The sequence below is a fragment of the Erinaceus europaeus genome, chromosome 6 (assembly GCF_950295315.1).
Source record: "Erinaceus europaeus chromosome 6, mEriEur2.1, whole genome shotgun sequence".
NCBI lineage: Eukaryota > Metazoa > Chordata > Mammalia > Eulipotyphla > Erinaceidae > Erinaceus > Erinaceus europaeus.
This window is the reverse complement of record NC_080167.1, coordinates 22,939,056-23,080,593: the sequence shown is the minus strand read 5'-3', so window position 1 is coordinate 23,080,593 and position 141,538 is coordinate 22,939,056. Positions and strand designations below refer to the sequence as shown.

General features: G+C 49.8%; 5 protein-coding genes across 13 annotated transcripts in view; 1 reads left to right on the top strand and 4 right to left on the bottom strand.

The window, feature by feature from the left end:
* BCR (BCR activator of RhoGEF and GTPase) overlaps positions 1-8,763 on the bottom strand; it is a 148,554-nt gene extending 139,791 nt beyond the window's left edge. Inside the window, exon 1 of the mRNA XM_060193330.1 lies at positions 7,020-8,763. Coding sequence (XP_060049313.1) covers positions 7,020-8,301 — 1,282 coding nt within the window. The 5' untranslated portion in view covers positions 8,302-8,763. The remainder of the gene's footprint in view (positions 1-7,019) is intronic.
* Positions 8,764-21,075: 12,312 nt separating this feature from the next.
* On the bottom strand, positions 21,076-40,240 carry RAB36 (RAB36, member RAS oncogene family). Of its 9 annotated transcripts, none has more exons than XM_060193321.1 (11): positions 40,029-40,240; positions 39,084-39,164; positions 33,359-33,450; positions 31,840-31,905; positions 31,333-31,434; positions 28,402-28,466; positions 27,417-27,472; positions 26,064-26,141; positions 25,627-25,717; positions 22,557-22,689; positions 21,076-22,212 (listed from the first exon to the last, which is right to left on the bottom strand). In XM_060193321.1, the coding sequence occupies exons 2-11, from the start codon at positions 39,150-39,152 to the stop codon at positions 22,113-22,115; spliced, it is 852 nt and encodes a 283-aa protein (XP_060049304.1). In that variant the 5' UTR covers positions 39,153-39,164; positions 40,029-40,240; the 3' UTR covers positions 21,076-22,112. The 9 variants fall into 9 exon arrangements, with proteins under 9 accessions (XP_060049304.1, XP_060049306.1, XP_007528854.1 ...); XM_060193323.1 differs by having other exon boundaries at positions 22,560-22,689; XM_007528792.3 differs by having other exon boundaries at positions 22,570-22,689.
* Positions 40,241-47,918: 7,678 nt separating this feature from the next.
* Positions 47,919-133,609, top strand: RSPH14 (radial spoke head 14 homolog). Its single transcript, XM_007528790.2, has 6 exons — positions 47,919-48,125; positions 49,655-49,757; positions 54,655-54,773; positions 127,233-127,458; positions 131,466-131,602; positions 133,292-133,609. The coding sequence occupies exons 1-6, from the start codon at positions 47,927-47,929 to the stop codon at positions 133,528-133,530; spliced, it is 1,023 nt and encodes a 340-aa protein (XP_007528852.1). The 5' UTR covers positions 47,919-47,926; the 3' UTR covers positions 133,531-133,609.
* GNAZ (G protein subunit alpha z) lies at positions 66,246-119,290 on the bottom strand. Its single transcript, XM_007528788.3, has 3 exons — positions 119,020-119,290; positions 92,888-94,023; positions 66,246-68,096 (listed from the first exon to the last, which is right to left on the bottom strand). Exons 2-3 carry the CDS (start codon positions 93,608-93,610, stop codon positions 67,752-67,754), a joined length of 1,068 nt encoding a protein of 355 aa, XP_007528850.1. The 5' UTR covers positions 93,611-94,023; positions 119,020-119,290; the 3' UTR covers positions 66,246-67,751.
* Positions 133,610-137,759: 4,150 nt separating the features above from the next.
* Positions 137,760-141,538, bottom strand: part of LOC132539002 (sodium/glucose cotransporter 1-like) — a 17,366-nt gene continuing 13,587 nt past the window's right edge. Inside the window, exon 4 of the mRNA XM_060192629.1 lies at positions 137,760-139,168. Coding sequence (XP_060048612.1) covers positions 138,861-139,168 — 308 coding nt within the window. The 3' untranslated portion in view covers positions 137,760-138,860. The remainder of the gene's footprint in view (positions 139,169-141,538) is intronic.

Here is a 141,538-nt window from a genome sequence, read left to right as displayed (position 1 = left end):
CTTCACGGGCAGGTAACAGAGACGCGGAGACAACGGCTGGGCAGGGAAGCTGTATTTCTTTATTCAGGAACAACGATTCACAAACTAAGACAAACTAATCACCAAACAGAACTCTGCTGTCTCTTTGCGGCGGCACAAGCACTCTTTTTCTTACTCTCGAACTCAGGAACCCTCTCCCTTACTCTCGAACCCAGGAACTCTCGAACTCTTGTACTGGGGAACCCTCTGCAACTCTGGCACTCTCAAACTCAGGAACCCTCTCCCAGGGTTCCTTGGGGCGGGGCCAAGCAGGCCCGCGAAATTAATAGGACTGATCCAATTCTCTTGGCGGGGGAGGGCTAGAACAAACCAATGTAAAGCATACGACATTGGGGTGTCTGGCCTCCTTGTGCAAAGATTTGTCAAGTCCTCTGAAAGGAAGGTCAGGAGACAGGTAGAATCGGGAAGACAGGTGCCACAGATAGGACACTTCCCACTGAAGAGCATCTATTCTCACTGAAGAGCATCCTTCCCAATTCTAGACCCCACAAAGAAGAGGAAGTGATCTCACATCACACTAAATTCTTCACGTAGCAGTGTCAGTCAGTTCTTGGAAATTCTGACTGTAAGTGAAAAGACTTCTGAACAAAGCCAATTTCACAGTAGGCTAACTGAAATAAACAAGATTTATGTTCCTATAGCACACTTCCGGTCACAAATCCAGGCATGTCTAATAAATGACAATAATTTGCATTCAACTGTTCATTCTCCAACCAGCTTCTCCTGTTCACAGTCTGGGATGGTTGAAGCCTCTTCCAGGCAGCTCAGGACACTAAGTGGGAAAATAGGAGGTCCTTCCATCACAAAACATACTCACACACTGCCTCATATCCACTCCAGCTGGGACAATTAGATACATCAGTTAATAACGTAATATGCAAGTCTTTGGGATGTGAGAGGAAATAGGAGAAAACTATGAAGACATAGGGGAAACACGTAAATTCTACACAGTGGCCCCAGTGGCATGGAATAAATTGTTGTTTATTTCCCCCATGACATCATAATGAAACAGCATTAAACAAAGCAACATTATTCAAATGGCCCGAGATTTGGCACAGTGGGTAAAATGCCAACCTTGCAAGCATGACTCCCAGAGTGCAATCCCCACCCTCATGTATGCTTGAGTCATGTTTTGGTTCTGGCTCTCTTTCTCATTTATAAATAAATATTAAAACAAACATTGCGAGAGGGCCAGCTATGTGTGCTGTAGGAGAACCGAAAATAAACCGGGGACCCCTGCCTTCAAAATGCACACAGACTGTACCAGCATATGGATGAACCTTGGGGGACATGCTAAGAGAAATAAACCAGACACCAAAGCACAAATGCTGTAAAATTCCACTAACATGAGATACTTTGAACAGTCAAGTCGTGGAGACAGAAAACAGAATGGTGGGAGTCAGACAGCAGTACAGCGGGTTAAGCGCACGTGGCGCAAAGTACAAAGACCGGCGTAAGGATCCTGGTTCAAGCCCCTGGCTCCCCACCTGCAGGGGAGTCGCTTCGCAAGCAGTGAAGCAGGTCTGCAGGTGTCTATCTTTCTCTCCCCTCTCTGTCCTATCCAACAACAATAATAGCTACAACAATTAAAAAAAAAAAAAAAAAACCACAAGAACAACAAAAGGGAATGAATAAATAAATATTTAAAAAGAAAAAAGAATGGTGATTGAAGGGGCCAAAGGGAGCAGGCAGGAGGAGCTACTGTGCAGTGGGTAGAGTTTCACTAGGAGGATGAAAAGAGTTCCAGAGACGGAGGGTGGTGACTGTTGTGCAACGTGAATGTACTTAATACCCCCGCGAGTATGTATTTGCAGATGGCTAACCTGAGGCCAGAAGGTAGTCCACCTGGTAGATGGGGCTTAAGCTTTACCCTGTGCAGGGCCCTAAATTCCAGTCACAGCACCGCATGGCAGCAACTCTACACAAGGAAAAGTTCCCGAGGCAGCAGCAGTGCTGTGGAGTCAGTCTCTCCCTCATCCTGCTCTTCTCTTTCCTCCCCTCTAACTGAAATAAAAAGAATGAAAGAGGACTGGGGAGATAGCAAAAGACATTCATGCCTGAGGCGCTGACAGATTCAATCCCAAGCACCACCTTAAGTCCGAGCTGATCAGTGTTCTGGAGTCTTTCTGTCTGTCTGTCTCTGTATCTCCATATCTCTCATGAAAATAAAATATTAAAGAAAAAAAAAGTCTGTCTGGAAGTGGTAGACTATATGGGAGACCTCAGTAAGTACATACCAAAAAAAAAAAAATATATATATATATATATATACAGCTAAAATGGGTTAGGCTGGCAAGTTTCATTTATATGTACTCTACCATGATTTAAAAAAAAAAAAAGACACAGTACAGTAACAGAGACAGTCATGGGTGATGACCCTGAGTCTTTGCCCCAATTGCTTCTCAGGTAGATGGCTCTTCCCCTCTGCTACCAGTCTTCCTTGAATCATTATCAGAGCAAGGTTCCCCTGCACTGCTGCAGCCTCAGGAAGCCTCAGTGATCTCACTCCCTCCTAAGCATGTATAAATGACATGTGTTTTCATCTGCCCCAGGAACTCGTAATGAATGACCTGTGTGCATTCCTCTCTCCTATGAACTCAAAAGCTTCCAGATGACAAGGATCACACTCTGCTGTGCAACCTACATGGTAAAAAAGAAGGGACTATACATGGCAAGACTCAGGGCTACTACTAAACCCAGCAGTGGGTCCTGCTGTGCAGGAGCTGGAAGGATCCCTCAACCAACCCAAGTATTTGGGGTGACGGGAACACCACCAAAATGGGAAAGGCCATCACTACCCAGAAGGAGCAGTTCTGCAGGGGCCTGGAGTCTGAGTTCTGTCATTTCCTGGCTGTGTCCTGAAAGAGGGCATCCACACAACGAAGTAAAGGAAAAGGCCATGGGGGGGGGGGGTAGTGATGGAGCACCCAGTTAAGCGCATATAGTGCTAAGTGTAAGGACCCGCACAAGTATCTATCTGGGTTAGAGCCCCCAGCTCCCCACCTGCAGGGGGGAGACAGCAAAGTAGGTCTGCAGGTATCTTTCTCCCCCTCCTCTCACAATTTCCATCTATCCAAAAAAAAAAAAAAAAACTGGCCATTAGGAGCAGTGGATTCATAGTGCCAACACCCAGCCCCAGCAATAACCCTAGAGGCAAAAAAAAAAAATAAAAGGAAGAGGCCATCAGGAGCCCTGCAAAAGCACCTTGTTCTCATGCCTGGCACACAGTGGCATTTGATCATCAAGTTCTACCCTCACTCAGAGGCCTGCACCTCAGAAAAGAGCCCATTCATCCAAGAGATACTGAAAGCTGTTAGATCCAGGGCCCCTCGTCTGCTGTTGCTGCTGCTACTGTGCAGAATTAGGGTGATTTTCACCCCCTGCCCTGAATGCTGTCACTTTCCACATTGTTCCAGCACAGCTCTGGCCAGCGGCCTACACTGCTGTCTAAAGAACATCGGTAAACAGTCCAGACAGAGACAGATGGCTGAGCCAGCCACAGCACTCAGAGGAGTGTTGGGGACTGAGTTTAAAGGCTACGATAGCCAGGGCTTTAAATGTCCAATAGAAAAGAAGATGTGCTTCCTTAAGGACATTGAGGAAAATATCTGGAAAGTCCAAAGAATAGGGCCCATCTTAGGCATGTATCTAAAAGACAAACACTAATTTGCAGAGACATATGCACCTCTATATTCACAGCTGCCATTATTCACAATAGCCAAAGAGTGGAAGCTGCCTAAATGCCCGTCAACAGATGACAAGATACAGAATTTATGAGATATATACTCCATGGAATACTATTTTCCAGTCAAAAGACGCCATTGTGTCCTTCGGGACAAAATGGATGGAACTGGAGGTGACAGTGTTAAGCAAAATAAGTCAAGGAAGTTCATCTACGCCGATGACATCTGCTGTGCAACTCAGGCATCCAAGTTTGACATCCTCGAGGAAACACTCACGAAAGATATGTCTCTGATATCTGATTACTGTAAAAAATGGCGACTAATCCCTAGCACTGCAAAAACGGTATCATCTGTTTTCCATCTACACCATGCCTCGGCCTCACGTGAGCTTAATGTGCAGCTTGGCGATACAAGATACAGTCTATCTTGGCGTTACTCTCGATCGCACTCTGTCATTTCACGAACATCTAATAAAAACTGCAGCAAAGGTGGGCGCGAAGAATAACATCATTGCAAGACCGGCCAGCTCCTCATGGGGTGCGAGCGCTTCCACACTACGATCATCATCCCTGGCATTATGCTATTCCACTGCAGAATACTGTGCCCCAGTACGGTTCCGTAGCCCCCATGTCCATTTGGTCGATTCCAAATTATGTTCCTCCATGAGGATCATTTCTGGAACCATCCGTTCCACCCCAGTTCCATGGCTGCCAGTTCTTAGCAACATCGCCCCGCCAGATATTCGTCGGGATGCGGCATCATCTAAGTTCATTTTCCACGTCTACGCTCGACTGGACCTGGCAATATACGCGGATATCTTCGCCCACCCTGTCCAACGCTTGACGTCTCGTCACCCAATCTGGTCCCCTACGCCTACACTGAACTTCTCTGTTCCAGTCTCTTGGAAACAGAGCTGGCAGTCAGCTGAGGTAAAGAACAAACACCTCATCACAGACCCCTGCAAGCGTCAACCCGGCTTTGACCTAGCACGTTATGATTGGGCCCTCCTCAATCGCTATCGAACAGGCCATGGCCGGTGCGCCGCTATGTTCCATCGCTGGGGAGCCAGAGACGACCCGAACTGCCCCTGCAGCTCCAGACAGACTATGACCCACATAGTCAACGACTGCCACCTCTCCAGATTCAAAGGAGGTCTCGAAACTTTGCATCAGGCTCAACCTGATGCTGTTGACTGGCTACGGAAGAAGGGCAAACGCTAGAAGTCACTTTCATTCATATGTGGAATCTAGAGGACTAAAACACAGGAACTTGCAAGAAAGTAAAAAAAAAAAAAAAAAAGAGGAGGGAGGGGAGGAAGAAGAAAGGAAAAAGCAAATGAATTGCGTCTAAGGTTCTAAGAACTATGGTGGCTAAGTGTTATCTTTTCAAGGTAGGAGGGTGGAGACACAGAAAACCTTGGTGGTGGATAATGGTGTGGCACTATACCCTGTAATCTTACAATCTACTATTAATCACAAATAAAAAAAAAGAGGGGAAAATAATAAAGTCAGAACCAAGTGGTAAAAGTAGGTCCTCTCTGAAACCCCACCCTATATTACAGTGGGAGCCTGGATCTGGTGGTGAGGTGGGGAAGAAGGCCCAAGACACTGATGAGGGAGAAGAGGCCTACAGAGAGGCCCAGTGAAACACATTCCACCCAAACGCTTTCTGGAAACGCGGGTGTTCCCACCAGTATGAGACGGTTTCAGACTGCAGAGCTCCACGTATAAAACCTCTCACCGTCTTCTCCATTAATAATGCTCCCCCACACTATGGTATTCAAGCTGGCAGGCTCGGGCTGTAGCTGGCCAGACAATGCTAGTGCCCAGGGAGCACAGGGCAATGATCCAGACCCAGGTGAGTTGGTAAGCCTGCAAAGCAGGCTGCTAAATACTCCAGCCTTCCAAACCCTCCCCCTGAGCCCCCCAACCATGAGGAACTTCCCTGAGCAGCTGAGGCAGATCTGAGCAGCTTGTCATGGCCAATCCCAGCTGCAAGTGGGAAACTCAGCAACTGGATGTATCTAAGACAAACAGGGCAGATCTCCCCCCCCCCACACACACACACACACACAAAGTCTATTGCTCCACAAAGCTAAAAATAACCTTACCAATTACAAAAGGATTCTGATCCATGCAGTAGCAGCACATACAACTCCATCAGCAGAAAAAGAAAAATCAATGGAGCAAAAAATCAGGTCAGTCCTACAGAGACCAGAATGCCAAGAGATTTGAGAGGGCTACACACACACACACACACACACACACAAACCCCAGCCCCCTCAAATCCTACACTCACCCGCGTATCTTCCCTGAATCCCAATCACACACTGTGCCTGCATCTCAATGTCTAGTCCCATTTCCCCAATGGCCAATGGTACTTAGTCCACAGAAGTTACACACACAACCACACAGGCTTAACCTTAGGGTCAGGAGTCAGGATAGGGATTGGGAGCCTAAAATAAGCACCATTAGGCACTCGCATGTGTGTGTGTGTGTGTGTGTGTGTGTGTGTGTGTGTGTGTGTTAAACAGAAGAGCACCTAAAGATCAGAAAATGGAGGTGGGATGAGGTGCATGAAGGAATCTGTGCGTGAATAATGATGGATGGCCTGCCATCAAAGCTGGGCAGATCAGGACAGGTGTGGCTCTGCTTCAGCCTGGGATACAATCTTCACCCTGTCAGTTTCCAGTGGCCCACTGAGTCACAACTGACTGTCAACTGGCTTCCCACTAATTCATATTTTCACCTGCACTGACTTGCAAATGAATCTGATACTTCCAGAGCCTGGGAGTCACTATTACATCTTGAGTGCCCCAAATGCTTCATATAACCCTTCCAGGTCAGGAACTGTTCACGAGGTGAGAAATGCCCGAGATAAAAAAATCAATCTCTGCTAAAAGCATTCAGTCCAGTCGGCCAACGACTCCCGGTGTCATCCTCACTGCCCAGCATGGAGGGATCATAAGGCACTGAGATTCCTGTGCAGGGCCAGCTGGTCCAGATTCACACAAGATATTCTCACAAGAAGCAACTGCTCGCAGGCAAACCCAAGCACCAAGCCACCCACCACAAACCAACCCTCCCACCTTCAATCCCATTCCCACTACTGAAAATCTGCATTGAGGAGAGAGAAGGGAATGGACTTTGCTCAAGTGCAGAGTCAGCATAAGTCCTTCGTGATCACAGCAGCATCTGAAGCCCACTCAAAGCAGTACTTATCCCTTCCCCCAGCGAGAGAGACTCCTGCTCCCTACTGCTCAGTGCTGTCCAGCCAGCCGGCAAGGGAGGGACCCACCTGTGTCTCCATGGAAGGTACTGTCCCCATCGCTGGGCCAGATCTGTCCCGTCTTGCGGACCCCCACGATGGTGGCTTCGGACACCACGACCTGGCCCTGCCGGTGCCGCTTCTGGCACTGCGGCGTCGGGGGGCTGCTGCTGTCGAAGGACTGCTGCGAGTTCTGCGAGGGCGAGCGGCTCTTGTCCCGGAACATGCGGTAGGTGGTGGGGCTCGGGGACACACGGCTGGACTGGCCGGAGGAGAAGTCCTCCTCGCTGGAGGTGAGGTTCTCATTGGAGCTGCAGTCTGGGGTGTAGCCGCCACCGCTGTCCTCGAAGCTGCGGGGGGAGTAGGACCTGCGGGGCCAGGTAAGGCGCCTCTCCTGCTCCGAGGTGCTCTGGCTGCGCTGCAGCGGGCCCTTGCCCTCGCCTTCCCCCATCATGGCCCCGACGTAGATGCTCTGGTAGGGCTGGTACTCCAGGGGCGGCCAGGGGGGCCTGCCGCCGCCGTTGGCGTGGATCAGGTTGTCCTTGAGGAAGCGCGGGTTCAGCTCGGCGTCCTCGTAGTCTCCGTCGAGGCCACAGCTGCCCTCGGAGGCGCGGCCGCGGGGAGAGGGCCTGGGCAGGTCCCCCAGGCCGGGCCCCGCGCCCTGCTGGCACTTCTTGCGCTCCATCTGCATGGCCTGGCTGCCCAGCGAGCTGATGCGGTCCGACACGTCTTTGTCGTTGACCTTCACGAGGCCCCGTTCGTGGTGAAACTCGACGTTGACGTAGAAGGGCTTGTCGGGCTCGGCCGCGCTGGGCTGGCCGTGGCCCTTGCGTATCCTCTCGAAGTTGGACCTGAGCGCCGCCACGCTGGTGGGGGGTCCCCGCTCCTCGCGGTCGCGGTCGCCGGCGGGTGCAGCGGCCGCGGGCCGGCGGGCGGGCGCGGGCCTGGCCTTGGCCGGGGAGCCCTCCCCGTCGGGCCGGGGCTCGAGGGGCTCGTCGGGGGCCGGCGGGTCGGCGGCGTCCGGGCGCGGCGCGGGCGTGCGGGGCTCTGCGGGGCTGTCGGGGGGCTGCGAGGAGCGTTTGAAGCCCCAGCGCTGGCGGTCGTAGCTCTTCTTCTCCTTGGCCAGCAGCGTCTGCAGGTAGATCATGCGGAAGCGCTCCTGGTTCACCTCCTGCTCCAGGCGCCGGATGGAGGCCTTGCAGCGCTCCAGCTCCTGCTCGATGTCGCCCACCGAGCGCAGCTCCATGCGCGGCGGCTCCGAGTCCGGGAACTGCGCCTTCCACGCCTCGGCAAAGCCCACGGGGTCCACCATGGCGCGGCCGGGCTCACCTGCGCGCGGGGCTGGCCTCCGCTCAGCGGCGGTGCTGCGGGCTCCCCAAGCCCGGCCCGGGACGCCCCGCAGCCCCCATGCCCGGCCCGGCGCGGCGCGGCGAGGACGCGGAACAATGCCCGCCCCCTCCCGGCGGCAGGTGAGGCGGTGGGCTAGGCTCGGCTCAGCTCCGCGGCGCGGGGCGGGGCGGGGAGGGTGCGCGCGCGGGCGGGGGAAGGGCGCGGGGCTGCGCGCGCTGCTATTGTGTGCGGGGTCCTCGCGCGGCTCCTGGGCGCGGGGCTGCGCTCCCTCCCGGGCCCCGCGCCACTCGCCGGGGCCGCCGCGCGCTCCTCTGCTCGGGCTCCCGCGTCGGGCTCCCGCGTCGCGCCCCCAAGGCCGCGCTCCCCGGCCCGGCGCCGCTCGGCCCGCGGCGTCTGCTCAGCCCCGGCCGCACACCCCGCCGGCCCGCACTCGGCGCCGCAGGAAGGGGAGGGCCGGGGGGCGGTGGCCGCGGCGCGGCGGACGGGGCGGGCGGGCCTCTTAAAGGGGCCGCGCGGCGGGCGCAGGGCGGGGGCGCGGGGAGGCCCTTCCCTCAGGGAGCGGCGCCCTCCCACCCCCAACCCCCACCCCAAACCCCCCAGCGCTGGGAGAAACAGAGACCCCCGAGATGGCGCGCCCCGCGGTCGGAAGCCAGGGCCCTCATTCCGCGCTCCAGTTTTCTCATTTCCCTGCAGCCACTCTCTGGAACCTGCGTTGAGCGCTAGGGTCTCTCCAGCCCAAACTAGCCAGAGGGACAGATAGGTGGTGTCCATGTCCGGAGGGAGAGGGGGCCAGGCCAGCACCCAACGCCAGCAATCCCTCTGTGCCAAAGGGTCTGGGGCGCTGTGGGCCGGAGTAGGGTGATGGAGCAACTTGTCCCCGAGATTACGCACAGAGGCCATCAAGAAGGTTTTCTTTCCCCTTCACTCTGCACCCACATCTCTCCTGCGACAGCCCGAAGCCTCTGCGTTTGTCCCCTAGTCTCCCGGAGCTCGGATCCGGCCTAGGGTAGCCTTCCAGGTTTTGTCTGTTTCAGAAGTGACTTTAATCTCCCTCCAGGAGGTCGCCGGTCCTGAATGACCCGCTGGGAAGGGCAGGACATAGTCCAGCCCGGAGCAAGCTTTGAAATAGTCCTTTTGTCATGCCCTAGGAAGCACAGGTTTTAGGTGCAAAGCAGAGGGGACACTATAGGGAGCCTGATGGGTGCAAACTGAAACAGATCAGCCTGCTGAGTAAGCAGGGAAGGAATCCCCCCTCCCAAGAACTGGGCTTGAGTCCTGACTGCCCCGTTTTGTCTTTCTATGCCCTGGTTTCCTGGGCATTGTAATGAGAACAAAGATACTTGCCCTAAAAAGCTATTGTCCCTGCATTGATAGAAGGGTTTTCCTGTTTTCCCCACCCACGGTTCCAGTTCCACCCATAACTAGTGTACCCACCCTAATCTAGAGATCAGTGCCCAAGGACAGGAGCTGAGTTGGCCTGTCAGGTTCAGGTCACCCTCCACCACAGGCTTCACGCCCTCAGTGATTCCTTTCCCCTTTCTGAGCTAGAGTCCTGCCCTCATATGTAAGACTCTGTGTGAAGCATCCAGGTGAGACCAACCTAACACACATTCAAATAAATAGGGCTGGACCACCCATGATTGCCTGTTGTTTATGCTAGTGCCCCTGAAGAGATTCTGGAAAACCCTTGAGACCCCAATTCCCAGATGCTTTCAAACATAGCTCACTATCTCCCTCTGCCGGTGTCTCCAGTCTCCTGCTGTCTCCCCTCCACCCCCTAGGCCTTGAACCTTGGGGTCCTGCCCTTTTACATCACAGATCACCTACAGGCAAGGCAGGCAAGGTCAGACTAAAATGCACTTTGCAAGTAAGGAAATAGCAGGTGGCTTTGGTGTCCTGTCAGGTGAGGTAGATGCCAGCAGTGCTAATACCCTCAATATCCTCTTCTTGAGCATGTCTATAATAAATCCTGATATCACAATCAACATTGATTGCTTTCTCCACTGATATGTTCAGATCACCCAGCAGGTGGCTCAGGCAGGACCAGGCCTCCTGAACCTCATTCCTTGGCAGCAGAAAACCCCCAAAACACAAGTTGCATTTCCCTCCCCACCCTGCGTTTTCTTGCCTGGCCCCCTCATTTTCCATGAGTGTGTGGGCTCCTTGGGGGACATTACTCCTGAGAAATAAAGTATACTTTGGGAGGAAGCTGCAATGAAGTAGCCCTTTCTCTGATTCTTAGGCCCCAACTCAGCCCCCCATCCCCAAATATTTTCTATGTAAGCACACCTGCTCCAGAAAGATTAAAGCTGACACTCTGTTCCTTTTGCATCACAATTGACTTGTTGTTTGGGAACAAGGTCACAGCAAGATAGTGACACTCTGTTCCTCAGGGGACAGTTTCTTCTGGCCCCAAGGCCACTCCTCCCATCCTCCCTTTATTTCCTGAAAGCACTCCCACCTTAAGTCCTTTCCTGCAGAAATTTCTTATCACCCTTCCCACTGGCTCAGTGCCTGCATGATCTTTCCACCACTCCTGGCAGTCTTTTGTTTGTTTATTTTCCTTTCTGTTTTCTTCTCTTAATAGAGACAGAAATTGAGAGGGGCAAGGTATAGGGGGAAGGAGAAAGAGATCCCTGCAGCACTGCTTCACTGTTCATGAAGCTTCTTTCCTGCGGGTGGAGATCAGGGACTTGAACCTGGGTCTTTGTGCATGACAATATGTGTACTCTACCAGGTGCACCACTGCTCTGCCCTAGAAGAAGTAAATTTTTGCTTCAGTTTAGTCTTTTTTGTTTTGTTTTTGTTTCGCATTGGTGAATAGCATTGTATATATTTGCACATATAGTAGCATTGTAAGTATTGCATATATTTCAGGTTATAGTACTCTAATTTGACATCTGGATATACTATATCATGCCAGAAAGAAGTCTAGTTTCCACCTACCACTGTCTCACCCACCCTTTGCATGTTTAACCCACCCCCTAACTCCCTGCCCTTCTAGTAATCACCAGTTGTTCAGTATAACTAAGACTAGTTTTGTTCTTGTTTTGTTTGTTGCTTTGTTTCTTTGTATTCTATACATGAGTGAAATCCCAGGGTGTATTACTTTCTCTACTTGACTTATTTGACATAATATAAAATCTCCTCAAGTTTCATCCATCTAGTCAAAATTGACAAAATTTCATCATTTTTTATAGCTAGATATTATTCCATTATTTGTGTGTGGAGGGGGGGTGTCTTCTTTATCTATTCATCTGACACTTAGGTTGTTTCCACATCTTGATTATTGTGAATAATACTGTAATGAGTATAATGTCACTTTTACTTCATTTTAACAAATTAAAACTCAAAGGAGCCAGGCGGTTGTGCACCTGGTTTTAACACACACATTACAATGGGAAAGAACCCAGGTTCAAGCCCCTGTTTACACCTGTGGTGGGGGGGGAACTTCACAAGTGGTGAATTAGGGTTGTAGGTGTCTCTCGTTTTCCCTCTACACCTCCCCTTCCCTTCTCAATGTCCCTCTCTTTCTATCAAATAAATAAATAAACAAATAAAATTTTAAAAAGACATACATTCAAATGTCCGTAGTAGGTGGTATAAGCAATAGAATGACTCACCCAAATGTGCTGTCTGAATAATTTGGGAGTTGGAGTGGGGAATAGGAAGAGGTTAGGAGCTATGACTAGCCCAGGTATGGGACTCTGATGACCCAGATTAAAGTAAAAGCAAGGTAACAGGCTGGATGGTGACACACCTGCTTAGGCATACACATTATCACGTGCAAGACCCAGGTTCAAGCCCCCAGTCCCCACATGCAAGCAGGTAGCTTCACAAGTGCTGACGCTATGCTATACATGTCTCTCTTCTTTCTGCCTCCCTAACTCCCCTTTCCTTCTTGATTTCTCTCAGTCTCTATCCAATAAAATAAAAATAAAAATAAATATTTTGGTTTTTATGGGGGGGGGAGTCGGGTGGTGGTGCAGCGGGTTAAGCGCATGCGGCCCAAAGTGTAAGGACCGCTGTAAGGATCACGGTTCAAGCCCCCGGCTCCCACCTGCAGGGGAGTCGCTTCACAGGTGGTGAAGCAGGTCTGCAGGTGTCTGTCTTTCTCACCCCCTCTCTGTCTTCCCCTCCTCTCTGCATTTCTCTCTGTCCTATCCAACAACAATGACATAAATAACCACAACAATGTTAAACAACAAGGGCAACAAAAGGGAAAATAAATAAATTTTTTAAAAAAAGGGGAGGAAGAGTCAAGCAATAATGCAGCGGGTTAAGCGCAGGTGACACAAATCACAAGGACTGGCATAAGGATTCGGGTTTGAGCCTCTGGCTCCCCACCTGCAGGGTAGTCACTTCACAGGTGGTGAAGCAGGTCTGCAGGTGTCTATCTTTCTCTCCCCCTCTGTCTTCCCCTCCTCTCTCCATTTCTCTCTGTCCTATCCAACAATGACTGCATCAACAACAATAATAATAACCACAACAAGGCTACAACAAGGGCAACAAAAGGGGGAGGGGAATGGCCTCCAGGAGCAGTGGATTCATGGTGCAGGCACTGAGCTAATAAGCCAGTAGATGTTATTTTTGTTTTCCATGGTTTCGGTGAGGTATGTTTGACATACTATAAGCCACATGCGGCTGACAACTGCACACACCTGAGAGGCCATCACCATAATAAGACAGCAAACATTCCTGCCACTGCCGCCTTGTTGATGTTGTTGTTTGCTCACTACTGGCACTTCACCCACTTCTGAGTTAACTTTTTCAGATAAATAAAGAGACGGAGGCAAAGAGGGAGACTCCACAGCACTAAAGCTCCCCCCCCCCCCGCCAGGGTGGGGGCCAGGCTCAAACCTGAATACTATATAAGCAAAGCAGATACCTTCCCAGGTGAGCTATTTACTCAGCTCAAGGTGGGTTTTTTGTTTGTTTGTTTGTTTTGGTACAAAGTAAAATGCAACAGAGAAATGGCACTAGTGGTTGCCTCCCCTTCATTTTTCTTCATTTTCAGGGAAGGGGTTATGTGGTCCTATCATTTATTTGAAAAGCCAAGTACATGCACACACATCCCTTCACAGTAACAGCCCTAGTGCTCTATGAGCCCAGACCAAAGTACTGCCAAGTCCTGTCCCAACACTGTTTTTACCTTTTGCTTGAAAAGATTCAGGCCCAGGTGGTGGCGTACCTGGTTAAGTGCACATATTACAATGCTTGAGGAGCCAGGTTCAAGCCCCTGGTCCCTACCTGCAAGGGGAAAGCTTCACAAGTAGTGAAGCAGGGCTGTAGGTATCTCTCTCTGTCCTTTTCCCTCTCTACCTCTCCCTCCTCTTTCAATATCTCTCTGTCTCTATCCAATAATAATAAAATATTAAAAACAAAAATTTAGTCAGGCCCAATAGCACCCTCTGCTGGAAAGACACAAATTTTGAAGCTTCACACTGAGTCATGGAAACAATTCAAATGTCCATCCACAGATGAGTGGGTGAGCAGAATGTGGTACATTTATACAGAAGAAAATCAATCAGTCGTAAAAATGAATAAAATGGGGGCCATATAGTGGTGTACCTGACTGATCGCCCAAATTACAGTGCACAAGGACCTGAGTTGAAGCCCCTGGTCCCCACCTGCAGGGGGAAGTTTCAGGAGCAGTAGAACAGTGCTGCATCTCTTTCTCCCCCTCCCTCCCTTCCTCTTTCCTCTCAATTTATCTCTGTCTCTATGCAAAATAAATAAGTATTTAAATGATTAATACATTGATGATACTTGCTATAACATGTGAATCTTGGAAACACAGCACAAAATGGAAGAAGCCAGTTATAACAGGACACATGTTAAATGATTCCATTTATATGAAATGTCCAGAACAGACAAACTGGCAGAGATGTCAAGTAGAAAAGCATTAAGTCGGGAGTCGGGCATTAGTGCAGCGGGTTAAGCGCAGGTGGCTCAAAGCACAAGGACTGGTGTAAGGATCCCAGTTTGAGCCCCCGGCTCCCCACCTGCAGGGGGTTTGCTTCACAGGCAGTGAAGCAGGTCTGCAGGTGTCTGTCTTTCTCTCCCCCTCTCTGTCTCTCCCTCTTTTCTCTATTTCTCTTTGTCCTATGCAACAACAACAATAACTACAATGATTACAACAACAATAATAACTACAACAATAAAACAACAAGGGCAACAAAAGGGAATAAATAAATAAATATTAAAGAAAAAGAAAACCATTAAGGCCCAGGTTTGATCCGTGGCATCACATGTAGCAGAGTGATGCTCTAGTTCTGTCTCTCTGTCTCTGTCTTTCTTTCAATAAATAAGTCCTTTGTTTGATTTTTAATTTTTATTATTAGAATGGTTTACAGTAAATACAGTTGTTAGTATATGTGTAAAATTTCTCAGTTTTTTGCAAAACACACTCACCCCCAGCCTAGGTCTTCCTCCACCATCATGTACCAGGAGCTGAAGTCTCCCCCCTGACCCCCCCCCCCAACTCCATACCCCCCAAATCCATTACTTTGGTGCTATACTCAATAAATGAGTCTTAAAGGCAAAGATGGGTCAGGGAGGAACTAAGCCCTTGATCTGAGGGGTTGGCTTAAGACCCAGGCATCCAGAGTCTGGTTCATGGTGTCATTCCAAACCTGCTATTGTGAAGCCAGGAAGGGAATGGCTTGCCCTTCCAAGGTCTATTTGATCATAGCGTACTGGGTCAGCCACCTCTATACTCCTAAACAGCTTCCAGAGAACGGCTACCAGTATGGTTTGACAGGATGTACATTGCACAAAGGCACACAACCAAAGGGGGGTATCATTCCTGTTGGGAAATTGTGCAGATGTGGTTGAACATTAGCAGGACCCACAAACCACTATATTTCCATGCAAGTATTATTTACAGATTCCCACCACGTTATCCCCTCAGGGTATTGCTAATTCAGTTAAAACCATTGCAACAGTTACTAAGGATGCTTCCACCTTCACAGCATGCCTTTTGCCTCTCTCCACCCCCTTTCCTAGCCAATTCCGTCCTGACTTGCCACTTCCAGAATTCTCCTATAAAAGTCACTCCCGTTTGTCCTCTCTTTCCTTCTCTCTTTCCCTCTCTCTTTCTCCCTCTTTCTCTTCCACGTCCTGGAGAAGGGCTGGTAAGCATAGCGGGAGGCGGCCATTTTGCTAGCTCCACGTGGCCTAAACCCGCTGTGCCCGGACCCAGCTCTGGGGCCCTGCGTGAATAAAGATTTACGTTCCTACTCCACCAGGAGTTCCTGGCCTCTTCTTTCTCCTGTGACGCGCGCAACCCAACACATTCCCAACTTAGATTGAGCCAGTATGAATATTGGTGGTGACAGAGACTATAAAAAGGTGTATTTGGGGCTGGAGTAAGTGCATATATTACCAAGCACAAGGAGCTGGTTTTGAGTCCCCACTGTTGTTAAAATTTCGGAAGGCTCTGGCCGGGCGGGTCTAGCTTCACGGGGGGGTAACAGAGACGCAGAGACAACGGCTGGGCAGGGAAGCTGTATTTCTTTATTCAGGAACAACGATTCATAAACTAAGACAAACTAATCACCAAACAGAACTCCGCTGTCTCTTTGTGGCGGCGCAAGCACTCTTTCTTTTTCTCTGGAACTCAGGAACCCTCTCCCTTACTCTCGAACTCAGGAACTCAGGAACTCTCGGACTCAGAAACCCCCTCTCGGGGTTCCTTGGGGCGGGGCCAAGCAGGCCCACGAAATTAACAGGACTCATCCAATTCTCTTGGCGGGGGAGGGCTAGAACAAACCAATGTAAAGCATACGACACCCCACTCCCCACCTGCAGGGCTGTAGGGGGTCTGCTTCATAAGTGGTAAAGCAAGTCTGCAGGTGTCTTGTCTTTCTCTTCTTCTGTCTTATCCTCTCTTAATTTCTTTTTATGCCATCTAATAAAAAATGAGAGGGGGGTCAAGCAGTGGTGCACTCAGTTAAGTGCACATATCACCATGTGCAAGGATCCAGATTCTAGCTCCCACTCCCTGCATGCAGGATGGATGCTTCACGGGCGGTGAAGCAGTGCTGCAGGTGTCTATCTTTCTCTTTCTCTCTCCCTCTCTCTCCCCTTCTCCTCTCTGTGCCAGCACTACAAATACACTCCTCCTGATGGCCATTTTTCCCCTTTTCTTTTTTCTTTCTATTTTTATTAGATAAGATAGACAGAAACTGAGAAGGGAGGGGAGATGGAGAGGGAAAGAGAAAGATAGACACCCGCAGACCTGCTGCACCACTCCTGAAGCTTCCCCCTGAAGCACGTCCATGAATCCAGATCATTGTGCTTGGTAACATGTGCACTCAATTGGGTGCACCACTGCCAAGCCCCCTTCATTCCCTTTTAAGGCTGAATACTTTGCCATTATCTTGATGTGCCACATCTGTTTATCCCATTCATATCATCAACTGTGGACTCCCATTCATCTGCTCACCACATTGAATGTATATACAAGTGCTTATTATAAGCCCTGTTTTCAGTTCTTTTTATTTTAAAAAATTTATTTATTTATTCATGAGAAAGATAGGAAGAGAGAAAGAACCAGACATCACTCTGGTACATGTGCTGCTGGGGATCGAACTTGGGACCTCATGGTTGAGAATCCAGTGCTTTATCCACTGCGCCACCTCCTGGACCATCCTATTCTCAGTTCTTTAGGGTCTACAACTAGGAATGGGAGTTCAGAGAAATATGACAGCTTTAAGATTAACTTTCAAACTGCATGGGACCCCCTTGACAGTCACATCTTGAGAATTCTCATCTACCCAGCCTTAAACAGGTGCCCAGCCTGAGGTTAGGGGCTCTATATAATTGTTTCCCTATTCACAACCCTCACAGAGCAAGAAGCAGGGAAAGGGATTCAGACAGGTGCAGTGATCCCCCAAATGCACAGCCATAGTGGAAGGTCCAGGGGGCTGGACAGTGATGCACCTGGTTGGGCAAACACACCACAACACACAAGGACCCAGGTTCAAGCCTCCAGTTCCCCACCTGCAGGGGAATGCTTCATTAGTGGTGAAGCAGTGCCAAGATATCTCTCTTTCTCTCCAACTCCTCTCCCCCTCTCAATTTCTCTCTGTCCTATCAAATAGATAAATAAACATTTTTTTTAAGTGATAGGTCCATACTTAAACCCAGCCTGGCTAAATAACCAAATCAGTACTCCCAACTGCTGTGTCACCTCACAGGATTGTCACCTGTGGTGAAAAGGCTGCTGGGCTTTCTGTCTGAAGACCTACCCGAGGGGACCTCAAAAGCCTGTGTTTTTTTTCCTGATCCTTCCTTGGCCTGTCTGTGCCCCCATTTACCACCCATTTTGAAGACAGAGACCAGAGGAAGATCCCCTTCAAGCAGGATAGGGCCATGTGACCTCCATCTGTTATCTGTCATCCATCATCAATCATCTCTCAGCCCCAGGGAGCTTCCAGTAAGATCAGCAAACTGGGTCAATCGATGTGGCCACTCTTTAGCTTCACTATTTCGTACACTTCAGGGAAAGACCGGGTAGGCATCTCCTCCAGGCCCCCAGCCCCAGAGTGGGGAGCAGAGATCTCTGTAGGACTTCCTTGCCAAAGGTTCCAAATTCATGAGGGGTGGGCCTTGCTTCCCAGCACCCCCACTCCCCATCAGCTGTCACGCCACCACCCAGCTTCTGTAGAATCAATTTTTTTTTTTTTTCAGAATCAATTATTGATGAGGTCTCTGAGCCAGAGGAGTCCCAGCAGAGTGTCTCGACTCAGTTGCTAGGCTTTATGGAGATTGAAGGGGGCTGGGACAATACAAGATGGTGTGTTTGTTCCAGAAGGTGCAGGCAGTGAGACCATCCACACTGCAGTTTCCAGTAGCCAGAGGCCCAGAGAACCCCCAGAGGGATGAAGGATCCGTAGGGCTGCTTTGCTTCTGGAAACCCCCCACTATGTACTAGGATGACAGGGTGGGGAGCAGACAGTCCCAAGGCAGAAGCCTTGAGCTGTTGGATTCAGACAGGTGTCTGGCTAGCGGCCCTGAATGTGGGGAGGATGAGGTGGAGGCCTAGGAGGAGCTGCTCTGTCTGAAAGGAGACAGTGTGACCGTCATTTTCCATCTGCTGAATCCACTCCCCTTGGGGGAAGGTCTGACATATGGGAAGTGACACCAGGAGGTCACAGCAGATGGCAGAGGAACCTGGAAACTACAGAGAGGGGGTCTTGTCTCAGGGCAGTATACCCATGCTCCCTCTCCCCCCAAGTCTCCAGGAGCTCCTGTTCACTCAAAACAAGAGGTCCTTAGTTTCTTGTCTGATATCTGGCATGTGAAGATCTTCTCCCATTCTGTGAGGGGTCTCTCTGTTTGTTTAATAGTTTCTTTGGATGTGCAGAAGCTTTTCAATTTGATGTAGTCCCTGCTTTAGTCTTGCTTGCAATTGGGTTATGGAGATTGGGTGGTGGGAATTGTGTGGAGTTGTACCCCTCCTACCTTATGTTTTTGTTCATTAATCCTTTCTTAAATAAAAAATAAATAAATAAAAATAAAAAAAAGAGGTCCCTCTCTGAACTGTGAGCTGCCTCCTCCAAAAGCTGCAACCCCCTCCCTAATCCTCCCCTGCATTCCCCCACTCTAACTTCATCCCTGCCCTGGGCCTCCTCAGCTGTGATGTCCCCAATGGTCTTCAATGGTTTGGAACTGTTTGTCTACCTGGGTCTCTTCTGGGCTTGTGAGTTCTTACTCAGGGGACAAGATAGAGTATAACTGATCCCCTGTCTGTCTGTTCCACTGACTCAGATTTTGGGTGACCTGACGTCTTGGGATTTGAGACACTAGGAAGTGAGATTCAATCAGCAGTAGCCAGTAAATGGATCTAGGAGGTCACAGCAGAGCTGGGGAGGGGAGTCAGTCAGGTCAGAGAGAGAGAGATAGAGAAGAGCCTTCTCGGTTCGAAGTCACTGCTGATTTCTGTCATATGGATGTGCAGTCTGAAACTATGGGGACTCCTGGGGCAGGACATGGCAGGCAGGGAAAAGGACCAGTTCACTTCCTGGGCACTCTGATATGATTAGGGCTGGGCAAACAACCCCTGTTTGGAGCCCTAGTCCTGAGCTTCAGGGCACTGAGGTTATCTGATGGGGACACATCAGTAAATACGCCAAAGAGAGAGAGAGAGGTAAGGGGGGCTGGCAGTGGTGCATCAGGTTAAGCACACATAGTATAAAGCACAAGGACCTGTGTAAGGATCCTGGTTTGAGCCTCTGGCTCCCCATCTGCAGGGGGAGGGGGTCACTTCATAAGCAGTGAAGCTGGTCTGCAGCTCTCGCTCTCTCTCTCCTTTCCCCCCTCTCCCCTCAATTTCTCTCTGTTCTATCCAATGGAAAAATAAAAATAAAAAATGGCTGCCAGGAGCAGTGGATTCGTAGTGCTGGCACTGAGCCCTAGCGATAACCCTGGAGACAAAAAATAAAAACAAAAACAAAGAGGTAAAGAGGGGCCAGGAATCAGAAGGTGAGCAAGCATTATAAATCTGTTTCCTGGTCCCTAACCTGTTAGATGGTGACATGACACGAGGTTCAGGGGTACTCAGCCTCCTGCTTCCCTCATTCATTGAGCATGTACTATGGGCCTGTCCTCAGGGAGGTGCTAGAGAAAGAGTAGAAATATCACAATCACTGCCCTGGCTTTTGGGGCCCCACAGATAGGTTAGGAGAGAGAGTGCAGACAGGAAACATCATATCCAGAGGTGACAAGTGCTGCTAAGTTGTAGGGGACATCCACAAAGTCCTCTTTGCACAGGGATGCTTGAGCTCCCAGGCATGGGAGTGGATCTACTACCTGAAGAGACTGCTCTGTGGCCAAGTGTGAAGGCTACAGCTGAGGGGTCACTGAGGATCTTTGGGTGTCAGGATGAGAGCAAGGCCTCAGATGGCAGGGAGTGAGTGGGGTAGGTAGGGGCCAGGGGGCAACGGGCAGAGGAATATGTCCGAATCACTGGTATGTGGCATGCCTGGGACCATAAGATCAGACTAATGAAAAGGGTCTCTGCCCCAGAAACTTACAGAAGGGGCAGTCCTGGGGTATTTGAAAAGATTGTTATCAAGTGGAGCCACACAGAAACGATTCCAAAGGAAGCAACTGAGTACACACAGTGGGCAGCATGAGGAGGGTTTGATAAGAGCCGTTTTCAGAGGGGAGGCTCTGGTGACAGCTGGACATTGTTATTGCTTTACAGAACCCTCGACACCCCAACCTTACGTTCTGAGGGGGTCTGGGCAGGGAGTTATGGAGAGCCCAAAGTGGTCAGGCTTGCCCCTCCTGTGTTTCTTTCTGGTAGTGTCACAAACCCAGTCCTAATGCACCCCTCCCCCGATGTGGCCTGCCCCCCACTAAGACTGGGTCTAGGGGACCAAAGTCAGGACTACAGTTTACAAGACCTTACCAAGCAAGGTCTCTGGGATATTCTGATTGTACCAGGCTGTAACTACAGGGATGGTCACTAGGGCAGCATGGTGACAAGTTGGGCATAGCCAAATGTCCCAGGCATGAAGCTGGTTGGGTGGGTTCTAGCCCACTCACATGAAGGAAAAATGGCAGCTGCTGAAGAAGCCAGTGATAGGAGGGCTCCAGAGGGCTCCAGAGGACACAGGGAACACAGAAAGTGGGGCAGCACAGCCACAAGAGAGCCATTCTAGTTAAACAACAAGCCAACACTGTGGTTGTGCTGACACAAGAACAGTCCAGAAGAAATCCAACCAGCTGTTAATAAAACATTTATTTCTGAGACTCATCACAGCCACTCCAATCTGCTTCACCTTCGACTGTCTTGCTCTATTTTGTTTCACAAGAAGCACATAATTTCTTTGAGGGTGATTGATTTAAAAATGCATTTATAGCTGTAAAAGAAGAACTAAAGCTGTGATTGGGGGGGGGGTGCGTATGAACAAAAAAGGATACCACTGTTCTTCCCCAACCACTATTTGGCAACTGCTCCAAGTTGATGGACAGTTACTGGGCAACTTCACCATGCCAGGTGCTGTTCAGGGCACTGACCAGCATAACTTACCCACAGAATGCTCACCATCAGCAAGAAGCCAGCAAAGCCTGGGTGGCAGTGCCATGCTAAAGGGATACAGTTGGTTATTACCCCAGAGGTTGCTAGGCAGCCTACTGCCACAGTGTCAACGGGGAGATTTACTGTCCACGTGGGCCTGTGCTCATCTTCTTCACCTGCTGACCAGGAGAACAGGACTCTAGGGATCACAGAGGACCCAAAGATAAGTCCTTCCCCAGAGTGGGCAGGGCTCTATGGCAGAGCAACAGAGAAGCCCAGGGCTCCTGTTGTTAACAGAAAAGTCCTGAGCAGGGAAGACAGGTAGATTTTCCTTCGTGCACCAAGTCAATGAGAGAGTTGAGGAGAGAAAGAACACGAGCATCACTCAGGCATATGAACTTGAAACCTCACATGTGAAAGTCCAATGTCTTATCCTTGTGTCACCTCCCAGGTGTCCAGGTACCAACGCTGACAAGTCCTGCTTGCCTGGATCATGAGATGAGAAACTTTTGATGCTAACCTGAGAAGCTAGAAGAGGGGGCAGGTGTCTAGGACAAAAGATGTGCACTGTGGGGACATAGGAATCCCATGTTTCAATAGCCCTGAGGCCTCTCAAGACCATGGGAAACTGTCAGATGACTCTGGATGTACAAATGGTCATCACAATGATTATTACCACAGTGTCTCCCTGGGCTGGGCACACACTCTGCAGAGCTGGGCTCCATGTCACCTCTCCACCGTCATGGGAAGTGAAGGCTGCTGTGGCAGGTGCCTGCTAACAGCAGCCCAGGATGGAGGCCTTCTTGCTCTCCTGGGTCTCTGTTGGACTTCCCTCCATTCCTATCAGGAGGGGGGAGAGTCAAGTTGGCATCAATTAGGCGCCTGAAGTTGACACCAGGGTCCCTTCCCCTTCGTGGTTCCCCCCTGGTAACTGAAGGTCAGAGTCCTGAGCCTGAACCCCTAAGTCTCTCATTCAGTACCTGGGTGAGTTGACACAGGCCAAAAGCCTGGGATACATTCTGGGTGGCATAACAGAGTAAGCAAAGGCATGAAGTAAAAGAACCAATGCCTGGACACCTCTGTGACATTCAGACAGCCCAGCCTGGTACCCAGAGGAGGCTATGGGGACAGCATCCTGGATATGGATTTGAGACAGAAAGCCCCGCTCCCCAGCCCCAGCCCACCACCTGTACGCACTGATGAGGTCTCCGTCGCCAACCTGGAGCCGCGCACTGCTCCTCCGCTCCAGGTCCTGCAGCACCGACTGCTCAAAGGCCAGGGAAGCTACTCGGCTGAAGAACGCCTTCACGTTCTCCCCTGTGGGCCCACAAGACAGCTGTGCCTCTCTGGCTGGTGTGGGCCACCCTGGTAATGGTGACAGTACCCATATGGGGTACTGTGTGGGGGTTATCTGGGGGAGCAGCACAACACAAGGCAAAGAACCTGCCAGTTTGGCTGTTCACCTGACTCCAACCTCCTTTCCACTCTGGACACCTGCCTCCAAATCCTGGAGAAGTTCCTCAGTGTCTGTGCTCCTGAAACTTTCAAGCACCTGGCCAATGGTTCCAGTTTCCACTATGCACACTGCCTTTGTGCAGTTAACAACCTATACAACTGTACAGGGCAGTCCTGTTTGACACACAGGGGTTCTGACAGGAAGGCAGGTCCTCTCAAGGTACTGGGGATGCCGTCAGGAAGAAGCAGAGGCACTACCACACTTTTGTGTTGGGCTGGAGACTGCTTTCACCTGAGGTATCTATCTTCCGCCAGTCCTTGGCCAGATGCCCACTATGGTCCCTTACTACTGGGGTGGCCCACTACTATGTTCTGAGCACCCAGAGATTCTGGGACCATTAAGCACTGGACATTGCAGACATTTCATTTCATCCCCCAAACACCAATGTATTCAAACCTGGTCTTTGCTTTCGTACATTTTTCCTTAGTGAACTCACATGGCTTTTGTGATTTAAATCATGTTTTCTTTTTTTTTCATTAAGAATAAACCAGGGGACCAGTGGGCATCAAGTTGAGCACATATACTGCCATGTGCAAAGGCCCAGATTTGAGCCCCTGCTTACTACCTGCAGTGGGGATGCTTCACGGACGGTGAAATAGGTCTGCAGGTATCTTATCTCCCTCTCCTGCTTTCTATCTCCCTCTCCTTCCTCTCAATTTCTCTCTGTTCTTTCCAACAAAATAGAAAGAAAAAAGGAAAAAAAAAAATGGCCACTGGGATCAAGTCCCAGAGGCAACCCTGGTAGCAAAATAAAAGGGTAAACCAAAGGGCTGGGTGGTGGTACACCTGGTAGAGCTCACAGGTGACCATGTGTGAGGGTCATGGTTCAAGCCCTTGGTCCCCCCTCTTACAGTGGGGAGGTAAGCTTCATGAACAGTGGGACAGTGCTAGTGCTGCAGGTGTCTCTTCTTTGTTTCTCTCCTTCTTTCGCTCTCCCTCTATAACCCTTGATCAGAAAAAGAGGGAAAAAAAAGGACTCCTGGGAGTGGTAGAGCTCACAGACACTAAACCCCAGCAATAACCCTGGTGGCAAATAATAATAGTGATGATGATGATGATAGACTGAGATAGAAAATATCACTCGGAGGGGCCGGCAGTAGTGCAGCGGATTAAATGCACATGGCACAAAGTGCAAGGACCGGCATAAGGATCCCGGCTCCGGCTCCCCACCTGCAGGGGGGTTGCTTTACAAGCAGTGAAGCAGGTCTGCAGGTGTCTATCTTTCTCTCCCCCTTTCTGTCTTCCCCTCCTCTCCCAATTTGTCTCTGTCCTATCCAACTACAATGACAGCAATAACAACAACAACAACAACAATAATAATAACGATAAACAACAAGGGGAAAAAATAACCTCCAGGAGCAGTGGATTTGTAGTGTAGGCACCGAGCCCCAGCAATAACCCTAGAGGTAAAGAAAATATCATCCTGCTTTCCAGAAGAGAATCAGAGGATCAGAGACACTGGGTATCTCACCCAGGGCTGAGACTAGTAGTGTTCTGTGGGGTGCAGGCAGTTCACTGATGGGAGACAGACTGGGTGGGATGCAGATGAGGGCTGAGGAGCTATGAGTGACATTTCAGTGTCATACTGATACCTGAGGAGAGGAAAGGAGTCCCAGTTACTGGGTCCTTCTACATGCTAGTTTAGGGCAGGAGGGTGCACAGATAACAGAGAATTGGGCTGTGTTTCTACCTCAGCTTACCACTTCCTCCCCTGTGACCCTGGAAGTAAATACACAGGGAGGAAATGAACCTACCTCACAGGTGGATGAGTTCCATTAGAGAAGATGGCATCCCACAAGAGGCCTGAGACAGCTCAGAGGGGAGAGCATGTGAATGCCATGCACAAGGCCCAGGTTCAAACCCTGGCACCATATGGGAATACCACAGTACCTGGAGAGCCTCTGGTGCTTTGGTGTCTCACTCTTTCTTTCTTTCTGTTTCTTGCTCTATGACTCCTTCCTTCTTTCCTTTCTTCTTTCCTTCCTTCCTTTCACCACCAGGGTTATTGCTGGCACTACACATTCACTGCTCCTGGCAGCCATTTTCCCCCTTCATTTTAATTGATAGATAGGACAGAGAGAAATTGAGAGTGGATGGGGAGAAAGAGAAGGAAGAGAGAAAGACACCTGCAGATCTTCACTTCTTGTGAAGTGTACCCACTGCAGATGGGAAATGGGAGCTCAAACCCTTGCATGGTTCCTTGCATGGGTACTTAAGCACAGTACTATGTGTGCTTAACTGGGTGTGCCACTGCTTGGCTCCACTTTATGATTCTATTTGAATGAAAAAGCGGCCTAGAAGCATACACACGGAGCCCTGGTTCTGCCAAAAAAGGGGGGTGGCAGGTGGTGGCACACCTGCTTGAGTGTACATGTTACAATGTGCAAAGATGGAGTTCAAGCCCCAAAGCTTCATGAGTGGTGAAGCAGGGCTGCAGGTGTCTGTTTTTCTCCCTCTCTGTTTCCCGATCCTCTCAGTTTCTGGCTGTCTCTATGCAATCAATCAATCAATCAATCAATCAATGATTTTTTAAAAAATGAAGAAAGAAAAAAGAAAGAGCATGGAAGCTTAGGTCCAGGTGTCACTATGTCTCCTGCCCATGAAGTAAGGTTCCCAGGATCCTCTTTGGCAATGAGAGGGTCACCAGCACAGCTGAGCTGAGACAGATTCATGCTCAAAGGAACTGCAGAAGCCCCCTGGCTTGCCCCCATCATTGTGGTACTCCTGTAGCTACTCACCTGTCTTGGCTGACACTGACCAATACTCAGCCTGCATCTCCTTGGCCAGGCGTACAGCCTCTGCTTCCACCTGCTCGCACGCTGCCCCTGACTGGGAGAAGTGGCCCTCCTGACCCAGCTCCCTGGGCTGCCTCCAGGGAAGTGCCTGGGGGAGCAGCTGCCTGCTGTGCCACCTCCCTCCCCATCTCCTTGGCTAGACAACCCAAGTTCCAGGGCCTGGCAGATGGTAGAAGGGGAACCCTCAGGTGGTGGGGGGGCAGGGGAAGATGAGACCCCAGCCCTCCTTCTAGTGTCCCTAATTTTCATCTCTAGAGCCTGTAAGCTCCAAATCCTTCTGGGCATGTCAGTGCCACCCCTCACCCCACCCTTGCTGCTCAAGTTTGGGCTGAAAGCAGCAACGTTTTCCCTCCAGCTCTGCTCTGCTCTGCTCTGCTCACCAGAAGGTCCTTCTTGGTCCCCACGAGGAACACAAAGCAGGAGCCTGGTTCATTCTCCCTCAGCGCATCTTCCAGCCACTGCCTACAATACATATAATCAGGGTTGAGGCAGAGAGATACCACCACCCTCCCACCTAAAATGAAAGACCAGGAGACAGACTCTGTTCCCCCAGGGGTGGCAATGCAGAGCCAGGAGAGGGCACAGGGAGCTGCATTGGTGGGGTTTCTGCTGGGCTTGCAGGGGTAGAGGAGTATGGAAAGGAGAGAAAACTGACCAGGGAGGTGAAGATCCATTGCTTATTCTGCTTCTGCCTGGGATCTGGGGTCCACTGGGGGAAGGGATGGACTTCTAGAAGTTGGAACCATCAGCTCATGGGTTTTGGTAGATGCTGGGTCTGAATGTCCCAATCAAAGTGAGGTGAAAAGGGCTCTGGTGTACTAGCTAGCTGGCTCCCAGCAGAAGCAGGCCAGAGCCTCAAAAATGGTCAAGCAGTCAGCTCTCGTGTCCAGGTCTCTGCCCAAAACAGCTACTACATGACCATGGCTCTTCAGATAAGACTAGTTATATGACTGGCAGGCCTGGGGCAATGTGAGAATGAGTGGTTCCTCATCTAAAATTGATTGAAGCTTCCAGATGGTGGTGGGAGAGTATTCAAGGAAGAGCAGGCCCTTCTGAGCTTAGGACCCCATCCCGCTCCCATTCCCCCTACCAAAGAGTGCACTGGCAGGACCCTGAGGTGACCCTGCTTTCAACACATGAGCCCCACTTATGAGGGATAGCTTGAGGATTGGGAAACAGCTCACTGAGTAGAGGACAGAGTTTATCATATATGAAGACTTGACTTCGAATCCGCAGCCACCACATGGGAGTACCATGGAGAGGGGAAGTGGTGGAACAGTGCTGTGGTCTCTCTCTCTCTCTCTCCCTCTGTTTCTCTATCTCTCCCTTCCCTACTATCTAAAAATAAGAGTTCATCAGGAGAGGTGGAATTGTCTAGGGATGGTGCCCCAGAGATAACCCTGGTGATGAGAGAGAGAGAGAGAGAAGAAGAAGAAGAAGAAGAAGAAGAAGAAGAAGAAGAAGAAGAAGAAGAGGAAGAGGAAGAGGAGGAGGAGGAGGAGGGGAAGGATAGGATAGGATAGGATAGGATAGGATAGGATAGGATAGGATAGGATAAAAAAAAGGTTAAGAAAGGAAGAAAAAGGTGACTGGCCTATAGTTGACCTATGCACAGTCAGTCCTGAGAAGTGAACCAGCCACTTGCAGCTACTATCCAGAGTCCAATCCACCAGTCTGGTTCTGGGGAACCCTCCCAGGCAGCTTCTTGAGAGCAGGGCTGTGGCATCCCAGACTTGCCTGGTGTGCTCCAGAGTCTGCATGTCAGAGAGGTCAAAGGCCGTGATGATCACTGTGCGCATGGGTTAAAGTCAAGAGCTGGTTAAACACAGATTGAAGGGGTGAGGCTTCCCTCAGGCACCTCCCTGTGCTGTGCTGTTCTGGCCCCTCAGGCACTCCACCCTAAGCGAGGTTAAGATGCAGACATGCCCTGGCTGTCACTGGGTACCCATCTCACTCCTTACTGACTCACACCCAGCGGCCCAGGCACAAGGGGAAAGGCGAATCTGTATGCTCCCATTTTCCAATCTCCCCTCTGCCACACATGGCTAAGGGGGTTCGGTGAGGGCCTTAACAACTGAGAGTCTCAGATCTGTAAAACAGTGAGGATGCTGCTGCCAGCTTTTTTACAAGCCTCCCCCGTCCCTTCCTTTCTTCTTTCCTTCCTTCTTTCCCTGTCTCCTTCCCTCCCTCCCTTCCTTTCTTCCTTCCTTGTCTTTTCCTTTCTTTCTTCCTTTATTTATTTATTTTTTTACCAGAGCAATGCTAAGCTCTGGCTTATGGTGGTACTAGGGATTGAACCTGGGACCTTGGAAGCTCAGGCATGAAAAGTGTTTTTGCATAACCATTATGCTATCTCCTCAGCTCCTGTTTTCCACTATTTCTCACTATTTGAGACTAGCTTCGGATACTCTGGTCTGTCCTCTCATCTCTTCTCACAGAAAGCTCTTTCTGTGTTCTTCCTGGGAAGGTATGATTAGACTTAAGTGTTTATTCTGATGCCTGCTGATTAGGGTGTCTGTGCCAATCACAGACCACCTATGAGCCAGTCCTCTGGAGGTTCAGTACCTCTTCTCCCTTCTGGAGTCCACTCTACTCTTCTAGACAAGCACTTCCCTTTCTGAGTATCTTTCTGAGATGAACACCAGTCCTGGGACTTAGGGGAAGCTCCTTGCTGCATGTGGCTGAAGAACCCACCATTGCCATGACATAGCTACTCACCTTGGGCACCCCGGTAATAGGCGGATGCAATGCACTTGAACTTCTCCTGCCCTGCAGTGTCCCAGCTGTGCAGTAACAGGGAAAGAGAAACACAGAAGGCCAGATTAAGCAACAGCAGTGACCTGAGTCAGCAGGTTAGTGGACCATAGGTGGGCAGACCCAAGGGCAGTGCCAGTGCATGGGCTTTAGTAAATGCCTACTGTGTGGCCAGGTGGCGGCATACCTGGTTAAGCACACACATTACAGTGCTTAAGGACCCAGGTTCAAGTCCCTGGTCTCCACCTGCTGGGGGGAAAGCTTTAGTAGTGATGAAGCAAGTCTACAGGTATCTCTCTCTTTCCCTCTCTACCTTTCCCCTCTCAATTTCTCTCTGTCTCTTTCCCTCTCTATCTCCCCCTCTCAATTTCTCTCTGTCTCTTTCCCTCTCTATCTTCCCCTTCTCAATTTCTCTCTGTTATATCCAATAACAAAAAAATAAAAATAAAATAAATATTTTGATCCTGGTTCTAGCCCCTGGCTCCCCACCTGCAGGAGGGTTGCTTCACAAGTGGTGAAGCAGGTCTACAGGTGTCTATCATTCTCTCTCTCTATCCCTCCCTCCCTCCCTCCCTCTCAGTCTGTCTTCCCCTCCTCTCTCGATTTCTCTCTGTCCTATCCAGCAACAATAACAAGGGCAAGAAAATGTGGGGAAAAAATGGCCTCTAAGAGTGGTGGATTTGTAGTACAGGCACCAAACCCTAGTGATAACCCTAGAGGCAAAAAAAAAAAAAAAGTAAATGCCTACTGTGAGTTAGTTACCCCCACCCATCCCCCTGAGTCCTTATGAACTGTTCCTAGGGTGCCCTATGGGGGGGAAACCCCTGAATGCACCATGTCTTTGAGTCTCCAGGCTGGGCTGCCAGATGTGACTCTCATACTTGCTCATGTGTGACAGGGGTATGGGTTCACCTTTCACTCTGGAACAAAGGGGACACAGGTGGTGGTAGTGGTGGTGGTGGTGGTGGGAAGAGGTTGTCTAACAGGTTTGCATCTCCTGAGACACTCTAATCAGTTAGTTCTGACTCACTGGAGAAGCTGAGCCCTGGTTCCATGAAAAAGAATTCAGCAAGTGATTAGTGATGCCTGCCATGGACAAAGTATAGCAGAGGGGGCATACATGCTGAGACCTACTCACCCTATCTGATAAGCTAGGTAAGAGGAAAATGTGGAAAGGTGAGTCTAAATGAAAACCTATCCCCCTTTCAAGTCAAACAACCAAAAATTTAACTTTTCTTAGGGCATTAAAAAATAAAGTCATGAATAAGACATCAATGGTCTGCAACTTTTTCAAGCGATGCAGTCTGATGCCAAACCTTGGGGCTATATTTTTTATTTGTTTATGCCTCTAGGGTTATGGCTGGGACTTGGTGCCAGCACTACAAATCCACTGCCCCTGGTGGCCACTTTTTAAATTTATTTGACAGAACAAAGAGAAATTGAGAGAGGAGAGGGAGATAGAGAGGGAGAGCAAAAGATAGACACCTGCAGACTTGCTTCACTGCTTGTGAAGCATTCCCTCCGTAGGCTTGAACCCAGATCTGTCCTCAAATCCTTAAGCTTACTACTATATGTGCCTTAAGCTTACTACTATGTGTGCTTAACTAGGTGCACCACCACCCGGCCCCTCTAGTCTTTCATTTTCAAAGATAATTCTGGGTAGGAAACTCGGAAGGTGGCCTTGTGGTAAAGCTCGATGGCTGGCTGGCAGTGGTCCCAAAGTAAGACAATGAAAAATGAGTCAGAACAGTGTCCATGTTTTTCCCCATCCTGTAATTAGATATTCAACTACAAGGTACCGTGTGAGCCCAGCCACAAACCGCTCTGCATAGCTCCACCTAGATTGCCCCCACCAGCTTTCTGTTCATCTCTACCTTCCTGGCTCCAGAGTTCTTTAGTGTCACAGCTTTGCATTTTCACAAACTCTTCTGGTCTAAGTCTGTACGATCCTTTCAGCAAGATTTGCAGTGCTATTGGCTTCAGGACTGCATGAAGGGTGAGGGGGTAGGGTGAGGTGGGGAGGGGGAGGGTATCATCCTCAAAGAAGGGGTATGGCCTTGGCTATTAGGAGATAAGGTTCACAAAAGGGTGAGCTCCATCTTGATTAGCAATGAGCCCATGGAGGACTGAATAACTAAACCAGAGGTGCCAGCATGCATCCAGGGGAGGAGAAAAGAGAAGGGAACCAGGACAGAGGCCTGGTGAAGGGAAGGGGGTGGAGCAGGGGCAGTCTTGCAGGAGAACAAGGAAGGGGGAAGTCATTCAGACAAGGGCAGGGTTGGAGGCCCAGGCAGATCCAGAGCATGCTCCAGGTGCCAGAAGAGAGAGGAGGCCCACACCTGAGTTCTTCTGGGAAAGACTGGCCCAGGGGAGAGACTCCAGGCTGTTCTAAGAGAAACTGGATTGGTGAGGTGAGGGGGGGCAGGGCGGGTGGTCATGGCCAATGGGACACTGAGAGGCAGAAGCAATGTGTCCTGGCAGGGAAGATAGCAGACAGGCAGAAAGACAGACAGATGAAAAATGAGGAGGGTGAGAGTGTCAGATCAGAGGAAGCCAGGAACCTGGCACACAGATTCTGTTTTTGTCCCCATCTTCAAGATGAGGACAGTGGCACAGAAATCTGTGGCCAGTGGCCACCATTCGAGCTTGGCAGGTGGAATCACGGAGAGCCAGGCAGGGGCAAGGGAGCCAGAGGAGTTGGAGGGTAGGGGTGAGGCAGGGGTATCAGGGAAGGATGGGGTGGGTACTTGTCCATCAGTGCATCAGGGCCTGGGAAGCCAGGCTTCACACACCCATCCAGACACTGCTGGTCCAAGACCTCCCTCGAAAACTTGGCTAAGCCCTCCCACAGGGCCACACAGAGGGACAACAAGGGGGGACAAGAAAGCAACTCACATCTGAAGGCTATAGGGGATCCCCGCAATCTCGAAGCGCTCAATTTCAAAATCCACCCCAATAGTTGCCTTGTAGTCTCGGTCAAAGGCATTCTTGCAAAACCTGGAACCAGGCAGGAAATCAGTCAGAGAGGCTGTGGGCAGAAGCTTCATTCATAGCAGTGAAAGTCCAAAGGGCAAGGAAAAGGTCTTGGCTTTTCCCACAGGAAATGCTAAGGAGCTGATGGGCCAGGGAGACAGACCACTGATGATTGAGCCCCAAATAATCTTTGCAGGGAAAGAGAGGCTGCAACCAACAGCAACAGCAGGAAATTCATTCATAGGGAGGTGTTAACTTGGGGTCCCAATGGGGCAGAGTGACAAATGGACAGCCTCTTGAGACCTCCCCCTCTCTGTCTGACTCCTACCACCTCCCCAAGTTCTTATTCTATGTGTGATTCCTAGTAGCCACACAATGGTATCTGGGCCTCCCAGAAAAAGTGAGATTGACAGGTGCTGGCTGGCGTACCTGTGAATCAGGCTGGTCTTGCCCACGTAGAGATCACCCAGGACAACCACCTTGGAGAGTCTGAGCCTGGCAGGGATATGTCCAAATTAATCTCTCTCTCTCTCTCTCTCTCTCTGATAGAAATTGAGATTGAAGGGGGAGATGGAGGAGAAGAAAAAAAATGAGAGAGACAATTTTACCACTCATGAAGTGTCCATCCTACAGATAGGGACCAGGGACTTGAACCTGAGTCCTTGTGAACTGTAATGGGTGCTCTTAACCAAGTACTCCACAATCTGATCTCCAGATTACTCTGGTGAGGGGTGTCACAAGGGCACGTGCTCAAGTCCTTCATTTCCTGCACTTTACACCCGTGAGTCATCTCACATCCTAGACAGGAGATGGGCCACCTGATGGGCAACTGAGCCCCCAGCTTTGGCCTCTTGTCCCCATCTTTATACCCCTGAACCTGCTGGAGTCATGTTCTTATTTAAAGAATTAGGGATGTGGTGAATGGGGAAATAGTTGAACTTTTAAGTGTTAAACTTGTATGTCTGAGGTTCTTGGTTGGATCCCCACCACCACATATACGAGATTGATGTTCTGCATTCATTCTCCCTTTCTCTTTCATTCCCTTTCTGACTCATGTGAAACTCTCCTTCATATGTATAAGGAAAGCAGATCTTAAAAAAAAAAAAAAGAGGGGCTGGGCAGTGGTGTGCTCTGTAGGGTGCACCAGATGCCACCTGCAGGGGGCAAGCTTTATGAGTAGTAGAAGAGTGCTACTGGTGTCTGCCATTCTCTCTCCCTCTCTATCTCTCCATTTGACATGGAGAAAGGAGGGGGTTATCTTTTGGGAGCAGTGGACTTTAGTAGGCTCAAAAAGCCCCTCAAGCCACACTCTTCCCCCCCCCAAAAAAAAAGAAGAAAGGGAGAAAGAAAGAAAGAGAAAACACTAAGCAGAACTTGGACTGGAGTTGGTGTATTGCACAAAAGTAAAAGACTCTGGAGTGGGTGAGGGGGAGAGTTCAGGTTCTGGAACATGATGGCAGAGGACTTAGTGGGGGTTGTATTGTTATGTGGAAAACTAAGAAATGTTATGCATGTACAAACTATTGTATTTACTGTTGACTATAAAACATTAATCCCCCAATAAAGAGATTTAAAAAAGAAGAAAGAAAGGAAGAAAGAAAGAAAGAAAGAAAGGTGGGGGGGGGGGAAGTAGGCAGGCAGGCAAGCAGGCAGTAACCCACCGTAAGCCCCACATGCCAGCAGAGGCAGTCAAGACAGGAGTAGGACAGACACAGCTCTAGTCCTTACACTAGGCCTCCAGACTGGCAAACTCATAAGCTTATGAGTTAAACATGGTAAGCCTGGGTGGGGTACTCTGCCAGCCCAGGTTTCAAGGCAAGGGTAGTTGGGGGAGGGCAGACAAGGACCCCCAGAGGACCTGAGTACAGTAGGATAAACTCTCAGTCACTTTCAGGCCTGTATCAACTCTTTCCCACTCTCCACACCCTGACCCCCCACCAACACTCACCCAACAGTACCCGTATTCCTGCGCTGACAGGCCACGCTGACTTGCCCATGGAAATGCTCTTTGAGCTGCAGGCAGGCCTCGGGGGTGTACCACTGGAAACACACAGACAGACAGACAAGCATATGATCCACGGAAGCCGTAGCTCCACCACTGAGGCAGGCTATGACAGTAAGCTGAGCTCCCAACAGCCCCTCACCCCCCTGCCCTCATTAGCTTTCCCTGACCCTTTTGTTACTCCTCATCTTGGCATCAAGATTCCTGAGGCCTGTTGATCCCAGGGAGGAGGAGTGGGGACCAGGTCAGACCAAAGAGCCCAAGAGGGTCTCCCCTGGAGTGGCCCTGTTCTTTCTCCCTGAGCCTCTTGGGATCAGACAAGGGATGAATTTATAAGGTGATGTAAAGTGAACTGTAGGCTCCCAGATCCTCCCTTTTTTTTTTTTTTTTTTTTATCTAGACCTCACTATTTTTTATCTAGAGATTGAACGGTAGAGCGGTTGAGAGAGAATGTGAAAGGGATCATAGCACCAAAGCTTCCTTTGATGCAGTGGGGGCTGGGCTCAGAGAAATGGAGAGAGGAGGGGAAGACAGAGGGGGGAGAGAATGATAGACACCTGCATACCTGCTTCACCACCTGTGAAGCAATTCCCCTGTAGATGGGAAGCTGGGGGCTTGAACTGGGATCCTTATGCCGGCCCTTGTGCTTTGTGCCACCTGCGCTTAATACGCTGTGCTACCACCCGACTTCCAAGAATAATTTTATTGGGGGATCAGTGGTTTACAATATGATTGTTGACACTTGGTACAATGTCACATACATGGCCAAGCAGCACATTATTCAAGTGTGCTATTTCTCTGGCTCCATCTGATGCCACTTTGGCCTTAAAAAATATGCCTGTCGGAGCATGGACAATGTCTCGGATGGCATTTTATTGGGCAGAAGAACTGGGCAGTAGCTTAAGAGCAGAGGCTCTGGATCAGGATGATCTGTGTCCACCCCTAGCTGCTGTGTGAGGCTAGGTAGCTGCTCAGTGTCTCTGAACTTCAAATTCTGTATTTTGTAAAACCTCTGCCAATTGGGGGATAAACGAGATGTAAAAACATCAATGTAGAAGCCAAACAGTAGCACACCCAGTTGAGATCACACATTACTATGCACAAGGCCCCAAGTTCAAGCCCCTGCCTCCCACCTGCAGGGGGGGGGGACACTTCACAGTGAAGCAGGTCTGCAGGTGTCTCTGTCTCTGTCTCTCTCTTTCTTTTTAATTTTTAATATTTAGTTATTCCTTTTTTGTTTCTCTTGTTGTTTTATTGTTGTAGTTATTATTGTTGTTGTTATTGATGTCTTTGTTGTTGGATAGGACAGAGAGAAATGGAGAGAGGAGGGGAAGATAGAGAGGGGGAGAGAAAGACAGACACCTGCAGACCTCCTTCACCACTTGTGAAGCGACTCCCCTCCAGGTGGGGAATCGGGGGCTCGAACTGGCATTCTTACGCCCCATCCTTGCTCTTTGCACCATATGCACTTAACCCTTTTTTAATTTTTAAATGTTTTATATTAGCTTTATTTATTTATTGGATAGAGACAGCCAGAAATTGAGAGGGAAGGGTAAGATATAGAAGGAGAGAGACAGAGAGACACCTGCAGCCCTGCTTCACCACTCATGAAGCTCTCCCCCTACAGGTGGGGACCAGGGACTTGAACCTGGATCCTTTCGCAATGTAACATGTGTACTCAACCAGGTGCGCCACCACCTGGCCCCTCTTTTTTTAATTTTTAAAAAATATTTTTATTTATTTATTATTGGATCTAGACAGAGAGAAATTGAGAGGAGATGGGGGGGGTAGAGAGGGACAGAGACAGAGAAATATCTGCAGCCCTGCTTTACTACTTATGAAGCTTTCCTCCTACAGGTAGAATTAGGGACTTCAACCTGGGTCCTTGGACACTATAATGTGAATGCTTAACTAGATATGCCACTGCCTGGCCCTCCTCTCCCTCTCTATCTCCCCATCCTCTCTTATTTTTTTTTTTCTGTCCTATCAAATATAATAGAAAGGAGAAAAAAGAAAAAAAGGAAAAATGGCCCCTGGGAGTAGTGGATTTATAGTGCTGGCACTGAGTCCCAGCAATAACTCTGGTGGCAATAAACAAACAAACAAACAAACAAAACCAGTAGAGCCAGTTTGGTACATCGAGTGCTCAGCAAATGTTTGTGGCTATTAAGCTGCCATGACACATGCTGAATGCACATGTGCTGTAAATTTTAGGGGGGGGGGAAATGGTATTAAATTAAAGATGACCATCATGTTGTGCTACTAGGTTGGCCAAGATTTAGGCATGGATTGTGGCAAGCCCACAGGGAGGAGGCTTTGGAGACTGCTGCTGAATTAAATGGCTAAAGCAGGCCCATGTTTGTTGAAGAGTAAGCAATCATGAGAAAGATCCTGCATTTTCCATTCACGTTGGGGCCTGGTCTAAGCATGGTGGCCATTGGAGGAATCCTGCCCCTTTGGACAAATTGGAGATATGTAGTAAGGCTGGCTGGGAAGGAAGTCTGAGTTGATTTTTTGTTCCTCCAGGGTTATTGCTGGAGCTCAGTGCCTGCACCATGAATCCACTGCTCCTGGAGGCTATTTTTCCCCTTTTGTTGCCCTGGTTGTTTTTTATTGTTGTAGCTATTACTATTGTTTGTATTGCTGTCATTGTTGTTGGATAGGACAGAGAGAAATGGAGAGAGGAGGGAAAGACAGAGAGGGGGAGAGAAAGAGAGATACCTGCAGACCTTCTTCATCGCCCGTGAAGCAACTCCCCTGCAGGTAGGGAGCCGGGGGCTCTAACCCGGATCCTTACGCTGGTCCTTGTGCTTTGTGCCACGTGCGCTTAACCCACTGCGCTACCGCCTGACTCCCTTGAGTTGATTTTAAAAACAGGGACAGAGAAGTACATGGCATAGAGAGAAGAACTTGCCTAGCTGACTGCCAGTCTCACGTCTCAAGTGATATGACCCCGAGATGCAGGATAAACTTGGCTATCAGTGACCTCTGACCCCTGACTGCCAGAGGGAAGAAGGTAGAATCTCATTTTTTGTGAATGATAGGAGGGTTGCCCAGACGGTCTCTTAGGATAGGGGAAAGTTGAAGATCTGGAGTCAGATCTGTTGGGACAGCCAGGTCTAGTCCCAACTCTACCTCGCCCAGCCCTGGGACGTCAGGCAGCCCTCTGTACCTCTGGGAGCCTTGTTGTCCTGCTCTGCAAATGGGTCATCCAACTCAGGAGACCTGGGCCGCATTGTGTCATCCTGCACCCCCTCCTTTTGGCTCATTAAACACCAGCTTTTGTCACTCTGGGTACCACTTTCAAGCTCTACAGAAAGCAGCTGCAGAAAAGGCAATGAGATGGAAAACCCTGGGGAAAACCCTGGGGGAATTGCTCCAAAACGGAGGCACCCAAGCTTTCTCTGTGGGTGTGTAGAGGGAGGAGGTAGGAGAGAGAGACATTGAGAAGGAATAGCTGCAGACTCCGAATGCCCAGAGCCTTGCCACTGGTTTTCTCCTTACTAACCTGGGAACAGAATTCAAAAGATGCAAAGGCCACTCCAAGAAGCTCCCCCACCCCCCAACGTCTGTCCTAAATCACATGAAGGCAACTACCTACACCAGACCTTCTGTATCCTTCCAGAGGTATTTTCTTTTTTTTTTTTTAATTTTTATATTTATTTATTTATTCCCTTTGGTTGCCCTTGTTGTTTTATTGCTGTTGTTATTGATGTTGTCATTGTTGGATAGGACAGAGAGAAATGGAGAGAGGAAGGGAAGACAGAGAGGGGGAGAGAAAGGCAGACACCTGCAGACCTGCTTCACTTTTTGTGAAGTGACTCCCCTGCAGGTGGGGAGCTGGGAGCTTGAGCCGGGTGCTCGAACTGGGATCCTCTTGCCGGTCCTCGCGCTTTGCGCCACCTGCGCTTAACCCACTGTGCTACCACCCAACTCCCCAGAGGTATTTTCTTTTAAATTTATTATTTCTTTATTATTGGATAGAGACAGAGAATTTGAAAGGGGGAGAGATAGAGAGGGAGAGAGACAGAGAGACACCTGCAGCTCTGCTTTACCACTTATGATGCTTTCCCCCTGTAGGTGGGGACCATGGGCTTGAACCCGGGTACATTCACTGTAGCTTGTGCACTTAACCAGGTGTGCCACTGCCTAGACCCTCCAAAGGTATTTTCAACATGTGTAAACAAACATTTCTTTTCTCCTTTCTCCCTCCCCTCCCCTTACATATGGGAGTGTGCTACACACACTGCTTTTCTCTTTGCATTTTCATTCATTTTATCTGGCCCTCACTGAACATCAGCAACTCATGAGGACACTGTCCTTGGGTCTGACCTCTGGCTTTATGGACTACTGCAATGCCTGGCCTGAAATGGCTGAAACCAAGGGTTGGGGTTACCTACAGTGTTAAGAGAATACTGTCCCACTATCCCCCTGCAGAAGTCGTATTGATTCGCATCCCATGCTACCATTAACCTTGAATTTATTATTACTATCATTATTTAGAGACAGCGAGGCACACGTGCGATGCACCACAGCACTGAAGCTTTCTTCAAAGTGATGGGAGCTTGACTCATGGCAAAGCAGTGCACTATCCAAGTGAGCTATTTCTCCGGCCCAGTACTGATTTTAATACAGATGGGAGGAAGCTGTGAACTTTAGCAGGACTTGAAAGCTGAGTGTGTGTGGGAGTCAGGAGATAGCACAGCAGGTTAAGCACAGGTGGCACAAAGCCCAAGGACCAGTGTAAGGAGCCTGGTTCGAGCCCCTGGCTCCCCACAAGTGGTGAAGCAGATCTGCAGGTGCCTGTCTTTCTTTCCCCTCTCTGTCTTCCCCTCCTCTCTCCATTTCTTTCTGTCCTATCCAACAACAACGACATCAATAACAATAATTATAACTACAACAATAAAACAACAAGGGCAACAAAAGGGAATAAGTAAATATATATAAAGAAAGCTGAGTGTGTGTGTGAGTGTGTGTGTGTGTGTGTGGTGGAGTGGGGTGGGGGGATCTCTGGGCTTATTATCAAGAAACTGGAATGCTGCTTTGATATTAGCAATAACAGTGGCCAGGAAGAACCCAGTGCAACACACACTTTATCAAGGATGATCCAGGTTCAAGCCCCCAGCACCATGCACAATAAATACCAACAGAAGCTTCAGGAACAGTGCTGTGGTATCTCGCCTGTCTCTCCCTCTCTGTTTCTATTTGAAATTAAAAGGAGGCACGGGGTGGGGTAGGGGGAGAATCCATTCTGATGGGATCATTGGAATCACACAAGCAAGAAGTTCTGGTATCAAAACAAAAACAGCAGCCAAGGTCCCAAGATGAGAAGAATATCCTTGTGAATTGCCAGTTCCGAGAGGTCATGTAACTTGTCTACAAACACACAGTGTAAAAACAATCAGAATTCAATTCAAAGAACTTTTTGTGACAAAGTGCTTGTTCTTAATCTCTATGTCACACTGCCTCCTGCTGTCACCTTTAACTTGTTGCAAGCCCACCTATAGGTCATAATCCATGCCAAATCTCCCAACTCAACAGCAATGGGCTGACACACACCCCGACCGCCACCACTAATTCACTAGCTTGGTTGTTCCCCAGTGCAGGTGGGGAAAGGAAGTGGTTCTGGTGTCAGGCACACACATCAAGAAACGGCCTAGTGAGTCTCTACCTTAGGGAAGCAGGTGATGATGCGGTCCCGGCTCACAGGGGGCCCCAAAGGCGTCAGGGAGGACCTCATCCTTCCAGAGTCCTGTGCGAAAGAGACTTGGGGAGTATGCAAATCCCTGGGGACTGTCTGTCAAGTTTCTGTCTAACTTTTTGGGCAGCTTTATTACTCTTTTATTTAGTTATTAGATAGAGGCAGAAAATTGAGAAGGAAGGGGATCTAGAGAAGGGGGGAAAGAGAGACCTGCATACTGCTACACCACTCGTCAAACTTCTCCCCTTGCAGATGGTTGGGTGGTGAGAGTGGTAGGGGGTGGGGCTGAACCTGGATCCCTGCGCATTGTAGCAAGTGCGCCCAACCAAGTGCAAAACAATGGGCCCCTTCAGTAGCTTTCGAACCAGGTTCCAACCTCCCTCTCTGTCAGAGAATCATCTAGACTCTAGGCTATCTTTCTCAATCCATAGGCAGCCTGGTGCTGGAAGCAGGAGTATGGGAAGGAGGTGGGTGCAAGCCTGCCTGGTTCTGCTTGTGTGTTCTGTCAAGTGATCAGCCAGCAGGTGACCTCTCTCTGATTTTACTAGGGGATGGGGGAGACGTGGCACAAAGGCTAGGCTTGTTTGGGAGATGAGGGAACAGACGTCTTAGGGGCTCCTACCCTGTTTCTGGGCTCTGGGTGGGCTGGGGGGGGGGGGGGCTTAGGATTCAGCTCACACTCCGACCAGAGCTGAGTCCTTATAGGACAATCTTGCAGCTCCTTCTCTGCACGAGGGTGGCCCTGCTGTCCTGGATCTAGCTCTCTTCTGGGAGGCATGAGGAAGCCCCGGGGCCCAGTTTTAGTTCCTGGCTGCGGGGAGGTGGGTGGGAACCCTGCACCCTCCCGCCCCCACCACCCCCCCTGCTTCCGGGTCGCGCCCACAGAGGATGGGGTGGAGTGAATGGTGGACTCACCGGTGGCAGAGGCCAAGGCTCACGGCAGGTCCGGGAGACCTAGGTTGGCAGGGCCCGGGAGGCGATCACCATGGCAACTAAGGCCGCGAGTGGCTGCGGGCTGCTGACAAGCCCTGGACGTCGGGGGGCGGAGCCGGGAAGAGGTTCTGGTGGAAAGAGTCCCACGGGCAGCCTGCGCCAGCGATCACTGTAGCAACCGGAGCCTCTGGGGAGTGGCGAGAGAGGGGCTGACTCGCGACCCCCAGGGATCACCATGGCAACGAGGGCAGGGCGGAAAGGCGGTCTGGGGGTGGAGCCTGGACTGGGGGTTGGGGTGAAGTCTGGGGAAGAGGCCAGCAAGCTTGTTCTGTCTGGGCTGGGGAGAATTGGTGGTTGAAATGAGTATGGATTATGTGCAGTGTTTAGGTATTTGTTTTCATAATAGATTAAACGTGATTTTCCGGTTTAGCTGGAACTTTTTGTTTGTTGTCGTTTTATATAAAAGCAGAGAGAGAGAGAGAGAGAGAGAAAGAAAGAAATACCACAGCACCAACACTTCCTTCAATGTGGAGGGGACCGGACTTGAACCTGGATTGTGTACATAGCAAAGCAGCCCATCACTCAGCTATTTGGCCAACCCTGGTGGTTTTTATCTGTTTAGTTTGTTTTCATTTGTTTATTTAAGGGCAAGAAAAACTCCAAGATCCAGGGACTCCTCTCTCTCACTCTGCATCTGATCTATCAATGGAATCTATCAATGGAATCTATCAATGGAATCCTCCATTCTGCCCTGCAACTTTGTTGAGTATACTCTCTCCTTCCCACTGGTCCAAACCACTGCCTGCTCGCTCCTGAACTGGTCTCCTCCCTGTTTCCACCTTAGTCTCCCTCTCACTCTCACAGTGCCAAGGAGCCTCCTCTGCAAACACAGATCGGATCTTGTCAATCCACAGCTCCAAATCCTCCAATGCCTCCTCAACTCCCACAGATTAATAAAACCTTCACAATGACCCAAGAGGCTCCATGGCTCATCCGAGCTTCTACTGCACTTTTCCTGACCTCTGCTACACCAAGCCCTGGGGGGGTGGGTGTGGGGTGCAAACCCGTTCTTTCCTAAGCCCTGAGTGCTCTTTCCCCAGACAGCTACTTCGATCCCCCCCTTACTTACCACTTTGCTCGCATGTCACCTCTAGATGAAGCCTCTTGTAAGCGCCCTATTTTATACCTGTAGCATCTTCCCAACCCCTTATTCTACCGTTTCTTCCAGGCACTTACTATTTGCTCACATGTTGCATAACCTACTGGTTATTTTGTCTGTGTCCCTCTACCAAGGGCAATGAGATCAGGGATTTTGTGTTTAGTTCAGAGATGTGTTACATCAATTGGACAGGCCTTGCACAGAGAAGTACTAAGAGAATAAAGGAATGTTAAACTATATACATAAAAAGTAGGGGTACAGTGTTTCAAGTCTGCAGTCCCTACATTAAAATGTAAACTAAGAGGATTTATTTGTATAACAGGTGAGGACAACCACTTGGCTGGTGATCTGGGAAGGGCGAAGACTTTATAGATTTTCCTCTCTGAGCATATATTGTCTATTCAATAAATAACTCAAATGAAAAGAAACAAGTTGGAACACAGAGAATACAGTAATTCCTCCATCTCTAACCCTTTCAGGTCAGATTTGATGTATATTTTTTTAATGTGGCATTAGGGATTAAATTCAGGGCTTCATGCATGTACAGTATTACTGTGCATTCTCTCCAGCCAATTCTTTCTTTCTCTCTCTCTTTCTTTCTTTCTTTCTTTTTTTTTTCTTTGCCTCCAGGGTTATTGCTAGGACTTGGAGCCTGCACTTTGAATCCACTGCTGCTGGAGGCTATTTTTTTCCCCATTTTTGTTGCCCTTGTTGCTCTTGTTGTTGTTATTATTGTCTCTGTCTTCCCCTCTCTCAATTTATCTCTACCCTAGCAAAAATAATCACACAAGATACTGAAAATGCTTTGTAGATTATAAAGTTTGGTTAAAGCTTATTAACCATTTATTTATTCTACACACACTGGGAAAAAAACTAGTATATTCTTGGCACTAGTGAGACAAGTCAATAAAACTCACGTGGGTTCTACTCTCAAGAAACTTATTATAGAATTTGTTGACAGAAACGGTTATATAGGGCCAGAGATAGCTCACCTGGAAGAGCGCACACTTTACTATGCACAAGGACTTGAGTTCAAGCTCCAGACACCACATGGGACCACTGTGAATAGCACCGTTCACTCAATAAATGGTGGAATGGGTGCTATGGTATTGCTCCTTCTATCTGTATGTGTCTCTCTCTGAGTGTATGATTATGTTAAAAGGGGGGGGGAGTCCACCACAGAGCAGTGGAATTGGAAGTAAAGAGGAGGATGATTAAAAAAGAATTAGGTGAAAGAAGTGTGGGGTAATTATACTAATTTGGATGAAGGAATACTTTGTGGAGGAAGTGTCCATCAACGTGTAGGACAAAGAGGCAGTTAATGTTACAAGCAGGCTGCAGCAGAAAGTTGACAGTTGGGGAAATTAAGAGCAAGTCCAGGGTTCCAGGAGATAGCTCACCCCGTAGAGCTTATTCTTTTTTTTTTTTTTAAGTTTTTCTTTTTTAAATATTTATTTATTTATTTTCCCTTTTGCTGCCCTTGTTAACATTGTTGTGGTTATTGATGTTGTTGTTGGATAGGACAGAGAGAAATGGAGAGAGGAGGGGAAGACAGAGAGGGGGAAAGAAAGACACCTGCAGACCTGCTATACCACTTGTGAAACGACTCCCCTGCAGGTGGGGAGCCAGAGTCTTGAACCAGAATCCTTACACCTGCGCTTAACCCGCTGCGCCACCGCCCAACTCCCTAGAGTTCATTCTTTAACATGCATCAGAACGGGGGTTCAAGCCCACAGTACTACATGGGAACATCATGCAAAGGGGAAGCTTCACAAGTGATATAATGTGTTGTGTCTCATTCCCTCTCTGTTCCTCTCTGAGACTGAAAGGGGAAACAATATCACCAGGTGCAGTGGAATTGTGCAGGTGCGACAACCCTAGTGGCAAAAAAAATTAAAAAACAAAACAAACAAAACCAAGTCTGCTATGACTGGAGTTAGACATCACCCAAGGCCCAGAGAAGCAGGGTTCTTTTTTTTTTTTTTTTATTTGTCTCCAGGGTTATTGCTGGGGCTTGGTGCCTGCACTACAAAACCACTGCTCCTGGAGGCAATTTTCCCCCCTTCTGTTGCCCTTGTTATTGCTATTGGATAGGACAGAGAAAAATCGAGAGGGAACGGGCAGAGAGAGGAAGAGAAAGGTTGACACCTGCAGACCTGCTTCACTGCTTGTGAAGTCACCTTCCCCCTGCAAGTGGGGAGCCGGGGCTCAAACCGGGGTCTTTACGGGTCCTTGCACTTTGCGCCATGTGCGCTTCACCTGCTGCGCTACCACCCAGACCCCTCTGACTTGTTTTCAATAACAACAGTTCTTATAAAAACAAAACAAGGTGGCTGAATGGTGGCACACTTGATTGAGCACACATGTCACCATGTACAAGGACCCAGGTTCAAACCCCTGCTTCCCACCTTGCAGGGGTGGGGTGGGGTGGGGAGATGCTACATGAGCAGTGAAACAGGTCTGCAGGTGTCTCTCCCTTTCTCTCTCTTCCTCCCCTGTCAATTTATCTCTGTCCTATTAAAAGAAAAAGAAAAACAAACAAGAAAATAAAGGAAAAAGTGCCTGCCAGAGTAGTAGGTTTGTAGTGGTGGTACCAAGTCCCAGCAGTAACCCTGGGACTTACACATTACTATGGCCAAGGATTCGGGTTCAAGGATCCATCCCCACCCGCAGTGTGGAAGCTTCACAAGAAATGAAGCAGTGCTGCAGGTATCTCTCTCTTTCCCTCTCTAACTACCCCTCCCCTCCCAATTTCTCTCTGTCCTATCAAGTAAAAAGGAAAAGGGGGAGGGAGAGAAAAGAAAAAATGGTCACTGGGAATTGTGGTAGATTTGTCATGTAAGCACCACTCCCCAGTGATATCCCTGGTGGAAAAAAGAAGTCAGTGTTTATCAGAAGGGAATGGAAAAGAGGGATAGGTCAGTTGGGTAAAAGGGGTGAATTATATGATGAAAGATGGAAATTGGACTTCTGGTAGCAAAGTGTATACAGATGTTGATTAATAAAGCTGTACAACTGAAGCCCGTATGATGTTATAAACCACAATTATCTCAGGACTCCCCCCCCCCCTCTAGCCAACAATGTGCTATATCTATCCACTGCAGAGACCAATTGTGTCATTGCCAGCTTTCAGCTTGTAGGGCAAGGAAAATGGACCAGAGTTGGCCAGTGATACTCTCAAGTCTGTGTGATTTGGGGGAAGCTACGGTATCATTTTCACGGTCTCATCAAAGCCTGGATAATTGTTATCAATTTAGAGGTTAGCTCTGAGGATTAAAGGCATATGATGTTCAGAATAGAGAAAGGCCTGTACAGTGCCTTTCCCCTGCCCTTCCCCTTTGTTTCCCCCTCCCCACTCCCCCCTTCCCTCCCCTCCCTACCATAAACAAGGCTGAGCCACCTTTGTTCCTCACTGAAACCCAGTAAATATCCTGAATTAACAGCCAGCCCCAGGCAAAAGCTGTTTGCGCATGCGCAGTGGCTGTCCTGGACGCCACGGGGTCGCCTAGCAACCGGGTCGCCTGGCAACAGGCAAGCTCCGGAGACCGCTTGAGCTGAGGCAGGTGAGCCTGGTGAGGTGGGACAGGGGGCTGGGAAAAGGGGGGTCCCCAGAACTGCTCAGAAAGCATAGCAGAGGGCTAGCATCCTCACACCCCAGTGCTCTCTCCTCTGTGGCAGGTCTGCCGCAACCCATGGTCCTCAGGGTAGGGCTGGCCCTTACTCCAGAGTCCCCTGCTCCCTGCCAAGGGACCCCAGAGCCTATGGCGGCCTCCCCCCAGCCAGCCTGCCCTCATGTCTGCTTTCCTGGAATCAAAGAGTCCCGCACAACACATTTATTAGTGTAGATTCTTCTAGATCTAGGGCAAGTCGTTGCCACTAAACCTGGTTAACAATGGCAGCCACTGCTGCAATAAAATTCAGTCTATATATCTGGAGCTCTGGTGTGTTTGGTCTTACCCATCAGTTAATAGAGCAACTCAGAGACAGACAGAAGCTTTTGCAGATGCAGGAAGATGCAGAGAAGTCTTTGGCAGGGACCACCATGGCTTGGGTCTAGGAACTTTTTTTTTTTAATTTTTATTTATAAAAAGGAAACACTGACAAAAACCATAGGATAAGAGGGGTACAACTCCACACAGTTCCCACCACAAGAACTCTGTATTCCATCCCCTCCCCTGATAGCTTTCCTATTCTTTATCCCTCTGGGAGTATGGACCCAAGGTCATTGTGGGTTGCAGAAGGTGGAAGGCCTGGCTTCTGTAATTGCTTCCCCGCTAAACATGGGCGTTGACTGGTCAATCCATACTCCCAGTCTGCCTCTGTCTTTCCCTAGTAGGGAGGGGTTCTGGGGAGGCAGGGCTCCAGGACACATTGGTGGGGTCATCTACCCAGGGAAGTCTGGTTGGCATCATCTTAGCATCTGGAACCTGGTACTGAAAAGAGAGTTAACATATAGAGCCAAAAAAAGTTGTTGACTAATCATGAATCTAAAGGCTGGAATAGTGCAGATGAAGAGTTGGAGGGTCTCCGTTTTTTAGATAGCTAGTAGGCATATTTTAATTATATTTCAAAGAGCCCATGACTATACTAGTTTTTATTTTCCCTGAGCCTAACATCTGATATGCAGGTGGGTCTAAGTTATTGTCTGGGGAGATGATGTCATGGGTGCATAAAGGACCAGAAAGCTGGGTCAGGGAAGAGAATAGTTCCCAAATATGGGAAAGGTATATAAATATTGTTGACTGTAAACCCCGTTGATTTGAACTGATCTGGGGCCCATATTCAGTTTAGGAGCCTATGTGACCTCTGCATCCCTGTAGATCTGAGTTCACATTCTGTGGTCATGAGTAGGAACATTCCAAGCTGCCCCAATTTCAGAACCCATCTTCCTCAGGTGGAGCGTAGAATATGTTGTCCAGCCTCCCTTCAGAGGATGGAACATTCTCTACTGTTGTTGATCTAGATTGAGGATTTTTTTTTATTTTAATTATTTTAAATACCTACTAGCCCGTGCAGCCTATACTTAATGGAATTTTAACCTGTATGGGAAGCATCTGAATATGGGTCCTAAAGAGAGACTGAGCTGGACCTGGATGTGAACACTGGCCTTCTTAGTCTTAGAAGTCCTGTGACATTTAACAAGTCCTTTGCCCAATATCCTTCTTTGTAAAATGTGAATAATGCAAATACCCTCCCTCTGGTGTGATTGAGTTGGATACTAGATATTGCTGGCACAAGATAAGTAATATAGTGACCATATTAGTGCTTGTTCTTTAGTTTTGTCTGTTTCCTTCTCCTTCTTCTTCCTCTTCTTTTTATATTAAATTCCCACTTTATTGGGGGGAGTGTTAATGCTTTATAGTACAGTACAACCTCTCATCTCCCCATGGCAAGTGTATGCAAGACACATTCTCTCAACCTAGGTCCCTTTCCACCATCATGCACCAGGACTCCAGCATCCCTCTATCCCATTTTTCCCTCCTTTCCCATAGTCCTTTGTTTGGTGCAATACCACCATCCCCAGTCAAAGTTTCACCTTGTGTTTTCCTTTACTGTCTTTGTATCTATAAAATATTTATTTATTCCCTTTTGTTGCCCTTTTTGTTTTATTGTTATAGTTAGTATTGATATCATAGTTGTTGGCTAGGACAGAGAGAGATGGAGAGAGGAGGGGAAGACAGGGAGGGGGAGAGAAAGATAGACATCTGCAGACTTGCTTCACTGCCTGTGAAGCGACTCCCCTGCAGGTGGGGAGACGGGGGCTCGAACCGGGATCCTCATGCCGGTCCTTGTGCTTGGCACCTCATGTGCTTAACCCACTGCGCTACCGCCTGACTCCCCTGTCTTTGTATCTTAAGTTCCATCTATGAATGAGATGATTCAGTATCTACCCTTCTCTTTCTGACTTATTTCACTCAATGTGATACCTTTAAAAGTTATCCAAGATGTGACAGAAGAGACTATATATATAATTTTCTTAGTCACTCATCTGTCATTGGGCACCTGGGTTGCTTCCAAATTTGGGCTATTGCAAATTGTGCTACTATGAACATAGATGTGCATAAGTCTCTTCAAATAGATACATTTGCTGCTTTCAGCCAGAATTTTTTTTTTTTACTTTAAAATTTAGCTAGTGGCTCAGCCTGTGATGTATTGGTGGTTTATTCTGTAGTTAAGTATGAGAGAACTCTGGAATTTGTCATGTGGGCTGTTATATATCTTCACCATGACTTTCAGCAAGTTGTTCTAGTGTTCCCAACCTCAGTTTGTTCATGTGTAAAACTGAATTAATAATCCTTTCCCACCTGCCCTCACAGTTATGAAATCTAATGAGAAGTCAATTCTAAATTACAGTAGGAATGATGAGTAGTGATTTCTTTTTTAGCTTTTAATTTCTTAAGATTTGTTTTATTTTAGTGGGAGAGAGAGAGAGAGAGACTAGAGCACTGCTCAGCTCTGGCTGATGGTGGTGCTGAGGAGTAAACCTAGGATCTCAGAGCCTCAGGCATGAGAGTCTTTTGCATAACCATTATGCTATATCTCCAGCTCTTTATCAGTGCTTTGTGTGTGTGATTATTAATTCTCTTTAATTTCAGCGTGTTTTTTTTTTTACTTCATCAATATGTTTACTATTGTTTTATATCTGAAAAGAATTCTACAAATGACTTCTGCAGAACTTCTTTTGCAAACTCAGACCGTTTTCCTCTGCAGGTGCAGGAAGATGGCACACACCCGGATCTCCTTGTACTTGCCTCCTGACATCAACCCCACTCAGGCTACCATCGCCTATGGCTGCCGGGCCCTGCCCAAGCTGAACGAGGAGCTGCAGTCAGAGGATCTGCTGACCAGGCAGAAAGCCCTCATGGCTCTGTGTGACCTCATGCATGACCCTGAGCATGTCTATGTGGCCATCAGCTTAGGTGAGAGTGCCACAACCCAGGTGACTGCAACTGGGGTCTGGATGGACAAAGTGACTCAAGATGTGAGGTGCTGACCAGGCCCCCTTTACACTATCCTTCCCTACAGCCTTCCCATAGCCACAAAAGAGCCCCCCCCCCCACCTATAGCTCAGCCAGGTGGTCACAGATGCCCCATAAGTAGCCCCCTTTATCTGTCTCATCCATAAGACTCACAGACGACAGGCATGCAGTCTACTGAACCCACTCATATATTTGGGACTAATTTCCCTTGCTTCCTAGTCTCCTAATTAGCAGAGTAAGTGTTGAGGCAAACTCTGAGGCACTCTCATACCTTTCCCACATCAGACACAACCTCTTCTCTCCCTCCGGTCTGATCTCACAGGTTGGCTTAATTCCTGGGGAGGTGGTGGTCTAGCGTGGCCTTGAACACCAGAGGGTGCTTCAATTACAAGACTTTCATTTGAGTGAACCTGAACCAGCATCACCCCACACACAGGGCCTGTGCTACCTGATAGCACCTGTCCCAGAGGCAGGGTGCATCCACAGTGGGCAGATTAAAAAGGTTAGCATTGCCCAATAAGTAAATCAATCAGGATTTATATGCTCAATCTGGCCATCTCCAGGTATGATCCATTCAAGGGGACATAGCTAATTTGGGGCAGCTTTGGAATTAGGTTACTGGTATCTCCAAATGCAAAGGCTCTTTTTTTTTTTTTCACCTCCAGGGTTATTGCTGGGGCTCAGTGCCTGTACTATGAATCCTCTGCTCCTGTGGCCTTTTTGTTTATATAAATAAATATATATATATTTATTTTGATAGGACAGAGAGAAATTGAGAGGGAAGGGGAAGATAGAGAGGAAGAGAGAAAGACAGACACTTGTAGACGTGCTTCACCGCTTGTGAAGCGACACTTCTGAAGGTTGGGGAGCCAGGGGCTCGAACTAGGATCCTTGCTCTTTGTACTATGTGTGCTTAACCCAGTGCACCACTGCCCAGCCCCCAAGGCCCCTTTTTTTTAAAAAAATTTTTTTTAACTTTAATTAATTTATTTTTATTGTCACTAGGGTTATCTCTGGTTTGGTTTTTTTTTTTTTTTGGATAGGACAGAGAAAAATTGAGAGGCAAGGAACAGATAGAAGGATATACACCTGTAGCACTGCTTCACTATTTGTGAAGTTTTTCTCCTGCAGGTGGGGGCCCTGGACTTGTACCTAGGTGCTTGTGCATGGTAACACCTGCGCTTGACTCGCTGTGACACCACCTGACGCCCAAGCCATTTTTAAAAATCCCATTACCAACTGCAAGAAAAGGTGAAAAAATAATGTACAAGAGGGTTAGATGGCCTCTGGGTGTAAGCTTTTCTAGCACACTGAGCCCACTTCAATGACTCTAAAATGCTTTGTAACTCATACAAGCCCAAGCTCCCGCCAAACAGTAAAACCTCTCGTTGCTCTATTGTTGACTCATCTGTTCTAGACTGGCTGTTTTCTGAGACTGGTCAATGTTCACAGGGTTTTCTGCCTCGCAGGCTGCCTGGAGAGTCTGAAAGTTTTGCTGAAGGACACCAATGACATGGTGCGGATAAAGGCCACCGAGGTGCTCTACATCATGGCAACCCATAACATAGGCAGGTGGGCAGCTGTCTCGGCAAATCAATGCCCTGCTTGAGAATCACACCTTTCCTCTGGGTCACATGCTGTTGAAAGGCCTTGAGTGTTCTGAATTTTTGTCTGTCATCCTGGCCTTCCTAGGGATATCTGTTTGATTACAAGAGGTCTCTCTCTCTCCCTCTCTTTCTCTCTCTGTAAGAAGGGTTTGATTGCCTCTCTGTGTGTATGGGGTGTGTGTGTCTAATGGGGCCCTTTATTCTAGATCAGGGAATTTTATTTATGTGGTTCTGGGGCCTCTCAAATATAGGATACCATCACCCCAAGGCCAACTTTCCTCCAGCTATTTTATTTTATTTTACTTTTACTTTTATCGCCACCAGGGTTATTGCTTGGGCTTGGTGCCCGCACTATGAATCCACTGCTCCTGTGGTAGCTATGTTTTTCCTTTATTTTTTATTTTAGCTGGTGGTTTCAACTCCTGCTTGCAACACCACATTTTTCTAGGTTTCTAGTACCTGAAAGTGTCCCTTTCCTGTGTACGTGCAGCATTACATTCTATACTTTAAAAAAACATGCAGGCTAAGTGGTGGCATATCTGAGAGAGTACACATGTTACTATATCTAAGGACCCAGGTTCAAGCCCCTAGCTCCCACCTGCAGGGGGGAAGCTTCGTGAGTAGTGAAGTAGTGCTGCAGGTATTCTCTCTCTCTCTCTCTCTCTCCTGCCTCCTCCTCTTTCTCCCCCACCTCCCCCTTCTAATTACTCTCTGTCCTATAAAATACATGAAAGGAAAAAAAAAAAAAAAAAGGCTGCTGGAGCAGTGAATTTACCATGCCAGTATCAAGCCCCAGAAGTAACCCTGGTGGCAAAACCAAACAAAACCCAGATATTTTTGTTCTTTCTTTTGCCACCATAGTTTCTGATGGGGCTTTGCACCTGCATGATTCCACCACTCCTAGCAGATTTTAATTAAACACTTTTTCGATAAAGACTGAAAGAAGGGCTGGGCAGTGGTGTGCCAGGTTAAGCACAAATACCACAAAGCGCAGGGACTGCTCAAGGTTGGAGCCCCTGGCTCCCCATCTGCAGGGGTGTTGCTTCACAAGCAGTGAACAAGTTTGCAGTTGTCTATCTTTTCTCTTTCCCTCTCTGTCTCCCTTCCATTCTTAATTTCTCTGTCCTGTCCACTAAAAAAAATAAAATAAATGGCCACTAGAAGCAGTGCATTCCTAATGTAGGCATCGAGCCTCAGCAATAACCCTGGTGGCAAAAAAAAAGGGAACGGCAGAAAGTGAAGGAGAGTCATCATAGCATTGCCCTGTACTTGTGATACTCTCCCTGTGCAAGTGTTCCCATGTTGGGGAGTGGGGGCTTGAACTTGAGCATGGTAACATGTCTGATGAGTGACATGATATAATATCTCTCAGCCCTCTTCCCCTTAATAATTCATTTTATATTGTGGTTAGATATCAGTGTGTATGTAGAGGGGGGCTGCAGACGTACTGTCCCATATCAACTCAGTTCACCTCTTAACCTGGGATCACTGGGATTTACAGTGTGTCAAAAACAGAACACAGGATAGGACTTATCTGGTAGAACACAGGACTAGTATGCCCAGTACTCTCAGCTCAGTTTCCCAGTGCTGGGTGTACCCGAGTCCCCTAACATCTCTCTCTCTCTTTCTCCTTAAGGAATAAGTTAAAAAAAAAAAGTAAGTTCTGGCTAGTAACACATGCACAAAGAGTCAGGTTGAAGCCCCCAGTTCTCATCTGTGGGGGATTGAGAGGATATCGGTAGAGCCACGATGAAAGGATATCTATGTATCTATCTTCTCCCCTTTCAATTTCTCTCAGTCCTAAAATAAAAAAAAATTATTTAAAAAGTGGGCGAGGCAGATAGCATAATGGTTATGCAAAAAGATTCTCATGTCTGAGGCTCCAAGGTCCCAGGTTCAGTCCCTTCTACCACCATTAGCCAGAGCTGAGCAGTACTATGGAATTAAAAAAAAAAAAAAAAAAGCACAGAAATCACAATCATCCCTCCAGCCCTGTGCAGGGCCCACTGCCCAGTGTGTATATGTGCAGAGAGGAAGAGGCAGAACCAGTGATGATGAGACTGCAAGAGGCAGGCACTCAGGGTGTCTGCCGTGTTGGCCGTGAACAGCAGACACCCTTCAGAGAAGTCTTGAGTCCTTCCTTAGGTGTTGGGGCCTCTCACAGAATCAGTCCTGCTTCGCCCCAACCTTCTCATGCAGTGTTGTCCTTATCTGTACCTGCTCCCTGGGCAGGACTTAACCAGGTTAATACATGTGAAGTGCTCAATCTCGGACACCTGCAAAATGTCTGCCCCCTTCGGCCCTAGTGGCTTCCTGACAGGCAGGCTTTATTGGTTATTTCTGATAACTATCTCCCTCTCCCCACAGATGTTTTCTGCAGGCTCACACACATGCTGCTCAAGGCCATTTCCAGATGTCCACCTCAGTCCCCATAACCTTCCAGTCTCCTGTCTCCTCTTTGGGTTCAAACTCAGGTCCCTGGACAGCTTTGATCCAGAGGGTTACTATGAATGGGGTGTGTGTGTGTGTGTGTGTGGTGGTGGTGGTAGTAACATAATGAGCACTATTATTCACATGCTTTTTACCAACAAGTGCAGAGCAGTATGGGTGTGTTTGGGTCTGTAGGATGTGTGTGTGTGAGTGTGTGTGTGTGTGGTGGGTATCCTTCCCATATGTGACTGGGCAAGACCTTTGATTGTGTCTCACTTCCTTTATCTGACACAATCTCAGGGAAAGTGCTTTATTACCTTCGGGGCACAGAGGAATGAAGATTCCCTTATTTTTTCTTTTGTGTGTATTAGGGCCTTGTGCCTGTGCAATTCTATTCTACTGTGCCCAGTGCTTTCTTCTCTGGGCCCACTACCTGCAATACCACTAACCCCCAGCTCTCTACACAACCCCCTCCTTGCCATCAGGACTGATCATTTGTGCAAACCAGGACAGACACACAGCATAGTCATTGACAGAATTCATGTGCACCACAGCTGCTGCAGACATCCAGTTCTTAGGGTCCCACCTGCAGCAAGGCTATATACCTGGTGTTAGCCATTGATGCCATCAGCTTCAACGTAGAGGAGAGAGCAAGGTGCCACTATGAGCCCCTGAGTCTTAAGTTCTTACTAGACCACTGGAGATTCTGCAGGCATATTCATGGAGGTCATCCTCATTAAGCCACTCCAGAAAGTTGGCAGAAGAAATCCCAAGATAAGGGAAATCACTCAGCCAACCATGCACCATGGGTGGTCTCTGTGCTGCAGCTGGAAAGGGGCCAGTACGCTCTATCTAGCTCTACTATTGTGCCTAGTAATAAGCACTATCTGCAGACTTCTTATTTAATAAACAATTTAGGATGGTAAAAAAGAAAATCCTACTGGGATTGAATAAAATGCATATTCCTTTTTTTTTTTCTTCCAATTTTTTTTTTTTTTTTTTTTTTTACCAGAGCACTGCTCAGCTCTGGCTTATGGTAGTGCAGGGGATTGAACCTGGGACTTTAGAGCCTCAGGCATGAGAGTCTCTTTGCATAACCATTATGCTATCTACCCCTGCCCTGTATATTCCTTTTATTATTTTAAAACCATTGCATTTCTTTGGTTTAAAGTTTTTATTTATTTAATTATTTTAATGATTTATTTTCTTTTTCTTACATTTGATAGGACAGAGAGAAACTGAGAGGGGAGGGAGAGACAGAGAGACATCTGCAGCACTGCAGCACTACTTTGTGAAGCTTCCTCCTGCAGGTGAGGATGGGTGGGCCTGAACCTGGGTCTCTGAACATGATAATGTGTACTCTCAACCAAGTGTACCACCACCTCACACCTTTAATTTATTTCTTATACATATACCAGAGCACTGCTCAGCTCTACCTTATGGTGATGCTGAGGACTGAACCTGGGACCTTTGGTGCTTCAGGCATCATGGTTTTTTTTTTTTACATAACCATTATGCTGTCTCCCCAGACCTGTATATTCCTTTTAAACAGTTTATTTTTACTCCGAACTCATATGATTAGACATTCACTGGTGAGCAGCTCAGGCCTCTTCTTATATCTGAGTCCACTGGCTAGATTTTTTTTTCTGACATCTTTTTGCTTTAAACCACACCTATAGTATCTCATCTGCAGCTTTGATTGGTTTCCAGCACAGCGAGAACTCAAAGACATTAATGAAGCAATCTACATGCACAAATCTTCCAGATTTTTTTATAATCATATCCTTACCTTTTCTTTTTTGAAGACTCACTTTCAAGTCTTTCCAAGGCATTCAATCAACTTTGTTTTCATGAGAAAATTAGAAGAAAAAAAAGTCTTTTTTCTCCCAGTTGGTTTGCCTAGTTTTTAATTAACTTATATAATTATAACAACAAGCATAACAGGCATGCATAGGTTTGGAGTTAGGCAGCTGGCAGCTGGCAAACAAGATGCACAGCTGGGAAAAGGGGGAAGGGCTACAAGGGCACCAGCAGGGGTGTGTGTGGGGTTCAGAGAGGTGGTCAGCTGAGCCTGGCATTTCAGGGGAGGCCTTACAGGAGATATACACTATAGACTTCTTCCTCTTCATCCCCATTTCATAGACAGTAGGACTGAGACTTGGAAAGGTTCACAGAGCCTGAGTCAGAGTCCTAGCTAGGAAGGGGCAGAACTGTATGATTCTGACATCTGGTCCTTTCCAACACTGCTCAAGTCACACATGGTCATGACTTTGAGGGATACCCAAGGCGACTGTTCCCCCCACCCCCTTGTCTTTGTCTTCTCTCAGGAAGCTGGAGGAAGTGGTCTGCAGGTGCACCCACTTCTTGCCTCTTACTGGATTCAATCTGGGTTTGGTCTTTGCTGCCTCTGAATCTGACTTCTCTTCCCCCAGAGAAGGCTTTTTGGAGCACAATATCATTCGTGCCCTGTCCTTCCTGCTGAATGACCCCCAGCCAACCTGCCGATACAACCTGCATCAGACCTTCAAGTACTTGGCTGAGCTGCCTTCAGGTAGGCTCACAATGAGTGCTGGGCAGGCCTGCGTCTCTTCTCAGATCAGGCAGGCAGTGCTGCAGATAATGGTCTAGAACACATTTTGTGTGTTTGTGGTGGTGGCAGTGGTGGTGGGATGGACTGGGCCACATGTGCATGGTATCATTGCTCTTAATCATTATTCTTCATTCAGATAGAGAGGGAAGAGTGGGTGCTGGGGTTTGAACTTGGGTCGCCTGTATTACCATGCATCCTGCCCAGTGTGCCATCTCTCAGACCCTCAAACACATTCCATATATATATATTATTGCCACCAAGGTTAGTGCCAAGGCTCAGTACCTGCACTATGAACCCACTTTTCCTGGTGGCCATTTCCCCTTTTTATTTAATAGGATAGAGAGAAATTGAGAGGAAAGGGAGAAGTGGAGAGAGGGGGAGGCACCTGCAGCACTGCTTCACCATTCATGAAGCCTCCCCACTGCAGATGAGAACCAGAGACTTGAACTGGGACCCCTATGCATGGTAGCATGTGTGTCCAGCTGTTTGCACAACCACCTGGCCTCCAGAACACATTCTTTAAAAGCTGTGATTTTGCTACGCTGCAATGTACATGTATAAGGAATTACTGCAGGCAAACTGTACATGAGTAGAGTTTGATTAAATTGTAGTAAGGAACTATGCCTCAGACCCACTCCCTAATTCCAGAAATCTATAGAATATTAGCAGCACTCCAGAAGTTCCCATGCTAGTGAACTAGTTGGTTATTACCTCTCAGCCAAAGACTTGACAGCATCTTTAATCTTTTTTTTCTTTTTCCTCCTTTCTTTTATTTTATTTTTTTTCCCACCAGGGTTATTAGCTGAAGGTTGGTACTAGCACTATGTATTCACCACTCCTGGTGGCCATTTTTTCCTTCTCCCTATCTATCTATCTATCTATCTATCTAAGATAGGGCAGAGAGAAACAGAAAAAGGACAAGGATCTAGAAAGAGGGAAGCAAACCCCCTGCAGGTAGGAAGAAATGAGGGCTCCAACCCGGCTCTTTGCACAGGTCCTTGTACTTAGTATTGTGTGCGCTTCACTGGGTGCGCTACGATTTCTATGACTGTTGAATAGCTTATACGTCTTTTAAAACTTGACATTAATGGAAACGTACAGTCTGTCATATTTTGTCTCTGGTTTCTTTGGCTCAACATTTTTGTCTCTCAGATCCATATACACATCTTAGGCATTACTGATTTCTGCAGGAGGTTCGGTATCAGCATGCGGATAGTAACTGGTGGTTTATCCAGGCTGTTGCCAATGGCTATTTGAATTGTTTCTGTGTATGGCTACCAAGAGTACAGCAGCTCTAAATATTCTTGTATGGACGTGGATATGCATTTCTTGAGAGATGTACCTAGGGGCAGAATTGTTGCGTATAAAGTAAGTTTGGAAAATACTGCAAATGTTCTTCCTAAAACAGTTCTGCTGGAAGTCGGGCTGTAGCGCAGCAGGTTAAGCGCACATGGTATGAAACTCGAGGACCAGTGTAGGGATCCCAGTTTAAGCCCTCGCTCTTCACCTGCGGGGGTGGGGGGGTCACTTCACAAATGGTGAAGCAGGTCTGCAGGTGTCTCTCCCCATCTCTGTCTTCCCCTCCTTTCTGCATTTCTTTCTGTCCTATCCAGCAACAACACCATCAATAACAACAGTAATAATAACCACACAATGATAAAAACAAGGGCAACAAAAAAGGAAAATAAATAAATAAATATTTAAAAAAAAACAGTTCTGCTAAGTTTTGCTCCTACATATGTGTTCCAGAGTCTCTGGGCAACATCCACACTGGATATTTCCTGCCTTTCTGAGTGTTTTTTGTTTAATGTGTGGTAATGCCTCATTAAGTGTGAGTACTATGAGCAAGTGTAAGAAATGTAATAAGGCACACACACACACTTCTTTTTTTTAATATAAAAAATTGGACCTCGTCAGTGCATAGTGGTGGAGGAAATTGACGGTAGGAATATTGCATAAAACCCAACACAAGCAGATAAGAAACTCCACTTAAATCCACACCATTCCCACCACCAGAGTTCTGAATCTTCACTCTCTCCACTGCAACCCACCACAGTTCCCCTAAAATTGTAGACATGGGCCAACCATCTTCTCTACAATGATCTGTCCACATGTATATATAGTTGCCCCTTCTTTTTCTGATTTAATCCTCTCTTCCCCTCTAAGCCACTCATAGCATCGTAGCTACCTCCATATGTCCCTCTCCTTTTCCTTCACTCTCTCTCTGAGTGCTGATGGAGCTGGAGAAGAGTCCCCTTATTTTCATCCTGTGGATCAAGGTTGTTTATGGGGAGCAGAAAGTAGGAGTTCTGGCTTCTGTAGCTGCTTCTCTGCTAAGCATGGGCATTGACAAGATCAATGAGCATTTTATTTATTTTTTTAAATTTAATTATCTTGTTGGATAGAGACTGCCAGAAGTTGAAAGTGAAGGGGGTGATAAGAGAGGGAGACAGAGAGACACTTGCAGCCCTGCTTCACCACTCGCAAAGCTTTCCCCTTGCAGGTGGGGACTGGGGGCTCAAACCTGGGTTCTTGCACATTGTAACATGTGCACTCCACTAGGTGCATCAGCACCCAGCCCCTCAATGAGCATTTTAAAATGAGAAGCTCATTCCAAGAATCATGATGTGAGGCCTGGGTTGGGGGTAGACTTCCCTCATCCCATTTCATCACTTGACAATTTTTTGATCAGAAATATCTATGCATTTTAGTGACTAAAATAATGGTACTATTGTTTTAGTAGTGCCTTGGAAAAGAGAGTAATTTTTCTCATAACCATCTTAACTGGGTGATTCTCAAAATTTTATTTTTTATTTTTATTTTCATGGTGGCATTTTGTTTGCTGGGGACTGAAATTGTGACAGTAATGAAGGAGAAGGGGGTGGTGGTGCCTTAAGTTCAAAATGGGCAAACACAGCGGCCCTCAGCCATGTGTTCCCTCTGTCCTCACCCTTGTTGCCTGTGTGTCCCTGGGAAGGCTGCTTACCCATCTCTGAAGTGAGGCTGGCAGCTGGGGTCACTGGGCCCTCCTGTGGCACAGCCCCCAGCATGATGGGACCCCAGGTTGAGGTCTTGGAGAAATGACCACAGGGCCAGGTGCAAAGAGATAGGCAAACAGATTAGAACCATGGGGTGGGGTGGGAGGTAGGGAGCTGGGGTCCCCAACTGTCTGGGAGGCCTTCTTTCTCCTGGGCTGACTGCTGGGAGTGAGGTGGGAGGGGGTGGCATGCTAGGGACTACAGAGCACCCCCCCCACCATGGTATTTTAATTAAATAGTTAATTAACTATATTTGGGTATGAACCTAGCATCTCATGCATGTATTGGTACTGAGTTGCGTCCCTGGTCCCTTTTTCTTTTCTATTTTTTTTAAATCATTGTATTAGGGGAAATGATGGCTTATAGCACAATTTAAGTGGAGTTTCTTATCTGCTTGTGTTGGATTTTATGCAATATTCCTACCGTCAGTTTCCTCCATCACTATGCACTAACCAGGTCCAATTTTTTTATATTAAAAAAAAAAAAAGAAGTGGGAGTCGGGCGGTAGCGCAGCGGGTTAAGCGCAGGTGGCGCTAAGCACAAGGACCAGCGGAAGGATCCCGGTTGGAGCCCCCGGCTCCCCACCTGCAGGGGAGTCGCTTCACAGGCGGTGAAGCAGGTCTGCAGGTGTCTGTCTTTCTCTCCCCCTCTCTGTCTTCCCCTCCTCTCTCCATTTCTCTCTGTCCTATCCAACAACAATGACATCAATAATAACTACAACAATAAAAAAAAAAAAAACGGGGGTCAGGCGGTGGCGCAGTGGGTTAAGCGCATGCGGCGCAAAGCGCAGGGACCGGCGTAAGGATCCCGGTTCGAGCCCCCGGCTCCCCACCTGCAGGGGAGTCGCTTCACAGGCGGTGAAGCAGGTCTGCAGGTGTCTATCTTTCTCTCCCCTTCCCTGTCTTCCCCTCCTCTCTCCATTTCTCTCTGTCCTATCCAACAAAGAATTGCGTCAACAAGGGCAATAAATAACCACAACGAAGCTACAACAAGGGCAACAAAAGGGGGAAAAAATAATGGCTTCCAGGAGCGGTGGATTCATGGTGCAGGCACCGAGCCCAGCAATAACCCTGGAGGAGGAAAAAAAAAAAGGGCAACAAAAGGAATAAATAAATAAATAATTTAAAAAAAGAAGTGTGTGTGTGTGTGTGTGTGTGTGTGTGTGTGTAGGGAGAGACCAAAGCATGGCTCCCACTATGGAGTTTTGTTGTTTGAGGCTGTGGTACAGGGGATCCTACCCAGGGTCTTGAGTCAACTTCCAGGTCCCTCTGGTGGTCTTTTAAAAGATCATGGGGGCAGGGGGGTTGTGCGGCATTGCAGCAGACTAAGCTCATATGGTGCAAAACAAAAAGACTGGCGTAAGGATCCCTGTTCGAGCCCCTGGCTCCCCACCTGCAGGGGGGCTGCTTCACAAGCAGGGAAGCAGGTCTGCAGGTGTTTATCTTTCTCTCCCCCTCTCTGTCTTCCCCTTCTCTCTCCATTTCTCTCTGTCCTATACAACAACAACATCAATAAGAATAATAACAACAATAAGGGCAACAAAAATGGCCTCCAGGAGCAGTGGGATTTGCAGTGTGCAGTGCCAGCACTGAGCCTCAGCGATAACCCTGGAGCCAAAAGAAAAAAAAATCACAGGGGAGGGGTGGTGGAAAAATAGCTCACTTGAAGTGTGCACTGCTTCATCATGCAAGGGACCCAGGTTTTCGCCTAGCTTCCACTACACTGCAAAAAGCTTTGTGCTGTGTTTTCCCCCCATCTCTCTGTCTCTATTTTTTTTTTTTTAATTTAAGAAAGGAGACATTAACAAAACCATAGGATAGGAGGGGTACAACTCCACACAGTTCCCACCACCCGGTCTCCATATCCCATTCCCTCTCCTGTTAGCTTTCCCATTCTCTATCCCTCTGGGAGTACAGACCCAGGGTCTGTCTCTATTTCTATCTTTTTTTTTAAATGAGAGATAGAAAGATAGGCCGACAGACTAAGGGCACTGTTCAGCTCTGGTTTTTGGTGTTGATAAGGACTGAATTTGGGAGTGCAGAGCCTCGGGCATGAAAGTCTTTTGCATAACAATTAGGCTGTCTTTGCAACCTTCTGCCTCTATTTTCAAATAAACACACCCTGGGGTCAGGAGCTAGGTCATCAGATAGACTGCATACTTTTCCTGTTCAAGGATCACCATTTAAGAGGATTTGCATTGGGAAACCACGATCAGTGGAGTAGTGCTTTGGTTTCTCTCTGATTCTGTCTCTTACCCTCCATAAGCAAATTATTAACATTTTTAGAAAGGAATCTGCTAGAAGTGAAAGAATGGAGTTTGGAGATAGCCCTTTTGTTAAGTAATAAGTAAATACCCCCTACCCCTGGCCTTAGGGGGTCAGTGGAATTGGCTGGTTCTCTCCTGCAGCTGTGGTTGACAATCGCTGGGATATTATGGTATCTTTATGAAAAATCCCTGGCCCAGGTTCAGCTAACTGAATGCCTAGTGCTCCCCACAAGAAACTGTCACTAAACAGGATGTGGAGAGAGGGAACTAACTACTCTCAGGGCTCTTACAATTCCTGTGAGCCTTCAAAGGAATATAGATGATAACAAACATGATACATCTTAACATTCTACCATATTTCATAGATGCTTGAGTTTTTTGTTTAAAAAAAAAAGATACTTATACAGTCCAGGAACTGGTATATTACTCAACTGGTAAAGCAAATACTTTATAAAGCTTGAAGACCCAGGTTCAAGCTCTGGCATCACATGGGAGTTCCACAGATTAGAGGAGCAGTGTTGTTTTCTCCTCTTTTCCTCTTTCTCTACCTGAAATAAAAGGAATAAAAAATTGTCTGGGACCAGTGGCATGATGCATGCTTGAGGCCCTGACTCCACAAAACAAGTAAAACTCCACGGACCTTTTCCCTAGCACCCCACCTCCCCGGCTTCCCCATGACCCAGGTTCTAGGGTGATTGTATCCCTGTGTAAGCTCACATTTTTACCCCAAAAGCAATTATGCCTGTAGATTTACTCTTGCTGGCCTTAAAACTGTGCAAATAGAACTTGCTATATGTAACCTTTTGCTCCTTAAGTAAAACCTTTGAAATGGATTGTGAGCTCTATCCCTCAGGTGCCAAGGGCTTTATTAAACTATTTACTGTGACCTTGAGTTTGACCGTGTGCTTCTGGGGTTCACTAAGCCTAGTCACCTGCCCACAGGCTGGCAGTGGGTTCCTCTCCCCAGCATTCCTGCTCAGGTTTTCCTGGAATCCCTCCCAGAATGCCAGTCTTAAACAACTGCTTCCTAGCTGGCCGTCCCCCAGCGGGTGAGGGAGCTCCCTGGGGCATCTGCTCAGCACCCCCATGGCGTGCTGTGCTCCCCACTGCACTGGCAAGACTTTGCTTTTGTGAGAGAGGGAGCTTCTTTCCTCCAGAAGGTGCTACCTCCATGTCCTTCTCTACCCAGTACCCTGGGGGGAGCAGGTACCCAGCCTGCTCAGTGCTTTTTCGCCCTCCTCCCCTCTCTCATTTGAGGGAGTGTTTCCTTACTCCTACAGGTTTCATACATTGCAGATGTTTCCAGGGCTGTTTGTGCGACTTTTCCTGTTGTTGTTTATTTGCATTTTTGAATATAGTCAGCATCATCAATATTTTCCCTTTGTGTGTTTTTTTTTTTTCCAATTTTGGGTGTGTGCATACAGGGGGTTCTGTTTAAGAGAATTTGATGCTGCTGAAGAACTCATGAAGATACTCTGCCTTCTAAAAGTGAAAGAGCTTTGCTTTTGTGTTTCCCCTCATGAAGGGACCTGGTTGTAACACAGTAACAGATGTTACTGTGTCTAGTTTGAGTACGGTAGTCCTGGCTAGTCTGACACTATCCTAACCATATACAACAGGTCTGTGGTAACCTGGGTGTTGGTGGAAGACACTTTACTCTGGCATTCACAAGCATGGAGTGCATCATGCTGAGTGGGGGTGGGGCGGGCGGGCCATGTTTCGCACAAGTCTCACTGAGGGTAAATGGTTAGCCCTGATGTTTGATCACAGAACATCCTGGGTGCTCATTATCTGTGCCCAGGGGGAGTCTGGGATGCCTGGTGAAGAGTAGATGCTAAGTGTAGAGCTGAGGTGGAAGGAGTGAGAGATCCATGAGGTGTGGTAGGTGCCCTAAGAAGGTCCATCAGGTGGTGGGTGTTCTGGGTGTTTTGACTTCTGGAATAGCCAGTGTGGCTGGCGGCTGTACTCCAGGAAGAGTCCTTCCGATGTGTGGTCCTGGGTGGATCACATTTATCTCAACAACTCTCTCTGCTCTAATCATTATGGACAACTGCATGGGACTTGGAGCCCTGGCTTCACCAGGTAGTGACAGGCAGTGGGGGTGTGTATCCAGACATGGGTAGGACAGTCTGCACTCGGGGCTGGGGCTCAGGCTCATGGTAACTGTTAGCTGGGTTTCTGTCCATGGCCACACTGGTAGGCAGCATAAGCTGGTGACTGGCACACAGGCATTGTCTGTCAAGGTTTATGCCATATATTTAAGGATCACCAGTTAGCTGTCTTCCTGCTGTAATTCACTCACTTGCTCCTTCATTCATTCCAGTGCCATACACTGGTGTGTGTGTGTGTGTGTGTGTGTGTGTGTGTGTGTGTGTGTGTGTGTGTGTGTGTGTGTGTGTGTGTGTGTGTGTGGAGTCATTTGGAGCTTGTTGCATTTCCCAGATCAACCAGCAGAGGGAGGCGCAGGACTGATGAGCCCAACAGAGCTTGGGTGACCTGGGGAGTAGGGCTGAACTGGGACACTGTGCCATGGGGAGAGAGGGCTGAATGTGACAGCCTCCCCTCGTCCCACCCTAACATACACCCTTTCTTTCTCTCTCTCTCTCTTTTTGCCTCCAGGGTTATTTCTGGGGCTCGGTGCCTGCACCACGAATCCACTGCTCCTGTAGGCTATTTTTCCCTTTTGTTGCCCTCGTTGTTTATCGTTATTGTGGTTATTTTTATTGTTGTTGTCATTGTTGTTGGATAGGACAAAGAAAAACCGAGAGAGGAAGGGAAGACAGAGAGTGGGGAGAGAAAGACAGATACCGGCAGACCTGCTTCACCACTTGTGAAGTGACTACCCTGCAGGTGGGGAGCTAGGGGTTTGAACTGGGATCCTTCCGCCAGTCCATGCGCCATGTGCGCTTAACCCACTGCGCTACCGCCCAGCCTCCCCACCCTTTCTTTTAAAGATAGATACAGAGAGGCAGAGAGGTTGAGAAAGGGAGAAAAAGAGACCATAACACGGAAGCTTCCTTCAATGGTATGTGTGTGTGTATGTGTGTGTGTGTGTGTGTGTGTGTGTGGGCTCAAACCAGTACACTATCCAAGTAAACTGTTTTGCCAGCCTGCTAAACACACTGTAATCTTGGTAGCTGTCAAGGGGTGCAGGCAGACATCCCTGGAGTTATGCTGTTTGTGATAGAGAGAAATCAGGGTATCTGTGTGTGGACGAAGCTGACGTTGTGTGAGCAGTGGAAATCTAGGTGGAGTGACTGCTGGAGAAGCAAGGCAGGGTGTTCTCCCACTTCTGCAGAGGGGTAACGTTACCTCAGCCAGGTCCCCCCCCCCAAGCATCTCTTTCCCTCCTTTGAGACTTCTTGTCTTCCTGTCTCTGTCACCACAGGGTTAAAGGAAGGAACTTACTATCTCATGGGGGTTAGGGGTGGAGTGGCAAGGTCCATCAGGACCCTGGGTATGTCCTCAGCATGGTGATCTTTGTGGCCAGTCACTCCCTTCCTGGTCTTAGCAAAGATGGTACCCACCAACAGTGACACTACCCATTGAGCTCCCAGACTTCTGGACCTGCCAGGTGCCTCCCCTGTCCCTCCTGTCCCCTTCGGCAGGGGGCACCTTGCCCTTCCTGGCCCGCTTGGGCCAGGCCTGCCTCAGCCTTCTCTGTAAAGTTTAGTAACACCCCCTCCCTCCTTAGTTTGGGATAGCCTGTTACATATGGAATTGCTAAAGGGACACGTCTTTAAATGCTGGGTGGAGCCAGCTGGCACCTAACCTAGAACGTATCTCCTGGTGGGGTGACACCCTCCTCCCCTCTGCCACCTTGCTGTCCAGCCTCTGAGTGGCCCTTTTCTTCACAGTAAAGAGCAGCCTTCCACAACATAGCCATGTACCAGCTGGACCCACACCCATGACTGTCCTAGATGGCCAGGGCCCCCTAGTGGGATCCTAGGAGAAGAGGCAGGTGGAGTACAGCTCCTGGAGACCTATACTTGGCCAGTTATGCCTTCCATGCCCTAACTCTCAGGGGTTCTGCTTTTCTTTCTGTTAAATAGAATCAACTATCTTCCTTTCCAGGAATGGGAGAGGATGGGATGAAAAGACTAAAATAGACTTGACCCAGGGGCTGGCATGCAGAGGAGCTGGGACTAAGGGGACACTGTCATTGCTCCCTGCCCCCCTCTTGGGTGGCATGATGGCTACAGGGGAGGGTTCCAATGCCCATGAGCTGTGTGGCACTGTGGCTTTCTTGGCAGAGGGAGCCTGGGCTGGTTTGGTAGGGCCTGAGCGGTGGTCGCGCCTGCAGAGGGGAGGGTTCTTCCTGTACAGGGTGGGTCTCTGTCCTTAGGACCTTCTGCCACTACTTCCTGTCTCAAGGGTGGCAACAGCTGGAGTGACTGACTGGCTCTAGGACCTGGAGGGAACAGGATGGCAGGAAGTCTCTTCTCATCCCTGAACATGAGGGCAGAAGACAAGATCTTATTTCCTTTGAGCTGGTTATTTTTAGGTTAAAGATACCCCTGGTGAAATCACTGCTCTCTTCACAGTTGGTATTAGAAGAGCAAAGTGGGAGTCGGGCGGTAGCAGGGTGGGTTAAGCGCAGGTGGTGCAAAGTGCAAGGACCTACCGTTGTAAGGACCCCGGTTTGAGCCCCCGGCTCCCCACCTGCAGGGGAGTCGCTTCACAAGCGGTGAAGCAAGTCTGCAGGTGTCTATCTTTCTCTACCCATCTTCCCCTCCGCTCTCCATTTCTCTGTCCTATCCAACAACAAAGACAACAACAACAACAACAACAAAAACAAGGGCAACAAAAAAAGGAATAAATAAATATTAAAAAAAGAAGTGCAAAGTACGTCTCTGAGATAGATTTGCAACCACCCATTATTTTCTTGTTATATAGACGCCCCATTGGAGTTTGTTGTTTGGTGACATGGGACAGTGTGAAGTTTCCGGAACCCCACGTTTTCTGGGCGGTGTGTTCATGTGTGTGCGTACCTGTGTGTGTATGGTCATCTCTGTCTGCTGCCCTTTACTTGGGGTTTGCTATGAGTCTTGGATGGCTCTGTGCTCCCTATGGACTCTTCCTTCAGGCACAGAGCAGTACACAGGCAGAGCTGGGTGAGGATGGGGCTTTGGGAGGCATTGGAGTGCTCTATTCCTGGAAAGGATGGTTCTGCTGCTCCCTGACCTTGACCTGGGGCATCTAACTCCATAGGAAGACTGGCCACAGAGAGCAAAGTACCACAGAGAAGGGTGTTAGATCACTTGTAAGGAGCCTGTCTGGTACCACATACACAAACTTTTATGACTTTCACTTAGTCCCTTCCACCACCTGAATGAAGATGCTTCTAACCGTTCAAGCCGCAGTTGGTGGGCCACAACTTTCACTCCTCCCTGTGTTCTGTGGGGCACCCCTTCACTGTAGGGGTCACCAGTACCTCTGGGCTCTCTGGGTACCTCTTTCACTCCATGAGGAGGACCCTGACTCTGGCAGAGGGGCCTTTAGATTGTTTTGAGGGTCATGATGGTGGGTGGAATTCATCACCACCTCCTTCCTAACTCACTTCCTTGGTATATGTGGGTCTGGCAGGTCACCCTTGCTTGTATCTTCTTTCCTCTTTTGAGGGTGTTTATTCTGAATGTCCACTTAAGAACAATCTTACCAAGATGATATTGTGTGACTGGGGAAAAAGTGGATGGAACTGATTATACTAAATGCAGTAAGTGAAAGACAACTACTGGATGGTTTCACTCATGTAGACTGTCTCAATATATAACTGAAACAATGAACTACAAAAAAAAAAGTTTAAAATAAAATCCCGTCTCAGACTTTGTGTGAATGGTGGCGGTTATGGAGAGAAAGCGTCACAGGAATTTGATGGTGGGTGCGGTGACTCAAACACATCTGAGTGTGAAACAATATTTCTGAAATCTTGTGATTTTTGTAAACCAATGGTAATAAGGACTCATAATAAAATAAGTCACAAAAAATAAAATTAATGAGAAAAGAAAAAGGACAAAGGTTTTCCCTGTGTGGGGGGTGGGGGGGGAGAAAAGGTACCTCAGCATGGCAGACGTCCAAAGACGACCACATACACCCATCACACATGTACACAGCACACGGGGGACCAGGTTCGGCTCATTCAGGGTATTTTATTTTCTTAAAGTAGACAATCTTTGACGTTCATACTGTCGCCAGTTCCTCTTTCCCTCCGACCATCTCTTACTGTCCATGGCTGTGACTCTGCACACTGACCTTGGACGTGTCGGGACTGAACACAGGCTGGGAGAGAAGATTTGGCAGGGGCTTTGGCAGTGCCTTTCCTCTTGGCAACAGCTATTTCCATGAGGCCCTCAGCCAAAGTCCTTTGGGGCAGGTGCCACGGGCCTGGGGCAGGAAGAGCCAGCCGTGGGGTCCTGGCAGGGCTTCCCTCAGGCTACAAAGCTGGCTGAGCCTTCACAGGAACCTTAGCCACACTCTCAGGCAAAGGCCGGTCTCTCGCCTCCCCTGCCCATCCTGGCAAAGCCACAGTCATCTTGCTCCTTAAATACCAAGACATTTAACTATTGTTCATTCGCTCTTAGGTGAAGAACCTCTTTAAATACATCACATTTATTTACTTATTTATTTTCTGAAATAAAAACGAAGCAGAAACCGCACCAGGAACAAGAGGACGCTGCACAGGCTTATGTACAACACTGCCCCCTTGGGGCCACTAGGTGGCACTGCCGGGAGCAGAGGGACACACTCGTCCAGGTAACAACTTCAACACTCAGCAAGCCAGACACGAAAAAGAACCACCTGGAAAAAAAAAAAAAAACAGGTCTGGAAAAATCTGCATTTTAAAAAAGAATAGTCAACTGCGTTGGAAATTGTTTTCCCTCGCAAAACACCACAAGATTTGGCCAAGAAAAAAAAAAGAAAAAAGATGTTGAAGAAGAAAAAAAAAACAGGTTTTGATTTATAAAATGTCCGACTAGTAGAAGAAATGCTGGAACCCAGCTGGCCTAGTTGGAAACATGTTGCGCCACTCGCATTACTGTGTGGATTTTTGCTGCATATTTTGAAGCTGCTTTAAAAAGAGCTGTGAGTGGCCGGAGGTCTGGTTAGTGCTATTGCCTGGCTTCACACCCTGGTCCCAGGACATAGTTCAGAGCAGGCCAGCAGGGGGCACAACCTGTGGAGCAGGCACTCGGACCCGGGTCTGGCCCTCCCTCCTGTCCAGTGGCTAGCTCCTCCAGGAGACTCCTGTTGTCTACAGAGACCCTGGTGCATAGTGGGGCCAACTCAGGAAGGCAAAGTGAAGGGCTTATGGTGAACTTGGTGACAGCCCCCGCTCCCCGTAAGTCTTCAAGAGACCTCAATGATTTGGGGAACTGTGCCATCTCTGGACATGTGCATGTGAGTGTGTGTGTGTGTGTGTGTGTGTGTGTGTGTGGGTGTCTGTGTGTGTACCTACCTAGCAACCTATCCATATATACTTATATCTGCGGAAATGTGGGGGCCAAGGAGGTGAGGGGTGGGGGGCATTCTTCAGGGCCCCCCATCTTCGGCCCCTGGGCTGCATCTCCCTAGCACGAGTGGGGGTGTGGCACCCCGTGGGTTTCACCGTAGGCCAACAACAGGACGGCCGGCTCCTCAGCAAAGGCCTATGTACTTGAGATTGTTCTGTATGATGACGTCTGTCACGGCATCAAAGACAAACTGGATGTTACTGGTGTCGGTGGCACAGGTGAAGTGGGAGTAGATCTCCTTGGTCTCCTTGTTTCGGTTCAGGTCCTCAAACTGCCGCTGGATGTAGACGGCGGCCTCCTCGTAGGTGTTCTGGCCCTTGTACTCCGGGAAGCAGACGGTGAGCGGGATGCGCCGGATCTTCTCCGCCAGCAGGTCCTTCTTGTTCAGGAAGAGGATGAGTGAGGTGTTGATGAACCAGTTGTTGTTGCAGATGGAGTCAAAGAGGCGCAGGCTCTCCGCCATTCGGCTCTGGGGGAGGGAGGCAAAGGCTGGAGTTAATGCGGGCGCACTGCCGGGCCAGGCCCACACTGCACACGCAGCCCTTTCTCCAGAGGTGGCTTTTGACCTCCTGTTCCCCGGGGGCGGGGGCATCTGCAACCTCACACCCACAGGCCCATTCCCGAAATGCCCTGGATCTGCATATGAAGGCTTACGCCTCCCACGGAAAAACTGCCTTGTCTTCCTCAACCTGAGTGTGGGCAGCCCTCTGAGGCACTCAGTACTGGCCTGCTGGTGCTAGGGCTCTGTCCTTCAGACCTGGGTCCTGCCATATGAGGGTGTCTTTTTTTTTGGCCTCCAGGGTTATTCCTGGGGCTCAGTGCCTGCATATGAATCCACTGCTCCTGGAGGCCATTTTTCCCATTTTGTTGCCCTTGTTATCATTATTATTATTATTGTTGCCATTCTTGTTGTTGCATAGGACAGAGAAAAATGGAGAGAGGAGGGGAAGACAGAGAGAGGGAGAGAAAGATAGACACCTGCAGACCTGCTTCACCACCCATGCAGTGACCTCTCTGCAGGTAGGGAGCCGGGGGCTCAAACTGGGATCTTTTTGCTGGTCCACACGCTTTGCACCATGTGTGCTTAACCCACTGCACAGCCGCCACTGTCCCCCCCCCCCCCAGGGTATCTTATTGTCAGTTCTCAGTCAGAGTTTATAATGAGATAACCTGCACTTCTAAACCAGAGATGCCAGATGGAAGGTGGGAAGGTTCAGGCCCTTGTGCTTCTGCCCGGGGGGGGGGGGGGGGGGAGGCTGGGCTGGGCTCACACAAAGTCACACATGATCTCAACCAGCCCAGAGCAGGGTGCTGTGGTTTGGTGCCCAGAGCATGAGGACGGTTACACAGAAGACACGAGGCCACAGAGGATGATACCCTGTCATTATCTAAGTCTTTTTTTTATTGCCACTAGAGTTATTAGTGCCAGCACTATGATGAATTCACTGCTTCCAGCAGCCATTTCTTTCTCTCTGTCTCTCTCTCTCTCTTTTAAAGTTTGTTTGATAAGACAGTTTAAACTGAGAGGAGAGGGGATGATAATATGGGAGAGAGAGACCTGCAGATCTGCTTCACTGCTCGTGAAGAATAAATCCTGCAGGTGGGGAACAGGAGCTAGAATCTGGATCCTTGCATATGGTAACAGGTTAAGTTCAACCAAGATGCACCACTGCCCCTCCCTTTCTACGTCTTCTTTCCAAGGACCTTAAATATTGGAGCGACAATGATTTTTAGAGAAGAAAGATGTGTTTGACTCCTGAATCCCACAGTTTCCACACAGAACGGATGGCACCAACTTCTGCAAGGGACTCCTACTGCTGGTGAAAGCTATACTCATTTTAAGATCAGTGAGTGAGGCAGGCATCCAAAGTCTGGGGCCAGTTTAGTTTAGATTTGAGACACTAGATTTAAGAGCTTCTCTGACTAATTGTATAGTTGACAACAGGGTTGTGATGATGGGGATGGCCGCAGGCTCTGAGGCCATGTCTGATCCTCTCATCTTCCTGGACCCATTTTATTGAGACTTGGAGAGGCAGGAAACAGGCTTCTTGGAAGGGTCCAAGAAATCACTCACCACATTGTGGGGGAGCTAGGAGGGTGCCACACTTGATACCAGCTCTTGCACAAGCCCTGAGTTGCCTGACAGCCTCAGTGCTGAGAATGAAACAGGATGGGGGTGACAGGGATAACCAGAAGCATGTCAAGACCTTCCCTCCACCACCTCCAGCACCACAGAGAAGCTGCCCTAAGATCCCATCCTCCGCCTGAGAGATCATGCTTTTCAAAACTGACCTTATACTTACTTACCTTTCTTTTCCTTTCCTCCTCCCCTCCCTTCTTTTCCTCTCTTTTCCTCTTTCCTTTCTACCAGGACCCATGTGTGATTCAAGAACTTTTGGAAAACTTCTTGTGGTTGTTTAAATTTCAGATAAAGTGAGAGGGACATAGAAGAGACACCACAGCACCATTCTATTTTTTTCATGACTGTTTCCCTGCTGCCATGCATAATGGTCTCATGTGGTGCAGGGGGTTCGAACCCAGTCCTTGTGTATGGTAGAATATACACTCTGCAGGTGAGCTCCTTCCTGGTTCCTTATGCCATATTTCAAAGTTCAAAAGCAACAAGTTCTTAGTGTTTTTATAAATCCTTTTGTAACAATAAATCATAATAGTAAATGTCCTCTGAAATATATATTTTCCTGTAACAGGAATGCAGGCTCTTCAGAATTCCAGGCTACTTGTACGATGTCCAGTTTATCAGAGGTACTGGCGATAGATTTTGTCTCCAATTATTTACAGTGGAAATAACTGGATAGTTTTGAATTGTATACTGGTTTATTAGAAAAGTCACAACGTATTTTTTCATGCAAAAAATGTGTCATGACTTATCTGACAATCGAATACATATAAGACATGCTGATGCTGTTCTATTTTGTCCCATGTTTCTGAGTCACTTGCTGTATCTGTGATTTTGTATTTCAGCAATTCATTTCCTACTAATCAGACTGAAAGAATACAATAAACTACTACTACTACTACTACTACTACTACACACACACACACACACACACACACACACACACACACACACACACCTTCTGTAGAAACAGGAGCCCTCCCCCTAGCAGGATCTATGTGGTTTTATTTATTTGTTTATATTTATTTATTTTCCATTTTGTTGCCCTTGTTTTATTGTTGTAGTTATTATTGTTGTAGTTATTATTGTTGAAGTTATTGTTGTTCTTGATGTCATCGTTGTTGGATAGGACAGAGAGAAATGGAGAGAGGAGGGGAAGAGAAAGATAGACACCTGCAGACCTGCTTCACTACCTGTGAAGCGACTCCCCTGCAGGAGGGGAGCCGGGGGCTCGAACCGGGATCCTTACGCAGGTCCTTGGGATTTGTGCCACGTGCGCTTAACCCATTGCACTACTGTCTGACTCCCCTATGTGACTTTATTATATTCCCAAATTCCCAATCAGTGGTGGTCTGGAAATGTCACATTTTAAGGGGGAGCAGTACTCACTCTCATGGGTCTGCCATTTATTACTGGAATGATGTCATAATCAGGGGCTGTGCTTCAGATAAATAGACATGGTCCTTAGCACATGTTCACTAGCTTGTTGAGGAAACACCTGTTAAACCCAGTAGGTCCCAGAACTCACGCCAGGCAGTGGAGCCTTTGGCCTGTAGGGACAGAGGCCAGGCAAGGGGGTGTCCCCCAAGCCTGAAAGGGAATATTTTGGCCATCACTATGACGATTTCCGAGGCCCCTAAACTCAGAAGGGGAATCAGCTCAGAAAGTGGCAGCAGCGGGTTATAACTCTGACACACTTCTGACTCCCTCCCCCAAAGAGAGTGCCTGAAACCTTATTTACTGGGTATCTGAACAATCAGCCAGATATGTTTTGTAAACATGGAGGCTTTAGGTAAAATCAAAAGAATCTCTACTAACAACAAATAAGTCTGGGATCAGAAAACTTCTCTAAGAGATGGTAGTTGGAAATGTTACTGATAAGAACAATGTTAAACTTTAAGACTTTATTATATATGTGAGACCAGCCAAAAACCAGGACAAATATTGGATGATGTCACTTACAGGTGGAGCTTAAGAAATTTGGAAAAAACGAAAACACAAAGCAAAACCTGGCCTTGGCGTGGTGTATGGCACCAATGCAAAGGACTCTGGGAGGGGTTGGGGGTGGTGGTGGTGGTGTAAAGAGGGCCTTGCGGTCTTAGTGCATGGTGATGGAAAAGGACCCATGATGGGTTAGAGAGTTCTTCAGGCCTCTGTCATGGGGAAATAGGAAACTGCCTATGTGGCCACAAATGTAAACTATTATCTCCCAATAAAATGATTAAAAAAAAAGTGGCAGTCAGGTGGGACTGGGGATCCTGGCTTTTGACTTGGTGTCTACAGTGCCACCTTCTCCCTGGGGATCCTGCTCCAGCAGGCAGGGCACTGCCAGGTGGGCAGAGCAGCCTTCTGACACCTCAAGTCACACACCATTGAGAACGGAGTGTGCTATTTTGAGCTGTAACTCTGGAAACTGTGAAGTGTGTGTGAGTGTGAGTGAGTATGGAGGAACGGTAGCCCCGGGCACCGCCTCCCAACTGGGTTCTTCCCCATGTGGCACTGGCACAGGCAGGCCTGTTCTCCCACTTTTCATGTTCTCCTCTGTTTTATATGGATGGCTTCACTCAAGCCCCTGTCTTCCTGGAAGCCCGATTTCTTCCTGGCTCTGCCCCTCTATTCATATTCTTAACAGCACTTGACTGGCTATGGCCCTAGGCTAGAGAGGGACTGGGAATGGGACTGGGAATGTGTGTGTGTGTGTGTGTGTGTGTGTGTGTGCTGGGAAATTGTGCACATCTGCCATGTTGCCCCCTCAGGCTATTGCTAGTTCCCACGAGAGTTGGGACATTCTCAGAGTGCCTTTCCCAACCAATCCTGTCCCAGCTCGTCACTCCCGGTTTTTGCCCTATAAAGCCCTTCTTCTTCCACCCCTCGCTCTCTTGCCAGCCTTTCACTTAGGTGATTAGACACAGGGAAGGTTGCTGCGCGAGGTGGCCATTTTGGCTAGCTCCACGTGGCCCGAACCACTACGCTCTCACCCAACTCTGAGGTGCCTGCGTGAATAAAGAACTGTGTTCCCTCTCTGCTCCGGATCTCCTCTCTCTCTCCTCCAAGTTGCAGCACAACGTGTGTGTGTGTGTGTGTGTGTGTGTCTTGCATGGGTCTAGGCATGATGGAGACAGAAGCAAGCCCAATGACTTGTCCTCAACTAACTGGACCCAGTAGTATCAAAAGAACAAGCTGACATGAAGGCCATGGGATACAGTGAGGATCAGAGACCTGCACTTAGCTATTTATTTATTTATTTTTAATTATTATTTATCTTCCCTTTTGTTGCCCTTGCTGCTTTTCATCGTTGTAGTAGTTATTGATGTCATTGTTAGATAGGACAGAGAGAAATGGAAAGAGGAAGGGAAGACAGGGGGAGAGAAAGACAGACACCTGCAGACCTGCTTCACCATCTGTGAAGTGACTGCCCTGCAGGTGGGGAGCCAAGGGCTTGAACCAGGAGCCTTATGCCAGTCCTTGTGCTTTGCGCCACCTGCGCTTAACCGGCTGCACTACCGCCAGCTATTTCTAAAAATATATTTCACTTATTTATTGGCTAGAGAGAGATCTTAAGAGGGAAGAAGGAGAGAGAGATACCTGTAGCACTGCTTCACTACTCATAAAGCTTTTCCTCTGCAGATGGGGACTAGGGGCTTGAACCTGGGTCCTTGTGCGTTGTATTAATAGCATTTGCACACGACCAGGTGTGCCACATCCTGACCCTCAGCTTTTTTTTTTTTTTAAGGTTAAGTAATTAATTAAAGCTATGCTGGAGACTGAGCTCAGGACCATGTACTGCAGAATCCAACACTTTATCAACTGCACCACCTCCTGGCCTGCTAAAGATTTATTTATTTATTTATTTATTTGCCTCCAGGGTTATCGCTGGAGCAGGGTGCCTGGACCATGAATCCACTGCTCCTGGAGGCTATTTTTTCCCCTTTTGTTGCCCTTGTTGTTTACTGTTGCTGTTGTTGTTGTTATTACTATTATTATTCTTTGCCTCCAGGGTTATTGCTGGGGCTCGGTGCCTGTACTATGAATCCACAGCTCCTGGAGGCCTTCTCTTCTTTTCATTTTGCTGTCCTTGTTTTATCGTTGTGGTTATTGTTGTTGTTATTGATGTCATTGCTGTTGGATAGGACAGAGAGAAATCGAGAGAGGAGGGGAAGACAGAGAAAGAGAGAAAAAAAGACACCTGCAGACCTGCTTCACCGCCTGTGAAGCGACTCGCCCACAGGTGGGGAGCCAGGGGCTCGAACCAGGATCCCTATGCCAGTGCTTGTGCTTTCTGCCATGTGTGCTTAACCCGCTACACTACCGTCTAGCCCCCACTGTTATCATTATTGTTGTTAGTAGTATTGTTGTTGGATAGGACAGAGAGAAATGGAGAGAGGAGGGGAAGACAGAGAGGGGGAGAGAAAGACACCTGCAGACCTGCTTCACCGCCTGTGAAGGGACCACCCCCTGCAGGTGGGGAGGTGGGGGATCAAACCAGGATCCTTAGGCCAGTCCCTATGCTTCAAGCCATGTGGGCTTAACTTGCTGTGCCACCGCCCAGCACCCCTAAAGATAATATAATTTTTTTTTTTTTTTACCAGAGCACTGCTTAGCTCTGGCTTATGGTGGTGCAGGTGATTGAATCCAGGACTTTGGAGCCCCAGGCAGGAGAGTCTCTTTGCATAACTATTATACTCTCTATCCCCCCGTCCTATAAATTCTTTTATTATTGATTTAATATTTATTTACAGGATTACAAGGTAATAGGGGCATAATTTCACACTGTTCCTACCACTAGAATTCTGTGTCTCCTCCACTGGACACTTCAGTAGTTCTCCCAAGGTCACAGGTATGGGTTGATTTTATATCTATCACTATCTATAACTAAAGATTAATTTTTCTTTAAATTTATTCATTTTGACTTTTTTCCCCTTTTGTTGCCCTTGTTCATTGCCATTGTTGTTATTATTGTTGTTGTTGTTGGTGTTGGACAGGACTGAGAGAAATCGAGAGAGGAGGGGAAGACAGAGAAGGGGAGAAAAAGACACCTGCAGAACTGCTTCACCGCCTGTGAAGTGAACCTCCTGCAGGTGGGGATCTGGGGGCTTGAACTGGGATCCTTAAGCCAGCCCCTTGCACTTCACGCCACCTGCGCTTAACCCGCTGTGCCACCACCCAACTCCCAGATTTATTTTTCATGAGAAAGAATATGAGGGAGAGGCCTGCACATGGCTCAGCTCTGGCCTATGGTGATGCCAAGGCTGGAGCCTGGCACCTCAGGTGCATTTACCACTGTGATCTTCTCAGCTCAGCTCTTAGTTATTATAAGCCTCAGTTTCCCAGCCTGTGAAATGAGGTCTATAAGTGCCACTTCTCATGAGGTGACTTTTGGCTGAAGTGTGACATGCATGGAAAGCTTGGGCCTCATGCCGAGGTACCAAATAGACTGCTGGCAACCATCACAGGGATGATTCTGATATAAAAACGGGAAGCTTCTTAAAGGCGTGTTTTTTTAACTGGGTCTGGAGGAGGGGCTGGGCTCTAAAAAGAAGAAAGGGAGAAAAAGATGTAAATGACAAACCACCAAAACTTGAAGTCTGGTGGAGTGGACAGTGGAGAGGATGCAGCTGAGGACACAGGTTCAGCTGCTTGGTGCTCCAGGGCCTGAGAAAGCACTGTCCTGCCCCACAGCCTCAGTTTCTTCATCTCAGAGACCAGCTCTCCTGTATGTTGCAGTGGGGAAAGCCCAAGTCTGCCAAGGGCCGAGGAGCCTGGAGTGTTTGCTCATGGGAACTGTGAAGCTGGCTTTTCACCCTGGAAGCCAAGCTGGGAGGCTGGCTGCAGGCATAAATGAACTCCATTCACCATGGAGAGAGCTGCCAGGCCTGGCCCAGGCAACAGAGTGCCAGGCTCCAAGGGCATGGAGGATAGGGCCCTGGCTGGAGGGCAGGGTGGGGGGAGGTTTTTCATGGGCTGGCCATTAAGGTGGCACTCTTCACAAGCCTCTGGCCCCTTTGGGTCCCTGTGTAGCAAAAGATTTGGGGTCACTAAGGTAGGTGTGTGGGGTGCTGCCAGTCAGCTAACCGGATGTGGCTGACATGATGTGAGCACACCTGCACAGTCTGGTGTCTATCCTCAGTGTGGTTGTTACCACACCAGAGGTCATGCTCAGGGGCTTGTCTGACCCGCTCTGGATTCTGCTGAGGGCAGCTGTGGGCACAGGACCCCCAGCTCTCTCTATGGGGATGAGGGTGAATGGCCCCTCTTCTCAGATCCCTGTGGTCCATGTTATTGCACAGCTGCTAGCATGGGGTCAGGGTTAAATGCATCTGTGGCTGCGGTGAGGTGTAAAGACTGGCTTGCGGCTCCAGACTAAGTTCACTCTAAGGAACATCTCTCATGGAAAAGGTTTCATTTACACCTTGGGGGTGGGGGAGCATGAGCAAAGATGCCAAGAACTCTAGAGTGGCTGGGGAGGGTTGCTTGGGTGGCTCCCAGAGTCAGTGCAGGCTTCTCTGGGGCTGCCCTTGACCCTGGGCTCTGGGAGCCAGAAATCAGATGCAGTCCAGACAGGCTGCCCTGCAGCCCACAGCCCTGAGCTTCCCAGTCAGCCAGCCCACGGGGGGTCCTCAGCTTTCCTGAGTTCACTTTCCTTTTGGACTCCTCAGCATGTGGTGAGCTCAGAGGTACAAGATCCTCAGATGACCTGGTGTCTCAGATTGCCTCTACCTAAAGGACTAGGGGCCAAATGGCCCAGCAGGCACTGAGGCGAGTCTGGGGTGGGTGAGTGGGTGTGTCTGTGTTGGGCACGTCCCACATGGGGCCCAGGACTGGCAGCTAGGGTTGCAGGAGAGAGGCCTCTTGGAAAAGACAAATGTACCTGAAAGCCCTCCTTGGTGCTGAGAGAAAAGTGAGGTCTTGGCGGGGGTGGGGGAGTGGGGTGTGTGTGTGTGTGTTTTATCAGGTGAAGACAGGAGACACAGGCACTTGTGTCCCTGCAGGTCCAGTGCCTTATGTCAATACCTGTTATTGGCTGAGTGATCCTGGGGGTCCCCCTGGTCATGGATGAGACCAGAACTGCCTGAGGACACAACTCTGAACCCTGGCTTCTCATGTGAAAACCCTGGGCTGGAAATGATACAGGGGAGTGGCGTTTTGGACAGTACACCTCAGGGCACCTCAGGCTGTGTGCAACCTGGGTGCTCAGGAGTGGGCTGTAGGAACAGTGACTTGGTTCCATTCAGAACTTGTCTGCCATATGTTTGCTGCCTGCCGAAACCTCTAGGAGATACAGGCTGAGCTTGGGGCCAGACCTCCTCCTATCAACAAACCGCAGTGACCCTGGGCTCACTTCTCCTGTACCTTGGTTTCTGTCTGCCCTTTCAAAAGTCACTTGGCTTTCCTGGAGGGGAGGACCCTGGAGCTGTCTGGCGTCTGGTGCTACCAGTAGCTCACCCCGGCCTGAGCACCGGGACCCCAGGCATCTCTCCCATTCATTATCTTCTCTGAAAAGTCTCTCCCCAGCCTCCTACCATCTCCAGGCCCTACAACTCCCCACAGAAACACTGGAATAGCAACAGGGCCCTGCTCCACATGCCTGAGCCTCCCCCCCCCCCGGGTCTCCCTTTGCTACTGGACTTAATCTTGTGCTTGCTCCCCTGCCTGATTTGGACCTGAAGATGTGTGGCCTCACCCCCTGGTGAGTAGCCATGACTGCTATTCTTCTTACTTTTTATTTTTAATCCCAGGTAGGGGAGAGAGAGAGAGAGAGAGAGAGAGAGAGCGTGCGCCAAAAGTACATGGCCTGTATGCCTGGATGCTTTTCAGCAGAGATCCAGAGAGGAAGCAGGTGGGGCCAGCCTGAGCCATCTCTTATCACGGGGCCTTCCCAGACAGCCCAGCCTGCTGGTACCCATGTTCTTTACCTCCAACCCTGCCCCATGGCAGCACATCTTGGTGAAAGTGCCTCCCAGAGGGCAGGGCCTCCATGTTTGACTCACTCAGAGCCTAGATGAGACCCCTATGACCCCATGTGCACAAGAGGCCAGATGTGGCCATGGTCCACCTGCCTACAGGGAGGCTGTGGGCCAGGAGATCCCGGAGCTGCCCTTTGTGATCTCTGAACTCAAAAGCCTGCAGCTCCTCGAATCCTTCCTGTTGACAGAGGCTGAGATCCTGTGGCAGTGGCTGCCACCTCAGGAGGTGGCTCCCCTCCCTCTGCTTAGTACCCAGAAGCTCAGCAGATGAGCTGTGGTTTCCATGACAACCGGGGAAGAGGGCTCCACCCTCAGCCTCTTGCAGCAACATGGACTGCCAACAGGGGCAGTAAGAAGCCATTCATCCTTGAGATGGGCCCGGCCTGCAGGGCTGTTTGGCCAGACAAATGTCTGCCACCTGTCTACTTGGTGGGGGCTGGGGGAAGGCCTCCCGGAATTGGGGGAACCTTGCTGTGGAGGCACAGGGCAGTCCTGTCTCCATGCTTGAACCCACAACCCTACATTCTCCTGCTCTGGAGGCAACCACTCACGCTCCTGCTGCTCCTCCATTAAAGCCAGACAGACTGGGGGATACATCACCCTTCACACATTCTTTTTTACCCTCTCCTTTTCTCTATTTGTATGCAGTGCCATGGGGTGACAAAAGTGGAGTTTGTTTCTTGAAATGCCATTTAGAGGTATGCAGGAAAAGGGAAGTGGATTCTAGGCTACACTGGAACCTTGGTGCTAGATGAAGCTATCCGCATGCCTGGTTCTGTGCATCTCAGAGAAGGACCATAGGGCTCCTGAAGATGCCTGGGAGGAGGCAACCCAGTGGCAACCCTTCCGATCTTCCCATTTTACAGCTGTGGAAGTGGGGACTCAGAGGATGCACTTGTTTTGCTGGCCCACTACGCCTGTTCCAGACAATCAGAGCCTCCCCTTGGGCTTGGCCACTCAACCTCCACTTCTAGTGGCCTCAGAAAAATGAAGTGTAAGGACAGAGCAGGATGGGGGGGGGTCACCTCCAGATCAATCTAATTACAGCTGCCTGCTTTCTCCTGCAAACCTAGATGTACCCTGGTCAAGGAGCTGGAGAACAGGATAAATGAGGCCACTGCATCACTGAGTCCCCGACTGCCTCTCAGACTGTTCTGTGGGGACCGTGAGGGGCAGCAGGTGGGGGATGAGCTGAGCAGTGCTGCCCGTGGGGAACTCAGGACACCTACAGTTGCCTAGGTACAGTCATGCCAGTTTCACCCACTCTCCAGGTGTATGGATCCTTGGGATGACAAGACCAAAGGAGATGGGCACAACCCTCCCTCCATGCAGGGCAGCAACAACTAGCCCCACCTGTGTCCCTGTTCTTCCCAAGTCACATCTACCAGGAGCCTCCTCCTCCTCACCCACCTCTCCTGCAACCATTTCAGTTTTCACACACTGGTCTTGTGTCCCCAGGCTCAGCCATGGGCATCTCCATTTAGGAGTTGGGGGACTCTCTACTCTCACAGCCTTGTTCAGAAGCCTACTCCACTCAGCACCCATGCCCCACCCAGCTGACTAACTCACTCAGTGTTCTGGCTCCTGGGCTAACACTCAGGACGTACTGGAAGGGGCCATGGCTGAACCTCTAGTAAGGCAGGAAGCAGCCCTGCAGGGTGGGGGTCCTGAGCCACTAGCCCCCTCTGGCCACAGCAAAGCTGCCCCACCTCCCCTTTAACCCTGCCATCCCCGAGAGTCTTAGGCCCGGGAGGCAGACGTGAGACAGTAGTTATTTTCGACAATGGTGAAATGAGTCACAAAAGAAAGTGATCAATAGACGATGGTGAGGATGTGAGTGCTGGTGTTTCTGCCCACCCAGCACAGCTTTGCCTCGGCAGATGATGTGGGGAGATGCCAGTCCTGCCCCCTGTTCTGTATGGGCCTCCCAATGCCACAGTGGGCCTTCCCACACCTTTCCTCTAGACCCCAGGGGGTCACTTTGAGATACTGAGTGCAGAATGCTTTCCTACCTCAGAGGGAAGACAGAAGCAGGAAGCAGTCCTGGCTTAGAACAGTTCCCCAGGGGAAGGACACATGTGCCACCAGCTGTCCATATCATGCCACTCAAGGGCGGACAGGCAGCATGGAGGGAGGGGCGATGGGAGTAAATTGTCTTCTGCCAGGGGAAGGTGCATCCTAGGCTGTGGGCACAACCCCATCAGCTGAGGCTGATGTCTCCAGCTGTGGTTCCAGCTGCCCCCTGCCCCATCAATGGTACCTCCAGACACACCTCAAATCTGCCCATACCTGCCCACTACTATCACCTTTATCTCTTGCCAAGACATCTCCCGTCTCTGATTCAGCCTAAGGCCCACAGCAAGCCTATTCATCTCATCCTGTGAGCCTATCACAAAGCCCTTCACTGACCCCTCTGTGACCAAATGACCTTTCACCCTTCACTGACCTAAACCTTATCCCACAGTGCCGCACTTCCCACCGCCTACCCTCACACCCTTTTCCGTGTTGTTCCTTCCCCTGGTTCACAGAGAGGCAGCCCTCAGGCCTCCCTTCATGCTTCTCAGACCCCAGTCATGACTTTAGTCTGTCTGTCAGTTTGCTGCACCATCAATGCTGTCCTTACTGCCTCTGGCCTGTCCATGGGCTCAGTGCTCTGCCTGTCAGGGAGTGCTCTCTGGTGCCCAGGCAGGGCATTCTGCACAACAGAGGGCCAGATGGCGTGAGCTCTAGGTGTTTGGTGTGGCAGGCTCGTGAGGGGGCTGGGGCAAGAGCAAGCATGGATGAGTGGGTGAGTGGCCCTGGCCTCCCTCTCCCACACAGGTGTGCCCACCCCACAGATGGTTGGTAGGATGGAGAGGGGTACAACTGTCACACTCCCCTGCTCTAACTCCTGCAGGATGCCTGGCATGTGGCCAGGGACACTGAGGACAGCAGACCTTGGCCTTCACTGATGGTTGACCAGAGTCCCATCTCACTTCAGCTTCCTCATTCTGTGTATCCACCTGACGAGCTGACTAAAAAGCCTCTTCACAAGCTGGGGCTCTCTGGGCTTTAACACAGCTGGGAACAATCTAATCCTGTGTCTGTATGGATGGCACCTCTGGCTTTCTTTTCTTTTTTCCTACAAGCCTGTGGCCCATCCCCAGGGGGTCTGTGTGCAGATGCCCCAGGACCTGACTCCAGGGGTGAGGGTGGCCTGGGGTGGCTTTGGCAGCCACATGCAAGGAGACAGCCCTGGGGCCTTGGCACTTGGAGGTTACGCTAGAGATTAGTGAGAGACACACAAAGATTAGAGATCATCAACTGGGGTGACACACCTGGTTCTGCCAGACTCCAGGCCCTCAGGTTCTCAGGGGCTTGGCCCTTTTCCCAGGGATCAGAGAGGACTCAGCCCAGCCCTTCCCTTCCTTTGTCACATTTTCTTCTCCCAGTACCTGCCCACCCCAGGGACTCTCTGGGGCCAGCAGCAGATGCTGCTCCTCTTGGGGTGAGGGCTCACCACTTGCCTTCTCCCTCACCTTCGTACCATTCCCCCCCTTCTATCTCTCCACTCAATGACAACTGTGCCGCTCATAGTAACAGCACTGGCTAGGCCTGCCACTTCTAACAGCATGGGCTGTTTAAACAAGATAGCAGGCTGCTGGGAAAGCCATAACTCAGGCCTTAATAGCCTGAAAACTGTGTTCTGAACCTACCAGACTCAGTGGAGTTACTTCCTGCCTCACGCAGCAATACAGCCTTGGGCACCCCACTTCTGCTGCCCTGCCTGGCTCAGCACGTGCCTGCCATGGGCTGCCTTGTTCACTGGTCCCTGACTTTCTCTCTTGTATATCGAAGAGGGGTGGGTTTGAGCTGCCCCCAGCTTTGAAGGTGGGGGACAGCCCAGTGACTCCACTTAAAATGTGGCAGAGGACTCCTAGAGAAAATGGTCTTGGAATCAGTTTGCTTATCTGTGTGGTGGGGGCTCGGGGGTTTGCATGCAGTGCCCCCCAACAGTGCCTCAGGGCCCAGAATCCTTCTATCCTGTCCTTGTCTGTCTGTCTGAACAGCCGGGCAGACTGCTGCCCAGGTCTCACCATCTCTGTCACGATACCCCACAAAGATGAAGAACCAGGGGGGGGTCTCAGAACAAGTGTGGTGACCCCAGCTCTCAGTTTGGGCAGCTTCCTACGCACTTCTGGCTCAATGTAGGCTCCAATACGCCAGTCCTGGGCTAGACTCTGTGCACACTCCTCACACCTTCACCCTCCACTGATTCTGTGGTCAACCAGAAAACAAGGCCAGGCTGAGTGGAGCCCACACTGTACCTTGTAGACAGAATGCCCAGCTCCTTGGGAGCCGGGCAAGAGAGTGAGGGAACCCAGATCTGTGCCACTGGGCCAGTGCAGAGCTCAGATGGACCCAGGACAAGATGAGCCTGGGTCCATAGCTAGGTTGCTGCCCTAGGCTCAGAGCCCCAATCTGAGCTGCAGGCAAGCTCTACTCCAGTCAGGGGCTTTGTCCACCTGACAGCTGTTTCCTGGGGTGTCTGTGTATACCAACCAGGACACCAGCACCATCAAGCCTTGTGTGAACACACAGCTACTCCCCAACACAGATCCGAAACACACACACACACACACACACACACCCACACACACACACACCCTACCTTTCTCTTGTTTTCTGTTCTCACTGAACCTCAGAATCAATGACTCAGAGAATCAGAGAGCTGGAAAGGACCATTCTGGCTCCCACAAGTCAGTGTTGGCCAAAGTCCCAGGGAGGCTGAGCTCTCAGTTAAGTGTGGCATATCGTTTTTTTTTTTTTTTTTTTAAACCAGAGCACTGTTCAGCTCTGGCAGATGGTGGTGCAGGGGACTGGACCTGGGACTTTGAAGCCATAGGCACAAAAGTCTTTTTGCATAACCATTATGCTAGGTCCTCTACCCAAGTATGACACATCATCTGTACAACTTCTTTTTGCAGGACCTGAGGCAGGTGTGATTTCACTGTCTGGTGCCACATTTTCACTCAAATAGAGACAGAGAGAGGGGGAGACATCACAGCACTGGGGTTTCCTCTACTGCCCCAGCCCCTACTATGTAATGCTGGGGCTAGAACTAGGGTTGCATATATGGCTAAGCAGACACCCCACCTGGTGAGCTATCTCTCTGGCCCTACTCTGTATAACTTGAGTAACTCAGGTAAACTCAAAGATCTTCCCCCACCCCTCACCAGTTCCAAGGCATCAAATTCCCAGGCTAAAAGTTCAGGAGCTTCTGTTCCCTATATTTCATGGCCAGGACCAAGGGGCCCCAGGGCTGGCCTGCTGGCTGAAGGCTGTGAAAGATAAAGCCCAGACGCTATCGCCCACTTGCTCTGACACCACCCACTCAGCCTGCCTCACCGCTCTGCAGCTAGGTTGCTGCCCTAGGCTCAGAGCCCCAATCTGAGCTGCAGTCCCAAGCCCCAGTCCATGTCCAAGCCCCAGTCCATGTCCGCTTTAGCTGAGAGACCGGTTTCCTATTTGTTTTTGTGTTAAATCTTGCCGGCTTGATCCAAGCCCCCTGCTGTCAGTCACTGATGGGAAATTAGCAAACAGCGGGGTGCAGGTGCATGCAGACTGGAAGCTGCCAGCACAGACACAGGCCTGGCCTGGGGTGAGGTGACCATCACTGTCACCGGGGGAGGGAAGCTGAGAAAAGGATGCCCTTCCTAGTGGAAAATAAATAAATAACTCAGTGCTACTCTCTTGTTTAAGAAAAAACAAGTATTTGGGTCATCGACGCCCTAGCTTTGGCTCTGTCATCTGTAGGGTGTGTGTGGAGGAGGGGTGAGGACTAGGCCAGTGTCTCCTGGGGTCTCCTGGGGTCTCAGTTTCACGGAGAACCTGGTCAAAGAACAGAGCCTCTTGAGGAAGAATGTCCATGCAGATGCTAGGGCAGCCACACCACTGGGAAATGCTTGAGGGGACTCTGTGGGTTCCTGAGTCTTTCTGTGGCTCCCAGGAACTGTCACAGGTGGGCCTCAAGTCTGGGGCCCGCCAGTCCTGGTCACTGCACATGCTCAAGGCAGTGGCTCTATCCCATCCAGGATGCTGTTCTCTGGCGCTGGCCCTGGTGGTCACCATCAGAGCCTGTCTGACAGCCACAGATACCGGCTTCCTTAGTGGGCAGGACAGGCTTGCACTGTGTGTGGTCTCGAGTGAGCGGCTGGGGGTGGGGGCAGTGGCTCAGGAGCAAGGCCATGGCATCACAGCAGCTGGGCCTGTGCAGAGAGCAGTGGGTGGGGAGGAGCTGAGAGCAGGTTCAGGGAAAAGAGCCTCAGACTTCAAGGTCTCCCAACATTCAAGTTGTAATCACAGTGTCTTGATGGATGTCTCCTGCAGTGGTGGGGTAATTTGTGGTCTGATATTAGGAGGCAAGGTGTAGGAGTTGAGGTGCGGCTTCACAAGGTCCTCCTTACTGGTAACACAGGCACAAGGATTAGGTTGGGGGGAGAGGGTGGGCCTTTGCCTGGGCCCCGCGCTGAAGAACTGATACCTCAGTTCATACCTTGCAGGGCCCAGGCTTGCTCCTGCCTTGCTTTGGGGGGTGAGAGGGGGCTCATATGTTCATCTCCAGTGTTCCAAGTGCCTTAGGCACTAAATACAAGCGCAAGCAATAGCAGATACTGTTAAAACTATGTTCTCTTGTCCTTGAACTGAAGGCCAGTCCCACTGTACACACCAGGAAGCCAAGAGTGGCCCAGATGGCTCAAGCTAAAGCTCCAGAGGGCCAGGGGCCAGGTCTGGCGGGTTTTGTTCCTTCTTGCTTCTGTGGTCATGTCCTTAGGCAGACCAGGCTCAAGGTTGAGCCAGAAGGGGCGTGCCTGGGAGCCCAGCAAGCCATGGGCCTAGGAAGTGTCTCCCCTGAAAATCTTTCCTGCCGCCATGGGGATGGGAAACCTCCCAAGGACCACAGGTTGCTTCGGTCAGCTGTTCCAGAGTGTTCTCTTTTCCCAGTGGGTAGTAATTAGCGACAGACTTGGTTTCCCAGGAGCCTGAGACACGGGAGTCAGATGCTCCAGTGGTTTCTGGGGAACGTTGAGCAGGTCACAGATATTTTGCTTAAAAGAAAGGCTTTGTGGCCCTGCAGGATGGACTTGCTCAAAACTGCACCTTCAGGCCTCCTCTGTCAGGGGTCAGGTGGCCTGGGGCTGGGCTCAGCAGGAATCTCAGGACAGGAGGCCCAGAGCCTCTGACTGACTGGTTTTATTAATGAAATTAGAGAAAGTGCATGAGTCTAGGAGATGCCGCCTAGGGTGGTGACAAAGAGAAGATTAGGTCAAGCTGCAGCCTAGGCTTCCAGGTCAGTCCAAGTATATTTTCTAGGTCTGAGGACATCTGTCCAGTGGGGAGCCATGTGCAGGGAAAGGGGGTGCCTTCAACTCTATCCCAGGTGTCCCCTTCACTGTTACTCGTATTCTCCCCAAAGCCTAGACTGTTGAGCTACCGGAGCCTCAGGAGACCTTTACAGATAGGTGGAGGCCCCCTCCATGCTGTAGCACTGAAACATTTCTCTGTGTTGTTCAGAGCCAGCCAGGGGCTGCCCCTCCCATGCTGGTTACTGAGGGTCCCCAAGTCAGACCCCCCTGCCCCCACCCCCAGCACTCTCAGCGTCCACCTTAGAGCCTGCTGTTAAGTAGAGAAGTTGTTTTTCAGTTCTCGGATTATAAAAATCCCTTAAAAGAATAATAATCTGCGTCTTAAAACCCAGGGCTGCTCTGTGGTGTGCGTAAGGAACAGAGCTAATGCGCTAAGGAAATTAATTACCCTTCTGGCTTGGTGCCGGAGCGGAGTGCAGGCTGGGAAACGTCTCTGCCCTGAACTCCTGGTGAGCTTGAAATGAAGATGTTCTGCCAGTCAGAGGGGGGGTGTCACTGACAGCAGATATGGGAGCTACAGAAGCCCAAGAGATGCCCAGGTCTGCTGCCCTAGGGCAGTGATACCCACCCCAGTCTATGCTAGGTAGTCATGCTGCACCTGAGTCCTTGCTCCTTCCAGAGGGCATCAAATGCCCTACTGCCCCCCCCCCCCCCCCGCCTCTCTGCTGGCGGCCCTCCAAGGCCCAGGCGGAATTCTGCAAAGACTTCATAGAACCCTTTCTCTCCTGCCTAGAGGCCAGCTACAGTGAGCATAGAAGTGGGTTCTGGCCACTCACAGAGGACTGTTCCATACTGTCCCCCTCCATCTTGGGGTGGTGGTGGGGGGAGGGAGGCATGGAGGTCCATGTCATCAATGGCCCTTGTGGGAGAGCTTGCTGTGCGTTCTTGGTGTGTGAGGGACACTTTCTGAGTATCTCTGGCCATGTTCTGTCAGACGGGGAAGAACACAGGCTGGCCCAGCTGGAGCAGATGGTCTCCTGTTAGTCTGCTAACGTGACAGAGAGGAAATAGAACTGGCTCCCAGGCTGCTTCTCTGCACAGGAGGATTCTTATAAATCTGCTGGGGAGGGAAGGTGCACCAGGGTGAGTGTGGTGCCATGCTGGTGTATTACTGCTCTCAAACGGGGTAGACTCGGATGAAAATAACTTACATGGTCACAAGGCCAGAGAAGAGAACTGTTGATGAGTAAGAGAGACGGAAAACCAGGGGCATTACTGACTGTTGAAAAAAGATGCTGTGAATCCCGTCATTCATGGGTAATGAGTTTGGCCAGGGTAGGTCGCTCTGCCAGAGTTAGGAGGTCACTGGCTGAGGTCTGCTGGTGAATGTTTAACAGCCAGCCGGGAAGGGCTTGGTTTATACCATCTGCCAATTTCCATAGCCCTATCGCTCTCACCTGGCTGATTTTAAGGTGCTGACCTGACGTCAAACTGCTCACAAAATTCAATAATGGACACTCTGGCAAAAGGCTGACCTGACCTAAGCTAGCCTCTAATCCACCCCGCCCCCACAGGAACCCATGTTGGTCCACTTCCTATTTGGGGAAGGACACTACAGACAGCCTGTGCCCTGTGGAGTGGCCTTTGGTGACACAACAGGGAGTGAGCACCATGAAAGAGTTGGTGTTCTGTGGGCTAAGGTGAGAAGGGATGCAGTGACTCCACTAGGATTCCAAAGCCCCAGGGCACAGTAGACGTGAGGGTGGTGGGGATTGGGGTGGGGGCTCTGACCATGTCCTTTCATTCAGCCAGTGTCTGAGAGAGGGTGTTCCCGGGGATAGCAGTCACTGCACAAAGGGAGATGGGACATCAGAGCCTAAGGGGGCTCCCAGTGCAACAGGGAAGGAGGAAAAGAAGCAGCTATTGATAGGGGCCCTCAAGGCTTTGTGTCCTGGAACATGGAAAAGGCAGTCCCTGCCCAGGAGCTGCACTGTCAGCTGCCAGTGCCATGCCCTGCAAACATGTACCAGACTGAGCTGCAAGGGAGGGATGGCTGCAGACCAGGTTCCACCTCTTGGCTCTGACCCAGGAGATCTCCGTGGTCCCAGGGTCACCATGATTTATGGAGGTCGCAGACACATTGCATCTAGCCTTGGCACATCACAAGCTCAGAAGGAACTTCTTAGGGAGACTAGTGCCTGGCAGGAGAAGGCTGGTGCCCTCCAGGCGGGTGGGTGGCACTCTGGTCTCTGTCGCTGACCCAAGTCCTCATGGCACGATTCCTAGATCCATGTCCTCAGCTGGGTCAGGAGCAAAAGGCAGAGTAGGGATGCGCATGGCTCAGGCTTCCTCTGGTTCTGCCAACCCTGACAGCCACACACATTACTCAGTTCCAATGACCACCCTCCCCACAAAGCTGGCAGCATGGCTGCCCCTTCTTGGTGCCCTGCAGATGGTTCCCAGTCCCCAGAGTGTGGAGTACAAAACCCCTAGAATGACCAGAGGAGCAGTCCAAGGGGAGGGAGGACTAAGCCTTGGATACATGGAAGAAGTACTTAATGTGCAGTCTGGGGGCCTCAGTTTCTTCATCTGTAAAGCTGGCTGGTTGACAACACTAAAAATGTTGGGGGTTCCTGCCAAGTCTAAGTCTGGGGTGTCACCCACATTCAGCTGTCATCCTCTTGATTTTTGTGAAGCTGGGGCTTTCAGCATACATGATCTCACCACGTCCAGATGAAACCATTTTCATTCAGATGGAGAGACAGCAGTGGAGCGCTGGCACACCCAGTTACGTGCGTTTAGTACTATGCTCAAGGATCCAGGTTCAAGCCCCCAGCTCCCCACCTGCAGGGAGGACGCCTCACAAGTGGCAAAGCAGGTCTGCAGGTATCTTTCTCTTTCCCTTTCTATCTCTCCCTCTTCTCTCAATTGCTCTCTGTCCCAGCCAATAAAATGGAAAACATGGCCACCAGGAGCAGTGGGTTCATAGCACTGCCACCAAGCCTGGAGTCAAAAAAGGAAAAATAAATAAAAACAGAGTGGTGGTGGTGGTGGGGGAGACACCACAGCAGCGGAGTTTCCTCTGATGCCAGAGCACCTCCTAAGCTGGGCTGTGACATGGCAAGGTGTGCAGCCAACCCAGAGTGCTCTGGGGCCAGGTGTTCCGATTGTAATCCCCTCCATGAACAAATATAAGCAGCTCTGTCGTCAATGTGTAAGGCCTGTTGTAGAGGTGGTGCTGGATGAAGTCCAGGGTAGAAGTCCCTTGGGGACTGCTACCTGCTGGGTCCTGAAGGAGGCAGGTGCATGTGTCCCCAGGCAGCAGGAGGGTTCACAGAAAGGCTGCTGTGTGACTGGGCTGTCAGGACACTCAGGCTCACCTTGGCACCTGGTCCCCAGCCTGAGCCTTTTACCTGCACAGCAGGTATACAGCAGACACAACAGGTGCCCAACAGGCCCGGTATGGGACTGATGACACTGACAGCTCTGCCAGGAAATGGGCAGCGAGTTCCCTGTGGGCTTTGGGCTTCCACATAAGAGCACTTTTGACACTTCACAACCAGACCTTTTAATCTGTCCCGTTGGAAAGCTCCCTCCGCCACGAAGCAGCCACAGAGTCCATTAGCAGCATGCAGCCCCTATCCTGCCCCCACTCCTGTTTCCAGCCTCTCACCTGCTGGGACACTACAGAAGACGGGCCAGAGTCCCTGCAAAGCGCTGGCTGAGCGAGGAGCCACTTGTGTCACCAGGCATGAGATCTCTAGGGTGCAGTCTTGGTGGGGTGACTGACCAGCCAGTGCACTGCTGCATCTGAGTGAGGCTCTCCTTGGGACCCTGAGCTCATGTTTTTTTTTTTCTGCCTCTTTTTAAAATATTTATTTATTTATTCCCTTTTGTTGCCCTTGTTGTTCTATTGTTGTAGTTATTGTTGTCATTGATGTCATCAGTTGTTGGACAGGACACAGAGAAACGGAGAGGAGGGCAAGACAGAGGGGGAGAGAAAGACAGACACCCGCAGACCCGCTTGACTGCCTGTGAAACGACTCCCCTGCAGGTGGGCCATGTTTTTTTTTTTTTTTAAGATGTATTTTTACTTCCTATGAGACTGGAGGAAAACAAACGCCAGCACATTCTCAGACTCATAAAGCACCAGGGATGGAAGCCACGTCTACATGCAGTCCTGTGCTCTGAGCTACCCAGGTTTAAAGCTTGGATTTTCTCTCCTCCTGGAAAAGGGAAGGCAGAGCCGCCAGGAAGTAGCACTACTGCAGAGGGCAGGTGGGGACAGTTTACCTTGCTGCCCACCCCCAGCTGGCAGGTGTGGCTCAGGTAGGGCCCAGCTAGGCCTATGACCTGCCCTGAGCCTTCCGTCCCTACCTGACCCTCTATGTGAGTCCCAAGTTTTGCTCTCGTCTCTCACACTGTCTAGGAGACTCCTACTGTGGGGACAGTGCAGGTCCACGCTAGATGCCCGGCAGGACTCCACAGGGTGAGACCAAATTAGGCTCAGGACCTACTGACTCTCCCTAGGATGAAGGCTGGAAACCCTAGCCTGAGGGACTGGGCATGACTGCCCCTATCCACAGATACCCCCTGAATCCCCCTCCCCCTCTGAGGTGCCGTATGCCATGCTTGCTGTAGCTCTCCCTACCCAGAAGCCTAGGGAGCCTGACGTTTCCCTTGGCAACCAGCTGATGCAGACTGGGGAGGGGGGCTGAGGTTCCTTTACCAGGCTTGGGGGCCGGGGGCTCTGCCAGCCCTCTGTCAGAGGGAAAATGAGGCCTCTGGAGCCTGGGGAGGAGTTCTGAGGAGCCCTATCCAGAGCCTGGCATGGACCAGCCCCCCCCCCCCCAAGGATCTTTTGGTTTCTAAGAAACCAATATGGCCTGTTGCTGGAGGCCTGACCTTTGCCAGAGTCCCACAGAGGCCAAAGACAGAGATGGCAGGTCGGTCCCAGCACCTGTGGCAGCTGGGAAGAGGCAGGCTGGTAGTGGCAGGAGCTGCCTGCAGGCGCTCAGAGAGGCTGGCCCTGCTTGCTGCCTGCCTCCCCTGGGCAGTCAGCCCACCACGGCAGCCAGCCTGCTGGAGGAATCACGGCAGGGTATTGTCTTTCCTAGGCAGCCTGTTTGTTTTCCAACCCAAGAGATTGCCGGTAGAGCATGAAAGGTCAGAACCACTTGGAATCCAGTGAATTTCCAGCCGTGCCTGGGTTTCTCATCAAGAATTGCCTTTTCTGGTGAACATCCACCTCCCAGGGCTGCAGCAACCGACCAGGGTGGTGGTGGTGGTGGTGGATGTGTCTGTCTGTCCCAGAATCTGACTGTCTCCAGGAGTGAAACAAGGGCTTCAGAAAGGACTCCAGGGCCAGCCAGTGGCTACTGTCCTCCACCAGGGCTGCCTGCCATGGCTCCCCAGGGACAGAGCTGCAGAAGACTACGGACCTGAGAGCTAGTGGGCTCCCTGCCCACCTAGTCATCCAGCTATAAATGAGCAGGAACTAGCCTGTAATGGATGGGTATGCTGGTGCCCAACTATGATCAAGGAAGGTCTCTGGAGGAGGCCTTGGCCTGCGACACTCAGGATGAGATTTAAAAGATAGTGGGGTAGGGACAGGGTGGTCATGTGCTAAAGCTAGGGAGAATGGAGCACAAGGAGTAAAACATATACACAAGCCAGAGTGGAAAGAAGTGAGGCAGCAAGAAAAGATGCCTGGTGGAGCTGGGAAGGCTGCAGGCAGGAAAAGACCTGGCCATGGGCCCAACTTTAAGGACACTTGGCCTATCTCTTGCTTGACAGATACAGAAAGCAGAGATTTCAGCCAAATCTCTCCATGAAACACAAGGCCAACTCAGGGCCTAGTGTCTTGCTGCTGAGGCACTGGCATACAGTGGGTTCAGGATGGGCAGAAAGAGGCACCAATAGGTGGGCTAGCAGCCAGCCCAGAGCCAGTGGAATTCACCACGCTTGCTGTGAAGAGGATGGGCGAGGCGGCCTTAGACCCAGGCATCCGGAAGGCCTCAAAGCACAGGTCCTCACTGGCCATAGCTGGCAGCCAGCCACTCACTTCCCCGGCAGTGTGTGGCCAGAGTCAGGATTTCCAGCTGAACCCAGAGACAAAGCTGACACTACCTTACATAGATCAGATGAAGGAGGGAGTCCCTTCTTTGTCACTGTTCCTGTCCCCAGAACCCATAGGTTAACCTTTCATCTGCCAACAGAGTGGGGCTCCCTCCACAGCCATTGTCACCCCATCCCCTAGATTCTTGCCAATCAGTCACTCCACCCTCAAAACCACTGAGAGCTCCTGGTGGAGCCCCTATTTTGCTCTTAACCCCAGGATCAAAGGCCACCTAAGGGTAGATTTCAGGTCTTTGTTCAGTGCCCCCACCTGGTATAACAGCTCTGATTCAGGATGGTCCTGGGTGGGCGCCCTGATGAGGCCCCATCTGGCTGGTGGCCTCCTCCATCTCCAATCCTGGATGCCTTAGGTGCTGACTTCTGCCTCTGTTAAGGTTGTAGTGTATGTCTACCCACTGCTTGCCAGTGGCCTCTTTGCCACCCCTCCACTCCCGGCACTTCCCCTTGATACATCCCCCACTGTGACCATTTCTGGGACACCCTTTCACAAGGTGCCTCTGAACCCTTCCACCCCTCCGCCCCCCCCCCCCCCCACACACACAGTGGTTCTCTGAGATCAGGGCTTGAAAGACTCCATACCCTGTCCCAGAGTCTGACTGTCTCCAGGAATGAAGTGAGGGATTCAGGTCCAGCCAGCAGCTGCTGTACTCTGCCAGGGCTGCCTGCCCTGGCTCCCCAGGGACAGGGCTGGAGAAGGCTAGGGACCTGAGACCTGATGGGTTCCCTGCCCACCTAGTCATCCAGCCATCACTGAGCAGGAACCAGGATGGAGATGCTGGGCCTCTCGGGGGCTCCTGGCACACCGGAACCCCAGTGGCCCTGGGAGCGCTCAGTGTCAGTGGGGGGTAGCGGCCAACTCCACTGCAGCCTCTGCCCCAGGGCCTGGTCTACAGCTGGCATGGCACACTGCTGCTGTGGGAGGTGGCCTGGCCCTCCCTCTATTGTCACGCCACCTCTAGGGTCACCTGGGAGCCTCAGTGGTCCAAGTCATTTAATTCTAGGGTATAGAGCCTCTTAACCCTGTCAGGGCCAGATTCTTGGTCTCCAGAGAGGTTAGGGGTCATGACGTCTTAGAACCCTGCATAGTGCCCAGCACCTGGAAGGGCTCTGCATGTTTAGTGAACTTCAATGAGGAACAACGAATGGATCTCTAATTTGGACGTCTTCCTATCCTGCAGAGCTTCTCACTCCCTTCTAGCCTCCACATACCTAACTGTGCCCCATTGCGGCAAAGAAGCCTCCTGTGGCACCCACCATTCTTCCTGCCCAGCGAACTTTCTGTCAGATGATACACCAAGGGGCCCTTCTCTGGATGCCAGAGCAACATGCTCTTTGGCCCCCCATTCTGAGTGCATCAGACATGCATGGAGTGGGCTGTTCAAGGCAGCTTAGAGCTTGGAAAACCCATTAGGACATGAAGCCAAAGAAGTGCCCCTCCAGGGTGAGGAGGCAGTTACCATGAATGGTCCTCTGGCAGCAGGCACCACCCATAGGTGTCCTGGTGACTGTGGCACCCATCAATCTCCACACCCTCACACCCTACCACCTCCCAACGCACCTCACCAGAGCCACCTGGGACGGCAGCCTCTCCCTGCTCCACTATGCACCATACCCGAGTCTCCTTGCGCCCAGAAGCCGCTTTGGCGGGAACAGGTAGAGAAGATGGGCCACTCACCGTCTGGTTGTCCTCATAGAGCTTCAAGTCGTAGCCACTGAGCTCCACACAGAAGATGATGGCAGTGACGCCCTCGAAGCAGTGGATCCACTTTTTGCGCTCGGACCTCTGCCCGCCCACATCCACCATCTTGAACGTGAGCTCCTTGAAGGTGAACTTGTTCTCCACGATGCCCGTGGTCATGTCCCGGGAGCGCAGGATGTCCTCCACGGTGGGGATGTAGTCGGGCGCGGCAATGCGCTCCAGGTCGTTCAGGTAGTAGGCGGCATTGTCCTCTAGGTGGTACTCGCTGGAGCGGCCGAAGCAGGCCTGTGCCCCGGGATCAGCCCACAGCCGCCGCATGACGCCCAGCAGCTCAGGGGTGATCTCGCCTTTGCTCTCGGCCGGCCCCGTCAGTGCAAAGAGCTGCACGGCATCATAGGCGCGGTCGGGGTTGTGGAAGTCAATCTTGAGGGCGGCCAGGGCGCGGATGATGCGGGTCAGTGAGTCGATGGCATTGTAGATGATGAGGGGCCGGTACTCCTTGCAGGCCTCCAGATTGAAGCCGCCACTGTGGATGATCTTCATCTGCTTCACGATTGTGCTCTTGCCCGAGTTACTGGTGCCCAGGAGCAGCAGCTTGATCTCCCGGCGCTGCCGCTGGCTCTCAGAGCGCAAGTGGCGGTCGATTCTCCGGGACCGCCGTGCTGCCTCTTTCTCCTCGGAGCTTTGCCGACATCCCATGGTCCGTCTGGCGGCGACGGCCCAGATGCAGAGCGCAGGATGGAGATGCTGGGCCTCTAGGGGGCTCCTGGCACACGGGAACCCCAGTGGCCCTGGGAGCGCTCAGTGTCAGTGGGGGGTAGAGGCCAAACTCCACTGCAGCCCCTGCCCCAGGGCCTGGTCTACAGCTGGCATGGCACACTGCTGCTGCGGGAGGTATCTGGCCCTCCCTCTAGTGTTGCGCCACCTCTAGGGTTGCCTGGGGGCCTGGGAGGCCCAAGTCATTCATTCCCTGTCCTCCTGGACAGTGGAGAGCTGTCCACTTGTGTGTGCCTAGGCTGCTGCCCTCTGGCTGTTGGCTGCTGAGGCAATGGTGCTGAGCGCAGCTGGAGGGCCAGCCACTGGTGCCCCTGCCTCGGGCATCCACCCTTCACCTGCCAACACAGAGAACAGTGTGAGCATCTTCTATTGCAGGTGGGGAGGGAGAAGGAGCCCTCAGGACAAGAGAGCTGAGCTGCTGACACTACCCCAAAACAACCGAGGAAGAATAAAGCCATCCCTCTCCTCTCTGGCTCTGTGAAGGGGGTACTGCGAACCCACTAGGTCTCCCTGTTGGCAGGGCTCACCAGCCTTATTGTCTGGTCTTCCTGTCTGCTGGTGGCTGGGATTCGGCATGATGTTGACTGCCGCTGTGTATCTGCATGTGTATCTGCACACTGATGGGGATCAGCCCCACCCTGCTTTACAGTGGGAGTCCCAGGCCGGATGATGGGGCATCCCACCGTGTTGGTCAATAAGGAACAGCTGTGTTCACAGTTGGGGGCAGTGGCTCACCTGGCTACCTGCTAAGGGTGTACAACCTGAACACCCTTCCCGGGGTCCCCCTATGCAACCTGTGACCTGTAAGTAGCTGTAGTTCCAGCTCAGTCCCTGACTGGGGTCTGTGATGCCAACTGCCTCTGCACTACCCAAACACATACATAGCTCTTGTCTTTGCCCTGTGTGGCTGTACCCTGCTGCCTTCCTGTTCTGTCCTGTGTGTGGGGGCTCCAAGGTGAGGAGGACCCCATGCTGGCAGACCCAGACAGCCAAGGGACAATCTCATTTCCATTCTCTCTCAAATTTGTCTTCTGCTCTCCCCGCCCATCTATGTCCTTGAAGCTGGTGTCTGTGACCAGCAGTCACAGCGGTGCTGTTCTGAACCAGTGCCCCATTTTCTCCCTGAGCCAAGAGCCCAATCTTTGGCTGCCTCTTCCCCTGTGGCTCAGCCACTTCTCATGTAGTCTCTTCTTCAGCTAAACCGCAAGGTAATCCTCTCTCTTCAGGGTGATGACTCTGACCCCAACTGCAGGCCTGGGCACATTCCACCACTCAAAGCCTGTCCCTCACAGGTCACGGGTACTCGTGAGAAGTGAAGCATCACAGCCTGCTAGCCAGTGAGAGCAGCCAGTGGCAGCATCCACTGTGCCCCTACCTGGAGTGTCACCTAGCCCCCTCACTCCACCTCCTGGCTTCATCCCTGCCTGCCTTCTGCCTGCAGTTCTGGACCATGTGTGCAAGTGACACTGCCCCTCCCAGTGCTCAGGCATTCAGCTGGAGCTCAGGAACACTCAAGGAATGCTGGGAAGTTGACCGGAATGAATGAATCAAGACTGGAGAGACTCAGGAACTTTCTAGCTTGGTCACTGTCCCACAGCCCAAGAATGAGCAGTGACTAGCAAAGGCCCTAGAAGCTTCTCTGCAATGGCTTGGCAGACCCTTGGGTGTACAAAGGTGTCCAATGTCTGAAGCCTGCTGCCCAGGATGTCCCACTCTACCCAAGCAGTACCCAGGGCACTTAGGTCCCCTCACCACACACCAACCTGACAGGAGTGCAGGTGCCTTGTCACTGACAATCGTTTTCAGGCCCCAAAGTGACTGATGTCCTCAGCTGGCCAGTGACAAAAAGAAAGGCCAGCCTGAAAAGCAGTTCCTCCTACTAGTCACTGCCACCAGAGACAAGAAGCTCCCAGGAGCTAGGTCGCCATGCCTCGGGGCACGCTGCAGTGACCCCACACATGGGACCTCACCCAGGCAGGTGACATGGGGACCTACAAGCTGCAACTAGCTGGGGTTGTGCAGGCTGTCCCGTGTCTAAGCAGCAGAACGCCTGAACAGACCTCCACCTCAGCCACTTCGCCAGGGTGCTGCCCACAATCCCCTAGCTGCAGGCCCTTCTCTAACCCAGATAGATAGCCTCCTGGCATCTGGGACCTGGGCACTCTTAAACTGGCTGTTTTCTGCAGGGCCCACTCTACCCCTGGGCTGCTCACTCCCATTTTCCCTGCTCTTGAACTCTGCCCGTGTTTCATATCCCAGCTCCCACATGGCTGCTGCCCCATGCCCACCGTGGTTCTGCTGCTATCCTCCCTTTATGAAAGCTTGGCCTCCCCTGCCAAGCTGGGGGGTTCCTTAAAAGCAACGGGGCCCTTAGTTCACACCACTTATAAAAAACGAACTCCCAGTGGATCAAAGACCTAAATCTATGCTACTTCTAAAAACAAAAACGTAAGGTGAGAACTGCATGGTATCGGATTTGACAGTGACTTCTTAGCTATGACACCAAACAACCGGTGACTGAAGAGAAATAAGACAAATAAGACTTAATGAAAAATAAGAAAAGAAAAAGTCTGCACTGAGAAACTGTCATCAGTCCAGGGAGAACATGGGAGAAACTATTTGCAAAATAAAGAGCTGATATATAATAAGGGATTCAAAATTCAGATAAAGAAGCTGGAAGGTAGTACAAGGGCCAGAGCACTGGACTTGAGAGTATGAGGTTTCAATAGATAGAAAACTTCTAAAATTCAGCAACAACCAGCCCAATTCATATGGCAGAGAATATGAATCTCTGCAGGAAAGAATCACAGCCAACATAAAGTCAAACAGTCAATAAGAATATGAAAAGAAGGTTGAGGAGACAGCATAATGATTGTGCAAAAGACTTTCATGCCCAACACTGCACGATTCCTGGTTCAATTCTCAGCGCCACCATCAGCCAGAGCTGAGCAGTGCTCTAGTCTTTTTCTCTGTGTTTTCCTCTGCGTCTGTACCTCTCTCTTATTACCATAAAATATATTTTTTTTTGCCTCCAGAATTATTGCTGGGCTCGGTGCCACTGCTCCTGGAGGCCATTTTTTCCCCTTTTGTTACCCTGGTTGTTTTACCATGGTTGTGGTCCTTATTATCATTGTTATTGATGTCGTCGTTGTTGGATAGGACAGAGAGAAATGGAGAGAGGAGGGGAAGACAGAGAAGGGGAGAGAAAGACAGACACCTGCAAACCTGCCTCACCGCCTGTGAAGCAACTCCCAGCAGGTGAGGAGCTGGGGGCTCAAACCGAGATCCTTCCGCCGGTCCTTGCACTTTGTGCCAGGTGCGCTTAACCCACTCCACTACCGTCTGACCCCCCAAATAAATATATTTCTAAAAAAGAATATGAATGGGGGGTCAGGTGGTAGTGCAGCGGGTTAAGTGCACATGACACAAAGTACAAGAACTGGTGTAAGGATCCCGGTTTGAGCCCCTGGCTCCCCACCTGCAGGGGGGTCACTTCACGGGTGGTGAAGCAGGTCTGCAGATGTCTTATCTTTCTCTCCCCCTTTCTGTCTTCCCTCCTCTCTCCATTTCTCTCTATCCTATCCAACAACAACATCAATGGCAACAATAACAATAATGACAACAACAAGGGCAACAAAATGGGAAAAAAATGGTCTCCAGGAACAGTGGATTCATAGTGCAGGTACCAAGCCCCAGCAATAACCCTGGAGGAAAAAAAAAAAGAAAAACAAAAAGAAAAAAAAGAGAAAAATATCAAATTTAAAAAAATGGCAAAAAATTTTTTAAAAAGAATATGAATGGATACTTACTATAGCAAATCACCAGTGCAACAAAATCAAAACCACAAAAATGACAGGGTGACTGCTCAGTGGCAGAGAACAGGACTTGCATGCATAAGGTTCTATGTTCAATCCCCAACACTGCATATGCTAGAGCTGAGTAATACAATGGACTTTTTTTCCTCTTGCTCATAAAAATTAATAGACAGTAAGCAAATAATAAAAACTTTGATGACATACCTAATCTTACTCCTACAATGATGGCTCCTATTTGACAAAAAGGGGGGGGAGCAAACATTGGTGAGAGTATGGAGAAACTGAAACCCTTGTGCATTATTGGTGGGAATGTAAATGATGCCACCTGCTATGGAAAGAGTTATAGCAGTTCCTCAAGACAAAAAACAAATAATAACTGAAAATTAAAAATGATTCAGTAATTTTACTTCTAGGTATATACCCTAATTAAAAGCAGGGCGTTGAAGTGACATGTGTACACATGTTCACAACAGCATTCGTTGTGAACATGAAAGAGGCACAAGATGGGGTCAGAGTCACCCCCTAGAGACGACCTACTTGGAGAAGGCAAGGGTGGGAGCGGGTACATGTGCATGCATGTGTGCATTTCTGGCATCGTGCGTGCAGATCAGTGGATCTTCTCTGGGGCTACTTACTGTATATTAACTGATCTACTCATGATAGTTAAAACATGGAAGTGACTTATGCCCATCACAGATGAATGGATAAGCAGACTGTGATATACAGTCATGTGAGGCTTAGCTGTAGAATGTTTAGAGAGATGTACTGTTGGGAAATTTCATCCTTGTGCAAATACCACAAACTCGAACACTACTGCTAACTGCCTTGGCACCCCTCTTGAGAAGCACCATCATACATGTGAGCCACTATTGGCCAAAATGTCACTAAGCAGTGTGTGACTGTATACATACAGAGGAAGATTACTTGGTTTTAAAAAGGGTAAAAATTCCAGCACTTGCTAGAGTATGGATGAACTTAGAAGACATTTGCTAAGGGTAATAAGCCAACACCAAATGGACAATGTCATATAATTTCACTTATATGAGGAGTTATTTTTAAAAAAGTATTATCTTTATTTATTGGAGACAGCCAGAAATTAAGAGGGAAGGGGGTGATAGAGAGGAAAAGAGACAGACACATCTGCAGTCCTGCAGGTGGGGACTGGGGGCTTGAACCTGGGTCCCTGTGCACTGTAACATGTGCGCCCAAACCAAGTGTGCCACCACTTTCCCCCATACGAGGAGTTATTTGGAGCAAAACCAGATCGTGGTGTTTTCTGTTTGGTTTTTATCACTGGGGCGTTTTGTACCTATGTGACTTTACTGCTTCCCTGTGAATTTTTTTTTCTTTTCCTTTTAATGTCAGGTAGAGGGAGACAGAAAAGGTAAAATATCACAGCACTATTTTACCACTCGTGAAGTTTCCTCTGTGAATGGTGCTCCTATGCAGTGCCAGAGATTTGAACCTGTGTCCTCACACATGGTAACATATGCACTCTACCAGATAACTTATCTCTGGCATCCAATGTAGTCTTTTTTTTAATTTTAAAAATTAAAAAAATATTTATTTTTAATGATATATATATATATATATATATATATATATATATATATATATATATAACGCTAGAGATTGCTCAGCTCTGGCTTAGGTGGTGCTGGGGACTGAATCTGGGATGTCAAGAGTCTCACCCATGAAAGGCTTTTTCCATAACCGTTGTGCTATCTCTCCAGCTCCCAAGAATCTTCCAGGATGTAAATCGAACTTATCCAACCTCTTGTCCAAAGTTATTCTATCTAAGGAATTGTGATTGTGGGCTGGGAAATATATGCTTCATGACTTCAAGACAAGAGCCAGGCTTTTGAAAATTAGCAGAGTGGGCTGGGGAGGCAGGCAGGCAGGCTGGAGAGGATCGATCATACAGTCAACACCAATGCACAAGCCTTGAAAACTGAGGTGTCAAGGGGAGGCCATGCCAGGTGGTGACCCTGTGTGTTGGGGCCAAGCCTAGGAGTTGCCTGTCATCTGCAGAGGACAGTGACCATAGTCACATCCGAGGTGGGTCCCTCTTCAAGATACACTCCCTTCCTTCAGATCACCAGGGTGTGAGTATTTAGTGCCATTCATGGAACTGGAATTTGAAGCCGTGCATGGGTGTGAGAGGAGGGAGGAGGGCTGTGAGCTAGAGTGTTGGCTCATGTCTAAAGAGGCCTTCAGGATAGTTCCACTTGCTCTGAGGCTGGGCTTCTTAGCTTTTACATGCAGCTGCTGCCTGTCTTCTGAGTACAAACTGGATTTTATGGGACCTCAAGTGACTTAAGTCCCCCCAACATCAACAAGCTAAGGGTTGGAGGAGCTCTTTGCTCCCTATCCCAATAAATGTTCCTGGGTGCCCAGGAATCTATCTATGGCCAAGAACACCCCCAGCCCCACCCCCACACTGTTGAGCCTGGCTGGAAGTCACTGAGGAGTGGGTGAGGTAAAGAGTGTAACAGGTGGGGCTGCACCCACATTATCATGCACACACATAATCATGTGCAAGGTCCTCCCCACACCCCACCTGTAGGGAGGAAGCTCCACGAGTGGAGAAGCATATCAGTACATGTCTATCTTTTTCTCTCCCTCACTACCCCTCCCAATTTCTCTCTGTCTTATCCAGTAAAATAGAACAGAAAAAAAAAATAAATAAAGGGAAAAATGGCTGCCGGGAGCAGTGTATTTGTAGTGCTGGCACTGAGCCCCAGCAACAATCCTGGTGGGAATAAAACTTAAATAAATAGGGAGTCAAGCAGTAGCCCAGTGGGTTAAGTGCATGTAGTGCGAAGCGCAAGGACCAGCGTAAGGATCCTGGTTCGAGCCCCCAGCTTCCCACCTGCGGGGGGGGGGGGGGTCATTTCACAGGCAGTGAAGCAGGTCTGCAGGTGTCTATCTTTCTCTCCCCCTCTCTTCTCCTCCTTTCTCCATTTCTCTCTGTCCTATCCAACAATGACAACAACAATAACTACAACAATAAAACAATGGCAACAAAAGGGAAAAATAAAAACAAAAAAAAGGTTAAAAAAAAACCAAATAAATAAATAAGTAACAGGCAGAGGAGCACAGGCAAAGGCCCAGAGAAGTGGGGCTGCGGGAGACTGGAAGAGGAGAGACAAACCAAGGGAAGTTAAAGGAAGGGGAGAGACAAAAAAGAGAAAGAAACAGATACGAGGGGAGAAGAGAGAGAAAGGTTTACAGGGAGAGCCTGGGGGGCAGGCGGTGTGTGTGTGTGTGTGTGTGTGTGTGTGTGTGTGTGTGTGTGTGTACATATGTGCCTCCGGTTGTGTGCACTAGGTCCCTGTGTCTGTTGGGTGGTGTATGTGTCTAGGTGTGTGCCTGTGTGTGCACAAGTCCATAGGAGCACACTTGAGGTTGTATGCACAGTACTTGGGAAAGAAGTGCCTGCAGAAAGGAAGGAGAACCTGAATGAAGACCAAAATGGGGGGGGGGTAGTTGTGTGATTCAAGAAGAAAAATCTCTATTCTCATGGTTACTTACTGGGAAGGGCTTGGCTGGACGTAGCTGACAGAGACCAGCCCCCCAGTGACACAGGTAGGGTGGGTGACAGACCAGAAAATACGGCGGAAGATACCAGGCTCCAGATGAGTAGGGACTGAGTATTGGGATAAACACTGTAGGCTAGCTTCCCTGTGGGTGAGAGGTGATGGTGCGCTGGCGGTGAGACAAATGGAAGTGCTGTACAAAGGCTGGTCTGGGGGATAGGAAGGAGGGCCTGCGGCTGCCTCTGAATGAGGGGTTGGCATCCCTGTTACAGGTTCTGGTGTTTTCTCTGAGCAAGCTAGAAATAGCCAGGGTGAACTCAAGGTGTGCTGAGACCTGCTGCATGTGTGTACAACATACCTAGAATTTGGGGAGGCTCCCCAAGGAGTCCTCTAAGAGAGAGGATGGTGATGTGGGTAAAGGTGGGAGTGGGGAGTGGAGACAGAGGCAGCAGTGGGCCTTTGAGATGTAGGGGCTGCATGACAGACAGCCTTGGTGACAGAAGTGGGGCTAGGTTCAGGGTGCCCCAGCAGACCAGGGAAGAAAAGGGTCTATTCTTGGAGGGGCCCTGGAAAGAAACAGGATGTAGACTCAGTACAGATGGGTGGGTCAGCTGGGGTTCACCAGCTGTTGTGAAAAACTGGCTTCTTTGGTTGAGGCTTCCAATAAGCATCATTCCCAGCCCTGGGAGGGTCACTCTGACTGGTTGGTTCACTTGCCTGTATACCAAAGACTGCCAAGGTGCAACTTCAAAACCCAAAGTCCATTCAGGGTCTGTCTGACTGAAAGCAGCTGCACTTCCTGAATTCAAAATCAGCCACTCAGCACATATACAGACCCCTGCTCCCTTCCCTCCCCCCACCCTCACCCCTACCCCAATCTAGTCTCTACTTACTACTTGAGAGGTCTGTCTTTTCCTCAAGTCACAATGTCCCCTTCCCCCAGATATGACTGTCTCAAGTCCACTCATTACAGATGCTAGGTGACAGCCCTGGGCCAGGAATGGGGTCCCACTGGGGCTCTGTGCCCTGGAAGCCTGTACTACCAGCCCCTGACTTTTTCCCCAAAGAGCCTCTCCCAGGCCTTTGCCTGCATGGAAAGGTTGCCCAGGGTCAAGGTCATGGGACATGCTGCTGCTCAAGCTGGGTTAAGCCAAAGGGTGTCTAAGGAGAGAAGACAGCTTATGAGCTTACTGGGCTCCGAGAAGGCCAGGACCTGATGGGGGGGGGGGCACCATCTCCTCAGAGGAAGAGGGAGATGGAGAGGATAAAACCAGATGTCACTCTCTAGACTCCTTCTCTGTCCCAAGGGAAGTCCATTCTATGCTCGCTCACCCCTGGACCACCCTGTAGGGAAAAGCCAGAGATGGGGCAAGGTGTCAACATGCAGACCTTTCCCCAGAGGGGAAGTTTTTCCTCCTTGAGGAGACAGACTTGAACCCACATTGAATGTGTGTGAAGCGCATGCAGAGACCACTCAGATAGCCAGCAGTGTGTGTGTGTGTGTGTGTGTGGGGGGTCTGTATGAAGTAAGGGGGAGATTAGGGGTGGGCCCTGGGGGCAGTCCAGGTCAGAGTCAGCAGAGAGAGAGCCCATTCAGCTCACCAGCAGCTCCCAGTCTTCTGTGTTCCCCAGCCTGATGTCCCAGCTCGAATGTGCTGGGACCCAGAGTGGGGTTCATCAGTCTCTCATGTTCTAGGCCTCTGCAGGCCCTGGAACTGCCTGGGCCCCATCCTGCCCTGAGCTGCCTGAGGGTACCAAGAAGCAGGTGCACCCCACAGGGCTATGACCCAGCACCACTGATCCTACCCACCCCTATACTTGTTCAGGTACCTTGGATCCACAGTGGCACCCAGGTGACTTGGAGGGGTGAAGAGAGGAGTCCCCTTGCCCCATGAATCTGCCATCAAGCCTTTCTACAGAGCACGTAGGGCCCCTGCCCTCACATTCTCAAACCTCCTATGTCACACGGTTTCCAGGGACAGGCAGGGAGAGATCAATGTTGGGGGACTCTGAACCCACAGTCGAGGGTGTGTGGATGGTGTGCTGGCCTCAGGTCTTCCTGGCTTGCAGGACAGAATGGCCTCCCCTCACTTCCCAGTCCAAGATCTACTAAAGTCTTTTTATCTTCTCCTCTCCCTCTCCCTGCCCTTGGGACCTCGCCCCAGATGTGCCTTCATGGCTTTATTTTAGGAACCACAGTCCGGAAAGGCCTCTGCCTGTGGCTGTCACTGATTATCAGTTTTCGGCCCTCTGATTAAGGAAGCATGTTTCCCATTGCCCTTTCACGCTTGCTGCACTGGAGCCTGGTATAGGCAGCACTGGGTCCCTGTGTATTCCCCTCATTAGGTCTTTCCAGAGCTTGACTTAGACCCAACAGTTGCCCTGGGGTTGAGCCTCCTCTGTGATCTCTGAGAAGCTGCTGTCCATTTCTCTGCCTGGTTCTCCCACCTACTCTAACTTCCCTTTCTTTCAACACCTGCCCCGTGGCCCATTTCTCCAGCATGCCAGGCTCATCCATATCTAGAATGTCACGTCTCAGCCACACATTCCTCCTCCCCTGACCCCCCCCCCCCCCAAATCTGGTCACAGTCCTGAGCCTAGAGTCTCTTCACGGAGCTGCTGCCACATGTGCTCTTAAGTGAGCAGGGGATATTTGTACCACACTGGGCCCAGCTGGGAGGAAGCATTCTGTCTCAGGGTAGTGGTTGGAGGGTCTCTCTGCCGTAATGTACCTGTGCTTTCTGAGTCACACCATGCTTCCTTAGCTGCTGGGGGACACTGCCACAGACACGCCTGTACCCACAATGCCCCGAACCACTTCTACTTCTGGGTGCCTGCCTATCCTTGCTTCACAGGTGGAGCTAAGAGGAAGGGATTCAGGACTCAGGGAGGGAAACTGAGAAGGTGGAGGGACTCAGGACTGCTCCCTCCCCCAGTCCAGCCTGCAGTATTCCTGCCAGGACCTCTGATTTCTGATCCCCATGCCCTGGTGACCTGCCTAGCACAACCTGATCACCTGCCTGCCCTGTTCTTCAATGTTTTTCTTTACACTGACTCCTGTGTTTTTATGTAAGCAAATGGACTTTAAAAATGCCTGCACGTGTCTATTTTAAAAGCAAGCCAGAGCCATTCACCATGGGCAGAACTGACCTCAGATACAAACTAGTATAAAGAAAGTGAGTCTGTAAAGGTGTAAAGGAAGCCCTTTGCAGAAAGGGCTAGAGAAGCTCTCACTGTCCCTTAGATAGGGGCATTAGTCTGAGCTGGCGAGGACAGGACAGCCACACAGATTCCATACCAGGATGTCCTCCTTGAAGGAAAAGAATGGGGAGAGAAAAAGAAGAGTAACGGTCCTCAGGGGAGGGTTGGTGCTGTTCATATCACCTTGAATGATCTGGTGGCCCCAGCCTCCAGGGGATGTGGATGTGGCCAGAGAAAGACCAGGTCCAGACCCCCTTTCTGGGGGGACAACTGGGTGGAAGCAGTACGGCTGGAGGGGGGGGGGGGTGTCCCTGAGCTGTGCTGTCTGGATTCCTTGCTCTGAATTAGGTCAGAGGCCATCTCTAGTCTCAAAAAAGGGCACCACCCTATCCTCCTCTGCTCAGATTCAACTGCCATCTCTGCACACTCTGTCACTAAATAACCCAGCCCGAGGAGTGGAGGCACCTTCTATCCTCAGGTCCCAAAGACCAGTCAACCAACCCTCTGGCCTTTTGTGACTGGGACTGTCCCTGCTGTGTGCCTGTCTGCTCTGGGCACTGGGAGCTGCTAGGAGGATGAGAGGGGAGGACAGGGAAACAAGCTGAGCATGCGCATCAAGGAGTTTGTTGAGACACATGAACACATAAGCCAGAGGGGCTATTTCTGATAAAGAGCAGTCGTGCAGAAGAGAGCTGGGGAAGGGAGCTGACATGAAAGGTGCAGGGAGGTGACAGGGAGGTGACAGTGGAGGAGATGGGACACATGGGTTCCCTGGAAAGGTCAGCAAGGCAGTGCCAGGAAGTAAGGCACACCTCCCTTATACCTCTGAGCCCTTGGGGTGGGCCAATGCCACATGTGGCAGGATCCGGCCCGTCCCACTCTTGACAATTTTCATTGCAACAATGTGTATTTCTGGACTGAAAAGTCACATCCTCTGGAGATCAAACCCTCTCTGTTTGCCTTAATGCCAGTGATACCAGATGGGGGAGGACAGGCCACCATCCTAGAAGCTCCTCCTTGTGGAAAGCCACCCTCCACAACTCCACCCCTTCCTTCTGTGTCCCCCCCACCCCCCAACCTGGAGCCCCGCTCCCCCAGCTGCAGCTCCCAGCCCCTGCACCCAGTGTCTTGCTGAAAAGTCCCCTCTGGGGTCACTCTAGGGTTTCCCTGTTGGCTATGCTGGAGGACCAGGCAGCACCCTTGGGGCCTTGGGGTGTTCAGTCTGGACTTCTCATTGAGTCCTGTGTGACCTGGAGCCATGGGCTGTGAGCCACTGGCTTCACTGGGGCGGGGGGGGGGGGGGGGGCTCAGTGAGGATGCCATCCTGCCCAGCCTCGCTGCTGTGGTCTCCTGCTCCAGGCCTGCCTTATCTACTGCTTTCCCTCCCCGTCACCAGCCCCACTTCCCTCTGAGCAGGTGCTCTGTAAAAGATGCACAGAACAGATGGATGGGTAGATGGATGAAAACCAAAAACCAGTGCTACAGAGCTCCAATGCTCCCCAGCACTCTCTCCCGAGTGTGTTACCTCGAATGACTGTCGCCCAGGGTCCTGTGGACCCCACACAGGCCTCCCAGGATCCCCTCCCCATGCTCTTCCTTGGCCCTGGGGCCATGCCAGAGCCCCAGGACTCTGGGCTCCTCTGCCTGTGATCACTCGTCTCCCAAATACCCCAGGTCTCCCTCCTTTTCTGCTCTCCACAAGCACTTCTCCAGCGTGTTTCTCATCCAGCCCTTCTCAAGAACCCCACACTCTGGCAAATGGTGCTTCTGTCACCCTGGTTCCCAGTTTCCAGGTCCTTTTCCATCTTCTTCTCACTGAGTAACCAAAGTTTCTTGAGCTTTTCTCCTGTCCACCTCCATCCCCGGCTCCCTCTGTCCCTTCCCTTCCCAGTCATTCTGTGTCCTGCATGAAACATTGCCTCAATCATTTCACATACTGCTGCAAATGAGGGCGGTGAGGAGACTGCATGGACTCTGTGCCCCAGTGAAACCAGTCACCTTGCTCCAGGTATACCAGCATTTCCAGGTGCTCACACCTGTCATGTCTGCTTGGGCCAGGAAACTCCACAAGTCCCTGCAAGGTGCCCTCAGACTATCTTGAAGCAGTCCTAAGAAAAGGGGCATCCAGGCCTGGCCTGTCTGTCATAGTCTCTCCCTGACTTAGCCTTGGCTCCTTGTCTGGTGTAGATTCAGGCTCTGTGACCTGTTCAGAGGTAGACTGGTATACCCCTCCCTGGTACAATGTCCACCCCTCCACCCCCACCCCCACCCCCACACGCCAAAAAACCCAACTCTGCAGATTCTAGCACTAGGGCTGGGCGATGGCACATGTGGTAGAGTGTACACGTAGCCAACATTATTACAGATAGTTTTTGAAGATCCATTAATGGCCAAACGTTGCCCTCAAACTTGGGACATCTGGTTGGCTGGCTTATTAAAATGTGACTGAGGGCTTGCAAAGGCGTTCTCTTGGATTATGTGCTTGCTTTGTCATGGGCATGATGCAGGTTTGAGCCTGAGCCTCATAGTACAGAAGGAAGATTCAGTGCTGTAGTATCTTCCCCTCTGTCTATCTCTGTCTTTATCTGGAAAAGTTGGCCTGGAGCTGTGAAGTCCCCTTGAAAATAAAAAACAACAGAAACACACACACACACTCTCTTTCTCTGCCCCCAATACTGGCTTAAAACACTAGTAATGAAAAATTATAAATATGGGTAAGGGAGAGAACATAGTGGCTATACAAAGGGACTTTCATGCCTGAGGCTCCAGAGCTAAATAGCATCCTGCTTAAATTAAAAAAAAAAAGGATAAGCCACATTTTATTTTAATGTAAAACAGACGAATGAATATTTACTGGCTAATATCTCAGAGTACATTCACTCACCAGAGCAGCTGTGCTAGCTCAGGCTTAAACTACAGCACAACCTGTGCGAAGTCCAGTGTCACTTTCCACATGGGCAAGGTGGCAAAGCACTGGACTGAATCCGAGGTTGTCATAATTTCCTGTTCCCAAGTAGTATCTTGTCTACACCAAACCTAAACACAATTTTCACTGAGGTTTTCCAAAACATCCACTTAATACATATTTATACAGATATGTGTGTATATGCATATACACACACATTACACCAGATTAGATAATATTCAGGGGTGTGATCACAATGACAAGTACAAACAGCACATGACAGACTCAAAGGGTAGCACTGGACACTGACTAGGGGAAAATCAGGTCAGCGCCTGGTTGGGCACAGGACAAGCTGACCACTAGCCTGGAACCCTCCCCTACCACAGCCTTGGGCCTGCAGGCTTTTCTACATGTCCACTGGGGATGGGTGACAAGAGTTTGCAAGCAACTAGTTTTCTGTAAATGGCTTCACATTTCACTTATCACAACAGCTTTCTGCAAAGGTTTGACTTTTTTTTTCTTAGGAGAGCTGGGGCCTCATACATGCATGATTGTATTGCTCCCAGGCCAACCTTTTCAGAGAGATAGAGAGATTTACTGGCTATACCACTGGGGCTTCTTTTGGTGCCAAGGCACTCCTGCACGTGTGGTATTGGGTCCTAAACCTGGCTGTATGCAAGGCATATGCAAATGTTCAGAAACCAGGCTGGCTTATCCATCATTCCCGCCCCGTCCCCAACCTGTCTCAGCACTAGTTGGCCTTCAGTGAGTCTCTGCTAGAAGGTAACTTCCTTCTTTGGAGTCTGGATCCAAATAGCTGGGAGAATGAGCAAGGCTGGTGTACACAGTGTTCCTGAGTTGCAGAGAAGCCCCCAACAAATGGCTCTGCCATAGTCAGACAAGCACGTATCCCAGGATACTGCTAAAGATGGCGGGGGAAGGCCCTTCTCTGTGCACTGTCTGTGACTCTGGACTCCCCCAGCAGCCAACGCTGACCAGACGAGATGCAGTAGCTGAGGAACACCGATTCTGGAGGAAACTGGGCCCGTGACATCTCAGGCCCAGAAGTAAATGAATAGAAGCAAAACACTAAGGGAAGGAGGAACTGGTATGCAAGGAAAAGGTGGGGCCTCTGGCTAGGGATTTTCAGAAGGACCTGCTGAATCTGAGTCCACTGGGAAACTAGTTTACCTATCCTGGGTCTCTGCTGTACTTCTCTCCCTTTCTTTGGCTCTGAATGTGGCGTCCCAGGTTCCCACGCCCCACAAGGAGTACCTGAGGGAAGGAATATTACCTCTGGCTGAGGCTCTATCCCTGTCTCTCCTATCAGGAGGATGAGCAGCACTCCTATATCCTCCAGCTGGAGAAATTCTTGGGCTTCCAGACTCAGGTGCCACAAACTCACACAGGCCTGTGGTACTGGTGTCGCCATGCCAGTGTGTTTCAGAAAAGTGTGGTGCCTGAGTTTGAGGGAGACCTAAGCACAGGGCCCGCCATGTAGTTCCAGGGCCCTGGGCAGCTCTGTAACAGGGGGCAGCTGTGCTGTGAGAGCAGACAGCACTGACCGCAGCTGGGGGAGTGGTGGTGGTGGTGCATGGCAGGAAAGGGGACTTGTGGCACCAGTGGCACCATCTGCTCACCCTGCATACCTTCACTCTGCCCTCCAACCTTTAGAACAGGCCAGGGCTCTGCTAGGCTGGTCTCAGAGGAACTCTCTGTCTGGAATCTGACGGCCTATCCCCACTCAGCCCAGTCCCAGCCTCTCCAGCCTCTGTGCTCCTCCCAGCAGCCCAGGGGCATTAAGTGTAAGGCTGAGCATGGCTGAGCATGGCTGAGCATGGCTGAGCATGTCGTTTGTACTCAACTCCCTGGAACCCCAACCCGGAAAGTGGCTCAGAGGTGGAGTGCTTGCCTTCCATGAGTGAGATTCTGGGCTTGGTCCTTGGCATCACAAGGACAAAAAAAAAAAAAAAAGTGGAACTCCATGGAATGGGAGTGGTGCTTCTGTGTCTTGTCTCTACTCTAAAAGGACTCATATAATTAAAAACCTTGGGGCTTGGGGGAAACAGCATAGTGGCTATGCAAAAAAGTTTCATGCCTTAGACTCTGAGGTTCAGGCTCCCTCTCCTGCACCACCATAAGCCAGAGCTGAGCAGTGCTCTAGTCTCTCAGTATCTTTCTTGATCCCTAAAATAAAATAAATAAAATATTTTTAAAAAATTTATTAGGGCTGGGTGGTGACACACCTGGTTGAGTGCACATGTTATAATGTGCAAGGACCCAGGTTCGAGTCCCCGCTCACCACCTGCAGGGGGAGAGCTTCATGAGTGGTGAAGCAGGGCTGCAGGGGTCTTTCTTTTGCTCTCCCCCTCTACCACCCTTTTCCCTCTTTGATTTCTGGCTGTTTCTATCCAATAAATAAATCAAGATAATAAAAAATTAATTTAATTAATTTATTTTTTAAAATTGCCACCAGGATTATTGCTAGGGCTCAGTGCCTACACAAAAAGTTCACAGCTCCTGGCAGCCATTCTCCCCACCCCCCCATCTTTTTTCTTTATTTGATAGGATTTGAGGGGGGAGATAGAGAGACAGAGACACACCTGCGTACTTGTTTCACCACTCATGAAGCTTCCACAAGTGGGGAGTGGGGGCTCGAACCTCAGTCCTTGAGCATGGTAAACTATGACTTAACCAGGGGTACCATTACCTGGCCCCTAATTTTTTTTTCAATTGGGTCAAGAAGCCAGTGCACAGGTATCCTGCATACGTCAGGCCTTTGGTTCATTTTCTGGCAACATATCTTCTCTCTCTTTACTTTTTCAATTCAAGTCAGAACTTAGGTTCACTCAGGGTCTGATGGGTTTGTGACTGGCCCAACACTTTCTCTTCTCTCCACTCCTGCCTTGCTAGTCCTCACACAAATCACACACTCTCAGTTCAGGCCCCTTGCACTAGCTATTCTCTCTCCATGGAATATTTCACCCCAGAGGCTCAGATCAGATGTGTCCTCTTTGTGTGTGTGTGTGGGGGGGGGTGGATTTCCTACTCATCTAATAATCTGCAGTCTAAAAGAACCCCTCACCAAGTACCTCACCCCACGGCATTGTCTCATGCTATGTAACTCAAGTATGGTGTTACTGTCCCTCATGGGTGCAGGGCAGCTTGCTGGTCTGTTGGTCTCTGATGTGTCCTACTTGCCTGGAAGTACTGAGCAGGAAGTGGGTGCTGATAAGTCCACTGTGGCCCCTGGTACTAAGAGTTGGAGGAAGGGGCCAATGTCACACTGGGAAGAAATGCTGGGAACTTCTGGGTAGCCTCCAAGGAAAGCCCTCAGCTTCAGATGTGTGGCAGCCTCCTGCCTGGCCTTGACCCAGCCTGACTCTGCCTGACCCAGAGGCTCCTGGTTCAAGAATCCCCTTTATCTCAGGAGCCAACCAGGCTGGACCTCTGCAGCTTCCACTGAAAGCACATCTCCACTCCCATGGTGCTCCTGGCTCATGGTATTCTCCACAAACCCTAGGCTGTCCTGCCCACCCCAGCCCTCCTGTACCAGTGAAGGGACAATTCCCAGAGTCCTGACCTACCCCAAGCCTGCTACCTCAGTGGTTGTGGCCTCCTTACCCTACCACCCACTCTGCGCTGGTCCTCTCCAGGAGAGTCTGCAGCAGCCAGTGAGCTAAAACTAACACACCCCAGTCTGGCAGAGGCTGAGTCTAGACTGAGGACCTGCGGGAGCTGGAGTAGGGTGGGGAACAGTGTGGCCGTGGGCTTCCTGCAGGGGATGTGTGATTTGTATAAAGGATGAAGGTGGTGGGGGTAGTGGGGTGGTGGCTCCATTGGTACTCCTGAGCCCTCAGCCCCACCGAGGGGGCAGAGTGGGGATGTGTTTGCCTGTGTGGCGTTATCATAGAGGAAATCAATGCCTGGCACCAGTCCATTGTTTAAGGGAAATGAATAGATTTTGGCCGAGGACAAAGAGATTTTGATTAATCAGAAATTGGATAATGGAGGCAACACTCTAATTATTTTTCTTCCCAGCATTTTTATCAAGAAATATGTTTGCACAGCATATTGAAGGTATCGAAGGGGGTGAGGGCAGCAGCCATGCTGGAAGAAAGCCCAGCTCAGAGACAGGGCCACCACACCCAGGCCTGCCAATGGCAGCTGAGTGACAGACTGTCTGGGGTCCATGGGGTCACACCTGAACACCTTGTGGCCAGGGACTTCCTGGAGGGAGTGAACAGTGCTGGGGTCACTAGGATGGCTCTGTCAGTGCTACTGAGCCCTCCTCCCTGCCATGGAACAGAGATGGGGACATGTCCATGTTAGGTAGGCTGGAGGCCACACATCTAGGGTCAGAGAGGACATGCCATGCAGGGGTGGGCAAGGAAGTAAAGGATGAAGCCCTCATATAAGTGGGCAATCTCAGAGAAACAGATCTCATGTGGAGAGTGCTTTCCCTGGCCCAGCCACCTTCGCCACTGCTGTGTCCCATTCACAGCAGGAGGGTGGCCTCCCACAAGCTTTTATCAACTGGAGCTAGGGGAGAAGCTAAATGTGACAGGTCCTCCAACCCTCAGTCAAGGGAGATCTTCAGGGCCCTACAGGGTAGCTTAAAAAGTGTGTGTGTGTGTGTGGGGGGGTGGCGCAGCGGGTTAAGCGCATGTGGTGCAAAGCGCAAAGACCAGTGTTAAGGATCCCGGTTCAAGCCCCCGGCTCCCCACCTGCAGGGGAGTTGCTTCACAGGCGGTGAAGCAGGTCTGCAGGTGTCTGTCTATCTCTCCCCCTCTCAGTCTTCTCCTCTTCTCTCCATTTCTCTCTGTCCTATCCAACAACGAAGGACATCAACAATAATAACCACAACAAGACTACAACAACAAGGGCAACAAAAGGAGGGAAAATGGCCTCCAGGAGCAGTGGATTCATGGTGCAGACACTGAGCCCCAGCAATAACCCTGGAGACAAAAAAAAAATTGTGTATTTTTAAAGGAGTTCCATGCCTGAAATCAGACAGGACCGCTGCACCCCTGTGGAATTCAGAACCCTCCCTGGCGACTGTCTTCCTCCATCTTCCTGCTCTGTCTCTGTTCCTACAATACCTACAGTGGAAACCTCACAGGTTAGCACATGCTTCCAGTCTCTCATCCCCAGGCAGGCTGTGCAGAGGTTAATGTGAGGTTCGAGTCTCACTGAGTATTTGAGTCTCTGCCTTATTCATCCTCTTGCTTGGTCATCCATTCGTGTTTCTTCATTCTGTGGAACAAGAGGAGCCACCATGGGAAGAGATACTCAGCAATTACCCTAGTGGGCTGCTAAGATTCAAGACCATGCTTGGGAAAGCAGTGAAGAGGGTGGTGAGTGCTTACCTAAAGTGGAGGTCAGGGTGTCTGGGAAGGAGGAGAGAGGGAGCATGAGCTGCTAGGTAAGAGAATAGAGAAGACAGGTGCAGACAGGCAGTGCCCGTGAAGCATGTTGAAATTCTGCATCCTATACCCCCCACTGCAGAATCACTAGTCAACCAAGACCACCCGATCTGAGCCGCCACACAGGCTCAGAATCCATCTCAGCATAGCATACTTTGGACAGTCACTCCAGAGAAGATGTAAACAATGAAAACCACCTGCACCCATGACCCATCCCAGAGCTCCCCACTTTAAAGGCCGGGATATTGAGGGCCATGGAGAAGAGAGGATACACCAGGGTCACCATTATAGTCAGAGCCAGGACTAAAACCCAGGTCACTTGACTTTCTGGTCAGTGTGCTTTCTTCTGCACAAGCTGTCCCACTGAACTAATCTCGGGTCCTAGAGGCCATCAGAGAAATCACTCAGTTGTCATGTGGGCACTGTCTTCTTCAGTCACCATCAGCATCTCATCACACCTGCTTAAGATGGTTTCCCATGTACACACCACTGTGTCCTGACTATGTGAATTCCCTGCATGTGACCACAGACTTACGGAGTCACTCCACTCCTAGCTGAGAGGTCAGGCTCAAACCAGATGCATCTAATTCCCAGTAGCATGAACCTGGGCAGTTCACCTGCTTCTGGCTCACGATTGAATCAACTGAGCCTCACATACACCCAGCTAGTGTTTGCTGCGGGTGGTCTGTTTTTGGCCCAAAGACACACCAGAAGCCCAGTTGTCCTTAAGGGAGTGTTATCCAACAGGTCTCACTGGGCCAGTCCACTTGCCAATGTCCATTACCCACCTCAACAGCTGTCTCCTGAATCCCTTCTGTGGACCAGGCCAGGTTCTGGGGGCCTAGATTCTCAGCAGTGAGCTTCAGATAGAAGTCTTGACCTCATGGAGCTTCCCTTCAAGTCCAGGAGGGAAATGGTAACCACAACTAAAGAAACAGGTAGTAGGGTGGGCTGTGGCAGGTGCTAAAGGAAAAGCAGAGACAGGAAGGGATAGCCCAAGTGTGTGGGTGGGGACACAGATATGACTAGAAACTCGTTCCAGGTGGGCCTCATTTAAAATGAAAACACAGAATGACATCCAGAGACCTTTCTCCTGGACCTCTGAGACTGTGTGTGGACCCCTCTGAGCTGAGAAGAAAGAGCATTAGCAAGTGGGGATCACATCTGTCTCCCCACAGAAAAGGATGGTGTCTTGCTGCAGCCCGCCAGCTTTGCTAGAGCAGGGCAAAGCCTTAGAGCAGGCACCCAGTGACAGCCTTGAGAGAGAAGGAGCCAGACTGCTGAGAACCACACCCTCAGGTTCCTTCCTGGACACCTTCCCTGTGGTCCAGCAAGGCAGCCACTCGAATCACTTAGGAAAGTCACACTGCCTCCATAGGTCTCAGTCTCTTAGTTAAGACTGAGGTAAAATAGGTCCCTTCTTAAGGGAACTGGCTGTGGAAGATAAAGTGAGTTTCCATCTGCTGTAATCCAAGGCAGATGCCACTGCTCCTCCTGCAAAAGCTTGTATCTGGGCTCTGGAGTGTATGTGCACCTCAAGTCTACTCTTCTTTGCCAGCTCCCTGACCTTTACCTACATGACTCACAGGGGCAGGCTCTGCGGAAGGGGTCAGCGTTTAGACCTAGGCCCCAGAGTCAGGCCCCTCTCCCTGGAGCCAGAAGGGGGCTGTTCAATGGAGCAAGGTCTCCTCCAAGAGGTTTGCTCTGACTACCATCTGCTGACCTAGACCAGCCGCCAGGGACAGGTGTGTTTCTGGCTACATGAAGGTTGGGCTTGACACAGTGTGTAAGGCCCCTCCCTACACCATGGCTTTTAACAATCTCGCTTTTTAGCACTTTTTGATGGATTCTCCAGGGACGTCTCTAAAAGCGAGTTATACCTTAATTTAGAAGCAAGTAACTCAAAACTCTGTGATGTAGCAGGTTCCTTTGGAAAGGAGAGGAACTCAAGGAAGCCATTGCTGTGTGCAGCTTCCTGCATGCCAACCTCACCAGGGCCTGTTGAGGGACATTTTCGCTTTGAGTCAATGGGACCTGAGGCTGCTGGGGTTTTAGTGGACAGATGGAGGAGAAGCCATGTCGACAGGAGGCCAGGCAAAGGTCGCAGGCTGGTTCTGACAGGTGCCAGAAACTGCAAGGGCTGAGCATGGCCCACCCACTGGACAAAAGTGAAGGCGGCAATGACAGGATCATGGGCAACAGGCCTGAGGCCCTTGTCCTCACAGCCAGTGTGACTAGGCTATGAATGTGAGTAGTCACATAGGGGCCCAGGCCCCACTATTGCTATCTTGAAATGCTTTATGATTTTCAACAATGGGGGGGGGGTGTCCCATAAATTATGTATCCATTCCTGTCTATGTGGCTCAGGTCCCACTGACCCCAGCCCACAGTGGTTCTGGCCACAGGGGTCTGACACTCTTGGGACTAGTCTCATCTGTACCCTCCCCCCCCGCCCCCCGTTGACATCACAATTGTGTTCCCACCTGACTCACCCATCAACCCTCCTCAATCTCTTTTCTCGATGGGTCTTCTCACGATCTGAGTAGTGGAGGCCCAGAGGCCCAGCCCCGTCCCTTCATCCCGTCCCTTCACCCCTTTCGTCACAAGCTATATGCGGAGGACTCCAGGTTTCTACCTCTTGCCTCCAGGGTTATTGCTGGGGTTGCTCATTCTTTTCTCGAATATACCTAACTCCACATATACCTATGGCGTCCACAGTCTAACTCAGCTCACCATTCATGCTTCTGTGATAGAGTCTTTCCCAGCCTTTCCTCTTGACTGATACCAACTCCATCCCTCCAGAGTCATCAGTAGGTCCAGGTGCTCCTCCTTGATATAAATTCCCCCCCATTCGCCTGCTTCTTACTAGCTACCTCACTGGCTTAACATCCCGTTCTGACAGCTTTCTGGTCTCCTCTCCATGTCCATTAGGCAGATAGGACTTTCACAGGTGCAATTAACATAAGTCTATTCTACGGTTCTAACCTGCCAAAGGTTTCTTACCTCAATGAGGCTTCAAAAGCCCTACTCAAGCTGGCTCTAGAACTGCCCACCTTCCCACCCACTGGCTTCAGTCTCCCAATCTTCCAGGGGTCTCCAAGGAGCCGAACTGTGTCAGCCTCAGTGCCTTTGAACCTATAACCCCCGTCTCCTGGAGACTGTCTTCTCCAGTTATACATCTCACCTATGAAATCTCTATAGTGCTATAACAACCCCTTCAGCCCTGCTTTCTGCTATCTTGTACAGCATTCATTTCTCAAGTCCCATGTCAGTGTGGCCCTGTCTGATGTGAGCACACTGAAAGTGGATGCTGCCTGTCTTTCTTCCTGCCACAATGCCTAGCACTGGCACAGAACCACTAAACGAATGAATTAAGTCAGCCTTCTAAGTCTCCCTTTGCTTGGGCACCATATGGAGGGCTGATGTTTTCTCCCAGTGATGCAGGACATTTTGGAAGGCCCTGTGAGTCTGTCGGTTCACTCCCAGGAAGCACCTATTCTGCTAATATGGAAACTCCAAAGGGGCCAAGCTCATAGACAGTATCCACAGGGAAATGGCTTTGCTTATGGATGACAAGAAGGCTCAGAGAGATTCTGACTGGGTCAGTGGGTGCCAGGGTGAGAGCCTGCTCAGGGGCCCTTTGTTCATGCCCCACTCCAACCCCCACCCCATACACACACACACACACACACACACACACACACACACACACACACACACACACCACAGGGAGTATAAACCCTTCCACGCCTCTATTCAGTGTGCACCAGCAGTGTTGGGTGGAGAGGTCACTGTTCTGGGCTACTGGCTGAGGCTGACCCTAAACATCTGCCCTGGAATTGCCTTCCATTTCTCTTCGCCCTCCTGCCTGCCAAGCACAGTGCTGGCAGCCTGCCACCCACCCCTGGAAGCCTGGTACCCTGGGTTTCCTTCCTGGGGACTGTGAGAGCAGCGTGTTAATCTGCCTCCTGCAGAGTTCCTACCAGCTCACTGTGGTCAGCAGCAGTGAACCCACAGATACATAGCATTTTCATTCTTCTTAGGGCTGGCAGGGAGTGGGGGGCAGTCCAGGAGTGGGGGGAAAGTCCAGGGCTGCCTTGCTCTCACCTCCAGAGACAGGGGGCACAGCACACACTGTCACTGCATTTATACAGGCAACAACCACATGGCTAGGTCTAGGTCTAAGATTATAAGACCACACCCTAAGTCTGAGGCTAGTCCTCCATCTCACCGACTTATCTGTTGGGGCCATGAGCAGCTCTGCCAAGTCCGCTTGGTTACTCAGAACGTCCATGCTCTAGAAGCTTCTGAGATTCAGACCAGGACATATTTCTTCCTGGGGCCACAGAGCTAAGAAGCTGGGGACTGTGGTCGGAGTTCGCCTATGTGTCCCTATATTGGGTCCCACAGCGGGCCGTGGAATGGGCCAAATGACAGGCACAAGGGACAGCAATTCCATTCAGCTGGGCACAAACCACACCCCACGAGGGCAGGCATCCCCAATCCTGCTGCAGCAACCTGGGCCTCAGCCAGAAGCTTGAAGTGGGAGTTGTGCTTGGGCTTGGAGTAGGGAGGGGGCACACTACACAGATGAGTAACAACAAACAGCCCCTTCAGATCGAGAGCAAAAACATCTCCCATGCAAGTGAACAGATCTAGGGCAGACAGTGACAGGCCTTCCAAGGGGGAAGGGCTGTGTCTTCCTCACCTCTAGTTGCAGAAAATCGATGTCTGTCAGAAGAATACACCAGACAAATCAGAAACCAAACACCAACGTCTCACTGTACCTGGAGCATGAGAAGCAGTGAAGGCACACGACTAGAGTGTGGCCAGGCCTGCATGTGCCTCAGCCTCTCCACAACTGCTGTTCAAATGGACATCCTCCAGAGGGACAGCCACCAACTAAGCATAGTAGGAAGCGGAAGGCTGCCTCATACAAGGCAGGGAGGCTGGTGGCTGGTGACCCACTACTCTGGTCCTGCCCGAAGGATGAGATGTCCCCCCCAGAGCAGTCCTAGGGTATAGGGAGCCCTCTTAGCCTTTCAGACTGTCTGCAGGCCCACCCTTGCGCCAGGCCACAAGCAGCCTGCAGTGGGATGCTTCCTCCCTCCAGCCCCACCCACCCTTCCTACCATCCCTCCTCCCCCTGCCCAAGCACACCCTGTGCTCCTGCCAGACCCAGCTGCCTGAGTGCTCTCTCTGAGCTTATGCCCATTTCCTCCCCTTCTCCTGCATTGTCTACCCCGATCGTGCGGTGCCCTTCAAGCTCCGGTTCAAATGTCATATGGTCCACAAGGCCCATCTGATTCCAGCTCAGGTCATCTCTCCAAAGGCCCCTCCTGAGGGTCTATGAACCCACACTCAGGGCTGGTTTCTCTGGGCAGAGCCATTTCTCCCTTGTGGGGATGGTGAGTCAGTTCCCAGTGGCCATGTCCACTGCACTCCCACCTTGGCCAACCCAGGCTTTTTTTTTTTTTTTTTTTTTTTTTGAAGGGGGGAGCAATCACTCAGTAAATATTTGTTTAATGGAATTTGGTCAAGTAGCCTCCTCCAGTCAGAGCCTGGAAGACAGTGGGGCTTAGTGCCCAGGGCAGGGATATCACTGGGGCAGGAAGGCACCAGAGTCACCAAGAGACTGAACTCCAAGGACCCTGGTCTCAGCACCACCTTGGAATCCAGGTCTGTCTTGTCACAGAGGTGAACCCCAATTCTTAGTCTGGGTGCATTCCTGCCAGCATCACCCAGAAGCTTAGCACCACCCTGAAGGCAGGGCCCTCTGCCATCTCCCGCAGGGTAAGAGGGAGTCCCAGTCCCCTGAGGCCCTCACATTCCTTCCCCAACACCCCCACCTTTTAAGGGAAAAAAAAAAAAATATATATATATATATATATACACACACACATATATATGTATATATCCATCCAGCCGGGAACGTATCACGGTGCAGCGGTCGATACTCATCTCTTGCTCTCAATGCCGCCAAGGAACCTGCTCGCTGCAAGAGCGATGACCGGAAAGCTGCCAGCCGCCGTGCCAGGCGCAGGCCTCCGCTCCAGCCCGGGCCACACGTCGGCGCGGCCGCAGCGGTGTCGCCGCCCGCCAACCCCCGGGAGAAAGCCCCCGGTCCCCCTCGGCCCCGCTTCCGCAGGTCGCCCCGCTCGGGCTCCGCACTGCGCTGCATCCCCGGCCCGTGCCCACCGCGCGGGCCTGCAGCCGCCCCTGCCCACCCAGCGACACCTGGCCTAGGGGCGCCCCCCGATCTCCACCCCCGCACCAGCCAGGCCCGCCGCCGCCCCTGTCGGTCCCCGTCCCATATCCCAGCCGCTGAGCCCCGGCGCCCCCCGTCCGGGGGGATCCCAGCACAAAGGCCCCGATGGGGGGTGGGGCGGACGCCCCGTCGCACCCCCTGCTCCCCCGGGGCTCAGCCGCTGGTCCGCTCACTCACCTCCGGGCCGCGGCGCGGTGCATCTGCCGAGCTGCTCAGGGCGGGGCAGGGCGGGGCGGCGAGCTCGGGCCGCGGCGTCCTTATTCTGCACGACGCGGGCGGCCGCACCCGCGCGGGGACGTGACCGGACCGCGGGCGGTGCACACGCTCCCGTCGGCCCGGCTGCCTCCCTCCGCCCGCACTCTCGCGCCGCCCGCTCGCCCGCGGGTCCGCCCGCCCCGCGCCGCGCCGCCGCCGGCAGGGGGCGGAGCCGCGGGCGCTGCAGGTTGCCAGGCCAACCGCGGGTGGGGGTGCAGCGCACCCGCCCGCTGGGCACCACGCGCGGAGAGCCACCGCCCCGCCGCCCGCTCAGGCTCGCTGCTCATTGGGCGCGGGCGGCTGATGGACCCTGGCGCTGCCCTATCGGAGGCGGGCAGGGGCTGGGCCGCCACTCCGCGCGCGCCGCAGACAGGCACGCGCCGCCCGCCTGCGCCGACGTCCCCGGGACCCGGGCGTGCAGAGGGCTGGGCACCCGCCCTGCAGCACTGGCTCCTGTAGAGCCTGCGACCCCGTCTGAGGGCGTCGCGAGGCCCCGTTGTTCTCCACCGCGGGTGGACACCTCCTGCTACCTGTCCCAATTCGGATTGGAATCTGGTTCAGTCCTTTTTGAGTTCCGCGACCTTGGGCAGCCGGACTGTCCTCTCTGGGCTGTTGAGTCTCACGTAGTGGGGCTAGTGGCACCTGCTCTCCCGAATTGCCGGGGCAATCCGCTAGACCGTGAGAACGGGCAATGCACACCCTAGAGGTCGACAGCGGTGAGATCTGTGCCGATGGGCGGGGCCATTAGTCATCTTTGAGGTTCGCGTGGCTAGTGTAGTGTCTCTTCGGGGTCCCTGGCAGACCTAGAGAGAGGGCCAGAAATCGCCACCCACACACCCAAACCAGATTAGGGAGTCGGAGCCTGCACTGTTAAATCCACATTCCCAGACTCAGGCACCTTGGGGAAGTTTTGCAAAAATGCACCAAAGGTGTCTGCCAGATTCTGCTTTCGGTTTCAGAGGAATCATCTGGACCGCAGAGCCCCGCTCCTATGTTTGCTTCTGGTCAGAGGGCTGACGCTATTCTGTCTCCCCTGTCATTGTAACCTGAAGCTTGGAGCCAACTAGAGTGTCCCTGGTAAATGCAGGTGTTCTCTGCCAATACCTTATCACTTTACACCGTCACGGTCAGATTACAAAGATCATCCCGCACCTGAACAGAAACACTGGCACTGCATTTCAAAAGCTAGATGGCCTCAGCCCAGGTGAGAAGATAGGGAAGGAGGCCTAGGTCTACCAGTTGGACATTGTAATGTCTCAGCATCATCTTATAACTTATCTGGGAAGTTTTCTTCTGCTGTGAAATGGAGATCTTTGTACTATATAGTCCAGGAGCATAGAGCACCTTTGAGGTCCTATCTAAACTGTCAGGGACAGGACAGATGTTGATAGTGGACAGCTTGAGCACAGTGAGCTGGCACAATGCTCACTTGAAGGAGCCAGTGAGATCCAATTGAAGGGCTCCTCTGTGTACATCTTCCTACACCACGAGACTGGGTTAGTCTGGGCCTCTGCCCAGAGAATCACTCAAAAGCCTATGACTGTAATAGCAGGAAGACTGTGGGCATACGTCTTGCCTGGGGTGGCTTAGAAGTGAGAGGCAGGGACTGAAGTGAAGCACAGATGCAGTTGGGTTCCAACACCTGTACACCCTTGGATCACTTATTCACCATTTCTGACAAAAGTTAATATACAGGGATTGGGAGATAGCTCATCTGGTAGAATGCATGATTTGCTGTGCTCAAGGTCCTAGGTTAAGCCCTTTTCACCTATCTTGATCTTTGATGCTCTGATTTGCCAGGGTCTCAGGCAATGGAAGGCACATCCTCTACCCACTGAACCATCTCTCTAGCCTTAAGATCAGTTTTTGGGGGGGCTAGATGGCATACCCAGTTGAGCACACGTTACCATGTGCAAGGACCTAGGTTCAAGTCTATGGCTGTACTACCCTGAACAAATCTGATCTTATCTAATCTTGGAAGCAATGGCATGGTTCAAGCCCCTAGTCCCCACCTGCAGCAGAGTGGGGACATCATGAGAGGTAAAAACAAGGTTGTGTCTGTCACTCTCCCTCTCTGTCTCTGCCTCTGCACTCAATTTCTCTCTGACCTATCAAGTAAAAATAACATGAAAAAACAGCTATCAGGAGCAGTGGATTTGGCTTTGGCATGCAGGTACCTCCCAGTGATAACCCTGGTGACAATATATATGTGTCAGTTTTTTTCAAATTAAAAAAATTTAATCTTTATTTATTTTTAGTAGAGACAGAGAGAAATTGTGAGGGCAGGGGGAAATAGTGTGGGAGAGAGACAGAGAGACACCTGCAGACCTGTTTCACCACTTGGGAAGCTTTCCCCCTGCAAGTGGGGACCAGGGGCTTGAACCCAGATCCTTGCACACTGTAATGTGTGCACTTAACCAGGTGTGCCACTGCCTGGATGCCCCCTTTTTCAAAGTTGAGGAGGATGACAAGTTTTTGTTTCATATTTCTTTTCATTTGGCAAGGTTTCACAAAATTAGCCTAATATGAAAGATCAGATAACAGAAGGGTCATCTTGTCAGCTCAGAGAAAGAAAGAAGGCAAGGGAGGCAGTTTATGAGGCCAAGGGGTTGCTGGACCAGTGTTGTGACCAAAGAAAGCCAAGTGTAGCAGTGACAGTGAGAAACAGCTGTCCCTGCAGGGGACTGGGGACCAAGGATGGTGCTTCTGTGATGGTGGATGTTGGAGGTTGGGTCAGCACTTGCTAAGCAGATGGGGAAACAGTTGGAAGTGTGGTCAGGAACCAGTGTATGGAGGGTTCCAGGACCTCAGAAAGAATGACTCAAGGATGAAGGTGTGATTTGTCATGTGATTACTTATTATCCCATCTGAAGACACTGATGCCAAGGCAGAGGCAGGCAGAGAAGGGGATCAGGGATCTAGGAGTTTTGGGACTACATAAGGGGCAAAAGCTGCTTAGTTCCAGTGAGGTACAGCAGACCCAGATTTGCCATCCTGACTTGGGCTCTCTCCAGTTAGAAGAGAATCAGCAGACACCAGCAGTATCTTTGCAATCGAAAGAAGAAGGTGACCCAGGTGATTGAGTCTTCTCATTACCTTGTCATCCCACTGGGCCTAGCTAGTCCTGTTGAACCCTTCCACAGACAATGACCAAACCATGAGCATTGAGACCCCTCACATCCAGCAGAGCTTTCTAACTCACTAGTCACAAGTTCTGGCAGACCAACCACACTATCTCAGAGCACCCTGTGAATCTCAGACACACCTGTGCTCCTCCGCCCCTGTGTGGCCAGCTTCCCTAAGGCCTCCCTTTTGCATACTCTGAGTCCTCAGGCTCCCTGGAATTCCTCATCTGCACATGTGTCAACTGGTGCTGTAAAAACAGGTCCCATTGACTCTCCAACTAGTCTCTACTTCTGAGGACCTCTTGGAAGTGGCTTCTTTGTGCCCTGCCTCTTCTGCTCCCTCTAATCCCTGCTCCATTCTGCAACCAGACAAATGGATTCTCTGGTTTGTTTCCTTGGGGTCTGATACCCCTGCTCTATCCCTCAACTCCACTTGAACAAGCCATTGTAGATCTGGGTTAGTTATAAATAGCCAGGCCTGTAACTCTGCTTTTAGCTGAAAAGAAGCAAAGTGAGCAAGTGGAGAGAGACACCCGACATACACTTTATTTTTAATCTTCTCCCTCTGTCTCCCAATGAACTAGGTCTTGGGCTCAAAGTTTCTAGAAACAGAGATTCCCTCTATCCCCTAAAACAAACAAACACACATGCACCTGAAAAACAAAATCTGAGGAGGCACTAAGGGTCTTGCTCTTGTTCCATTTTGCTGTGTGGCTTTGGGCATTTGATTAGCCTCTTTGGGCTTCAGTTTTCTCACCTAAGTGAGGAACAGTGGAGGCTATTACTTCTAATAGCTTTGTCTTTCTGACTTTGCAGCCCTCTCTCTGTTTCCCTCCCACCCCCTAAAAACATACTTCATGACCCACAAATTTGGCTTTACCACTCCAGTCCAGTCAGTAAAATCCTTGCAAGGTCAGACTGTCATCTTCTCACTGTGGTCTGGGGATGTTGAAGCTGTGTATGAGTCCTGCAATTAGACGAGTAGGGATAGAACAGCCATGCCAGCTGACTGGCCAGAAGGCACAGTTGAGGAGGAGAGAGGCTCAGGCCCTTAGGAGACAGTGTTTGAGGATTACTGATAGACACCCCATGTAGGACAGAGACTTTATAACTTTAAAAAAAGTTACTGGGTGATGGCACACCTGGTTAAGCACACGTGTTACAATGCTCAAGGACTTGGGTTCAAGCCCTTTGTCCCACCTTCAGGGGAAAGCTTCATGAGTGGTGAAGCAGTATTGCAGGTATCTCTCTTTCTCCCTCTCTATCCTTTCCCTCTCAATTTCTCTCTTTCACTATCTAATAAATAATAAATATAATAAAAATTTAAAAATACACCTTTAAAAAACTACTTTTATTCAGTAATGACAGAGGAAGAAGAGAGAGAACCACAGTATTATTCTGACACATATATCAGGGGTCAAACTAAGGACCTCATGCTTGAGAGCCCAACACTTTATCCACTTCATAACTTTTTTCTTTTTTAATTGCTACTCATTAATGGGGGGGGAGGGAGGGTGAAGGGAAACAGAGTATCATTTTGACACATGTGATGCCAGGGATTGAACCAAGGTCTCCATACTTAACAGTCTAATACTCTATCCATTTTAGCACTTCCTGGGTCACAGGGGGCTGTGCAACTTCATTGCTTCAGGCCACTTTTTCATTTAGATAGTCCTCTTTTTTTTCTTTCCCTGCCAGGGACATTTGGATAGTTAATAACATGATTTGCAGTCATAGAAAACTGTCATCTTAGAAGTTAGCACTTAGATGCTGGGTGACGGTGCACCTCAATGAGTGCACACATTACAGTGCACAAGATCCAGGTTCAAGTCCCTGGTCCTCACCTGCAGGGGGGAAGCTTCATGAGTGGCAAAGCAGTGCTGTAGGTAGGTGTCTCTCTCTTTCTATATCTCCCTTCCCTCCCAATTTTTCTCTGTCTCTATCTAAAGTAAATTTTAAAAAAATGTTTTTTTAAAAGGAAATTAGTACTTAGTGTTGTTATGGAGAAATTTCCTAGATTTATTGAAATTCAAGTCCTGCCTGTGGTTAACCTGATATGATCAGATCAAATGATTTTGCAGGCCACATGTTCCCCATCCCTGAGATAGAGAGACAGAGAGACACCACAGCACTGGGCCTTCTTCTGACATCATGTGATGGTACTAGTGCTCAGATTGGGTCATGTGCTTGGCAAGACACATGACCTACCCAGTGAGTACTCTCTCCGGCCCCAACTTCTGTCTCTTTAACCCACTCCTCACCCCTCATGCCTACCCCACAGGCCCTTGTTTATAGCTGGAACTCAGTGTTGGTAGAATTCCCAAGACTCTTGCTGTGCTTACCTCAGATGTCCTGGGCACACAGTGACAGTTATTCCCACAGGGCAGGTCCCTTCTCCCCCTTGCTATTGCATAACCAGCCAGGTAGGCTATCAGTGACAAGGAAATCAGGCTCAGAGAGATTTTGTAACTTGTCCATGGTAACACAGCTGGATACATTTAGAAGTTCAACTAGGTTGTTTTGAAAACATATATATATTTTTTTCCTACCAGGGTTATCACCAGGGCTTAGTGACTATATGATTATTCTATCACTCCTGGAAAACTTTTAAAATGCTTTTCTTTCAGGGGCTGGTCAGTAGCACAGCGGGTGAAACGCACATGGTGCAATGCATAAGGACCGACATAATGACCCCAGTTTGGTTCCCTGGCTCCCCACCTGCTGGGGGGTCACTTCACAGTCAGTGCAGCAGGTCTGCAGGTGTCTATCTTTCTCTCCCTCTCTGTCTTCCCCTCCTCTGTTGATTTCTCTCTGTCCTATCCAACAACAATGACAGCAATAATAACAATACTAATAACAACAACAATGAACAAAAAGGGCAACAAAAGGGAAAAAATAGCCACCATGAGCAGTATATTTGTAGTGCAGGCACTGAGCCTCAGCAATAACCCTGGAGGCAAAAAAAATGTTTTGCTTTCATTAGAGGATGAGAGATGGAGGCCAGGGAAAAAGAGATAAGGGGAGGCTGGATGGTAGTGCACATGTTACAATGTGCAAGGACCCAGGCTCCAGCCCTCAGTCCCACCTGTAGGGGGAAAGCTTTGAGAATGGTGAAGCAGTGCTGCAGGTGTCTGTCTGTCTCTTTCTCTCTCTGTCTCCCTCTTCCTCTCAATTTCTGGCTGTCTATATGATAAATAAATAAATAAATATAATAAAAAATTAAAGAAATAGATAGATAGAGAAGACACCTGCATTCCTGGGGCTTGAATCCAGGCTTTCAGGTGCACCACCACCCAGCCCCTTTTTTCTTAACAACAAAAACTTAATTTAATTATTTATTTGATAAATAAATAAGGAAGGGACAGAGAAAATCAGAGAATCACTCCAGCATATGTAATGCCTGGGACTGAACCTGGATCCTCACCTGGAGAGTCTAATGCTACCTCCTGGGCCCTCTTTTGGAACTCTACATTAAATCTTCAAAAACCTAGAACTCTTGAAGCAACAGGACACTGTTCATTCTGTGCTATAAGTACTCTGAGAACAAATGGGACAGAGCTAGCTTATTCCACTACAGAGGCTGTCCAGGGCCACTGGGAGCCACTGGACAAGGGCCTGGACCCCCCTCACCATCCCCCCAGCCATTTGATGTCCTCAGGGAGTAAGGGAGGAAGGTTGGCTTGGGTCATGTCTTCAAAGAGGAACTCCCTGGTGCTAATTGGCACTCTGAGACCTTTAGGCTAATTAGCCTGCTTATTTGTCTCTCTAGAGTAAATTAGAGGGCTTAGCTGGGGAGGACAGAAGAGAGAGGTGTTTGCTAGTGGCCACCTCCTTGGGAGCTAGAGCTGGCTTCACAGTGGGTGGCATGGGCTGCCAGGAGGCAGGGGCTGGGTGGGCTGTAGGGCAATAGTGATAGGCACCCACATGCCAGGGGGAAGGTGGTGGCTCCTTCCCTGGTGGCACCCTCCTCTGCCACTTGTGAAGGCTGCTCTGGGTACATGTGCAAGCTGGACCCTGGGAGGTGAGCACTGCTTGTGCAGATTCAGGACCCTCCCTTAAGCAGTCCTCCCACTCCCCATTCAGTCTCCAGGAGAGAGGGTCTCAGAGGATGGAGGTACCACTCAACCACCAGGAGGCTCCCACATGGGACTGCTGCTAATGCCTATGCCCCAGCAGTGCCATCCTTCAGGGCACCAGGCCTGTTCATGGTCCCTGGTCCTGAGTCTGGATTTCTTGTCATCTTTGCCTGGAGGCATAGCTGTTTGTGGGTTGGGAGATACGGCCTGTAAACTTGAAAGCTTCCTCCTCAGACACCACTCCAAGCTCTTCTTGTCCCCTGGCGCTGGCCAAGTCTGGTCCAGGGCCACCAGCAGCATAAAGATATGATATGTGCACTTAACCCAGTGCGCCACCACCCTGTCAAATGTACGGCAAGCATAAAGATGTATAGGGTGTGAAGGACTTGGCTGGTTTCTTCCTCCTCCAGGGCAGGATGCAGGGTGCAGGGTGCAAGGCAGGACAGGGGAGCACCCATACAGGGCCAGTTGTTGTAGTCACCAAGGGGGAACTGCTGCTTCTCAGGCTTCTGGACATTTTGTTTAAGGCAATTTCCCTCAAGTCACAGGTGACTGAAAGCTGGTGGGACCTTTTGGGCATCAAGACCCCACAGCCTCCTGCTAGCTGCTCAGTCCCCCCACCTAGCACTGGTGGTTGTGGTGGGTGGAGGCATTTTGTCTTGTAGGGAAAGATTTATTTTACTGATTTCATATAAGAAAGAGTCTCTCATGAGACAGACAGGAGAGAAAAAAAAATCCAGAGCACACTGGTACACTCTGGTTGCGGCTGGGGTTCTATGTCTGCATGATGATGCCATTCTCTGGTAGCCATTTTTCTTATAGGGGGCAAAAGACAGATCATACCTTTGGCCCCAACCAGTCAGCTCTGCCAGACTCACCTTTGCACCATATGCCACCCAGCCTGGCACCTGCAACACACTTTCTCACCCCACAGGGGCCCAGGGCATTGTCAACAGTGGGCTGATCACCTCGCTGGTGTGGAAGCTGCAGAAGGAGGATGAGGAAATCCAGGTGCTCATCCTGGACACGCTGGCATCCTGCCTGATGGAGGACTCATCCGAGGCACTGGGCAGCCGTGTTGTGCCCTCCCTGAAGGAGAAGCTTCTCAGCAACAACGGAGAAATCCGCATGAAAGCCGCCCGCACACTCATGGCCGTCTGGTGAGGCCAGGCCCTGGGTGAGGGTGGGCACCACCATCCACCTTGGGTTTGTTCCAACGCTCAGAGAAAGCAACCACGCTGGCTGAGCTGTGGCTTGGTAGAGGATCTGGGCCAATGGACTAAGTGAGCGCTGGGATGGAAGGAGACCTTCTTCCCTGGGGTGCCCACCATCCTATAAGCCTGAGAGCCCCTAGCTTAGCACTGACAACCCTGTACCCCAGGATACCCCTCTGCCCCATCCCACCAAGCACTGGGCAAAACAAGAGGAACAGCTGGTGACACACAGTGATAGGGTGACTGAGTAATCATATCATCATCATCATCATCATTATCATTATTATTATTATTACTACTACTACTACCAAAGCACTGCCAAAGTGGTGCTTCTGGTAGTACTGGGGATTGAACCAAGGGTCTTTAGTACCATGCAGGGAAAGATTTATTTTACTGATTGCATATAAGAGTCTCACAGGGAGGTGGGCGGTAGTGCAGTGGGTTAAGCGCATGTGGCACAAAACACAAGGACCGGCATAAGGATCCCAGTTCAAGCCCCCGGCTCCCCACCTGCAGGGGAGTCGCTTTACAAGTGGTGAAGCAGGTCTGCAGGTGTCTCTCTTTCTCTCTCCCTCTCTGTCTTCCCCTCCTCTCTCCATTTCTCTCTGTCCTATTCAACGATGATGACATCAATAACTACAACAAAAAAACAACAACAAGGGCAACAAAAGGGAATAAATACATAAAATAAATAAATACTTTTTTAAAAAAGTGTTTCTCATGAGACAGACAGGAGGGAATAAAAAAGCCAGAGCACACTTTGGTACATTTTGGTTGCAGCTGGGGCTCTGTGCCTGCATGATGTCACCATTCTCTGGTGGCCATTTTCTTATAGAAGGCAAAAGACAGAAAAAGAGAGACAGAGTCAGAGAGAGACTGTTGTTAAAATTCAGAAGTTGTAGCTGGCCGGGCTAGCTTCACGGGCGGGTAACAGAGACTTAAGGACACACAGCTGGGCAGGGAAGCTATATTTCTTTATTCAGGAACAACGATTCATAAACTAAGACAAACTAATCACCAAACAGAACTCTGCTGCCTCTTTCCCCCCACAGTGGCGCCAAGCACTCTCTCTCTGCAACTCTCGAACTCTCTCGGGGTTCTTTTTAGGGCGGGGCCCAGCGGGCCCACGAAATTAGCAGGACTGATCCAATTTTCTTGGCGGGGGAGATCTAGAACAACCCAATGTAAAGCATACAACAATTCCCCCTTTTCTTTTTAACCAAATGACTATAGTATCAAGGGTGTGGGGTGAACAGAAACATATATCATACAGGCATTTTTAAAAAAGAAACTGGCACAAACATGGAGAAACATGCAAGCAAGTAACAAGAACCAGTGTGCTGCCAAGGGAAGGCCTGAGGGGGCCTTTTTTGCCTCTGTGGGCAAAACTTTATCAGCTTAAGAAAACATTTCTTGCCTGTGGGGGGCGTACTTGTCTCGACGGACATTTGCATGGGGGTGGGGAAAGGCCTAGAGTCCCAAAGGCAGCTGGCTGCAATTTACTTACTATGAAACAAAACTTGTTATTAGCATAACCAAAGCACAATCTAACATTTTTAATAGAGAAGGAATTTGAGACTTTTACATATCAACAACGTCTTTTTAACCTTGTTACACCCATTCAAGATGGAGGCACACCCTAGGTGTGCGCAGGAAAGGAAACCTCAGGCATGAGAATAATTAGTATAGCCATTGTGCGATCTACCATTTCTAATAGAGAAGGTAATGGAGAGTTTTACATATCAACAAGTCTATTTAACCTTTTGTTATACCCATTCAAGATGGAGACACACCCTAGGTGTGCGCAGGTCTTTAGACCAACTTAGTAAAAATATATTGTTAACTAATATTTACCTCAGACTTTAAATGTAAGTTAATTTTATCTTTATGAGAATTACGTTGAAAACCTTTTTCATTTAACTTTGACTAGTAAGAATTTAGCCTTAAAGTTACTGTTTACCAAACTTTAAACATACACATAAACATGGTCATTAATACATAAGGAAAGAAACCTTTGTTACGAAGACATGTCATTTTAAACACGAATTTAAATCTGTACTGTCTTAGTTGTTGGGGGGGTGCGTTGTCCAGTGGTGGTCTCTTGGGCAGCTTCACTTCTAGGAATTGCAGGTTGCGATCTCTGCACAAATCTCTGTGTACTCCAGCTTGTCTGCCTTCAGACCGGACCAGCAGCTGGAGATCTTGTGTGCCCAGTTTCGGCAGGGGGTCCGGGATGTCCGGGATCATTCCAGAATTCATAGCAAGAGGGCGGGCGGGCGGGCCAGCATTGTAAAAGGCGCAGGCCGAGGTGCCCAGGGGTGGCGGCCATGATAGGCCACTGCGGCCCTGCCCCATGGCCCTGCCATGTCTGCTGCCCTGTTCCATGGCCCTGTCATATCTGCTGCCCTGCTCGCAGTGGCCGAGCAGCATGGAGGGATCCCGCGTCCAGTGCCCTGTACCACCCGGTGGAGAGCCAGCTCCTGTGGGCTGGCCTGCGTGCTGGCGTTGGGCTCCTGCGTTGTGGCATCAGGCTCCTGTGTGGTGGCATTGGGCTCCAGCGTGTTGGCATCGGGCTCCTGCATGCTGGCATCGGGCTCCTGTGTGGTGGCATCGGGCTCTTGCGTGGTGGCATCGGGCTCCTGCGTGCTGGCGTCAGCCTCCTAAGTGCTGCGAGGCTGCGGGGCTGCAGGCGCGGTGCGCGGGGTTGTCTGGGCGCAGCCGGCTGGCTGGCTGTTTAACCAGGTGGAAACAGCAGCTCCGCGCCTCGCCTCCCGCCCGCTGGCTATTCCCGCTGGCTGTTCTGAGTTCGCCCGAGCGAGTGGAAACCACAGAGTGTTCCAGAGATAAATGTTCCAGAAACAGCAAAACAGTCTCGTGAAGAAAGAGCAGAGGCCTTTGGAGATCTCTTCACAAGCAGAAGAGAAGGCCATAGTGCATAGGTAGCCAAATTGTCTTTACTTATCTGAGAGATGCGCAGGTCAGGTCCACATGGGCGCCATTTGTTGTTAAAATTCGGAAGTTCTAGCTGGCCAGGCTAGCTTCACGGGTGGGTAACAGAGACTTAAGGACACACGGCTGGGCAAGGAAGCTATATTTCTTTATTCAGGAACAGCGATTCATAAACTAAGACAAACTAATCACCAAACAGAACTCTGCTGCCTCTTTCCCCCCACGGCGGCGCCAAGCACTCTCTCTCTGCAACTCTCAAACTCTCTTGGGGTTCTTTTTGGGGCGGGGCCCAGTGGGCCCACGAAATTAGCAGGACTGATCCAATTTTCTTGGCGGGGGAGATCTAGAATAACCCAATGTAAAGCATACAACAGAGAGAGACAGAGGGAAGAAAGAGGAGGAGCAACAGGAGGAAGAAGAAGAGACACCTGCAGATCTGTTCTATCAGTCATGAAGCTTTCCCATTGCAGATGGGGATGGGGGCCTTGAACCCAGGTCTTCATATAGGGTATTGTGTATACTCTACTAGGTGTGCCACCCCCCAGCCCTGCTACTGCTGCTTCTTTGGGGGATCAAAATGGGGCTTCTGATGACTCTTATTCTGGGTCCTGTTCCTCCCCATTTGGTGACTAGGGGAACACATCTGATTTCTTCATTAAATGAGAATTTAGGGCAAGCTTCTGTCATCCCCAATCCCTGGGTATTCTTTCCTTCAGTGACTCCGGGCTGTGTTATCATGTTCCTCAGGTCACCTGAGCATGGAAGTAAGACTGACATTTCACACCAACACTCCTCTGCACCCTGGCTCTGTGACCAGGCCAAGGCCATCAAGGATGGACCCAACATAATGGCTTTCCTCTGGTATCCTCCTGGGGAGGCCCTGGGCCTTGCCACCTCCTCCTCCTCCTTTTCCTCCTCCTTTTCCTCCTCCTCTTCTTCCTCCTCCTCCTCCTCTTCTGCCTCCTCCTTAGCACAGCCACCCAGCTCTCCCCTGTCTAACCTAGCATCCCCCTGGAGGGCAAGAAGCAGGTGTGTCAGAATGATGTCATCCCCATCCTTGTGGACCTGCTGAAGGACCCAATGGAAATGGTGCAGGCCCATGCAGCTGGAGCCCTCATGTATGCCACCGTGACTACAGAAGGTAAGGCTGGGCCAGACTGTGTGTGTGGGGGTGTCTCCTGTGTAGGCATCTGTGCTCCCTAGGGGATCACTGCAGTCCCCAGCATACCCTATGAGCTTCCCCAAACTCCTGGACTTGTGCTCAGCCTCCAGGCTCTGCCTCTTCCCTGCCTCACCAGAATATTCCCGGGGTCCATGGAAGTCGTTTCAAATCAGGGTTGCAGGCTCTGCCTTTCCTCTTTTCTGGCCACAAGGGACTTGCCTACCTGTGACTTCCTTCTGGGTCACTTGCATGACCTCTGCCCCTTCTCACTAGGTTTTAGTCCCTATAGAGACCTGGACCTGGAGTTCCTGCCTCCAGTTCAGGTTCCTGTGGGCCAGTGTCCAGGGATGGATTAACTTGCTCTTCATGATTCTCCTGTGGTCTCAACAAACACTGGAGCCTTTGCTCTCCTGGTGTTTCTGATAAAATTTAAAAAAAAAAAAAGTTTTTCCAATGAAGGAGTGAAGGGCAAATAAAAGTGAAAAAGTCCCCACCTCCAGGGGGTTGCTTCACGAGTGGTGAAGCAGGTCTGCAGGTGTCTTTCTCTCCCCTTCTCGGTCTTCCCCTCCTTTCTCCATTTCTCTCTGTCCTGTCCAACAACAACGACATCAATGACATTGACAATAATAACTACAACAATAAAATAACAAGGGCAAAAAAAAAGGGAATAAATAAATGTTAAAAAAAAGTGAAAAATATGTCTTCTCCAATTCCCATCTCCCAGCCCTGGACTCTCAGTCAGTCAGTCAGTCAGTCAGTCAGTCAGTCAGTCAGTCAGTCAGTCAGGTTTCTGTGCTAAATTGCCCAACCTGGGTGTAACCAGAGGGACCATGGCTAGTTTCCATGCACGAAGGCCTGGGCAGACCATCTGGTGGTGAAAATTGTCCTTCCCCTTTGGCCTGAAATCCCTGCACCATATCCTTCGTGCTTGCTTGGTGTTCTGTCTGGACCACTAATTCTTTTTCTCCCTCCTTCTCTCTCTCTCCCTCTCTCTCTCTCTCTCTCTCTCTCCCTCACACCCTCCCCTCACTCCTTCTCCTTCTTCCCTTTCTTCTTTCTTTCTTCCACCAGGGTTAGTATCACTGGGGCTCAATACCTGCATGACTTCACCATCCCAGCAGACATTTTTTCTTTTCTTTCTTGGAGGAAGCTTTTTTTCTTGGTGTTGTGGTCTTTTTCCATTTTTCTTTTCTTTTAAAATTTATTTATTATTGTATAGAGACAGAGAGAAATTGAGAGGAGGGTGAGATAGAGATGGAGAGAGAGAGAGACACCTGCAGCCCTACTTCATCACTTATGAAGCTTTCCCCCTGAGGGTGGGGACCAGGGGTGTTTCCATTTTTCTTTCTGGATAAAGCCAACCAAGAGTGGTGAAGCCCCAGTTCCCACCCCGCACCCCCCCCCCACACACACACCTGATTTGTAGTGTCTGATGAGGGCTAGATTGTGGGACAGGCTTTGAGTGGATGAGGAGAGACCTGTCAGAGGGCTGAAGGGATAGGACATGGTGGGGCCTGGCCTACACTAGGGATAGAGGGCTCTGTATGAGGATGGGGGTGGGCAGGGTAAAAGGTAACACCTCCTGGAGACTGAAGACTGGAGGGTGGGGAGAGGGTTATGGTGAGAGGAAGTGGGGGAGATGGTCCCCTCAGGTGTTGTGGTCCACAGGGAAGTATGCAGCCCTGGATTCAGATGCCATTTACCCACTTCTGAAGTTGCTGAACTCCTCCTTGAGCAAGGCACGCCTGAACGCCATCAAGACACTCACCATGCTGGCTGAAGCTCCTGAGGGTCGCAAGGCTCTGCAGCCCCACGTGGGCACCTTCCGCGAACTTGAGATGGATGTTGTGAAGTCTGTGCAACGGGCAGCCCAAACTGCCATCCAAGTTATTGAATGGAAACCCTGAGTGTCATACCAGGCCAGACTTCCACATTGACTGGGCCAAGATAAGCTGCATGCCTCAATAAATGGGTTGAACCTTCTTATCTTGTATCTGAATGACACTTTATATTTTGGAAGAACAAACACTCCCCTTCCCTCTCTAACACCAGGTTCTGAAGGATCAGGTCACAGGTAAGAGAACACCAGTTTGACTCCAGTCTCAAGGATAGGCAAAAGGCATCTCTGCTCTTTGCTGGGGCCAGGAGTCTTCTCAGGAGGTGGGCAGCTGAGCTGAGCCCTCAAGGGACAAGGTGGGAGGAGACAGGAAAGAGTTAAGGGGAGGGCTATAGCAAGAACACGGACCACCCAAACTTCACTCAAGCCATCAGGTCATTGGGGTGTGACTGGGGCATAAACCATGTCCAGTCAAGTCTGGACCCTTCCCATGTGGGAAACCAAAGGTACAACCCCAAATAGGCTCTTGATGGAGGTGTCTGAATGGTATGAGACGCTGCCTTTATGCTTTTGTACTATTGTTTCTCAGCCACATAGCATGTGACACAAAGCACAATAATCAGAAGTCTCTAGAAGCAAAGGACTGTTGGAGAGAATCAGTGGCTTATTTTTCAGCAATGTTGTACCTCAGTTGTTTAACAGCAACTATTGAAAGTTAAATAATATAACCAAGCAAATAATTAATATAACTAAATAATGAAAAATATAAATATAATTTATAAGTGTACTTATAAATAAATGATATAGAAAGAAAGAAAAAAAGATCTTCCCCAAGTAGTAGCATCTCCTCCAAAGCCAGGAAGTTAGTTACTTGAGGAGCTCCAAGACTGGCCTAAGGCTGACCACCTGTGAGCCTCCTGTGAGTCCTTTTATACCTCTACTTGCCTCTACTGCTCAAGGGAGAGGTGTTTGAGAAGACAGGTATGCTCAGTACCTCTTCACCTTCCCCACATTTTTGGTGCCTGATGGGTTCTTTTTTGGGGGAGGGAAGTGTAGAGACAGAAACTGAGAGGGAAGGAAGAGGGAGATAGAGAGGGAGAGACAAAGAGAGACATCTGCAGCACTGTTTTAACACTTGTGAAGCTTCTCTGCTACAGGTAGGGACTGTGAGCTTGAACCCAGGTCCCTGCAAATTGTAGCATGGGCGCTCTACCAGGTGCACCATTACCTGGCCCCTTTCCTGGTGGATTCTTGAGGCTGTACTGACATCTGTTGAAGAGGCTTAGGAGCAGAGCTCAGCTTCAGGGTTGAGCTAATTTGTATGGACTGAGAAGGAGCCTTAATCTTTTCCCATGTGTTTTTGGAAGTAGTCTACTTCAAAAGATATTTCCTTACTAACACCAGCAATCAGAAGTCCTGCTTCTGTAGTACAGAACCTTACTGGGCTCATGAATAAGCGTTATCATCAGAAAAGACTGTCAGTCTCCACTACCAGGTTGCCTGCGTTCTGCCTTCTCACTCCTAATTCTGTGTCTATAACCTTATTCCTGCTCCTAAATTCTGAACTCTCCTACCCAACTTAGTGTCTACCCTGGAATATTAAGAGTAGGCAAGAATTATCACCTGCCCTTCATAAACTTCCAAAAATTGGAAGAAGAAGGGGGACATTTTCTAGTTCATTTTTTGATGTTAGTATTACCCTGGCAGATAAACTAGACAAAGAAATAAGAAAATTGCAGACCAACATTCTTTATGTACATGGACACACAAACTCCACTAAATACTAGCAAACCAAATACAACAACATGAAAAAGTATTATACACCATGGTAAGCTGCATTTATACTAAGAATGCAGGTTGACTTATCACATGAAAATGAACTAATGTAACATAAAATAGAATGAAGGACAAACATCAAAAGCTTGTCTTAACAGATGGAGAAAAAGCATTGGACAAACAAAAAGGGTGACAGAGGACCTAGTGGGGGCTGTGTTGTTCTATGGGAAACTGGGAAATGTTATGCATGTACAAACTATTGTATTTACTGTTGAATGTAAAACATTAATTCCCCAATAAAGAAATTTAAAAAAAAGAAAAAGAAAAAAGAATTGGACAAAACTCAACACCTACTCATTATTTAAAACAAAACAAAACAAAACAAAAAGGCAAAATTCTGAGCAAACTAATGATAGGGTAGAAATTCCTTTTTAAAAAAAAATTTTTTTTCTTTTTTTGACCTCCAAAGTTATCACTGGGGCCTGGTGCCATCACTACGAATCCACTGCTCCTGGTGACCTTTTTCATTTTTTTATTTTTTCGCCTCCAGGGTTATTGCTGGGACTTGGTGCCTGCACTACAAATACACTGCTCCTGGAGGCAATTTTCCCCTTTTGTTGTCCTTGTTGTTTATTGCTGTTGTTGTTGGATAGGACAGAGAGAATGGAGAGGAGGGGAAGGCAGAGAGGGGGAGAGAAAGATAGACACCTGCAGACCTGCTTCACCGCCTGTGAGGCGACCCCCCTGCAGGAGCCAGAGGCTCAACCCGGGATCCTTACACATGCAATGGCCTTTTTTAAAAAATTGCACAGGACAGAGAAAGTGAGAGGGGGAGGGGGAGATAAAAAGGAAGAAAGAAAGACACCTGCAGATTTGCTTTGCTGCTTGTGAAGTGACCCCCCACTCCCTGCACGTGGGGATTTGGAAACCTGAACTGGGATCCTTGCACAGGTCCTTGCGCTTCGTACTATGTGTGCTTAACCTGGTATGCCACTGCCAGATGTCCTAGAGTAGAATTTCCTCAACATGACAAAGAAAATATGCAGAAACCCACTACTAACAGTATACCTAATGGTGGAAGAATAGATGCTTTCTCCCTAAGATCAGTGCCAAGACAAGAATGTCTACTCTTATTTCTGTTTGAATAAATATAATATCCCTACCTGGAGGGGGAAAGCTTCACAAGTGGTGAAGCAGGGCTGCAGGTGTCTCTCTCTCTCTCTCTCTCTCTCTCTCTCTCTCTCTACCTCCCTCTCCCTTCTCAATTTCTTTTTGTCTCTATTCAATAATAAATAGTAAATACAATTTTTTTTTAAAAAAAAAAAGAAGAAAAAATATACTGCAAAGCGCAGGGACCACTGCAAGGATCCTGGTTCAAGCCCCCAACTCCCTACCTGTAGGGGGGCCGCTTCACAGGTTCTGCAGTTCTGCAGGTGTCTTTCTCTTCCCCTCTCTGCTCCTCCTCTCCATCTTCTTCTCCTCTCTTGATTTCTCTATGTTCTATACAACAACAAATGGAAAAAGTGGCTGCTAGGAGCAGTGGACTTGTAGTGCAGGCACCAAGCCCCAGCAATAAGCCTGGAGGCAAAAAGAAGTATATATGTATATATGTAATATGATAGCATAATGGTTAAACAAAGTCACTCTCATGTCTAAGGCTCCAAGGTACAAATCCAAGGTACAGATCCCCCACATCACCATAAACAAGTACTATGGGAAAAAAAAATAGTAAGGTTTTAGCTAGGACAATTTGGGAAGAGAAACGGAGGACATTCAGATTTGACAGAAATTAGTGAACTCTGTGCATACTATATGATCTTGTACTTGAAAACTCTAATAAAAGCTACTAGAATTAGTAAACAATTTCAGCAATGTTACAGGATATAAGAGCAATCTATAAATATTATTTTTGTATATAAGAATGAATAACTCCCAACAATTAAGAAAACAATAAAGCAAAAAAAAAAAAAAGCACAATTTATATTAGCCCAAACTTGGAAGCAACTGAGGTGTCCAACAACATATGAGTGGCTAAGAAAGTTGTGGAATATATATACAATGGACTCCCCCTTGGCACTATTCTCTTCTCTCCCCCCTCTCAGTCACCATTTCCTGAATTGTTCTCTCTCTTGGTGGGTGTTCTTGCCTCCTTATCAACTGGCAGCAGTAAGAAAATATGATCCTGTCAATTCTCTGCTGAAGTTTCCAGAGATTAAGGATCTCAAACAAGACATGTGGATCAGGTTCACCATGCCCTCCCCTTCCTCCACACAGAGGCTACGGTATTACCATCTCCAAGTATGCTCCATACTCTTGCCTCTTGTCTTCCCACATGCTGCTCTTCTGTTACCCAGTTGACTGACTTCCTTCTTTAGGAGGCCTTCCCTGATTCTAGACTGTGTAGCTATGGCAAACACTCCTCCCTTTGAAATGTGTTCATTCTAATCCTACAAAGGGTGGTTTTGATTTGTAATGTGATAATATACTTACCCCAGGCAGGAAAACACTAGGCCACACTAAATGTTTTCATTGCGAGTGTTCCATTGTCTGTTTTGCCCATAGACCATGCTTCTGCTCATGGTTATTTGCTTGCAGTAGGTGGCACAGAGAAGGCACAAAAATTGTCAGCTGAAGAAGTCAACTAGGGGCAGGAGGCTGGCTGGTTATGTGAGTTCACCCTCAGTGTGTGACTATGGTGCTGGGTGGGTCTCCTCCAATTCAGTTTAAGGCTCTCAAAATTTTTGCTAAAGACAAAATGATTTATTTTGGTCTGAGGTGAAGGAAAAGGAAGGAGAGGCTTAGGAAATCTTTGCAGAGACATAGGCTAGAAGGAATCTACACTTGACAGCTAAAAGGACACCAACTCCTGGTCCTGCCTTAATCGCAGGCATTCTGGGGAAGGACTGGGAAGAATTTGGGCAGGAGGGAGATTTCCTTCTCACCCATATGGCAGCAACACAACAGTGCTGAGTTGTAGGGAGGGCATCGGCTGCTCCTCAGGGCAGAGATTGTTTCAGTCCTAATCGCTGGTTGTGGCAACAGCAAGTTTCCATCAGCCAGCAGCTTTGGCTCCAGCTGGCCTGTGTGGTCATCAGCAGTGGACACAGCACATGGTGTGTGTGGTGTGTGTGGTGTGTGTGTGTGTGTGTGTGTGTGTGTAAATCACAGTTGGGGTAGGGCTCATATAATGTAGCATCTATAACACAGGACTGTGCCTTTAAAAGAGAGAGAGAAAGCCAATGGAAGTTAGTGATAGGAAGAAAATGGTGCCAGCAAAGTAAACACAAGCAAAAATCCCAAATATATCTGTGATAAAAAGCCAAAATTAAATTTAAAGTGAAAGTCACTGTTTATGCAGTAGTGCCATTTGGAGAAAAATGACTCATTTTGTAAAGTCACAGATGTTCTCATTTGCATAAATCTCTTCTTTGGGAATGGACTTTGCTCTGTCCTGTAGGCATGAGTGCTCTGCAGCTGTTGGCACTTGATGTGTTACACTGAGGGAACATGTTCACTAGGGTAATTCTTGGTCCTATATCTGTGAGTCTTCTGGTAGGAAACCCTTCTCTATGATGAGGAAGTCTGAGAGGCACTCTTCCCAGACGCCCTGGGGCCTCAGAGGCTTTAGAGGAAGAAGATATGTAAGATGACTGCGACCAATATCAAGAAAATCCCAATGGCACTGGTAATATTTTTCCAGGTGGATGAACTTGGTTTCTCACTATTCTTTCTCCTTTCTTGTCTTCTACTTTTATCTTTCAATATCAAGTCTCCGAACATTATCCCTTCAAAGATCTGTTTCTGTTTTGTTTCATCATGATCTGTCTTCTCCTTGGTTGCTACTTCTATAACACATTTGGTTTCTTGTAGCTCCAAGCCACAGAAAACAGACCAAATCTTCCAGATGCAGCTCCGTTCCTCCAGGAATATGTCTAGAATACAGGAAATAGGCAAAGGTCATAGGACGTACAGGCTGGGACAGGCAGGGTAATGGCTTTCTAGGGGTTGGGTCACATCTCAACAGCAAGCAGCAGGAAGACAGACAAATTCATTTTTAAATATTTTTGTTAGTGATTTAATATTAGTTTACAAAATTACAGTATAACAGGGATACAATTCCACACCATTCCCACCACCAGAGTTCTATGTCCCCATTACCTCCACTGGAAACTACAGAGGTTCTCCCAAGGTCACAAACTCATTCTTGATATAAAGCACAGTCTTTATTTCCTACTACAAAACACCTTCCACCATCCTCAGAGCCTTGGCATACCAGGGGCTGAAGAGAGTAGATTGGTGTCTGTCTGTCTGTCTTTGTACTGGCAGAGCCTACAGTTGGTCCAGATCCACTGAACTGGTGGCAGAATCCTCAAAGGGGCAAGGGGAGAGCTCCATCATCATGGGGCAATTCTTTCCATACCTACCCTTCCCTGTCTCAGGCAATCACAACTCCTTTGGTCTACAGCCAATGGATGCGTCTCCAAACCCCCCTTCACCAACGACTATTCAAAGAATGGAAGAAATCGCCTGATTTTTGGCAAGAGTCTCTGTTTTCCATAGCAACCTTGTGGGAAGTATCTTCTCTAGGCATATACTAGTTTCATGACTAGGTCCAAAATTAGGCTTTCTGCATCTTTGAAGGGAAATCACTGGTGTTTTGCAGGAGGCAGAGAAGGGAGATCTAGGAATTATGGGAAAGTTTCCATTCACTTCTCTAAACAAATTAATGGAAATGCCAAACTTTTTGGAGCTTATATGTCACTGTCTTGTCTATCAATACAGCTCTTGCTGATTGTTCTGTGCAACTTGGCCAGGCACAGGTCAGCACCACGGTCAGTTCCAGTGCACAAGCAAGGGCCCAGCTGCAACCTAGGAATGGCTCCCTCCTGAAAATGATAAGATAAACACATCTTACTTGAGTGACTCCTCAGCAGTGTGCACTGGAATGTGGTCTGTGTCTCATCCTGGTGGGCAGTCCCCACACCAGCTGTATCCTGAGGCTGAGACAGCATCAGGGATGATGAAGCCCATCAGTAGGTAACAGGGAAGCCTTGGTTACAAAGAGAGGGTACTGCAATCCAAGGATCTCCCCAAACCAGGGATGCAGAGTCTAGCCCAATCACTTAGATGATCATCTCACACACTATCATGGAACTAGCTGCCAGGTCAAAATAGGGTCTTATATGTAAAAGACAAAGCTGACATTTGACCACTGATGGTGAGTAATATGATCTTTGGGGTCAGATCACCTATGTTTGAAACCCAATTCCACTGGGGCCTAGAGTAAGCTACTTAATGGTTCAATGCCTCATTGTCACCACTTTCAGAATGGGAGTAAGAATTCTACCTATGATAACATAGTGTCATTTCCATAGTGCCTGGAACATTCCCCCAAAAGGGTGGTAAATGTTAGTCACTGTCATCTTCATTATCAGCCATCTTTAGATGGACACTGTGAGCATACCATGAGCCCGAGAAGAGAAATTCTCAGGGTGCCCTGTATCTTCTAAGTATATGTGATAACCTTGCTTAGGAGAGACCATGTCCTGCTTCATACCTTCTCCAGCAGGAGTCCAAAGATTCCATCCAATGCAAGGTCTCCTACAGGAGGGAGCTCTAGGCTTCTTTGGGCTCTGAACTTTCAGACCTTTTTCTTCCTTCTCCCCTCCCCCAAACTTACATACAGCCTCCCTGGCACTTCTCTGCCCAGAGTCAGGACTAATCTCATTAGGACCACAAGCAGCTCAGGTCACCCTCTTCCTGATCCCAACACTCATTTTCTGACCCCATCATCAACCCCCTTTCTCTGAGTCCCCAAGTCCCAAGTACTTGAGCTTCTCCTTAGAGGAGTCTTCTCATTCAGCCTAAAATCCAGCTGTTTGCACAGCCTCTTAAGTGGAACTGTTCCCCTGGCCCCTATCTCCCACCTTCTCATGAAAAGTTTTTTTTTTTTCTCATTTTTCATCCCTGTTTCAGGCTTATTTCTCCTCCCACTCTTCTTTCTCCCCAGCCCTCCTCCCTCAGAGAGGCCTTACTGCACTAGGCTGCCTAAATTCATGTGTCTAAATTCAGTTGTCACTTCTCAGGCCTCATCTTTCTCTTTGCAGCAACATTTGCCTCAGTGGATCACTTCTACCTCACTTGAACTAGGTCACCAAAGACTGCTGGTATCCTGCCTGCAGTTGGCTCGGTCTTACCACCTGAAGTGCTCCAGGCTGGGCATCTCTCATCTTGTCTCCTTGGCGCTCAGCTCTGAGGACTGGCCCAGTGCATGTACTGATGTGTCCCATGTGGGTCCCTCC

Excerpts from the sequence above, each read along its gene's own strand:
- RAB36 (XM_060193321.1), bottom strand. The coding sequence starts at position 39,152 with ATGAGGTCCTCCCTGACGCCTTTGGGGCCCCCTGTGAGCCGGGACCGC. Across the intron at positions 31,435-31,839 it reads AAGACCAGCCTGATTCACAG|GTTTTGCAAGAATGCCTTTG; the intron begins GTACGCCAGCCA and ends GCCTGGTTCCAG. Across the intron at positions 27,473-28,401 it reads CTATTACCGGGGTGCCCAAG|TGATCATCACGGCCTTTGAC; the intron begins GTGAGTAGCTAT and ends CCATGCGCACAG.
- RSPH14 (XM_007528790.2), top strand. The coding sequence starts at position 47,927 with ATGGCACACACCCGGATCTCCTTGTACTTGCCTCCTGACATCAACCCC. Across the intron at positions 54,774-127,232 it reads CTTGGCTGAGCTGCCTTCAG|GGGCCCAGGGCATTGTCAAC; the intron begins GTAGGCTCACAA and ends CTCACCCCACAG. Across the intron at positions 131,603-133,291 it reads TGCCACCGTGACTACAGAAG|GGAAGTATGCAGCCCTGGAT; the intron begins GTAAGGCTGGGC and ends TGTGGTCCACAG.
- GNAZ (XM_007528788.3), bottom strand. The coding sequence starts at position 93,610 with ATGGGATGTCGGCAAAGCTCCGAGGAGAAAGAGGCAGCACGGCGGTCC. Across the intron at positions 68,097-92,887 it reads TCTATGAGGACAACCAGACG|AGCCGAATGGCGGAGAGCCT; the intron begins GTGAGTGGCCCA and ends TCCCTCCCCCAG.